This window comes from Lepisma saccharinum, chromosome 26 (assembly GCF_977018435.1).
Source record: "Lepisma saccharinum chromosome 26, izLepSacc3.1, whole genome shotgun sequence".
Taxonomy (NCBI): domain Eukaryota; kingdom Metazoa; phylum Arthropoda; class Insecta; order Zygentoma; family Lepismatidae; genus Lepisma; species Lepisma saccharinum.
Window position 1 is genome coordinate 37,043,263 of NC_139254.1, and position 111,525 is coordinate 37,154,787.

Sequence of the window (111,525 nt, forward strand, 5' to 3'; positions counted from 1 at the left end):
GCGGTGGTGTGGTGTGGAAGATTGGGAAATCGAAGGTGACCTTCGAAGGCAACGACATTAAAGTTAATTTAGGCGAGAATTATAGTTGGACCAGGTATCCGGGTACGGTGGGACTGTGGGAACTCGTTGCCAAAAAGCAGCCGAAAGATTACACCGACGAAGATTACCAGAGTTACAAGGAAATTTTGATCATGACGGATGCCTTGTACCAAAACAACGATGTCTCGCAGAATAGGGTGAAATCGAGCAGCGGCGAGAAGTACAGGAATCTCATCAAACCGATTTGGAACCAGGTCAAAACAGGCAGCGGCGTCAAACGCTACAACACGTTACCCAAAGAATTCGTTTGGGTGGACGACGTGAGGAAGCTCGTGGACCGATTGTTGGTGATAGCCGGCGAAGAGAATGCAGGCAACCGTAATTTCTACAACGAGAAGGTTGGCATCGTGGACATGATCAGCACGAAACTTTCCAACTTCATCGTGAACGACGACAAGGGCATAGGTTACCTGATCAAAATCATCAACACGCTGCCTCCGAGATTGTGGAACGTGGCCGAAGGAAAAGGACTCGTGAACGACATCATCAACAAGTTACCTTTCGAGATGCATCTACCTGGCTACCAGTACTGCGGACCGGGTACCAAACTCGAGAAAAGATTGGAGAGAGGAGACAAGGGTGTGAATCCGTTGGACGCCACATGCAAAGATCACGACATCGCTTACAACACCACGCAGACGGATCTGGATGCACGTCACGAAGCAGACAGAAAGTTAGAGCACGCAGCTTTCGAAAGGTTCGTGAGCAGAGACGCATCGCTGGGTGAACGGGTCGCCGCACTGGGTACCACCATCGCCATGAACACGAAACAAAAATTGGGGTGGGGTATATAAATAACATAGAGTAAAAATAATAATAATAACAACATGTCTCGTATAACTGATTTGCCGCCCGAGCTACTATGTAAAATATTTAAACACGCAGTAAACGGAAACTTGTAATCATAGCAAGGATTTCGCAGGAATTTCGCATCCCTTGTGAAATGGTTCTCAAGGACCATCTTCGGGAGATCAGCGTCCTGAGGTGCGGTGATCTCAACATTCTGCTTTCGGCTGCAGGGGAAAAATTAAACGATAGGTTAGATGAATTGCACGAGGCAAGGCAGGGAAGAAGATGGTACACAGTAGATTGGCGCAAGTCTAAGCAGGAGACGGAAGATATCATTACGCACATCATCGCGTTTTCCGAAGCACGGACTTTCTTCCTCTGTTAAAAAAAAATAATAATATATATACGTGTCAAAAAAAAACTTGATATATAAATAACACACATCGTGAAAAAAAAAATAATCTTCGGTATATATAAATAACACACATCGTGAAAAAAAACAATTAAATTTCTCTCTAACACTCTGAAATTTTTCTCTTCGATATGACGACTGAAAAAATGAGTGATCTCCAAGCATTAAAACAAATGCTAAATTTGTCAGTCGAGTATGTAAAAATTCAGGAATTGGAAGTCGACAAACCTTACACGATAACTTCCGGTTCAATCGTTTCTACCCAGTATGGTCCCAAGGTACGCCTGTTGCTCAACGCACAATACAGTCTATTTTTACCAGATCGATACGCTAACATGTTATCCGACGAGAAGCTATCTATTTTAATCGAGAACAAAACTCGAATCGTGTACAAGGGGACAAACGAACTTCTTGGCAAGAAAACGAAGCACGTAATAGAATTTGTGTAACGACTGCGAGGCCTTGAAAAAAAAAAAATCTCAGAACATTTATATATAAATAACATACCGTGAAAAAAAAATCTCAGAACATTTATATATAAATAACATACCGTAAAAAAAAAAAACTACACGAGAAAAAATCTCAGAATATATATATAAATAACATACCGTGAAAATAACACATAGAGCATCAACATGAAGCCCAAGGGTGTCGTGTACCAGATACCATACTCCAATCTTAAAAATCTAGGTGCCCTCGATGGGTTACTCACCAAGAAACAACGCGAGAAGAAACGTTCTTGCTTGAGCAAAGGACACGGAATGAAATTACTTCTCAGCACACCTCAATTGAGACGCTTGCAGCGTTCGCGGAAACAGCAAAAGATCGGAGGTTTCATATTCAGCATCCCGGCCATCCTAGCAGCATTGGGGGCCGTTGGAAGTTTGGCTGGCGGAAGTGCCGCCATCGCGAAAACCGTCATCGACTCGAAGAAGAACAAGGCGGAATTGGAAGAACAAAAACGTCACAACCTGGCCATGGAGAAGAAAGGGGGGAAGGGCGTAATGAAGAAGTTTAAAAAAAGAAACAACAGCACTCACCAACCGAGACATTGAATCTCTGATCGAACCGTTACAAATCAAACACTTCAGAGGAGTTTTCATGTCCGACTCGTTACCTTCAAGCGTTAAAAGAAGAGAATGCGGAGTAGTCAACTTGGACGGTCAAGAAAATCCAGGCACGCATTGGATATGTTACCACAAAAATGATGATAAAGCATTCGTTTTCGATTCTTTCGGAGGTGTTCCACCTACAAATTTAATTCATTATCTGAAAACGAACAAAACCTCTATATACTACAACGACGAACGCATTCAAAATTTCGGAGACGTGAACTGCGGTCATCTCTGCCTCTCCGTGCTCGCGTTTCTCTCTAAAATAAATAACCCTACGATCGAGGATTTCCAGAAAGCATTGTGGAATCTCAAACAGCATCACTAGGATGGGCGTGTTCCATCTCACGAGCGAATCTTCAATCTTGAAACTCACGCTGCACGACGACATCGTTTATCCTAAATCCGTGCCTCTGCGTGCATTCTACAGCATGTACCTCATACCTAACGTCACGCAGCACAACAACAAAATTAGCGTCGGAAGCGAACACATCGTCGTCACGCCAGGACAATACAATCTTTCCACTTTGCAAGCTCAATTACCCAAAGGCACATACCTTTCTCAAAATTCGGTCACGCACAGAGTGGAAATCCTATCCGCGACGGAGACCGTGGACCTGGGCACCATGGGAGAACTTTTAGGTTTCGAGAACAACCACCCAAAACTCGAAGCTGGCATCAAGCACGTAGCAACCAACATTCCTAAATTCTTGGCCATAGAGACTCTGAACGTACACTGCAACGTGGCGGAAGGCATGATCACGAAATCTTCGGACGGATTATTAGGAAGTCACAAGCAGACGGGAATCATAGCCACTTTCAAACCAAGTTCCGAGTTCATGGAACCGATCATCTACACGCCCTCTTCGCCGATCTATTTTCCAGTATGTCGCAACCGCATAGACGACATAGAGTTGGTGGTGACGAACGAGAAAGGAGACGTGGTGGATTTCGCAGGTGCCACTACGACGGCCATCGTGGAGATCAACGTATAATAAATAACCATACATGTAAAATGGAGCAAATCGAAAGTTACGATTTGCAATCTTTCCCTCCCAACCGTCGCACGTTCGCCAATCTGAACGAAGCGAACAGGGAGATCGAATACGACGTGGACGTAGGCGACGGGTTCATTCATCCTCACAGAGCGGACCTCTACCTTCAATTCGACGTGGTGAAGAAGGAAAGCGGAGACGCGTTTCCCGCAGCAGCAAACTTGATACTCGTGGACAACTTCGTGCCTCACCTGTTCTCGCAGGTGGAGGTGAGGAAACACAACACCGTCATCGACAGAATAGATTATCCAGGCATCACGTCGACGGCAGTGGGAACGTTGAAATTATCCAAAACGGACGCAGCGTACTACCAGGCCGGGGGATTCGAAGCCGGGACCAAAATATCGACGAGAAGTCACACGGTGCTCTTTCCCATGTGTCTGCTTCCGGGATTCTTCTCGGACTACAAGGAGATCATGTGGAAGGGAGGACTGAGGATCACGTTTCGAAGAGCGGCCAACGACAACGACGCACTAATGCGATACGCTACTTTGGGTCCGGACGGCACCACGCCGATAGCCAACACTTTACCCGAAGTAGCGAAATGCGTCATCCGGAGCATGGAATTGAGAATGCCGGTGGTGGAATACGAAACGAACTACGTCCTCAAGTACAAAGCGGAGATCTTGAAAAGTCCGCAGGTGCCGATTCACTTTCACGGTTACCAGTGCGTGCAGAAGATGGCGTCGGGAAGTCACATGGAATTCGACGTGACGACGCAGTTCAACAACATACAGTTCGACATGCCAGATTTCGTCGTAGTGCTTTTTCAGACCGGGAGGGACAAGAATCAGGAAAAAGATTCCAGCAAGTTCGACGACTGCAAGATCAAGAACGTTTATCTCAAGAATGGTAGGAACGAAGTGTTCCCGCGCGAGAATTACAACCTCGACATGACCAAAAACGATTACCTCAAACTTTACGAAGCGTTCTCGGCTTACAAACGCGTGACCGAGGGAAGCGTGGACATGTACTACACGCCCAGCGAATTCAAAGCACGGAGACCCATGACCGTCATCAACACATCTAAGAGAAAGCAGGTCGTGGTCAACGATCGAACCAACATCAAGGTCGTCTGCGAGTTCAACAGTCCGTTGCCCGAGGACACCGTGTGTAGTGTCATCCTGATTGCAGAGAAGTCCCTCGCCTACGACGTGAAGAACGAGAGGGTCACAGAGCAGTTTTAACAGGTTTTTAACATCTTTTCTTGCACAATAAGGAATTTTTAGTACTAGCACAATCAGTTACAATAGTACAGTACGAATTTCACTAGTTCAGATCAGTTACAATATCAATTTCATCAGTTATCAGTTACAATATCTTTTTTTTTTTCATCACTATAGCACGAGACAATCAGAAAATTTGCACAAAAAAATTTTGTTATTTTTTTTACACGAGAAAATTAACAATAAAATTCTTTTTTTTTTATCGTTTCAGATGCTGTCGAACATCAAAAACACATACACACACACTAGAAAAAAAAAGCATGCAACTTTATTTGTAACACACACACATATTCTCCATCTTCATCAAGAAAATATTATAATAAACATAATTTTTTTATCTATCTCTCACAATAAAACTCTATATCCAAAAAAAAATTACAACATCAAAATAACACTAGAGTCGTTAGTACACGTTGCATGCATTTCGGAGGTCCTCTGTAGAGTTTCATGGAAGTTTGAGAGAGAGAAAAAAAAAAAAACACGTGAAACTCTACAGAGGTGTGGTAATCTACAACCGCAGCCGTTAGAACTTTTTTTTTTGGTTGGGCACCACGCACCCCTGGCGAGGTTATATAGGGGCCAGGGATCATAAAAAAAAAAAACAATTATTATTTGTTTGTTTGCGTCACAATACGGAAATAATGAGAGGCATACGCGCGCGTGTGTGGCACATCGTTCCCCCGAGAGAGGTTTACAAAGGTCACGATATATAAACATTTTGGTCCCCGGGACTTGGAAAAAAAATTACGATAAGGTGCATTCATCCTTCAAGGATGAGAGAGTACATTTACTCATCACGCTGTGTCAGCGCAATAAATAAAGCGCGGAACATGGAGAGAAACCTTGGTGATTTTTTTCGAGTAAGGTGTTGGCAACACTGCGAGAAAATGGGGCTTATGCCTTACAAGAGCAAACCATTAAGGCGAGCCCCACCGAGCCCCATTTTCGGTTCCAGAACTCTCCATTTGGGTCTACTCTCACAATTTTTATTTTGTGCGAACAGGAAGTGTACCACTTTCACTTTACGTAACAGAAAATTCCCTGCATGTGGTGTGGTAGTATTTACACTAAAAGGTGATGATTTCCGAACTTTTCTCTCGGGTGCCTCCGGGTGTGGATTTTAGCTCAATCGAGTTTCTTCTGTTTATCTGTTTTGTAATTTGTTCCATATACTTTTTCCCAATAAGAACTTGAATTAACAAGTATCGAATTGGTACAGATGGAACATAAATTAAGAGAAATATGCTGATGAAGATAAATTGATTATATTAACCAGCGATCAGTCGTGGGTGACCGCGCCGAGCTCACTTTCAATTGCAATTAAGTGCCATTTAAACTGTATTTAAAAGTAATGGTTTGTGGTTATCTCGAGCTGGGTTTTACAATGTCACGAGTGACCTGATCACATTCTAATGAAATGACGTAAATCGCAGTATGAAATAGGCCAGTCGTATTCAAACTGTGCGACGCGCTTCGCTGGGGAAGCGCTACAGTTTCACAGAGGAGGCGCGAGAACTTCCGATATATATATATATATATATATATTTGATGATTTGAAATGTGTTAATAAAAATATATCAATATCTCCTTCTGTATTATTGAAACTAACGTTAGTTTCCTTCGTGTTTTTTAACTGAAGCAGAAACTGCACTCGTACCTTGTAAAAGAAAGCTACGCAATGCTGAAAACTTTTCATATTTTCTACAAAATGAATATTCTTAATCTCTGCAAGGTACAAGGGAATCCTGTACCTATCAGACAAGGATGTCAGCGTTCAAATGGAACTAGCTGTGTCGTAAGAATAAGATTATCGATCATGATCCGTGCTGATTTTACCAGCGGAGTGGAACTACGACAGCAAAAAGTTTGAAAACCCCTGAGATATACCATTGTATTAGACTGAGCAACAAGCCTACCTTTGAAATTACTAAAAATTGAAATGATGAGAAAATGGATAAAACTTGTATATTCTTAAATTCACGATTAATGTACCAAAAGATAACAACAGTAATAAACTGTGTCTCTCCTACTTGAACCTTATTTAGCTTCAATGTTACTCTATCTTTATTTGTTAAGATAAAAGCGAAATTTGAAAAATATTGAAAAGACTAGAAATATTTACCTTGTCTATAAACTGCAAGAAGTCGCCCATATTTGTCCCTGTTCCTCAACACTGCAATGATATTCATCCTTACTAGGTGTAAGTAATTCGTTGGCGAAGTTCTGTGGCAAATATACTGTGGAAACGTTTGTCTGGTCAAGTAAAACTGCTTGATCTACAATTAAAAAAAATGTTACGGTTCTTCAATATCCGTATAAAAATATAACCGTTACAAAATTCATGATAATTAATTGTTTAATATAGACGCACACACATATACAGGGTGTATCATAATCATAATAGAGTAAACAACTTTAAGAATTTCGTCAAAATTGCATGGAATACAATAACATATTTGTTATGCATCAGTCAGTAACACTTCAAGTTTCTATGAATATCTACAAATGGATGTTCAATGTGGCTTCCACCAGTTATGTGACATATCCCATCGAAATTCTAGTTCTTGCCACACATTTGCCAAGAACTCTTCTTACCCCAAAGCAAGGACGTTTCTTTAGCTGTTGAACATTCTGCCGCATAGGTCGCATATAGCCTTTGTCTCTCACAAAGCCCCAAATGCAGAAGTCTAGGGGTGTAAGGTCTGGGGAACCTTAAGACGCAGCCTGCTTTTCCTGCACCTGTGAAAGTCGTCATTTTGGTTTTACACAACACCCTCGACACAATGACCGTGTTTACAAAATTCTTGCGTATCAAAAACAGAACTTGAAGAGTTTCTCATTGTTACGCAACAAACCTCATTGTACTGTTTAAGATAATTTTAATAATGAACCTGATAATATGTTTATTATACACGTAATACACGCTGCATTAAATGACAGTTCTTTCATTGGTATACTTCTCCAAAGGTTGTGTGACGACGACCTGAAATATATCAATAAGTCCAGAGGTCATTATTGTGCAGAAAATCTCTGGAGAGTCAGCTGATACTATCCAATTTTTCGACAAGCCCTTCCAGCAGACGACATACGCTGTGCCCAAATATTTTCATTCGCGCCGATAACCCGAGGGTAAAAAGTATAACCCATATTTATAATAGAAAATCAGAATGAAAACTTCATTTGAGGAAAACGCCGTCACGTCTGACAACAGAAAAGCATACGCATAGTTTACCTAAAGTTCATTTTATAACACCTTGCAAAATACTATAAAATCCGCACAATTTCATATTAATTTCAGAGAACACCCATGACCAAGACTGGTTTCGAATTCGGTACCCCTGGTACCAGTTGTCGTTATTGTTGTAGGAATCATAAATTTAGTTCGAAAGTATATTTCTTAATTACACTGCGCACATCTACAATAGTTGTCAGAATTTACTATAGAGTATTGATTGATTGATTGATTTGGTGTTTTAAGTCCACTTTATGCACAGTAAGGCTAATGGAAACTGGACGTACAGTTTAAAGTGGGATCGGAAGCACTATGTGCCTCCACCAGGTATCGAACCCGTGACCCCTACCACTACACCATCGGGGAGGCACTTCAATAGAGAGCATTAGGTGTAACAAGAAATATGATCAGATCCCCAGGAAATTCTGTGATTTCAATGCAAATATCTTTTAAGGGCATTTTTTATGAAGAACATAGGGTGAAACAATATACACGCAGTTTCTTTTTTCGAAAGAAAAAAAATCTTTTGAATACTATTTTAACAGATAAACTTATACCGTATGTTCGACATACTTTTCCATTAGTGCTAAAACACGTACATACAGACATTCACTGTATTTGAGTAACAGGTTTCTAGATGTTTTACTTTCTTCAAGTAATGGATTCGGGAATAACACTATATCTTGAAAGATTTTTGAAGAAGCCTTCTATCTTCAAAACACACACGGTAAAACAAGTGAACTGACCTATTTCTAGAAAAGTGCAATTGATAAAAAAATAGGAAGTGGGTTTGGCATCGCATTGCTGAAATCGCCAACTAGCTCATGAAGTTGATTATCCTGATAAAGATATATTGGAATTTCCAGAATCTTACATGCGTTGCGATCTAGATAAAGCCATGTTTTCAGTTCATCATAGAAATGCAATTCGTTCTACAATGTAGTGTAAGCGCAACTTGAAAATAGAAAGAGCATCAAAATTACCAAAATTGGCATTTTAGTATGTTTCTAACCCTCAAAATATGGAATTATAAGCACTATCAGTGGCGTGCGGTGATAAATCAGGCAGGGGAACAGGTCACCTGCACTTGCTCCCCCTCGCATGGGTGTCTTAATATAATACAATAGATCAAGTAAAATTCAACCCTTATTGAAATGTCAGAAGTGACAAACATGAGGCACGTTAAAATTATATGACAATAATAATTTTAAAGCAAATGTGATATAATATAAAGAAAACATTAAAAATAAAATTGTTGATGCGCAACAAAGAAAAAATTGATAATATAAATTTATGAGTCATCAGAGAAAGAAAATAATATTTTGTCGTGACCTGTTTCATCTCTTTATTCGTAGATTAAGTTGACGTTTTTCATAAAAAAAAGGTAAAGTGTTCCCCTGTGCATAGCACCACGCCCTGAAGGCGTATAGGGGGTGTGGGGGTAACGCCCGACACTTTCTTGATCCGGTCGTTAATTGGGGGTGATGTGATCAGCATCACGCCCCTGACCGCCTTTACTCCCCAGGGTTTCCCCCAGGTACCCATGTTATTCGACGCTGGGTAGACGCCGGGGCCGCTTCCACCGTTAGAAAAGTTCCCGGATTTGAACCGGCCGGGGATCGAACCCGGGAGCTTTAGCATGGTAGTCAGACGCGTTACCGACTGAGCCACCGCGGCCACCTGGACGTTTCTCATAGAGTTGAGTATTCTTGTAATTCAAACGTCCTCAATGCAATAATGGCACACAGATGGTTGAGTTTTTTCATGACGTTCGCTAGATTAGTCAGGGTGGCTACTGTAGGACCATAATAAAATTCAAGTATAATTCCCGGTTTTCAAGGCGAACTTTACAAAAATTCAAGCAGATGTTTTATCTATTTCAAGCTAAGGTTTTACCGTCTCTCACCACCCACACACATACACACCAACAAATACTTATAAAACACAATATATGGTTTGTGCGATTCCAATGAATCCAATAATTCTAATCCACTTTGACGGTACATATATATAATTTAAGGCGCGGAGTTTACATTTGTCATTTCATATAACTACTAGGCAGTGGCGTCCCCAAGGGGGGGGTGGTAGGGGGTTATACCCCCCCTTTGGCCTAATATCTAAAAAAGAACATCAATGGTAGGAAAATATGACAAAATGAGGGCGGACAACCAAGAAAAAGTATAGGTAACCCCTCCCTTACAAAAATCCTGGGCACGCCACTGCTACTCGGGACTATAAATACATCTACAAACACAAGTCACAAATGTTACGGGAAATAGTAATCTACGAAAAATTGTTAATTCTATAAGAATTTTAAATTTACCTAATCAACTTCAAGATATTTTATCTTGCAATAATCTTCCGTCCATCAGATGGATTGTTCCGCAAAGAACACTAACAAAGCAAACGGATTGAGAGAATTCTGTTTTATTTTCCAAGCAGCTTTCTTTTCTTGATAAAAGTAAAATCTAAACTGTGAAAAACTTGTTTCAGGTCATTAATAAATATGTATAAATTCAATGGAATTGGGATTTTAAAAAGTTGTAATTTTTCATGTCTACAGAGAAAATTTCAAGCAGAATTCACGCACAATTCCCGGAGCCAATAATTCACGCATAATTCCCGGAATTCAAGAAATTCCCGGTGAGTAGCCACCCTGTTAGTAGAAGTTGTTAATGTGACAAAACCCGACCTGTTCCAGACTCCCTTCTCAGGATTAAACAAGGACAACAATATAATTTGCCACTGGTAGAATATCCAGTTAATCATTTTACAGAGTTGTAGTAACTCGTTTGAAAATGCCTTGTGTATGATTTCGTTTTAGTTTTTAATTCAGTTAGGATGTGTGTTGGTTTGTTGTATTTTCTGCGAAGTTCAATGAACTACAGGCTTTCGTCCTCAGGCGGTCGATCATACAACACTCGCAACATTCGCTTTCTTGTCCTGCAGCTGCGTGCCTTGGAACTTTGGTCTTGGGGTTGGTGGAACAGGTGGATGTGAGCTGTTCCCTCGGAAGCTATTTCGCAGCGTTTAGCCAAGACATTTAGCAGACGCTTAGACTGTAGAAGATTTTTTAAGTTCGTTATGAATGTCAGACGCAAGTTCTCAACGAGATTAGGAAGTTATGGACTTTCTACACTTAAAAGTATCACTTATGACGCGATTAAACTTCAGCACATAGCAAAAACTGGAAGAAAAGCGAATCCGCAATATCTCTCTGAGGGAACAGCTAGAGTGTTCAGCTTCCGTGGTGCCGTGGGAATCGTTTACCTTCGCGCGTGGTCGGAAATACTCGGCTTCAGACAGTAGAGGGCATGATACTAAGAGAGCATGGTAGAGCATGGGGTGAGAACCATGATGCGTTGGGGGTAGATGACGTCAAAAAAGTCCAGCCACGGTGAAATATTTTCTTCAGTGTTACTTTTGGAAACGTTGATTTCGGGAGAAAGAAGTGTTCTTATTATGTTAATATAAATAATTTAAATAGCCCAAAAGCGCAGTAAGTAGGAGGGAACAGCCTGTTCCCTCTGTTCCATGGAGGGACCGCCACTGAGTACTACAATAATAGGTTATTCGGCTCCAAACAACATAAAAACTTACTTAAAAAATGAAAGCTCATATTTAATTTAGTAGGAATAAAAGAGGCAAATAGTCAAAATCCGAGCCCTAGTAATAACGGTTATAAACGAAATTACCTATTAATTTCTCAGAATATGCATTATGGACAAGACTTTATGTAATTTATATAAAGTAGAGAGTATGCTATGTGATATTGCAGAACCAAAGCATTACATATTTGTTCCCTTGTGGAGTAATCTCAAGACCAATGTGAAAGTTCAAAACACTAATATTGAGGTTGGTTGAATGATGTGGGAACACCCGTTAAAACAAGTACGGATGGAAAAACACAAATCAAATATCCTGTTACACGATACTGGAGAGTGCCAAAATCCTTAAACTACGTTGCCAATATCGTAGCCATCGCGTAGTCCGCCATCTTTAAGGATTGCAGGATAACGATATGTAAGGAGCACTAAACCTTGGGATGTAATTTTATTTTTTAAAAATCGCATAGTGAAGATAAAAGATGGAAGGCATACGCGACAAGTCTTTGGTTGCCATAACTTGCCATTATGTAAATTTTGATGTAACTCGATTTTACATAGGCCTACTGGTTAATTTTTAAATAGAGTCCAATGGTGAACTGAAAAGGTTGAGGGTGTCAAAATCTTTGAAATCCACGTGTAGAGATTTTATTAGAATGAATTAAGACCCTTAAATCTTAGGTCACATGCATAAAGTAAATGATAAAGGTATATTTTAAGTACAAATTAATTTACACTCCTCTCCATATATATATACACACACACACACACATATACATGTCAGTGTTGCCAACCTCAAAATATTACTAATTTTAGAAAATTGTAATTGCTCTTTTTCTGTGACTTAACAAGAAGTATACCTTGTTATTGCAATGTTATGCTATGCAAAATTAAGTGTACATCTATAAAAACACAATGAAATATGTATATTAATATTCACATTTAGTACTGAAATATTGTGTTTCATGATGAAAGAATGAAAACAAATTTCTTGAAAACATCTTCAATTGCTAGTCTTTACTCTCTGGTTCTTCCTTAGATGAGAACTCTGCATAAGAGAAATGTCATAACTTATATCTAGGTATTAGAATTTCCTGCATATCTGTAATTTTATATTCCAATAACTGAAATACATTTGGCGGGTATATCAATTCCTGTAGCTATTTAAAAAGTAATAAACCAAATATTATTTGGTCCATTGTCAAACATAATGCAGATATTCATCGTCCGAATATTTGGCACATATATTCCTATAGGGATCAAGCACTTTTCATGTGATATTACTTGGATATTGTCTGGGTGCACTTTCGACGATTATGTGGATACCAGTCAAAAATAAATATTTGCATATCAATCGACTAAAGTAACCTAATTTACTTCCACCGGATAATCAGGAATATCTGAATATCCGTCATTTGGTTTATCCGGAAAGCAATTGTCCTTCAATTGCTACTTGTGATCATTTCACGATAATAAAGTGTTTTTGTTGCAATATTTTGTACAGTGTTGGACTTCAGATCAGTATTATTTGCTATTGTTCTCTGCATTGGAAAAAGTGTTACTACCTTTGTCAACAATAGAATTATCAGCAATAAGTTCTGTGTTACGAACACTTAAAATCCACAATAGATATCAGAAATCATTACAAAAATCCACGAAGTAACTAGGTCATGAAAAAGCTGCTCTGGGGCCAATGATTTGACATCTCTAAATTTTGACTTTCATTTTCTCATTAAAATTCCTTCCTGGCTTCCCAATTCTTGTAGTGCGGTCTGAACGCCGGAGGAGGGCACCTCATCGAGGGTAGTTCAGAGAAGGAAGGTGTTGGAAAGATATCGTAACCAGCAGAGGTTAAAAGAGTGGGCTGGAGGTTGGCATGAAAGTAGTTTCCTGGCCCGATGCGATACAGAGACACCTAGCGACATATCAGAGGACTAGGAACTCTTTTCGGCTGTCCTAAGCCTGAGGCCAGAGAACCTTCCTTCCTTCACCACCCCCTCCCCTCCGCGTGACTCCCGCAGCGAGGTTTCCAGGAAAAGGACACCCACCTGTTTCTTTTAATTCTGGTTTCGGAGGCTAAAATTTCTCCACTGGCAAAGCAATTCGCATTTCTCTGCTTGCTGGCTGACTCTTGCATGGAGCGAGACGAGTGGCAGGCTCCAGAGACAGAACATTCATGACTAAAGTTTTGATTGAATAAATTTGGTTGATTACAGTGGCTACTATAATTATGTTGAATTTTCTTGTTGAGGTTGGAATTTTATCAATTGAGAGTAAAGAAGGCGGTAGAGAATATCAGTTGAAAGAAAGTATTTTCCTTTGAAGGGGGTGTTTTTTTATACAAAATCAATATAATAATAATAATAAGGCAAGAATTAGTAACAATTATTATTTCAACTATTAACGAATCGAGTCCCTATTAGAGATGGGCAGGAGCGAAACTACCTGGAATTTAAAAAGGGGAAACGTGGACATGCGTAATAACATATGGAAAAACTGAAAAGGAGAAAGACGGACAAAACAATGTAACAAAATGTACAGTAGTAACAAAGATGTCAGGAAACAATAGTATAATATTGAACATACACTTTGATGAAGTAGTTTTCTTTGTTATGATCTGAATTAAGTCCCTTTGCACAGTTCTCATCGTTGGAGTTCACAGCAGCTTTAATCGGCCAAGATTGATTGATTTTGTTTATTTTACTTCGCCTTTCTGCCACTCTTGGCTAATGATGATATGATGTAATCGATGAAGAGACGCTCACGAAGGACACGTATGCCCAGACCGGATTCGAACCCGGGACCACTGGCGTCGTAGCGAAATGAGATAAATACTCCGCCACGGGGCCGGCTAATCGGCCAAGGCTGGGGACAAACTCTCAGTGATGATGGGAATCCCCTGTGGAAACATATGACCAGTTCCTGCATCACATTAGTTGCTCTCTCCTATTGTGATTTTTCCCAATGTTAATTGATTGCTTGCCAAGTGAAATTTCAGTCCAACTAATTATAGTATGATCTTCAAGATCAGCACTATACGTGTTACAAAGTACTCTTAAAAAAATCCCAGTGAATTGGCCAAAATAAAGTGACAGAATTTCGAGGAGAGGCCGAGCCTCTGTGGACCCACACTTGGTTACGCCAATATACGTAAGTAAACCCGTGGTGCTACAGCCCCTGAGGGCCAGAGCCCACCTACCGACTGTAGGCCTCACTTCCAGTCCAACCAGTTATGTGCGGTCAGCACGACGAACCCCTAATCTTTGTTGTAGGTTTCCGTGACTCATTCATAGCTTCCCAATCTCCTCACGATGGTGGATGGCAACCGGCCCTATACACAGGCCGAAATCTCAGGAGAAAAGTTGATACGTTTCCCCTAAGAGACTCGAACCTGCGCGCGTCCCGTAGACGGAGCTCAAACCATGATGCATCGGACCATACAGTCACGATGCAGACCAGCAGGGCCGTAGCCAGAATTTTATTTCGGGGGGAAGGCTCATCCCTTATCAGCAGCTGCCATCTAAGGGCGAAAAAGTGGGGAATAGAACCCCTGAAAATGAATTTCTCAGTATATTACAAGTTATTGTACAGGATGTTTAATGTAAGTAAAATTAATCACCGCTATACCCTATTTTAATTACATATTTGTAGGATTTCGGAACGGTCTTCAGCTTCACCCTCCCTCCCCCCCGGTCACGTGCCTGCGGGAGAAAATATACATAAGTGCTGATCCCTTATTCTGATTGGCGTTTTAAGAATAGAATATCCTTCAGAGCTTCTCAAGACATGGTCTTTTAAATATCAGTTCTAGAGAAGAAACCTTGTCCAATTTACGTTTTCAATTTGTTTCCTTGTGTAGTTTTTAAAGAAGAGAAAAGTTATCACAATTGGTAATCTGCTGGACAAGATCAACGTCGAATATGTAATTGAAACAAAAAATTTAATGTTCGTACCACGATGGTTTTACTGACTGAAAAGTTTATGTTTCATAATTTTGATTGAGCAGAGGGGGCTCTCTAACTGCACCAATCGCCGCCAACCCTATGATAATCGTTTGAGTATCTTGAGTTTCTGTTTTAAGTCTACTTTATATACAGATAGACTAATCGGGACTGGATCTATATTTATAGTGGGATTGAACTAACTATTAGGCGTCCACCGGATACCAAACTCAGGATATTTTAAATTACAAGGGTCACCTTTACCATTATGCTATAGGGGATGCAAAATATATCTGAAACTAAGAAGAAATTTTGAATGCAATGTAGAACGAAGGAGGCACCGTTCACATTGAAGGGGAAGACGCCAGGAAATCCTCCCTCCACTTTCCTAACCTGTACATCTCTAATTTGATTCTCAGCGAAGGCAAGAATTTTATCCAATATTTTATATCACTTTTGTTATTTTTAATGAAGAATTCGAAGTAATAATTTGTCTTTAAATCTCAAGTTAGAAAGTCAGCAAAAATTATGATTTTATACTAAATTTTACATTAATTGAAGATTTGCAAAGAAACGGTAAACCGTTTTGTTGGTTGATTGATTTAGTGTTTTAAGCCCACTTTATGCACAGTAAGGCTAAGCGGGACTGGACCTACAGTTTAAAGTTGAATCCGAACCACTATGTGCCTCCACCGGGTATCGAACCTGGAACCCCTTGATAACAAGGCTACGACGCTACCACTGCACCATCGGGGAGGCCAGTGTAAACTTTTCGTCATTGTTCCACTCCAAAACAGATGTTTCTGTAAGAGCCACATCAAGTTTGTTTGGAAGTAGTGATGTTCTATGACACACACACACACACGCATATATCTCCTCAACAGGTACTATAGACCAGCAATGTCAAACTCAATTCGTGAGTAGGGCCGCATAACGATAATGTCAAAACTATCCGGGCCACATATCTAGAACCCCAACACCTTAAAATCCAGAACTAAGTGGTTCGACCCAATGGGGTCGGGGAGGGGGGAATTCCAGTGATTATTATTGCAGCATCGATATGTAAATTATATAGACCTCCACCCATATTTTTTCATGGTTATAGTATTTTTCATGTTAGTTTCGAGTATAAATTGGTTACAATTGTAACTGTTTGTGTGCAATTAAAGTTTCGTTTCGCACAGATTTCACTGTTTTTTTTTTTAACAAGCTTCTCATAAGTCTGCAATAAGTTTTTTGTTAGCATGAAACTCTTAATGCAGACAACAAATGTTTTGTCAGTCATTCTTGATCATTCGGCTGTTTCATTAATCTTCATTATGGAAAACAACTTTTCACCAAGGCAAGTGCAACCAAAATTAATAAAATTTCTACAGCAAAATAGCTTATTCGAGGGTACTGCTATTGGAGATATAACAAAAATCAAGGATAGCCCACCTCGCAATATTTATTTTTCAATACGAGTTGCACTGCAATTAAATAAGTTCCATTCGAAGTCAGGACTTTCACACGCACCATCTTAAAGAAAAGGGAGCAGAGCAGAACAAGATTATTGCCCTTCGCACCCTATGAAGTCTTGAAACCTGTTTCCAACTTCATCACGTAGTATTTTTACTTTGGACAAATTATAACTTTATTAAAAAGTTTTAATATAACGGAAGACTGTAACTTTGCAAAATGGCCTCCACTTCCTTCAAAATATCAGCTCTTGTGTCACGGGGAGGAATCATTCAAGTAGTTTTACTGTCATATCGAGATAAGAATCGCATCCACGAGTGAAGGGAGCAAACCGAGCTAGCTCACAGACGTCCGTAATATCGCATATTGTGAGCGAAAAGGCAACAACACGAACAATTTTCGCTTTCAATTGTTCGTTGACTAAGTAATAAATCCTCTCCTCTGATTTTTTTATTAGCGTTTCTTGTCTGCAACGTTTGGCTAATGGCGACGATGAGGATGAGTAATGATATGATGAAATTGATGAAATACAAAGAAAACCCATGCTCAGGCCAGGATTCGAACCCGCAACCTCTGGTGTCGCGACGGGTTGTGCTAACCACTCCGCCACAGATTATGGCAAATTTATTTCGTGATAAAGAAATATTTCTGAATGAATTTACTTTATCAGGGTACAAAATTTCTACGCTTTTCAGTATTCACTTCACAACAAAAGTAAGCATTTCACTTGAAAAATCTGCATTCCTCTTCTATAGTCCTTTTCTTACTCCCACGAAGTTTGGGCAGCGATATGGTTCTCTGAAACTTTTACAGAAACTGGCTTTTCTTCCAGGTAAATCCTTAAAAATCAAGAAACAGACTCATAGGCGACAGAAAGTATGCACGCTGCCCTCCCCCAGCTGGCAAGATATTTTCGTACTTCAGAAGTAACCTGTCAATCAGCTTGCTTAGTTGACACAACACCTACTCTATAAGGGAATGTATACCTGTGTAGGGAAAATTGGTCAATGTGTTGAAGTTTGGATGAGTCTGGTCTTGTATCACAAGAAAAGAGAAAACGGGATAACTACAAATGTATAGATAATTTCAAGCATGAAGTGTTAAGTGGGGCCAAGGCGGGCCCGCATTAACGAATGCTGGGGCTCACATGCGGCCCGCGAGTTTGACTGGCCGAAATATCAGGAGAAAAGTTGTCACGCTCATCCACGAGACTCGAACCGGCGCGCGTCCCACCGTTGACTCACAAAGTACTACATGTGAGGTAAAACTATCGAAATGTAAAAAGAAGAAGCGTCACCACCCTCCCCGCCTTTTCTACATTTTATTCAAATCGGACACGAGGCACGTATCTAGATATATATTTCGGAGCGGCGTCCTAACGTAATGTCTCAAAATAATAATATTAATAATGTTAAATTAAAATAAGTATAATTATATTAAATTAATTAATATATTTTTATAAGATGAATAGGTAAGAAGGCGGTATAACAACAGTGATACAGTATAACATCACGTATTCATTATCTAGCTTACGTGTAGTTAAGGTCGGCAAAATTTAAAAAAAATAGAAACTGCCCTGGCAAGGAAATTAATGTCAAATAGATAAAGAATATAATATTTATTGAGTATGAAAAAATGATGTTAGAATCAGTTGACGAAAGTAAAATTCCTGGTAATATTTTGCATGTTATTATAAGTAGTAATAATTCTTGCATAAATCTTCTTTGGTACTGTCATTCAAAGTCGTATTACTTTCCAATATTTTTGCGGAAATAAACAAATTGCGATTAGACAACAACCTTATTTTCATTACTTAATTGAAGTTATTTTATGCTCTCATTATTTAATTTTTGTACTTGGTAAGTCTTTCGGGGGGAGGTTGGGACTCCTGGACCCCCCTGAATACGTCCTTCGCGGTAGGGATCGAGATAAAGTTACTTGTCACTGGTTCCAATTCACGGTAAATATGCTCTGCTTCTCTACACTCAAACATACACAAACTCATGGCCTTCCTGCTTTCTTGGTTTCTTGCCTGGGAAAGAGGCAATAAATCAAGCTGTGACAGCTACGGGACCTTCTGACGAGGGGACGGAACCCAGCTGTGTAGAGGATTCAAAAAACCCGCGCGAACTAGCCCTCCCCGTCCCTTGGGGCAATTTTCGAACAGAGACATCTAGTGGCCAAGTGGCGAACTATGATGAATGAAATTCGGCTGAAGCGGCCGTATCTTTCGCCGTCGATAATACATGACTTTTTTAAACAATCATTTTGGGCTGTGCAAGTGACTTTTGAAAGAAAAGCCCTCCCCAGCTTAGTCGTAAAAGGATTGAGCATTACGTTAGTATGCATCATAATGGCCATTTTCGTTGGTGCTACCCACAAATCCTAAAACCATTCTGTGCTTATTTACGTATTTCCTTATGGGAAATTGAAAAAAAATAATGGAATTTGTGCACATTTAACGAACTGAAATTGCATAAATGTGTCATGTACTCAAAGTTTCATAAACTAAGTTCACATCCACTGCGTGTTTTCCGGCAAATTTTTGTCCTAAAACGTTATATTCAACAAAATGCAAAAAAGCCCATGTTAAATTTAAGCGCTTTCCACGGCGACCTTCGCCAAACTCCACCTCCCTCTTAAGGTCTCCAGTTGTCCAGAGTATCTCCAAAAATGGGAGTAAAGATTGGATATGGATATCGACGCCCTCCTTTGGGTGTGTGCCAGAGGCCTCTGGAGGAGAAGCAGCGTGATGACTGAAGATTGCAACCTAACACACGAATCATTACATTTTTAATAGTTTTTTGCCTGCTGGTTTTGGTCCACTCCACTCCTTCCTTTTGATGAACGGTACCAGATTGTCTTTCCTTATTCATTGAGACACACAACTTACTCGATACGGCGAACCTAGGACACCGAAGGTGAAGTCTGCTTTAACTGTTACCCTTTTAATCGCATTATTGTTGGTATTTCCGGTTTGCGCCAACATAAGATGTTGTCTGAGCGTAAATATGTTTTAGTGGTGATCTACCCTGATTAGAAAAGAAAAATTAAGACCCCTTTCGTTTCGAAATTTTATCCTTTGTTCATATCACTATGCCCTAATGAACAACCTCTATTTCAGATAACATTAGCCACAATTACAGGTTTTGTAGTTGTGTGCTTGTGCGTATGTGTGCGTGTGTGTGTTACTGTACACACACACACACACACACACACACACACACACACACACACACATACGTGCATATGCTACCTTGTGGGGACTCTGTTAGTGCACATACACTGTGGGGACCGGGGTAAATTACAGTCGTAGTCTGATGTGTTTGTTGAAAATATGTGACAAATAACACAGTAAAACTATAAACTCCTGAAAATTAAAAGTAACCAACATTGTGAGCAAATTATACAAGAAAAACGTTTCCTATCCTTGTGGGGACACCAGTACCCACAAGGCCTGTGAAATCAGGTGGCCTCGGGTCCCCACAAGGTTCATTAGATATATGAAAATTTACACATACACTCCATACACACGATTGATTCTGTACAGACGCTGTGGGGACCGATGTGTAAATAAGTTTGAAAATGCTACCCTGTTGGTACTTGACAATAAAAGAGAGGAAATACTTTTAGTCTGTGTCGATTTTTGCAGTTTTTGTCGTTTATGATATTTTTCATAAACAAAATCGTAAATACTTGTCTTGCAGAGAATAAATCACTGGAAAAGAGAAACAGATGTTACATGAAATAGGAGAGATCTGACGGACACAAGAGCACTGGTAAAATTATTTTGGATGTAAATAAGTGGCTGACAAATAAAGTTAGCAAAATAATTATAATAACGAGTGTTGTGTTATTTTATGAAGAAATGCAAACTTCTCTGTTTTGAAATGAAGACAAAAAGTAAAAAGCTACATAGCAAGTGGATTACAAATAATAATAATGATGATAATAATAATATTAACGATAATAATAATAATAATAATAATAATAATAATAATAATAATAATAATAATACCATGTGATATAATGTGGGAATCATGCAGAGGGATATAGGACTCGAAATCGATTCAATAAAGTTCTGAGTTCGATTATTTTCTTCCAGTGTCACTTCATCAATTTTATCTAATCGTCACGATTAGCCAAAAAAGCCAGAAAAAACGATGCAAAATGTGATATATGTGCAAAGTATCTTTCATTGTTCTCACAAACTATTTGTGTTTAATTTATATACATTTCGAATCATGCTTTGCTTTAAGTTAAATGTTAATTTGTATCTGAAGTCAATTAAACATTACAATGCTGGCCAAGGCATGAAACAAGGCTCAACAGTGTTACTAAATTAAATTAGTCAATAATTTAAAAAGTGCTTTTACAAGGGATATAACTTCTGATAGAAAAGTGAGTAGTGTCCCTACAACGTTGTTATCTTCCATTGAAGAAATATATAGTGCGCTCAAGGGTATACAAGCGCTTAGAAATTTTCCGAGGAGAAGCGGGAGGGGTGTATCATGGGCAAAGTCAATATATTTTTCAAGGAAGCTAAAATGTAAATTTACACGTCATGAAAATACTAACAGTAACTGTTACTAATATTATTGATTTATGTACATTTCTAATTTATGATAATATATTATTCTTTAATGCATTATTTACATCTCACAAATTCAATCAATTTACTTTATGTGCTAGCATGCTTTGAAATAAGAAAGTCATGTCTTCAATTCGCGATAGAAATTCGATATACGTTTAAGAAACTTTTCGATCCACAAGCTTACCTTTTTGTTGTTAAAGTGTATTGTGTGCTCACAAGGTATATTAATGCCGATACAAATTGAGTAGTGTCCCCACAAGGATGATATCTTCTGTTGTAGAAATGTATGATGTCCTAACAAGGTTTATTACTTCTGATGCAAAGTGAGTAGTGTCCCCACAAGGTTACTATCTTCTGTTGAAGAAGTGTATGATGTCCCCACAAGGTTTATTACTTCTGGTGCAAAGTGAGTAGTGTCCCCACAAGGTTTATTACTTCTGATGTAAAGTGAGTAGTGTCCCCACAAGGTTACTATCTTCTGTTGAGGAAGTGTATGATGTCCCCACAAGGTTTATTACTTCTGATGCAAAGTGAGTAGTGTCCCCACAAGGATGTTACCTTATGTTGAAGAAGTGTATGATGTCCCCACAAGGTGTATTACTTCTGATGCAAAGTGAGTAGTGTCCCCACAAGGTTACTATCTTCTGTTGAAGAAGTGTATGATGTCCTCACAAGGTTTATTACTTCTGATGGAAAGTGAGTAGTGTCCCCACAAGGTTACTATCTTCTGTTGAAGAAGTGTATGATGTCCTCACAAGGTTTATTACTTCTGATGCAAAGTGAGTAGTGTCCCCACAAGGTTACTATCTTCTGTTGAAGAAGTGTATGATGTCCCCACAAGGTTTATTACTTCTGGTGCACAAGTGAGTAGCGGCCTCACAATGTTGTTATCTTATGTTGAGGAAGTGTATGATGACCTCAAAAAATATAGGGGGCTTAAAAATTTTCCAAGGAAGGAGGGGCGACATAACGCATGGGTAAAATCAATATTTTAGTCAAGGAAGCTAAAATGTAACACCATTAAGCCTTGTTTCCATGATTATGAAAAACTAAATATGCTGACCAAGGCAGTAATTTATTTTATTAAAAACATAAACTAAACGTAACGTTTCAACCTTCTAGCAAGGTCTTCTTCAGACTCTGTATCAAGTACAAAAGACCTTGCTAGAAGGTTGAAACGTTACATTTAGTTTATGTTTTTAATAAAATAAATTACTGCCTTGGTCAGCATATTTAGTTTTTCTAAAATGTAACTTTACATATCAAAATAATAGTAATTGTAACATTTAGTGCATATAACTTATTTATGATTAAATTATTGATTTAGTTTATTTTACTTCGCTTTTGTGCCAGTTTCGGCTAATTGCGAAGATGGAGATGAGTGATGATATGATAATATATTATTGTTGCATGCATTATTTACTTCTCACACATTTAATCAATTTACAGCAAGCGGAGAACAAGTCTTTGCGCAAGTGGTGACGCTAGACGGTCACCAATGAGAGGAAATGGCATTGCGTGAAGAGGGAACACCGATTGCAGTTACCAGTCTTCACAGCAGCGTGTACTGCTTCGTTCTGCCCACTCGATTTCCCCCTTTCTGACGCTAGGCGCAGTTTTGCTCCACTTCCATCATGTGATGTACTTTGGGGCTTCTCCTACGATAATCAAAAAATATTTTAACCAATTGCATCAAATGTGAATCTGATTCTTAACAAAATAATAAATAAAATACACTTGATGCGTTCTGGTGCATCAATAGATATGATGCATTTAGTTTTCTGTGTGTAGCCTTTTTCACAATGGCCTCCCCCAAGGCGCAGTGGTAGCGTCGTCGCCTTGTAATCAAGGGGTCCCAGGTTCGATACCTGTAAACTGTAGGTCCACTCCAAATTTGCTTTGCTGTGCATAAAGTGGACTTAAAACACCAACTCAATCAATCAATCAATTTTTCACATATATACTGGCTTCAAGATTCCACTATGTCAGTGTTATATCTAAGGAGGAAGCCACTGTGAATTCATTATGGCGGGGAAACAAATATGTTTTTCTTTTTTTGTCGCTTTGAAACATTCCTTCCACTGCAACTGCTTACTCATGATATCCGATTAACTGTAAACATGTTGAAGGGAAAGAACGGCGCCACATATCATGGAGGAAGAAGAAGGAAGTGCAGGCACAGTGAATGATCCAGTGGATCATAATGATTTATTTTTAATGCTAGTGTTATTTTTGTCTTCGGTGCGTCCTTTCGGCGGTACGAACGTTCAAAAGAGTCCGGTTTTATGACATTGCTCTCTGTGGTAAAACCATGCGTGCTAGGGGTGCAAGGAACACATATTCAGACCAAAGTAACGTCATCAAAACACGAAGCCTTCGGTTGGCAGAACCGACATTTCAACTGATTCAAGTACTGTTCGACGATATATCGTCCAGACGATATATCGCGATGTTGAGAAACTATCGTCCAGGCGATATTAACTAGACGATATATCGTCACGATATTTTTGCGATATATATTGTGCAGAGAGAGACGATATATCACCCATATCACGGTACGGAAATAATATCGTATCGTATCGTCTGCTACGATATTTTCTTGACGATATATCGCGATATCAAATTCCCGATATTGTACATCCCTAGATTCAAGTCCAATTTATGCACAGATGTTAATCAGCCCGCCTATGCGTCGGATACGATGTTTGTTTATTAAAGTTTACCTATTCTAGTTATTTCACGTCATTCGAAGTTGAGGTTTAGTTATAATGATGAGGATGACTGACGAACTCAGGAACATGGTGATCGAACCTGGGACCTCTGACATACTACCAGTCGCATAATGATTTTTAAACGTATCAAGGAAAACGTCCGGTAACCCAACGGATATCAGACTTCAGTTTGCGGGATCAAGAAGTCTTGTTCCGGGAATCTTCGGGAAATGATTAACTTACTTTCTGGATTTCGAATAGGTCAGGAATGTAAAATGATCGCGAAATAAGGTTTCTGGATATACTTAATTATCGGAAAGGAAATCTTCTTGAAATGGCATCAAAATACCGAAAATAATTTATTTGGGGACAAAATGTGCGTGGAACTCAATAATTTCAGTAGTGTTAGGAAATTCTGAACATTACCTATCGATAAAATTTTCTGAACTAGTCGGGAAATACGTGAAATTTTCTGTCCTGAAGATCGGGATAGTTTTATATACCGTATCGATCCCGTCCCGGACCCATAAACTCCGATCACTCACACCCATTAAGTAAAAGAAACAGTGGGAAAAAGAATAAAGTATCCAAAAGAAATTGTGCAAACTGAGGCATAAGGTTTTTGATTGATTGATTGGGTGTTTTAAGTTAACTTTATGCACAGTAAGGCTAATCGGGACTGGACCTACAGTTTAAAGTGGGATCCGAACCACTATGTGCCTCCACCGGGTATCGAACCCAGGACCCCTTAATTACAAGGAGACGACGCTACCACTGCGCCATCGGGGAGGTCTGAGGCATAAGGAAAATAAACGAAACATTGCTTTCTTCCAGTAAGCATTAATTTAGTTTTATCTAACTTGTAGACCTATTTCATTTGATGATTTTTGGTCTTTCCATTAATTTACAGTGAACGAAAATATTCTCTACATAATTTGAAAAATGTAAATAGCTTGGTCGTCTTCTGTGGCGGAGAAGTAAGTGTAGCGCCAGAATTCCTGGATTCGAATCTTTGTCAAGGCATAATGTGTTTTTGTCTTTCCATCTATTTCACAATTTTATCCTTGTCGTCGCGATTAGCTTAATTGGCAGAAAAGCGACGTAAAAATACAGATGGAATTAGTTTGATCTTTTCACAAACAGCACATTTGCAAGGGTCATTCAGGATTGACCGACCAAGACTACAAGTCCTACAAGGACAAAACTACGTGAGTTTTTTAAAGGAATCTCCATGAGCATACAGGCATAGCTGCTATCACTGTGTCAGTTCTGTGAGTTCTTTGGCGTTGAAGACACTAGACTGCTGCCATAGCCACTGCAGGATATCTTGATATCTTTTGTCAGTGCTTCATCTGTCTAAAATGTCTTCCCTCTCATATTATCTTTAAGCGGCTCAAATAAATTTGATATTCACTAAGAGTTAGCCCGGAGTGTAAGAACATGAAGCAAAACCCTTTCGGAAAGTTATTGCTGTCAAATTGACCATGTGGGGATGTTATGGTGAAGGATAACATTTGCAGACAACATCAACGTCTTTTTTATGCAAATGTCATTACACGGCACCCTTCATCAACGTGCAGGAAAACTGGGCATATTTCATGACCCTTTCCCCAAAAATTCACATAAGGAACACCTTGCATGTCCCAGTCCGACAAATGTGTCCACGCGGTTCATTCGTGAGAAACTGGCGTTCTTCGCCAAGCTGTTGAGATCATTCGTACACTCTTGCCCATTCTCCGGCAGTTTTGTCGTTCTCCTATTTATCATTGTACATTACACTATACCGAGAGTCACTGGTAGATGAATTTGCTTAGTTTGATTGATTGATTTGTTGTTTTAAGTCCACTTTATGAACAGAAAGGCTAATCGGGACTGGAGCTACAGTTTAATGTGGGATCCAAACCACTGTGCCATGTGCCTTCACCGGATATCGAACCCGGGACTTGATTACGAGGCGACAACGTTACCACTACGCCACCGGGGAGACCCTGAATTTGCTTAGTGTCTCGTAGAGCCGCTAACTAGTCAACCGACAGTTTCTCACAAAAACGCGTCGCAGAAAATGGAAAAACTGTAGCAGAGGGAAGTTTATAATCGCATAACGTTGATCCCCGTGACTAGCAACAGTCACCTGAAAAAAAGAATCATCTGAAGCGTCGCCACGAGTACTGTTGGCTAAATATAAGATGTTAGGGAGGAGAGCTCTCGTTTTATGACATCTGTAGAGGAAATTGCAATTTAGTCTCATAATATGTGATTTTTTGTCAATTTTAGACATCTTGGGGACGGGGTCGTCCCGTCGAACTCATACCTCCTTTAAAAATAAAATTATTCATCGTGCAAAAAATTCCGGATCTCGGTATTTAAAATTTAAAACTGGGTAGTCCCTGGTGAACTTTTTGAGTGACATTTTTTCATATTTTTGCACGTAAACGTTGTGTTTTTCTTCGCAGCAACCAAAGAAATACAAGGTAACCAAAAAAAGTTCTTGCTGTTCTAGAGCAGTGATAAACAAAGAGCAATACAGTGGACGGTACGTACCTTTAGGTTACGAAGTAATCTCCATCAGCATCCAACACCTTTTGCCAACGTTCCTGCAGCTGCTCAATACCCTGGTGATAAAACTCGGCGGGCTTGGGGCCTCCCCGATGGCGCAGTGGTAGCGTCGTCGCCTTGTAATCAAGGGGTCCCGGGTTCGATACCCGGTGGAGGCACAAGTGGTTCGGATCCCACTTTAAACTGTAGGTCCAGTCCCGATTAGCCTTACTGTGCATAAAGTGGACTTAAAACAACAACTCAACTCAACTCGGCGGGCTTGGATGCAAAGAAGGCCGTGAGTGCGTTCCGCAGGTCTCCCTCATTTGCGAAGGATCTCTCACGGAGGTGGTTGTCGAGGGAATGAAACAGGTGGTAATCTGTTGGTGCAAGGTCCGGTGAATATGGTGGATGGCACAGTGTCTCCCAGCCAAGTTGCTGAAGGGGTTTTCTGGTCCTCTTTGCCACACGTGGTTTGGCATTGTCGTGCAGGAACAGCACACCCTTGCGATTCACCAATGCCAGCTCCTTCTGCCGCAATGCACGGTGCACCCTTTGCAACTGCTGAGAGTAGAGGTCAGCAGTGATGGTCTGACCAGGTGGAAGGAACTCGTAATGTATCACTTGCCGACAATTCCACCATACAGAGAGCATAACTTTTCGTGGGTGCAGAGGTGGTCTTGAGGTGTGAGGAACAGTGTCACGTGGCGACAACCAATGTCTGGTATGCTTCGGAGTGTCATAGAGGACCCACTTTCCGTCACCAGTGACCAGCGGAAGTGAAGAAGGGCAACTACGCCCCTTTATTTCAAATTTTGTACAAATAAAAATACATTTCGTATTTTTCTTGCTCGCAATACCTAATTTTCTTACAGTCTAATCAAGTTCAGAACCGTAGGTAGCTAGAGGGGCGGCGGGAGTCAACCATAGGAGCCAAACGATACAAATGAAAAAAAAATGTAAAAGAGAATCTATATTATTTTCAGTTTTCACAATTCTGGTTCTAAAAATTTTCTTGCTCACTTCGCTCGTTATAAGAATTAAATTCGTTATGCATTGTCTGTCGTTCAAAAATGCAGTTTGTGAGCTTGTTTTTCATTATTAGCTAATGAAATTGAACGTGTTGAAAAAATATTTCAAATAGTTTGATCCAACACTATTGCTTGGGCGCCGACTTCTAACCCCCCTTATTGCGTGAATAATAATGTGTTTGGTACTACTACTATTAATAATAATAAAATTGCAATACTAATTACAATCGTGTTATTATTATTATTATTATTATTATTATTGATACGTTTATCCTAGTGGTTGCATCCCAAACAAAAATTCGTGGTTGCGCCTCTGACTGAAATATTCTTTAATATGCTAAAACTTTTGTTAAAATCAGAAATGCAAAATACGAATCTTTAAATATAACCCATATTATTTTTAATTAGCTTTTATTTCTTTACTTACTCCAAAATTCGCGCTCGTATTGGGAAAGGGGGGGGGGAGGGGGCAGTGAAGCACTAGACCTAGCTGAGATGTCTGGGAACACCTAATATCATTTGAATAGTGAAATTGTTGCGTGGACAAGGTGTGTCTTGAAAGACATCAGACTCAGTGGTCTCTGATATTTGAGTTTTTGTTTTTTTAAGTCCACTTTATGCACACATAGGCTAATCGGGACTTGACCGACAATTTTAAGTGGTATCAGAAGTTTTGGTTGCCTCCTTCGACTACCGAACTCGGAACCCCTTCATTACAAGGCCACGTCATTACCACTACGCCATCGGATTGACCCTAGTCTCTGATATACACATTGTGAAGAAATACAAAAAGACACTGAACTGTTTCTAAAATAAATGATAATTTTTATGAAAAGGAAGCAAGTCGAATCCAGTTTATATTTAAATAGTGGACTCAAGTCTGAACTTAGCAACAACGCCACGGTATATTCAATTCAATTAAATTTTATGATTTGTAAAACAACGACAGCAATAATGATAATAATAATAAAATGTCAAGGTATTTTTTTATGACTGAAGGGTATGATATGAAATATTACCCTGCCCCCAAGTGCTCGAAGTGAAAATCCTTGCCCAGTTGGGGAAAAGATATGAGAATGCTTGTAGTTGTATGGATCAATTTTCAGAAAATGCGGTAGGTGATGGAATGCCTATGCAAATTATCCTTGTCGTGGATGCTTTGTTAGAATTTTCTTAACTGGGGGATATCATTACTGTGGCATAAGAAGAAAATATCGAAGGACGTATGTAAAATGTCGGTGCTTGGCGGAGGGTAACCGTGGGTAAGGCGCCAGAATATCGAGCTGCGGAGCTGGTTATATTTTTCATAATTGACAATGTAATTGTTTTTGGAAAAAAGAAACTCGTTGGATGCATTACGAATATTAAATATCTAAATTCAAAAACATCTGAAACACTTGAACGTGGATCGATCTCAGAAAGAAACCCATTGGAACAGAGGCGCAACCACGAATTTTTGTTTGGGGGGCAAGTACCAGGATAAACGTGCCATAATAATAATAATAATGATGCTAATAATAATTATGTTAATAATGTTATTATTTTAACATTATTATTATTGACTTTGCCTTATTTTACTTCGCTTATTGTGCCACTTTTGGCTAATTTGCCAAGATGGGGATGAGTGATGATTGGATGAAATTGATGAATGGACACTCACAAACATCCATGCCCAAGCCGGAATTCGAACCCGGGACCAACATTATTATTATTGTTATTATTAGTAGTAGTAATATCAAGGACATTATTACCCTCGTAAATTATTCAAGAAGGGGGTAGAAGTTGGTGCTAAAGCATTTGTGTTCGAACAAACGATTTGAATTATTTTTCAACACGTTCAATTTCACATTAAAAATGGAAAACAAGTACACAAACTATTTTTCAAAGACAGAAAATGCTTGATAAATGCATTCCAAATATAATTATTTTTTACATTAACATGTATGACTTTCGTGCACGATATATGTTTCACATATCGTTGGTGAAGGGACGAAGTGGCTTATCTTGATTTTTATGATTTTTCAGGAGATAGATTTAAAGTTTTTCGTTAAACATAATACCGTCGTGTTCATTTGATATTTATTATATCAATTGAAAATTTTGTACAATAAGTGTATGATTGTTGTTATATCTGGGAAAAAAGTTACATTTTGAACATGTTTTCATTTCTGCTGGAATAAAAATGCTGGAATGTGCTTGAATCACTTACGTCCCTTCGTCTTTTCTTTTCAAAGATTGTGATTAAAGTTACGCCCTCCTTAATTTTTTTTTAAAAAATAATCTTTTTGGTATGTAGAGATACATTTATTAATTTTCCCGTTAATATAAAGTATTTAATAATAGTTGTATTGATTTTATTCCTTTATTTAAAAATGATCCATACATTCACGTCTATTTATCCATTTCTGTTGAAAATAGTAGTTAAAAGAAGTGAATAAAATACAGAAATTTAATAATGGTTTATCTTTAATGCAATTCAAGATATAATAGTAACACTTCAGTACAAAGATAATATGAATTCTGCTTGTACTTGTAACTAAGAATAACTATGGGACTCTAAAGGCTCGTACAATAGCATATTTTTAATATTTTTTTTATATGATATTCAGTGTAGAAGATTTACAAAGATACACAAACTCAGGTTCGCTCACTACAGGTGTATCTCCTTCACATAAATACATCAAATCTGCATACATCTGTGATGAAATCCTTGGGGGATGTGAGTGAAGACACTTTGGACTTTTGGTGAATATAATTTTCCTTTGCAGCGAGATACTTCGATAAACCACATTTAAATGGCTGTCCTTGAAATAAATTTTATCTGTTTGATCCTTGATCACCATTAGTTCTCGTATGCCTGTCCAGTCAATTCCTTCACCATTATCATCCTTCCTTACAGATAGGATCCTCACATTTTATGCGACATCTCGGAAATCTAAGAAATTCATGCATCGAAGGGAATGCTCAGTTTATGGTTTATCAGATCGTGCAAGTCTAAATATTGGTAGCAGCTGAGCTGGAATGAATACATTTCCAGTTGATTTTAGTGCCTTCATTCTCTCCGTGGTACGATTCAAAGAAATTTAAATTGATGACACTGATATGCTGAGCCATAATAACAGTGTAGAGCATCATGGCAGCAACTATTGAGTTTTTATTTTGCCCTGTACAACCATCAGCGAACAAGTAAACATCTTCAACCTGTTTTACATCCAATTGATGAAGAAAATTGTTTAGGCAAGTGGAGATTTTCGCATGCACCTCTGTGGCTCACTCCTTCGTGCCAAACAAAAGAATGACATTCCCTTGTCTTCAGATCATAGACTGTAATATTATATGTGCATAATCGTCTTATATAAAATAACTTTATTTCATTTGGAATGGGAAAATAAATGACTTGCTGAAAATGAAACACTGAAGCAACAGTCTTGCATTGAAAGTCCGATGTGTCTTTAGCTTCCATTTTCTTCTTTCTTACAGCATCCTTCTCGGCGATATGTTTTTGATGCTTATCAGCTAGTTCGCTTTTCTTCGACTCATCTCCTTCCAGAAAGTTGCTACACAGACCGTATGTATCCTTTTTCGGTCAATGAAAAGAAAAGGCCATGCTTTTGAATATCTTTCTGTATGTCTGATAAGTTGGTAAAGGGGTGATGTTCTCTTTATGATCCTCAATAAACATTCTATACATTTTGCTTTTTGGCAGATCCGAATGAAGACATTGTCTTTGTGTATCTTTCCTGCAGTAGTGAGATTCGACTCTTGGGGCCGGACCCTGTGGTCGAGTGGTTAGCACATCGCGCTGCGACGCCAAGGGTCCCGGGTTCGAATCCCGCTCGGGCTTGGTTGTTTGTGAATGTCCATTCATCAATTTCATCACTCTTCCCCATCTTCGCAAATTAGCCAAGAGGCGCAAAACGCGAAGTAAAATAAACTAAATCAATCAATCGACTCTTGGGAATCTCTTTATGAGTTCTATTATTATTTTCTCTATTATTTTGTCCCTTTCCAGTAGGGTGTGAAGTTTTCCTCCTATTTTCAATTTCTCAATGACACCTGAGCATCTTCTTTTGGCTAGATCAGTTCGCATTGTTTTCTCTGGTGTTAAAAGTGTGTTTATAAACAATGATTTGTTTTTGATCTTCGAGATTCTTCATTTTTCGTAGTTTTGTGTTTAACGTCTGAAACCTTTACATATGTGTTGACGAATTCTCGTTGAAGCTGAAGGTCGCCACTTGCATAAAAGTCCTTAAAAATTTCAAGTCTTTCCGCATCTGTGATTTTTACCAAACTTTTCACATTTTCCATCACATTTTACTTTCAGATTTCTCCCTGGAACTAACTTTTTTGTGTATGGACTAACGTATGATTCACCCTTGTTTCAAAAATCTTATATAAATTTATATAATCTTTCGTAAATCGTATATCTTGTTTCCCGATATAGGCTAAGCTTACGCCTGTACGCACCTTCATTTCTTAGCAGCCACTGAAGCAACTTCTCAGATTTTTTTATGCAGAAAATTTCAAGATACGCCAATTGCAGGGTGCTTAAATCTCCGGAACCAGTGGGAATTCAGCTACGAAATTTTGACAGGTAACAGAGGAGGTAGTCATAACTCAAAAACGCAATTTTTCGAGTTACAACACTTCGCGCCTTCACCGACGATATATGCAACATGGAACGACGTGGACACTAAATTGTGTGCATATTCAAAGTTTATTTAATACATATTATATACAACTTATATTATTTAAATCCATTAGGCAACAAATTCATCCATCTCACAATAAACCAACAGCAAAAATTACATAAATTGTCTCTCAAATGTGCACGCTCCCTTTCCTCGAAACAATTGTTCATGCATTTAAAACAAAATCAATTAAGACAAGTCTTATTTCTCTGTCTAATACAATTTTCACTTGTTAATATTACTCCTAAGTATTTGAATTTGGAAACTGGTTCAAACGAGTTGTTATCAATAATTAGATTTTGATTATTACCTAACACTTGGTTTCGGCCTGTAAGCATATATTTAGTTTATTATATTAAAGAGGAAATAAAAAGTAGGCTTAATTCAGGAAATGCATGTTACTTCTCTCTTCATAAACTTTTGTCTTCTCGTTTAATATCTAAGAAACTAAAAGTTAAAATATACAAAACAGTAATTTTGCCTGTACTATTATATGGGTGTGAAACTTGGTCCTTACATTGAAAGAGGAACATAAATTGAGAGTATTTGAAAATAAGATCCTTAGGAAAATATTTGGTCCTAAAAGGGACGAGGAGGCAGGTGAGTGGAGACGGTTACATAATTTAGAAGTACATAATTTGTATTCATTTCCAGATATTATTAGAATAATTAAATCAACAAGACTTAGGTGGGCAGGCCACGTGGCACGAATGGAAGAGGAAAGAGGAGTTTACAGGATTCTTGTTGGGAAAGCTGATGGTAAGAGACCTGTAGGAAGGGCAAGACGAAGATGGAGGGACAACGTCGACATAGACCTAAAGGAAATCGGTAGGGATGGAAAAGAGTATATAGATCTTGCTCAAGATAGGGACAGATGGAAAGCCTGTGTTGCTGCAGCCATGAATCTTCGGGTTTAAGAAGGCTACAGAGTTAGTTAGTTAGTTATTTTACTTATTTCTCTGTGTGATAATTAACAATGCATTACAGAGAACAATGACATATTGCGAGCAAAGCGAGCAAGAAAATTTTTGGATCCAATTTTTTTGCAGGCTGAAATCAATATTGATTTAATAGGGCTCAACCAATTTCACGGGACGCCAATGCATTATCTCTTACAACTTTTGTGCCTTCCCGACACAAAAATATATACACTTGGGAAAATGCGAATGGTCCAATAAATAAGTTTATTATGGTGTTCACTTCATGTATATTTTACTTGTGAATATTATCTATATTACAGACAAGTTCACATATTATCATTCAATAAAAAGCTTTGTTGTCCTTTGCCGGAACACTGATTTCGTGAATAGGTTTACAAAAATCAGAGTAAATAATAAGTTGAATGGAATTAATTTAAGCTTTTCTTTCAACTTCCTTAACTTTAACTTTGGAAAGCGAAAGGAATTTCCAAATCTTTTGAAACAAAAAATGTTATCTAATGCCCACTTGTATGCTTAAGCAGCCAGTAGGCTTAAAGGGCAATATGGGAGGAGCAAAATTTTGCAGAATATGATCAAGATTAGAACAGGATTATGGGCCTGAGGGCTGCAGCTTCTGACCTTCACAGGGATGATGTATCAAATTGCTTTGAAAATGTGCCACATAATGAAAAGAAATAGATACTTGAAATGTGGTAAAAATATAGAAATATAATTAACTGTCTGCCATAACTTGGCCAAAAAGTTGTAACTGAAACTGAGTGTAGAAGGGGTGGAGTGGAGTTGCTTGATGTTTTCAACTCCGGGCTTCCGGCCTGGATATGATTAAGGTGATCTGTTAAACAAATAAAAACCTCTTCTTCGCGTTGCTTCCTCCAGCAACACACAAAGTTTTTTAGTTAGGTCTATATTGAAATACTAAGACAGAGGTATTTTGATATGTCCCTTTCATCATTACGATTTTATATACTTGTCATCTTCTAATTTCGATATCGTATCCAAAATAGATAATAATAATTTTATATTCATTCTACTAATAAGAAGCAATCACAAAAAAAGATTTTGATAAAACAGCTCTGTAGGTTTGAAAAATAGCTGCAGAATTATTCACTTGATGAGTTAGCAACCGTATGTAGAAATCTAGTTGTTGTTTTAAGTCCACTTTATGCACAGATAGGCAATCGGGACTGGACCTACAGTTTACAGCGGGGTCCGAACCACTATGTGACTCCACCGGTTATTGAACCCGAGACCCCTTGATCACAAGGCGACGACTCTACCACTATGCCATCAGGGAGGCAAAAAATCTTCTTACAGATACATTTTCCCTATCAGTTACGTAATCATGTGATTTTTCTTGTGGTTAACTAACATAGAATAGGGACAAAATTTTAGAACTTTGTGCTTTATAACATAACACATACAATTTTATTTATTTACTTACTTATTACATTTCGATTATATTTTTCCAAAATGTCCTTCTTTAGCTTAGATAAATATTATGCAGAATGAACTAAGAATTTGATTTATACCGAGTTCTTGCTTTTTTTAAAATTTTGCTAAGAAGACATTATTCATACTTATGTCAAACGCTGAGCTGTATTGGGCGCTCGGAATGCACACGTGATGTAGAGACACCCTTATACAGATCGGATTGATTTTAGTTATTATGTATTAGTTTTAATCTGCGAATTAATTAATGTTTAAACGATATTTTTCATTTTATTGCAAGAGCTTTTACAATTCATTATTTTCAGTAAGGGGTTTGCCCCCGTATTATGTGAGGGATTCGATTAGTCATTTAGAAATAAATAAATAACAGTCTGCGTGTGAAACAAAACAAGGTGACGAACACACTATGTTTGCATTTCTCAGTTCGTCCATTTAATCAACATGTCGTAAGTGCATCTTGCGATTCAAGACTATTGGTACTGCACGACACTCGAAACACGACGACGGGGACATTTTAGAATAAAGTGTCTTGAATTTCAGTCCGTATATGTTGGAAATTCTTTGTCTTGGCCAGTTTGTAAATACTTATAGGCATAGGTGTGCACACGGAGGTGACAAAGGTACCTGGCTACCCAAAATGTCTTCTAAAAAATAAAGAAAATATGTTCAACTACCATTAAAATAATGAAAATAATATCAGTGGTAAAAAAATAAGGAATTTCGTTTCATTTGAGATGACCAGCTCTCTCTATCTCTCTCTCTCTCTCTCTCTCTCTCTCTCTCTCTCTCTCTCTCTCTCTCTGAGTCTCTCCCTCTCCACAAAACAATGTGATATTCCTTTACTATAGTAATCAGTAATCACGTAGTAAATAAATTATTTTTCCGTTGATAAATCGCAGAGTCCCTTCACATATCGGACCGTAAATATTATTTTCCTGAGGACCGACTTGTTGCTTAATGCAACCTTCTAACATTTCCAATAAGACTTTCATGAATGCTCTCTCACTTCTCATTCAATGACAAGTGTATCAATTTTCAGATTTTTGCTTACATCTGAATTCTACGGTTTAAAATGATATGTAACATATGGCATTAACTATGGAGTGACCAGGTACAGCAATATATTTAATGAAGTAGGCTAATGTGCATTAGAAAACATGGTAAAACTGAACCTACAGATGTACTTCGTGAGAGTAATTCAGCTGATAGTACCTGTAGAGATATAACCTTGTATTTATCATTTTCAATTGTTTACTTTCATTATTAAAATATCGACACGGTGATAGTAAAACCTGTGCTAAAGTGATAACAAATGCTCATTCTATAATGTTAAATTTTCATGTTGATATACTTAACAGTTTCTGTGAAAATAACATGAAGTTACGACTATAGGCTAGCCATGTCCAGATAGGTAACTGAAGCTTCCGTTAAGGGACCCCCAAATAAATTATTCTGCGCGCACCTATGCTTACAACATCGCAAGTATAATTATTCTTTTGTATTTTGCCAGATAAGACTCCCAAGTTGTTGTTTTCAATTCAAGTGGCAATCTTGTTACGCGTCCCTGGAAGTTACGTCAGAGCGATCGGTTGGTGAGTTGGGTTGTATACGTCCAGTCATGGACACTTCTGGGTTGTAATGATTGCATTGAAAGTTAATGAGATTGTTATAACCCAGAAGTGTCCGTGACTGTACTTACAGGTTAGATTTTCAGCGCTCATAGATCAGAAACTAAGCACTTTCGAGGTTATGAGAATGAGGAAAAGTTTGTTGTTTTTTTATATATCTACCAGCATCCAACCGCTGTTGAAGTTGCTTTAGGACACCCTGTATATGTTGGAGGGGGGGGGGGACGGGCATGAGTTCATGGAACACTCATATACGGTCTTTGATTTATACTGCCCACCCTAATTTATGAATATACAGCTTCTGCCCACCCGGTTGAAAATTTCTGGCGCCGCCCCTGCTCCTCGATGGTATAATGATAACATCCTTACCTTGATACCAGCTGGAGGCACATGGCACAGTGGTTCGGATCCCACTTTAAACTGCAGGTTCAGTCCCGATTAGCATTTCTGTGCGTAAAATGAACTTAAATCAACAACCCAATCAATCAATTTTACAACTTATTTTCCTTCAAGTCGTTCGGCGCACAGGGCAGACTCCCGCCGCCCCCTAGCTACGGTACTGAAGACTAAGAAAAGCAGGTAATGTGAGCGAAGCGATGAAGAAAATTTTGCGAAAAGTATTTTTATTTGCATAAAATTTCAAGTTGTGAGCGGTAATTGCAGGTACACTTGGCCGTCAATGTTTGCCCCCCTTGCCCTCCCAAGAACTCATTTCCGTCCAAGGTTGGGGCAATGCCTCCCCTGCCCCTCCCCCTTGTGGTCGCGCCACTGCAACGGAATAAAAGTGGCGACACGTGAGCTGCGTTCGCGCTAAATCTTTCGTTGCTGGGTCACTTGATGTCGACAAATAAACTCAAGGTCAACAGATTTAGGGTCGCGTGGGTGTGCAGGGAAACGTGTAAGCTGCTTACGTGTCACCTATGATGTAAGCGCTCTCATTTTGATAGGAGTTTTTGGGATTGATTATGTCAGGGGAAATGTTTTCCTTACGCTAACCTGATGTGAGGGTAGGAAGTATCAACTAGGAATGAAGTTAATGGCAAGCAGAAACACACCTGTTGTGTGTGTGTGTGTGTGTACAGTGTACGTAGAGGTCGATTTGGTTGATTTGATGTTTTAACTCCACTTTAAGCACAGTAAGGCTAATCGGGATTAAACTTACAGTTTAAAACTATGATCTGCACCACTGTATGCCTCCACCGGGTATCGAACCAGGGACTTCTTGATTACAAGGGAACAACCCTACCACTGCGCCATCGGGGAAGCCGAATTAAATATTATCATGAGGATTCATAACATACCCAACTTACAGACCCTATTTCCAAGATGTCTCAACTACAATTTTACATTAAACAACTCTGGGAATAATTGAATGTCGATGCTAAATTAAAATGTAACACAGTTCAAACAAGTTTCAAATGTAGCAGTTTCCTAGCTTCTTCCTTGCTCAATTCATTCAACTTAAATTGACAATTTGTACTAGCTGGTTAACCGTGGTGACAAAGTAAGAGAGTGATGGAAAATGTGATAAACACATAAGAGGAAATGAAATATTTCCGCAGCATTTGTCTCAAGTGACGGTGGAAACTTCAAGTTAACATCCACCGAGACGCGGCAACAGAAAGCAACAGAATTTCTGTTGTCTGCTTCTATTGAAATCAAATGGTTTCACGCCCACTACAGGGAAACGCACGGAATTTCCATGCCAGAAGTCTGCATGTTATCTTAAAGGTTATCGCACGCTGAGACGCCGGAAACGCGTCTGTTGCGTTCTGTTGCTGCGTTTAACAACGTCTCAGTGGGCGTTAAGCTTAACCCGTGAATTATAACCGGCTACTTCCAAAAACGAATCCGTTATCTTAGACGTTGAAAGGTAACGAGGTGTCCGACAGACCCGAGTGAAACTTAATTTGTCGACCATTTTGTGATACAAACTGCCATGGCAATCCCTTTGAATGTACCCCATGCTAGGTGCTTGCACTTTGGACGTATTTCTACGCTCTCTCGTGTTGGCTTGGCGTCCCTCGGACTCACATTACCAGTTGAGTTACACTTCTTGACACAAATATCACTGAATTTTATTCCACAGAAGTCGAGATTTGTTGAACTTTAAGTTTTGAAAGTGAAAGTAATTAGAAAATATTAACTAACTCTTTGTCATTCCTAAAACGGAAAGTGCGAGCGTCCCCTTGTAATCGAGGGATCCCGGTTTGGATACCTGATTGAGGCACATAATGGTTCGGATCACACTTTAAACTATATGTCCCGTCCCGACTAGCCATACTGTGCATAGAGTGGACTTAAAACACGAACTTAAACTCTAAGTGGAAAGTTTATTGTCACAGCAACCTAAACTTTTTTATCCGTTCCTACAATGGGTAAGATTAATTCAGGTTTCTCCATTGTTAACCAGTTTCTTTATAAGCATCTTATTTATTGCCATTCCATCTTTGTCTTGGCCTTTCTATAAGTGTCCTACAATTAGGTTTCCCAACCAGGATTCTGTAAGTTTTCTTTCTTCTCCCATTCGTGCTTGATGACCTGCCCACCGAAATCGTCTTTATTTAATAATTCTAATAACATCTGGTGATGAATATAGATTATCAAATTCATTATTTTTTACTCTTCTTCATTCTTCCTATTTCCGACATACGACTCGCACAAGACCCTGAATGAAAAAGAGGAGGTCAACTGAGCAACACATGAACATTTAAAAATTCTTGGTGAGAACAGTTGTTTGGCAAAAAGCACGACAAATAACGTTTTCGTTTGTTTCAACAGGAGACACTGGCACAGTTCTTCTGTAAGACAATCCAACTCATTACAATGAGCAAGAAATTTCAATGGTACACAATAACATTTTGTGTGAACAACAAATCACACAGCATTTCAGAGTGATTGTCGCAAAAAACGTTCACATTTTGTGATATTATATACGAAAAGATTATTGTAGTTCGTGTCTTACCATTTACTTGATATTGTACCACTTTTCCACCCCATTTCTTAGTGATGTACCCTTTTCGTTTTTGGAGCCCATGAGCAAATGGAGAATAAGTTGGGAAAGAGTAAATAGCACGGCATCCTTTGAAAGTATTGACGCAAAATTAAATTAATGTAATATTCTTGTAAGTATGCAAATAAATAGATATAAAAATTTTCGCGCTAGCTTTGCTCGCAATTATCCCTCTTTGGGTCTTGATAAGATGATTGTGAAGGATTATACTTTAGCTACATTACGGTTTGATTACCTTTTTGTTATTTAGCGTCGCTTTTCTTTCACTTTGGGCTGATCGCGACTATGAGATTGAGTGATGATATGATAAAATTGATGAAGGAACACTCACAAATAACACTCATGCCCAACCCGAAATTCAAACCCGTGGTCCCTGGCGTCGTAGCGCGCTGTGCTAATCACACCGCCACGAAGGTAGGCTACTACATTGCCAGACACGACCAATATTCTTGGTGTTGATTGAATATTTATGTAAATTTAGGAGATGATGTCGCAGTTCATTAGGTGAATCACTTTCTAAAAAGCCCAAAAAGTGCTTTTGCAACAGAAAAACGGGCCATCCCACAAATCGAGCGTCCCAAAGGCAAAATTGCACTAATTTTGCTTCGAATTTATTCCCCATCCAGCCTATTCACAGGACTTGGCCCGTGCCATTTCTTCCTGCAGGTGCACCATTTTAAGGAATTACTTCTATTAAAAATACTACTGTATTGTCTGTTCCGTGTGCTGTCATAATTGTACTAAATATACTACATAACTAACGCATTGTAAAGAACCCGATACAACAGAAAAATATGTAATGTAAGATGTGCATATCAAACTTGTCGCAGAAAGTGAATTTTACACGTGAGACATAATCCAGATTTTTTTTACTTTGAAATACTCTAAGCCTAAGAGGAAAATTTGTTGCAGGAGCCAACAAATTCTATTTTCGCTATCAACAGCTCTGTGTATGAAATGATAATTGAATCAGTCATACGAACAAACAAGTTTTGGTCAAGACAACTGCAGCATGAATATTTGGTTTGCCCCACTGGTGTACGCAGGGTAGGTGTTGGGGGAGATGATGCTGTAGCTCCACAATTACCTATGAATTTTTGAGAAAATTTGAAATTCTGAAATTTTGAGAAAATTATTTTTTTTCAAGGGAAAGCAGTAAAAACTCTGGAAAGGGCAAAATGATAAAAGCAAACTCCCCTTAAAACGACCCCCCGATATTTGTCTTTGAACAACTTTAAAAAGGAAGGCAAGAAAATAATATTTATGAAATATTTTATATCCCGTCTTCTCCCAGAACAAAGTGAAGCAGCTATGTAATATCTACCTTTACAATTCCGGCCGGCTCCGAAAAGAAAAATCATGGGTATGCAAGTGGTGTGCCCAGTTAGATTTTTCTATCTTATCATTAAGTTGTGGGCTTTTTAACATCTATTCCCCGACCAAAAACACTGCATGAACATAATTTATTTTCTGACATTTCAAATTATCTAAGAAATCAATATGCTAGCTTTCTGCGTGTCGAAAATATACATTTTAACCCTCGGATGCATGTCACTTTTTTTTTACAACTTTACATATGTGGGGTCAATTTGACCCCAATGCAATTATGCATTGAAATACGTACGACAGAGTAAATAGTTCAGCAAATATGGTTTATTGATCAAAAATTTCTCTGAATATAACATAGGAAACAATTACACTTCTATTATTATTATTTAACCCCCCCCCCAAAAAAAATAACAATGTATTGACAATTCACTGTTCTACATATTAATGGTAGTTACACTTCGCTCGCAATTAACAGAACTTCAGTTGACTTGAGAAACAGTATTTTACAGATAACACAATACAGAACAATTTTTTTTCTAGAAAAATAAATTAAAAAAATAAGAATAAAAAAATAATAATAAAAGAAATAAAAAGAAGAATGTGCCGGCTTCTCATGGCAATTAAATACACGTCACTCGCATTCTGAGCATACCACAATCACACTGCTGTGGACCTTGCACAGAGGTTTGCCACATCTTCTGCAACGTTCCGTCGTCTTCCTGTCCTCTTGTCTTGTGCAGACCTGGCATCTTACTCTTTTCTTTGAAGATCTATCCTCCAGTCTCTGTGCCTACCTTACTACGCCGCAAAGTTTCATTGCCTCGGTTACTGGTTTCTTCAGGTTCAAGCTTTGGCACCTCCCCCGCATGTGAGGAAGAATCAACTCATTCGTCAACTCGATGAGGAACATAAGGTGTTTGTGACTGACGCCTGAAGTGTAATCAGAATGCTGTGACAAGTAGCATGTGTATGCATTGAGAACGCCTACATTGATTTCGTTATAAAATAGGGCCATTGACCATGGACGTGTCTGTCTTCTGCAGGTGTATGTTTGAACCAGTTTGTCCATGGCGTCCACTCCACTCTTTGTTTGGTTGTAAAACTGTATGATTTCTGGCTTCTTCTTAGAATCATCATCATCAATATGTATGTCATGATGCATGGTGCTGAGTAGAATTACATTTTTGTTTTTCTTCGGATCTCATTTTCATGGAAGGCCAATTGTGATGTGCAAGGCTGTCTTGTCTTGATATTGGTAAGTGTAAGTTCTCGTATGATGTTGTGTGCAGCAGTCTGATAAGAACTTGACTGCTAGCTTTTCCACTGAATTCCATTCTTTGAGATCATGCCGAAAGTTCCTTGGTCATCTGTTGCATCATCCTCTTCACGGTCTTCACTGCTTATGTCTGTTTCAACATCACTGCTCTCTTTCGGAACCTCTTCCGCTTCTGTAACACCATCCTCTTCGTTAAAGCTGTCCGTGTAACTGGCAACACCATCATCGTCTTCTTCTAGCAGCTCGTGAATTTTATTCAGAATTAATCCTCTTGTGGTCATTACTGTCAGTGTCACTTTCAATGTAATAATACAAAGACGCTTTTAGAGTGGTACAAAACAGCACTAAGAAAGTACCTGGTCACAAACACAATGCGACGCCCTACCAGACGCTGTCGGCATCTCTTCGTACGCAAGCCCGACCTTGTGGCCGAGTGGTTAGCACATCGCGCTGCGACGCCAAGGTTCCCGGGTTCGAATCCCGGTCGGGTATGGTTGTTTGTGAATGTCCATTTTCATCCATTTCATCACTCATCCCCATCTTCGCAAATTAGCCAAGAGGCACAAAACGCGAAGTAAAATAAACTAAATCAATCAATCAATCAATCTTCGTACGCAACAATGAAATCTAAACGACGAACTGTAGAAGTACCGACAGACTTACACGCCGCCTCGTTACACAATAACTGGTGGCTTGTATCTCCTCGATCCGCGCCAAATACATCTGCGCATGCGCACTTTGCAGTGTTATGGCAGGGTGAGTGGTTGACCTTGAGATGATTGCGTTTAGTTTGTGCACAATTGAACATAATATTTAGGATCAATTTCCCTTTATGAATGTTTTCCTGCTGTTTTCAGGCTGGGGTCAGAATGACCCCACACATGGAAAGGAGGGGTATTGTTAAAAAAACGTTAAAAATATAATTAAAAATAAATTGTAAGAAATTTATTTATACATGTTCCTATAGCTGAAGTAGCATGGTAAGATGTCACAGAAAATCGGAATTTTTTATTTGGATTTTATTATAATACCAGGAAAAAAACAGACAGTGGGGTCAAAATGACCCCACACATGCATCCGAGGGTTAAGATATAACTATCGACCACTTGACAGGCTATTGCATCCAAATTAAAATCAGTTACTATATTTATCAAAATAATATTGGGGGGTTATGATGATCGAATCTAGTTATGAATTTTGGCCTATTATCCTTATGCTTGCTGCCTTGAAATTCTTGATTTGGGGGACTGCGTTCAGGGCCTTGAGGGGGATGGGCATTTCTGGTGTAGGGAATCATAGTCCCTCTTTGGCCCAGTAAAAAGAATGTCTGAAGCAGGAAAAGGTGGGGCTAACGAAAGTCCTTGGTATGTCACTGTATGTAGAGTTCGTTAGAGTTTTATTTTTAAACCCACTTTATGCACATAAAAGCTTTTCGGGACTGTGGACTTGCAGTTTAAAGTGGAATCCGAACAACTTGTACCTCCACTTTGCATTAAACCCGGAGACCTTTGATTACAAAGATATGGCATTACCACTACGCTACTCATCAAAGAAAGAAAAACTGAAACTCCATCACAACTTTTCAAGACAGGAACTGTTCCATTTGGAACATAGAAGGGGAGAAGAAAGGTCTGTTCCTCTTTCTGATAGGGAAGGAAGTGTGATAATTTACATTGACATTTCTTAACATTTTGATGTTTTCCCCTCAAAAATAGGACGAGGCCCCAATGATTTTTTATTTCCATGTGTGAGTACATACAGCGTAAGTCAAAAAATGATGTTCCCGATTTCAGTGTCTATTTATTTCATTGTAATGATACGTAAATGACTGATATTACACACACAGATTGAAAAACGCAAAATGTTTTTCCTGGCGTATTATAAATGTTCTCTGTGTGATCCACGTGTTACACGACACACATCTAGTCTATAATCAAGTTCCTGCCACACTCTTCCTAGCATGTCAGGGTCCACGTCGGCTATGGCTGCAGTGATGCGCTCACGCAATTCCACCAATGTTGTAGCATTTTCTAATTGACTTGCAGAAGGCGGTTCAACCACAAATCTTGTTCGGAAATGCCGCTGAACGAGAATACAGAACACTTTCTGCTGTCCAGTGGTAGCCATTTTCCTCACTGCTACCAAACTGCTTTCTGGTGGCCGACAGCGCCACTACGAGTCTTCAATAAAAAGAAAAAAACGAAAAAAAAAAGAAAACTTTGCATACCAAGTTTTACTCTTCCCTTTTGCTGTTTTGAGAAAAGCCTAATTCTAAAGTTGCGGATTTTGCAATAATTTAGTATTTAAAGGGTTATATCTACTAACAGCGTCAATAACCAAGTTATGTGCTATTTCAGTGAGTGCTAATAGTGAGCTTCCATGCAGAGTAAAAAAATGGGTAGTGTTGTTTAACCAAGATATTACGGGCCGAAATAAGTAAAAATACAGTCGGAACCTGTATTTTGGACCGTCTTTATTGCCGCATAACAATGGAAAGCAACAATGGCTCATGAAAACAATTGACTCTATACAAGCAAACAGTCTTACACTAACAACATATTTTTAAGAGGTATAGATAGAACCTCAGAATTGCATGTTTAAGGCCAGTGGTGGCTATTGGGTTCCAAAACCTGGGGTAAGGGGCGGTGCAAGGAAAATTTACTTTCTCTTCGTAGACAAGGCTTACCATTAAGAGGCCATAGTGAGGAAGCAAAAAAATTGGGAGCAACTATCCCTTAAATCGTCGCCTGTTTAAGGTTGCCATTTTAATTAGAACGTGAAATCGGAACATTTTTTACCACACGACTCCTCTGTTTCCAAGCATTAACATTGTGTGCCGGAACCATCTGAGTATGTGCGTTTGTCCATTTCTTCTCACCAGGCATCAAAACATCTGTGGTATCTGTGAGTGTTTTTACGAAGGTGTTACACATGCACGGAATGAGCAATCCACTCGACTAAGCGAGATTCAAACTGTGGGCTTCGAACTGAACGCAGGCAGTTCTCGAATATTTCTCTGTGATTCGAACCAGAACACCACTAATGTGTCTTGTCCTCCCATGTTTGCAGCTCTTATAAAAGCCGAAACCCACCAAATTGTCCACATTCAAGCACTCGCAAGTGTTCAAAATTGTGATTGATTCATTGATCTGCTTTATTTTACTTTGTTCAAAGATGTCTATCACAGCTTCCTCAGTCTTGTCATATGTCGGCACGAAACAAAGGAAGTTTTCTCGAATATAGCCGGATCGAGAAACAATTAATGCACAGTTCCCAACACATCTAATGTTTCGTCTCCCAATATGATCAAATGCTTACTCATTTGTCTACAGCGACGTGCCCAAGGGAGAGTTGGTGGGGTCATAACACCATTTGACAAAGTATTCCTTAAAAAAAAAGAACGTCAAAGACAGACAAATATTGCAAAATGAAGACTGACCACCAAAAATGGTATTCATAACCCCTCTCCCTTCCGAAAATTCTGGGGATACCACTCTTTATCTGGGACACATTATTTATAATGAACTCACCAAAAGTTTTTATCATTTCGTATTGGAGACTTAAGTAATATCGTTCTTCCCGCAGGTTTGTATATGATCCTTTAGGGTGTTGTCACCTGCCTTCGCACCTAACCTTAAAAAAGCCCTAATTTTCCATCCTTTATTTTACTAGTTTTTTGTGCCACGTTTGGCTAATTTGCGAATATGGGGATAAGTGACGATATGATGAAATTGATGAATGTACACTCAAAAACATCCATGCCCAGGCCGGTATTCGAAACCGGAACCCCTGGCGTCGTAGCGCGATGTTGCAACATCCTCCAGTTGGATACCAGTCGTCACAAAGTTAGTCCGCTACTCCTTTTGTCGGGAACATGAGAGACTTAGTAACTCATCAAGGCTTGCTGGGTAACAAGTATAACAAAGCCAATATCTGAAATATCACCATCTGTTGTAGGTTCACACATGCATATGCATTATTCTACTATATAAGGTTACAAACCGCATACACGGAATTTGGTCCGGTCACAACTAAATCATCAATCAGAACTTTGTTTTTCAGTTGATTTGTGCAGTTTATTTCTTTGTTAATAAACTGCTCCAATACCCGGTATTGTTGAAATATTAACTTTAGAGAAAGAGACCTTCGATCTCTTCGGCTCTCAACCTGAACTAGCACTACACTGAGGCTCCGGAAGTTCCGCTGTCGTCATTGTGTCCTTCTTTGGACCCGAACTGGAACTAGAAGTATACTTCGTTACTTTTCATTTTCAAATCACTAGATCTTATAAAGCCACCAATGGACACTGACTGATCACTAATCGACTGTATGAGTTGTCACACTTATCTCTGAAGTCTCATTAACCGATTCTATTGTACAGATCAACCGGGAAATTGAATATTCTCATATTCTAGAACGTTCAGCAGGAAAACGATTCGTTAATATACCCAGTAGCAGTTCGACTCCTTCTCTTATTCAAGAACGTTCCCTCTCGCGCTTTCCAGAGATTAAAAATTACAACGAATCGTCCTACTTGTGGCGATACCTTTGTTGTGCAGCTTTCAAATGCTGACAAGTCTTTCCATAGTGCTCAAGTTCGCTGCGACAACACCGAAAGCGCAAGAAAAGTTTACGTGCAATATTATGAACAACAGGGTTATAGAACATTCTTCGTCTTGCCTTGATAATTATTTCTCTCTTTAAGTCATCGTCCCATTATTCAAGAAGACAAAAAACTATTTTTTTCTAAAGTAAATTGAAAAATTTCAGATCCCCATCATGGATACGTGCTATTAACAATAAGAGAGTAATAGAACATTCTCTGTCTTGTCTCGATAATTATAACTCTCAAATTATGATCACATTATTCAAGAAATTAAAAGCCTCATTTTATCTAGTGTAAACAGAAAATTTTCAGAGGGGCTCGAGCCCCCAAAGCCCTCCCCCTTTGGATACGTGCCTGATGTCAGATTAAGATCGATGGCTTGCCTGTTGTATGCAGTAATACCGATCTCACTTCAAAACCTTTCTACGCTGAATATGACATGGTTTAACAAATTGAACAAGGGATGGTGGACGGCTTGAGGAAGAAAATGAAGGGGTGATGAAGCACCCTTCCCCACCTCCTGGCGGCCCCCCTGATTCTAAGTAAACCCAAACTCATACACGAAAAACTGTGTATTGCCAAGTTCATACTTAATGCCAATCTTACAAGTTTATTGTGAACAATTTAATAAATGTAAAATATCAGCACTATGCCACGAAAATTTGAGTTTCTGTTGTGTCGGCACGGTGAGGTTGTCAATTTCGTGCATACTTTGGGGCAGGGAAATCTTATGACTGGACCATTAAGGGACAAATGATTTTTCAATTGTGTCTGTTACATAGTTAAGACATGGAATAATATATCATTTCAATTCCATTTTTCTTTAAAGGCATAAAAACACTTCTGGCAGGGATAAAAATAATTTTCTTTTGCAGGGGATAAAATTTATTGTGGTGGGGAAATCACCGGCACCCCCTTCGCTTAATTCGCACACTGCTTAACTCATTTAATTAATAACCTTCCTAAAATACCACTCTTTTTCCTCTCTGTCTTAACACATTCTCCCCGCTCCCCAACCTTTGTTTCATTACTAACATAAAAAGTAAAGTGTTCCCCTGTGCTTTGCACCAAGCTATGAAGGCGTATACGGGGTGTGGAGTTAGGGCCCAACACTTTCTTGATCACGGCCGAAGGTGGGGCCGCCTTTATCTCCCAGAGCATCCTCCACGTACCCACTTTATACGACGCTGGGCGGGCGCAGGGCCGCTTGAACAGGTGGAAAAAATCCCGGGTCTCTCGCATGGTAGTCAGACGCTAGCTGAGGTACCGCGGTTTTTTTTAATTCAATTACTAGCAAGTAACATCTTACAACCAAGTTCGTTTCTACAACGCCGGAATAATCTTGGTCCACTATATCCACGAGACGTTAACTAGATTTAGTTTAGCGCCTCGTACATACATATAATTGAAACCGTCAATAAAGAAGGTGGAAAAGAAAAAGGGGGAACAGAAATTCCGCTGATCTGGCGTCCTTGTTTATTTTAAAGGCACCAGGGCAATAAGCGTCTTCAGGGGTTCTCCCTTTTTCTTTCCTTATCTGTTTATTACTGAGGGAAATGCAGGGCTTGAAGCTGAACACTAGTTGTGGAAGCATTCCTTTTCATCCCGCACTGCGGCGACCTATTGAAAGAATATACATTCCAATTATTTTCTACAGCACGCTGCATTCTTTATGGAACCAAAACACAATTATAGTCCGCCCCTTCCAAGGTCAAGTGGAAACAATCTGAATTTGTTTTCTAAACATATGAAGTCACGTACGCGGTCACGAAGACAACGTGGGCGACCCAATGCTCTCCGAATCAAGTTATGTTTATTCCGTACTGAAAGAGACAAACAATACCCAGTCTGTAAGCCACATCGAACCAACGCAAAGCGACGTAAAATAACGAAGAAATAACTAATACCACAAAGAGCATATAGATATCTCACATTTTTAATAATACTAATAATAATAGGTAAAATGTAAAGTTTCCCGCGCATATAGCACCGTGCATGAGGCACATTTAGGGGAGGTGGGAGCACGTATTCTTGATCTCGGCCATTTTGGAGGTGATGTGTTCAGCACCACACTCCGGCCGCCCTTACTCCCGAGGATTACCCCAATGTACTATTTTTTTTGAGTCAGGGTGAGCCTGAAATAATAATAATAATAATAAACGTCTGTTTGTAATGAACGACACAAACTGCAACGAAACTTTGTATCAAGATACTTTGAGAGTTACTTACAGACATGTACTTAATTTTACATTCATGTAAACAATGTATGTTTCATAATTCCCGGGTCTCTTTGGTTATTCCTAGAACACCCTTGTTTGTGAGATGGGGCCTAGTGTTGTGTAGGCCCACCAGATCAAAACAAACATTGGAGGAGCAAGGGAATTTGTGCTTTCTTCATAGCATTGCTAGCGACTTCTGGCCTGTCACGAATTCACAGCTGTCATAAACAAATGCGTGTGAAATATTGTGTAACTGTAAAGACAAGAGAAGAATTCGCACGAAACCTAGTGGTGTGAAAAGTTGGGTAAAGTAAGGTTGAACCCGCATTATTTTATTTTTTAAGAAATAAACTTAAAATGATAGTGAGGAAACAACAACACGAACAACAAAAAGAGAGGTTAGGCAGAAATATTGATCTGCTTTCCTGATGATACATACTACATTTCATTTAGCATAAGAGAGGGCTTCCAGCCATTGGCTGTAACCGTCACTTGAACCTTACATCCATGCATATACCTACCTATATGTACATATGTATGTATGTATTTATGTATGTATGTAAATATTTATGCATATTCACTACTTACCCATTTTTGACATTTGCAACGCTCTGTAGAAACTAAATATTCAGAGCTTAATCATCGAAATTCAAAAAACAATAGATGTACAATTTGCCAGTAAGAAATTTACTTTTGAGTGCATAGGTGGTGGGGGAGGGGAGCGGGAACAAAATAGAAAACTTAAAACTCTGCTAAGATGGCAATTACTGTAAATTTAGAGCTTTTAGGCAGATTTTTTTACAGTCGCTGTATACCTTTGAGGACTAGAGTGATAATTCATTTGAGTAAAATTGGGTCATAGCCTTCGATAAGGCGGGAGGAGAATGGATTTTCGCTATTTTGCGCGATTACAAAATGCTGTAAGTTGAGAGATCTTTAGTTTTTCTTTCGGCGAAGTAACGAACTTGATTGATTTATTGATTTGGTGTTTAAGTTCACTTTATGCACAATAAGGCTAATCTGGACTGGACCTACAGTTTAATTTGGGATCCAAACCATTATGTGCCTCTACTGGGTAGAAGTGGCGAACTTGTTTCAATAAGTTAAACTTACTCTAACCTCTGGCTTAAATACTCTAACCTCTTGCGATATCTTGAATTGTACAAACATTGCCAAAAACAACAGAAACAGTGCTTTCATGTCGCACAAATATCTACACATTCAGTTTCTTGCTATAAGCGAGTGGTATAAGCTATTATTTTAAACAGTGGATCTACAAGCTGATGGTTGATTTGCTGACTGGATTGGTTTTCGTAGACACACCCGCATAATGTCGTTCGAAGCTGTGCTTCAGGACAACTCAGGGCATTATTAAATGCTTCGATACCCATGGAGAACATTATAAGCTGCAACCCTAGCTCCAACTTGTTCAAACACAAATCTAGAACATATTTTAAAAACGAAGATTAATTGCTTCACAATGAAACTACTCGTTACGACCCTGTTGATTACAATTTTACAACTTTGTTCACTACAATGATAAACAATTCAGGATTTGAGGAATAAAAGGGTGGAGGAGCGGCACCTCACATGCTTGACACATGCGTACATGAACATACCTTAGCCTACAAGAAAAATTGTTCCCACAAGAAAAATTGTCCCTACAAGAAAAATTGTCATTTAACCAACTTTTACCTCAAGTATGCATTTTGTATGCGATATTTAATGGGAATAAAATTTGACTATTCCTAAAAAGATATTTCGGTCCCCCGTTTTTCTTCTATCTTTCTCGGCGACACTGTAATGTTGACAGAAGCTCTTTGATATTTTCAAAATAAAATGTTTCCTCTATTCGGAGGAACGTTGTTGTCCATACCTTACTTTCTTCTGTTTTGTTATTTTACGTCCTTTTTCTACCTCTCTAGGTTAATCACAATACAATGAGGATGAAGGATGAATTGATGAGACAGATGACGGAACAAACACACATCGATTACCCAAGATTCGAACCTAGGATCAGTGTGTGAAAGTGCAACCCCCCTCTTTGAAAGGTTAGCCCCCAGTCCCTTGTTTTATCCGACCCTCTGGATTACTTCCTGCTTTAATCCTTCAAATCTCTCCTTTCACCTCACCCTGGGTGCCAAGCGAGCAGATTATATTTGAGCCGGAAATACGAAAGGGGGGTTTCACAATTTATATTTTCTAGTCCCTGGTTCGTTATACATGTACAGAAAGTGAATAAACAACTGGTTTAAAATGGACAGTACTGTAGTTCTTAGAGTTAATTCAGCAAATCATAGCGTTTCTAGTAGGGTCTCCTCGATGGCGCAGTGATAGCGTCGTCGCCTTGTAATCAAGGGGTCCCGGGTTCGATACCCGGTGGAGGTACACAGTGGTTCGGATCCCACTTTAAACTGTAGGTCCAGCCCCGATTAGCCTTCCTGTGCATAACGTGGACTTAAAACACCAAATCAACAACAGCAACAACATTTCTAGTAGGATTATATTGTTTATTATACGTTGTTATATATATATACATATTTACATATCGTTTCCATGTGTGTCTTGCATACACCAAATTAACAGAGCTATAAATCAATATAATTGCGCACTTATGGCTTACACCATCGGCACTTCCTTTACCGCAGAGTTAGCAAAACTATCTCTGCGGGCCTACCCTCAGTTTAAATTATATTCCGTTCATTACAAATGCGTTTCCTCACGCCTTTACTCTTTCTTCTGGGCATCAATTATTCAATACGGAAATAGCCAAATATTCTAACTTTTCTTGGGACAGCAAACAGGGGTTGGCTTAAACCAAATGCTACACTCTTATAATAGTCTAGCCACCAAAAGTGGATTAAACTCAAGGAGACATTCCTCGTCGTCGAAAGATGGGGAAACACTGTTTTCTATAAAAGCCTAATTGGCTTTTTTATAGTCTGGGTAAATGTCCGTGGACGTGGACCACATAGCGTTGGAAAATTCCACTGTAACGATCTTTGGAAAGACATCTCCCCCACTGGGGTGATAAAAAACAGGGGAATCTAATATCCAGTAAAGCACAATCCAATGAGCACATACACTTACATCCAGTAATAACATAAAAGTACACACATGAAAAACATATTACTTTACCCTACACCTTGTAGCTGGCCAGCAATTAATTAACATATTTCCAAAACCAGTAATGCTCAATCCGACCATTACAAGTGCTGCGAGGTTTTTCTTGGCTATGACATTTATGTTACGAAGATTTCACACAAAAGATACAAATATCAAGTACGTACAGGAGACAAGCAAGTTGCTTGAAGCAACAGAGGGTTTCGTACCAAAGCAACAAAATGCAAGGGATACAACACCTGGATCTTCTTTGCAATCTTCAAAGTAGCATTCACTGCACGTGAACGGTGCAACTAGACTATAGAAAAAAACGAACCTTTCCAAGAGTCACCCAATCTACAGGCAACTGAGTTGCTTATTGCGTCGCCCCGGTGTGGAAGGTCACACTTGCTTCTTAATGTTCGTTTCTTGTTTACTTATTCTTCTGAAATCTGCTTTGGCCTGAATTTTCCTTAATGCATCAAAATATCTGCTTTCGGAAATTTTAATGAGCACGTTTTAAGAACATCTCAACGACCAAAGTCAAGAATTAGTAGAACTTTTGACTGTCTTCTAATCACCGCAAATTAGCAAATATATTTCCATCAATTGATTGTAAATTGATTATGTACGAGTTACATGTAAATATATTTTGTAAACTTCAAGTTAGTATATTTCATTGATTGATTGATTGATTTGGTTTATTTTATTTCGAATTTCTGCCACTTTTGGATAGTCGCGAAGATGAGGATGAGTGATGATTAGACGAAATTGATTAAGTGATACTCAGAAAGAATACTCAAGCCCCTGGCGCTGACCACTCCGACGGTTAGTGTATTTCATTTTACATGGAACTTTAAATAATTCTTTTTCTTCCATGTGCAGCAAGTTGTACCACAGTTATGTTCGGAATTTGGCAACTTCGACATTACCGTTAACGAAACAAATAGTTGATGTTGGTACGATGAATAAAAGCGAACTATGGAGATCACATTTTATGTATTTTCCGCCCATAATTATAATACATGAAAAAGTTAACCCACAGTTTTAAATTTTCACATGCAAATTTGCTTCATTATTCGGGCTGGTTGATTAGAGGATAACAGCAGTGTACGTAAAAATGATCAAGCATAGCGTTATGGACCTCAGGTTGAAATTCTAAGTAAAGCATGCAGGTGCGAAAATCCCTCCACTTATTTCATGAGTTCATGATTCATGCTTATGTCACGTCGTAGATATGTAAAAAGAAGTTAGAGCGGTGTTTACAGTGTAACTGCGAATGCTCTATGCTATGGGTACTAATCAGAAAGTAGTATATCCATAGTTGAACTCACATTGACAGACAAACAATTTTATCGACATGTCAATTATTCCATAATGCTAGACTTAAGACTACTTTGAATCCAATTTGCAATTATTTCTGAGCAATCGACAGGTATATGTTGTCAAATTGTTTACCCTCACCTACAAACAGACAAACCATTTGAGAACATTTTGCCGAGAGAAGTTGTCATAGGCATAACTTGGCGGGGGCAAGGGTGTTGAGTGAAAGAGAGGTATATTCCACACATAAAATGTCAGAAACAGAAAATAGTTCAGAACTCAATGTGCTGTCAGAAATGTGTGAATATAAGAACACTGATCATGAGTTTCAACATAGATCTTTCTTGTGTGTGAGGAACAACATTACGAGAACATTTCCAAATTTGAAATGAACTGTTCGAAACATTATTGACAACCTCCGTGAGTTCAGGATGCTGTGAGCATTCTTTCTTGCCCTCGAAAGCTCAGGACCAATACACTGTATACTCAAAACTACTGGGCATTAAATACTTCGCCTTATTGCTGTTTTGTATATTTAACAAACGAATGATATTAATAGGTCCAAAATTATAAATGAATTTTACTCGGACGCAACTCGTCAAGAAAGGAAACTGAAGCTTCGTTAGACTGATTTTGTGTTTTAAGTCCACTTTATGCACAGTAAGGCTAATAGGGACTAGACCTACAGTTTAAAGTGGGATCCGAACCACTTTGTACCTCCACCGGGTATCTAACCAGGGACCCCTTGATTACAAGGCGAGGACACTACCACTGCGCTATCGGGGAGGCCTGAAGCTTCATTAGAACTAGAAGCTTCACTCATACTTGTGTGCTATATGTGGTATGTGGCGGATCGCATTTATATGCTATATAAAGATCGAAATAGGCTATGCATAAAGACACCTTCGAAATTGTATTATGGTCTATATATGTTTATGACCTCACGGATACTCTTGGGGTGCCACGTCTCACATGATTCCAAATACTGAAGGAATTCCCGTCTAAAGCCCACATATTTTGCGTGGCTGGGTACCATCATTTTTCAACATAGATAGCGAAAACTATTGCATTTCTATCATTTGTATTTGAAGAATATATATCGTTTACAGAGGAGGAATTGATGAGTTGCTGGGCTCATTCATAGTTTTCTTGTGCAATAATAGAACCATTATGCACTAGAGGTATTAACTGCTCAACATGAGTGACAAAACTTGCTGCAAACAAATTGTAAAATAACACGACGTGTTTTACACGCTAAAAAATAGTTTAACTATACTGTGCAAGATGAAACTAAATTCATGCAAACAACCTCACACCGTACTGCATACTTTGCACACCATGGTACAGAGTTTTCAAAGGCCTGAAATTCTGGCCAAAGCACATGACCAGTTTTCTTGAAATGTATTATTATTTAATGAGGATACAGGGGTAAAAAATTGATGTTAAATAATTCAGAATCACCCCTTCCCCTCTCCAGGTACACTTTGGACGTCATCGTATATATATGCTTGAGCTCCGATTCTTATTCTTTAAAATGGCAGAAATACAAAGAGCGAACTATCGCGCCCTCTCACAGAAAATACTACAAAATTTAGAAAGAGAACTACATTGGTTAAATGTCCAATTTATAAAGTAGGTATTTCAGGGCTTTGGAAATACTGTGTGGTCCTTACGGCATGGAGGAAGTCCTGCTCTTCACGGCCACCGGAAATGACATGAAATCGTGGAAGATATAAGAGTGAAAATTTCCATACAAGTCGATATTTCTCTACGGCTCAAGTGCTGGGACGTGCACAGAGGATAGCAGAAAGTCAACAAATCTGAAAAGTTTCATGCTTTGTGACGTATAAATTATCTTGTTAAGTTGTTGTTCTAACCTCACTTTATACACTAATACGATAATCGGGACTGGACCTACAGTTTAAAGTGGAATCCGAATCACTATGGGCCTCCACCAGGTATCGAATCTGGGACCCTTGATTACAGTTTAAAGAGTATTGACAACAATTGTATTTGTAAATTCCCAGGTGAATAACCAGATGTTACTTTAAATATCAAAAGTATTAAATTGAATATTTAAATGCGGACAGTTTGCAATATATTAAATAATTCTGGCATCAGCGAATGTGCATGATCATCATCTATTCACTGTTGAAACAGTTTGACCTTAACTCCTTCAATATTAAAATTTCTAACATGTACCATTTGAAACAAGTATTTTCAGGTGGGGAAGGCCACCTTAAAACAAGCCCCCAAGGACTAATATTTGCAACCAGAAAGAAGAATGCTCTTTTATCTCCTAAGTTTAAATTAAGTATAACAACAAAAGTTTGCTGTGTGTTTAAAATTTCTATTCGGCTTGTTAATTTTCCAATAAATAATTAATGGTTTTAGAAGTTTAATTAAAAATTGATTTTATATTAATATAACTTTATAATTTTACAAATACAGTAGTTATGGGATGAAAAAATTTCGATCCTGCCCCCCCCCCAAGTTAGGTCTCACGTTACGCCCATGGAAGTTGCTATTTAAAATATCTATCAAATTACACGTTCGTAGCTTTAATTGAGTCCAAGATATTTAAGTATAAGAATATTTTCATTGTTGACTTTCGATTCATTGCCTCTCATAAACAGACGGATATTCACATCCAGATACTTTATACCGCTCCATGCTAGTATTTGATAGGTCTACCTATCTACGCTTCTATTTTATGGTTTTTAACTATCTATCCAATTATTTCGTGAATGACTACAACAATGAAATAAAAGATTTTTAATAACGCGTCTGGTTGGTTTGACAAATTTCAATTTATACCTGGAACAGTTTCGGTCACGTCACCACTTTAAAATTCAGGGTGATTCGAAAGTCGAAAGAGAAACACCCATATAATTTATACAGATATTATAAACCGTGAATGCAATCACGTGCAGTATGTAGGAGTCTATGTGTCCATACCTTACTTTCTTCTCCTGTTTTGTTATTCTACGATATTTTTCTACCTCTCTAGGTTAATCGCAACACAATGAGAATGAATTGATGAAAGTGGATAGAAAGTTTTTCTTCTTTTTTTAAAAATGGGAATAGGCAAATGACATATCAAATTCATGTAAAATTTTCTGAAAAATTGAATGGTGAAATCCGGTTTTAAGATATCGGTATTACTTTCGAAGTTATGGGGTGTCAAAAAGTACCGACGTATAAACAGGCAAAAACATGGAACCAGCCAATTTCATGACACCGCATAACGTTAAACCAATAATATCATTACCATTATGTCTTGGACTAAAGAATGCACCAAGAATTCCCGCTCCAACTTCAAATCCGCTTATTATTCTTTACTTCGAAAGGGGATCATGTGTCATACCGAAATAACGTGAAATTTTCTGAAATATCACATTTTGAAATCCTTTTTAAGGGATTTTTATTCGTTTTTGAGTGTCTGCATAATATAAAATTACGTACTTAATAATGGTTCTCCTGAACTCGAAAACTGTCAAAGATGTTTGATGTGTTACTTATCCCTATTCCCATTTGAATAAAGGTTAAATGAAATATGTCGAATAAATATGGAGGACGGGGTATGTAACATGCCTCAGAGATGAAGCACTTTATCTCCTAATACCGCATATGGCTACATTAATGGTCGATGTTTCAACTCGAACAGAAAATGTAAATATTCAATAAAACTTTAAAAAAGCGAACTTCGAGTCTTTATATCGAAAATTAACAGACTATGACTGGGTAAATCTATGCGATATTGAGGATGTCAATACACTAACTAATACGTTTTATGATATTTTATATAATATTTTGTATGACTGCGTACCACTGAAACGCATCAAGGTACCTAAATATCCTGTGTGGTTCAATGGTGACATTATTAGGAAAATAATGTCAAAATTATATCATTACAAAAAGTGGGAAAAGGTCATTGCAACGCAGAGTATCATAAAGGGAAATACAAGAATCTTAAGAAAGAGATAAAGAAAGGGCTAACAGCAGCATACAAAGTGTACATCCGTGAGACGGAGGAAAACATAGGGATAGATGTAAATAATGTATGGATTTATATTAGAAATAAAAAGAGGGATTCAGGTAGCAATACTTTTGAATACAACAATGAAATCTTACACAATGGGCACGATATTGTAAATGCATTTACTACCTACTTTCTATCGGTGTACAAAGATGCTTCACAGTACTCTATAGTTGAATCAGATAAGTGCGAAATCGGAGTGCTTTCCCAACTCGATATATCGCATATCGAATTGGATGATATCGAGGAAGCAATTAGAATGTTGAAAGCCAAAAAATCAGTGAGGATGGACATCATTCCTCCCTATGTGGTCAAGGCGTGCGCTGAACCGCAAATAAAACCATTGAGTATAATATTCAATAACATTTTAGAACATCACAACTTCATATCAAAATGGAAAATCACTAAAGTTAATCCCTTCCCAAAAAAAGGCAAATGCAAAGAACGTTGATTGCTTTAGGCCAGTGTAAATTCTCTCAGTTTTTTGCAAAGTATTTGAACAAATACTGTACGAGAGAATAATGGCCAACGTACGACCAGCTATATCTCCCATGTAACATGGTTTTATATCGCGGAGGTCGACAATCCCAAACCTTGCCGAATTTGCATATTTTGTAGCTTATGAATTAGACGAAAGGAAATAGGTATCTATGCTGACCTGGCCAAGGCGGTCGATTCGGTAAATGATGACATTTTACTTCAGGAACTATCGTATTTTAATATATTTCTGAAAACGCAATTATGCTGCTAAAATCTTACCTCATGGACCGAAAGCAAATTGTCAATTATAGAGGAAACATATCTCTGGAATACCCTACGCCTTCTGGGGTGCCGCAGGGATTCAATTTGGGCCCACTCATTTTCTTACTCTTTATTAATGACCTCCTGAAAATTATTACGAGATCACGTTGACTTACATTTGCTGACGATGTAAAAATATTTAGAACAATTTGCTCTGACGAAGACAGCCTTGACTTGCAGGCAGACGTAAATAGATTACTACAATGGAGCGAAAATAATATAATTTCATTTAATCTTGATACATGTCAGGTAATGTCTATAACAAACGCTGAAATAAAAGTAAACTTCCAGTGTCAGATGGAAGGAAAACAAATAGCTAAGGTCACTAAATTCACGGATCTTGGTGTCACGTATGACGCAAATCTATGTTTTAAACAGCATATGCATCATATCGTTAACCAAGCATATAAGAAATTAGGATTGATAAAAATATGTGGGGAAGATCTAGAAAGTACATCAATATTAATAATTTTTGTATGTCTCCCTAGTAAGCTCACTCGTAGAATATGCATCGGTAATATGGCAGCCCTTGGACAAAAAAAAAACATATGAGGGAAATAGAAATGATTCAGTCAAAGTTCTTGAGGTTCATAAAGTATAGAGAAGAGAAAGTATATCCTAAATTCAATCCGTACTCTGAGCTTGTATCGCAGTTTAACATTGAAAAAATTGAAGAAAAGTTTAATCTTAATTTGATGAGCACATTATATAAAAGCGTTGATATAAACAGTCTGTCATTTCAATCATTCAAAAAAGTCCTACTGGCTCAGTGGAGAAAGGGGTGAGGGGTTCGTCTGTATAGGAATTAGTGAAACAATTTATGTTATGCACAGATATATGTAATGCACATATACAAATGCACAAAATGTATGCATGTCTTAATGGAACAATGTTCTGTGGCATCATTTGTTAAATAAATAAATAAATATAAAATATCTGGAGAAAATATATGTGCGGTTTCCGACTTTTGGATTGGATTGGAGATAATTTATACCGGGATTGTTTAGAATTTTCTTTGTCGTAAAATTGTGTTTATTTTTGCGGATGTAGCGTCAACAGATTCTGTTGATATGGATGTCTCAACTCGCATCGACTCTTGTCACTCACGGCCAGACAGACGGACGGTCCGATAGAGATGGATGTGTTTACCTACTACCTAGGTCTATCAGATTTTTGAATTTGTAGCTTTGAGACACTGATCGTTCATACGGGCTGATGGACTTGGACAGAAACACTTTACACATTCGCTAATCAGTTTCCTAAAAGGAATATAAGATAATCCAAAAATATAATATAAAAATAATATGGCAATAAATATCGTGTTTAGTAACGTTACAGAAAATCATGAAAAATAAAGTGGGATATTACACAGCCTTTACCCAGTCAGAACTATATTTTTTAATATATATTAAACATAGCTTGTTTATTGTGATAAATGTGAGGTAAAAGGTAAAGTTCCCCGTGCAGATAGCACCGTGCCATAAAGGCACATTTAGGGGATATAGGTATAGGACCCCTCATATTCTCGAACTCGATCTCGGCCATTTGGAGGTGATGTGATCAGCAGCCCGCTGCCGCCGAATTTACCCCTCAGGGTTGGCCCCAGGTAGCAATAGATTTGAAACTGTGTGAGCCCAGACCCGCTTTATGCGGGGACAAGGCCGGGAAAAATTCCGAGAGTATATCAAGCCCCACCCGGAAATCGAACCCTGGTCACCCGCTTGGCAGTTAGACGTCCTGAGGAAAATAACTTCCATTAATTTTTTATCACATCATTCGTAGCATATATTTTGTAATATCAACTTTATAATAAAGATGTATGTATTTCGACGTTCACAAGATTGGACGTTTGACTTCCAATATACCTACATCACACGATGCAGTTCAAAGTGATTCCAGCGAAGGAACTCAAGGTCGAAATGGAGCAGTGGACATGCTGTGAGCAACTTCCACAAATGTTCTCTGGGGCTGCTGTGTTTTTATCAACAACGAAACACAAGACATTAGGTTCCAAGCATGTGCGTGGGTATCACGAATCGAGGCATTGCAATCTGAATTTCTAACCTGTCACGTTTCTCCTTTCCTTCTCAAGTCACAAGGCAGCTGATTCTGATATGCTTACGTCACGGGGAACGACCTACGTTTTTTATTCACTTCTGCTGAAAGGTTTTTGGAAACTATGAATGAAGTTAATTAGAAGCGGAAAATTGAAGGATCTTTTTTTGTGATTGGGTGCTTGTTTATTTACTCATCATTGCTTATATGCACAATTAGCTGAATTGATTGATTGATTGATTTGGTGTTTTAAGTCAACTTTATGCACAGTTACGCTAATCGGGATTGGATCTACAGTTTAAAGTGGGATCCGAACCACTATGTGCCAGGGACCCCATGATGACAAGGCGACGACTCTGCCACTGCGCCATCGAGGAGGCCTCACAATTAACTGAACAGAGACGAGAGGATAACGGTGTATAAAAAGTGAAAATGAAGGACAGGGAATAAAGCGTCAGCGGCACTATCTCGGCAGTCGCCTGAATAGACTCAACAAGACAGCGAGAATTTTAAGGCTGTCGTGAGATGTGAAGCAGTGACCACCCAAATATAAATACGTATATCCTTTACCGAGAAAAATGAAAAACGTAATACAAATGATAGCGAGTGGTTGAAGCTGCATTCAAGGTTCTCCGGGACCGATTCCACATTAAACTGTAATTCCAAACACGGTCAAAAATATATGCTAACTAACTTACTCTATTTTATTGACACATACACTGAGGAATTTAAGTAGGGGCTTCGCCGATAGGACGTTGATCTTGTAAATATAGGTTCCAGGATTTGATTTCTTATGGGGTCACGTTTCAAGTTGTCCTTGTCGCACTTTGAATTTGTAGCTCCAGTTCGATCAGATCGGGCATAAAGTGGACGTAAACTTCCGCTCGCTTCGGTCAAAAATAATATGAAATACTGGCAAAATACATCTGCAAGAGTGAAAAAGCAGCATTAGGCTTCTTACTAAGTTTCTGGAAGCGCCACTGAATTCATGGCAGAAATAGACGTTATTTAATTTCGTTCACATTAAGACGATCCGATTTTATGATGTTATTTATATAATTTTTTTTATTTATCTAAATTTAATTTTCCTTCCATTTCTTCCACACTTTTACGTCAACCATAAAACTTTACCTTATTTTACAGAATGAAATATTCAATGTTTGTCTCGTATGCTCAGAATATAGTATAAAAATTTGGAGCTTAACTCCGTGGGGGGGGGGGGTGGAGGAGAATATTTTTTTTTTTGCAGCTCATAGAAATATCATCCAGGAATATTTTGATAAATAGGTGTTACATTTGCAAAATCATAAAATTACTGATTACTTTAATCCTCGGGTTTCAGGAGTTAACAAAAGTACCATTATCTCGTGATATACCAAAAAAAATTGGGAGCAATTGCTCCTATGCGCCTACTAAGTTACGCCTATGGTTGCCTCACATAAATGCGTCGCTGAAAACCCATAACAGTTTGAAGAATCAAGGATTCCTTCCTAGTAGGCTGCAACAATAATGAATAAATTGAAACGGGACGGTGCAGGGTACAGGTATCTGGATAACTTAGTGGTAGCAACTGTCGTCTTTGACTGTCTCTAAGTCATCGAGCAACTTGGCAACAATATTAAACGTACCATGGCATTGTTACATTCAAAAAGACATATGTGAAAAAATATAAATTCTATTCATATTTTTAAATCACATAAATTGGAATGTTCTGAGAAGGTTCAAATTCGATAGCCCCCTTAAACACACCAGTACCTTCAACAAAACGATTTTTTCAGAATTGGTCTAATTACTTTTGGGACAGAACTTGCATAATATATAGGCTGTGTCCTAGAGAGCAGTAAGTTTCCAGTCAAGAGACAAAGAAAAAAATAGGTATTTACGTTGTTCTTCCCTCGTTTTTTAGTCTGTGGTTATTACTCCCTACACATCGCAGTAATTAAGTACCAATAGAAGTTTCTTCACTTCAACTGAATCTTAATCTTTTCTCGCTATCGATATTGAATCAAGGAGAAATAAGTGGGAAAAATAACTAAACAACATGTATTTACCCGTGATAGGGCCTCTCTAACTTTACACTTTTAACGGACGTCTTTTTAGCTCATGACTTCCTTCTGACATTAACACTAACATTAAGGCACGCGACACACAATATAACCTATCCTAACAAAACATTACCAAACCAATTACACACCCTTGTGATTTTGTATCTGTATTCATAAATATTATTAATGTTGAACACTAACACACATTTACCTTCTACTATTATTAACGTTTATTTTAATCTCTTATCTCCTCGTAGAATGCTGTAAAACCAACGTTGTTCAGGGAAACCGAACAAATTTGGTTCTTCATGCCAATGTCACAGTGAATTACTGTAAACAAAAAAATAAGGAAAATAAAGGATGAATGAAAGAAGGAATCCGTAAAAGAAAAATCGCGGAACTCACGCCCTGAATTAATTTTCAGGTACCAGGGCATAAGAAAATACCTCCGAAAGTATGGTGTTCCCCCCTTTTTCCTTCTGATAATTCTAAACCCATCAAAATACTCAGTCATCTGTAAAAGTAAAGGTTGAGCAATGTTCCGCAACCTTCTTGTCCTCGCACAATACCATAAATTATCCAGTACTGAACACGGCACATCATAAAATTTATTTATCTAAAAAAAATACATTACGGCACTGTTGATATAAATTAAAAGTTTAGGAATGAGTTACAATATAATCAGTTAAAAATACTACTACTACTAGTACTACTACTACTAATAATAATAATAATACAATTCACTGCACTCATAGGTACTTTTGGTATTATTATTATTATTATTATTGAAACGATTCATGCAGCTGATTATATGGATCCGAAACGCCTGTAGATATTATGTATTTGTAAAAACAAACTGACCCTTGCCATCAAGGGGCGTCTTATTTAAGTCATGACAATGGCAGAGCGAAAAATACAAACATAAGAAAACACATTTGTAAGGTAAAACGTAAAGTGCTTCCCTGTGCATTGCACCATGCCATGAAGGAGTAAAGTGGGCGTGGAGTTTGGACCCTACACTTTATTGATCACGGTCGAAGGTGGGGGTGAAGTGATCAGCACCACGTCCATGGCCGCCTTCTTTCGCCAAAAGTTTTCTCCAGGTGCCCACTTTATACGACGCTGGGTGGGCGCCAGAACCGCTTGAACAGGTGGAAAATATATAGGTTCTCCCCCGCTGGGGATCGAACCCGGGTCTCTCGCATGGTAGTCAGATTAAATAATTTACATTCAATTTGTTACTACAGACAAAAGTTCGCAGCACACCCGTGACCTTGTGGAGGAACACCGGTTGCGAAACATAGATTTAGATAGAGGGCAATGGCGCCAAATAATAAGAATTAAAAGTATTTCAGAAATCGAATTCCAGAAAGCTGTGGGGTAAAAAGTGACCTTCAGCCAGACACTGTTTCAACCTCTCCTGACGAGCGCCGATGCACCTTGTATATCTTGGCCTTTGACCGGGAGGTGATTCTCCGGTACCCACAAGGTCTGCGCGGAAAGAAATCGTGTGTATGCGCTCCCCCTCTCACCGCACCACCACCCGAAACCTCCCCCCTTACTCCACTTCCCCCCGGGTACCGACAAGGGCGATAAAACCAGAGCGTGTGGGTGTGTAACGCGGACGCGATTTTTCTGCCACCTGGTGTGGAAAATAGTAAGCTCATCCCACACGTTGCATTGAAATTTGCCACCCTATGGGGACACGTGAAAAACAAATTTTCCCAAGTAAGGATGCTATCCATCAGGTTCTTGCATGTATTTCCTATTACGTAATTTCGTTGTCGTTCCTCAAAAATTCAAGGGCAGTGATCCGAGGCTTCTAAATGTATTTTCGTAACGATTTCCTTGTGGGGACCGGATTTTGGTCCCCACAAGTCGGTGCGGTCCCCACAACGTGGATTCACAACTGACGAGTGTCCCCATAAGGTAGCATCTGCAAAAGCACACACACACACACACACACACACTTCTTACGTTGCCTCTAATTTTGCGTCATCATTCTCAATTTACCGAGTACAGTATGATTTGCCATAATGTAAATACCTTCTTAAGGACGAAGCATGTGGCAACAAGGCAATGTCAGTTCTCATTGAGATTCGTACCAGCGAACAGTCTCAACGGTACATGCTAATTCAAGCACATTATTTTGAAACCTTATATTTCCAACAACTATCCCCTCTTTCCATTTTTCGCCATCTGCACTAATAACGCAGTTGTCCTATGGTGTCAAGACTTTTAAAACACCCTGTACATATACCGATTGTCAAAAATTGAACTATTATTATCTCATGGGCTTAGTCTGACACTGTGTCCGATGCTACTGTTGAGTTCTGGTACATCCAAAACATAAGGTTTGATCCAAAACATGATCAAATAGCTGAAAGGGTTATTTTTAGACTTTTCGCGGCCATATTGGCCACCATATCTAATATCATTTGATAAAGTGGGTCTTTTTAATTTCTTATTATCATAACGCAGTTATAAACTGCAAATTAGGTGAAAATAAGATGTCATGAATGATAAATAACTGCAATAAACTAACAATTTTGAGGTTTAGAATCTTCGTTATGACCGCCATTTTGAAGACGCCATTACAGACAAACGAGGGCTTACAAACTTGGAGTCTGGGGCGTTTTAGGTTCGGGAATTAATGTAGTATCCGCCCCCTAAATGGCACGTTCTCCGCCGGAAGTGAAATATTCTTCCATTTTCTCTTACTTTCGAACCGCACTATGATATTGCCAAATATTTCGAGATATTCCAGGACTTAGAATGGGTGGACTTGGGTGCAGTTTTACATTATTTTGCGGATAATCAGGATGTTTCTGCACATGCTGGAGCGTTTCATTCAACTGCAACTTAAACCTTCTTGTTTCTGTCTCTGTTATTCTGTCTCTTAAGCTACTTTAAATGTAATATGTATGGTTGAGTACGTGATTATGGTGTCAATGTTCAGTACCAACAATTTACATTAATTACTGGAAATACAATGTCTTCTCTTTTCATGAGAATTCTACAAAATTCGTCCCACATATTGAAATGTACTTTACTGTGGGTTAGAGAGTAGCTAAAGCGGGTAAGCAGCGCTGATGCAGGATAAGTGAAAACTAGTAATTTAAAGGTCCACAGAATAACAAGCATCATCATCCATCTAGTCAAAATACTCAATATGACAACATTTAATTTATAAAAAGTTTATTTTTTCGTATTTCTCATTATTCAATACATTGTTTCCTCACATAAAATAAAAGACCAAGTAAATATACTATAACACAGCCAACAATTAAAATAAAATATTTTACCTTCTGGAAAGCCAAGGAGGAATCAAAATTTTCTAGAAGAACGAAACGTTCAAGGAAATAGTTGTCATTCAAATCAATGAACAGATTCCTTTCGGCTGAAACAAAACGAAATGAAAAATGGAAATACAATTAATGTGAACAAAATCTACACAGCCTAAACTTTTAATGCTACAGTCATAGGTGCCGACCTTGGGGACAAGTCACTTTCTGGCCCCAAAATTCATATATAACAAAATTCTTGGCCATATTGTCCCTCTCCTTTCCAATATTTATGTGAAGTTGCCACCTACAGCTACAGGAGGTAAACAGAGTATGTGAAATCAACTACAAGAACGTTAAAAATTCATGAATCACAAATCTTAATGGCAATACTAATGATATTTTATATTCTTAAAATAAATTACACTGGCAAGGAAACAAATTACGAGCATTAAGTATACACTTATTTTTCATTTGTCCCGATGTACATAAAACTTTAAAACTTCAAAAATGTAACTAGAATTGAAAGCAGTATTTGTGCCATTTACTTAATTTACAATGGAAAATGAAGGAAACCTCATATTTCCACCACAATGAAACGATATTTCGGTGATTGTAGTATGATTTTGATTTCGTAAATAGAGAAAAGCGCACCTAATTCCATGATACGAGACAAGCATGTTTTAAGGTCAAGAATATAAATTCAATTACCAGACTCATCAGTCCTCAAAGAACATTTGGGGCGTTTTTACACGTTCCAACGATTTGGCACGTCGAAAGAGAGGGAACTGCTTCCTTGTGTGTGGATGTTGTCCCTTTTAGTAAATCGATATTTCTGTTCCCAAGTTTCTCCATGCCCCTTATTTGTAAACGTAGTATCGGCAGTACAGAGAGAAGACTCATTAATGCAAAGGCAACTCCCACGAACATAAATATTCGCTCACGAACATAAGCGTCGGCAGCGGGGTTGAACAGGTCCGTCTGCCCCACCCTGGAAACTGATATTTACATTTTAAGTTACAAAAAAATAATAATAGAGAAACGTGGGGTAACATACAAATTGCGATAAACGAAGCAGCTTAAAAAGTTATACAAACAGAAAGAAAAGTCTCCAAAAATAAATGGTGAGATGAAGATTGCAGAAGGATTATTCAAGAAAGAGAAGAAAGCAAGAAATAGAGCAATGCAAACAAAGACCAGGGCCAGCCAAGATATGTACACTATAAGAAGAAAGGAAGCTAATAAAATGTGTAGAAGTAAGAAAAAGAAATGGTTGCATGACAAAATCAGACAAATTGAAATGAATTAAAAGAAAATGAAACAAGATAATTTTTCAAAGAGATACAATCCTTCAAACAAAAGCAAACAGTATCGTCAATGATGTGTTAAGGTACAGAAGGTAACATCATCTCAGAAAAAGTTCAAGTCCTAAATAGATGGAAGGAATACTTCAGAAATATTCTTGATAATAATGTAACAACAAGTATGCAGTTCCGAATAAAGCAGAATGACAGTAATAAACAAAAACTACATCCTTCATCGTGGAATGAGATAAGCCACGTAATACAAAGCTAAAAACAAATAAAGATGCAGGATCAGACAACATCCGTCTAGAATTAATTAATAGAAAGAGAACGTTGAAACAGAAGATGCAGAGCTAATATTAAGTGTATGAAATTACGAAATGTTACCAATTGAATGGAATTAAGGTGTAGTGTGCCCAAATTTTTAAAAAATGGAGATAGATTAAATTGTGATAATTACAGGCCAAATACACTCCTAAACATTGCATATAAAATACTTGCTATAATACTAAATAAAAGGCTAATTGAAAAGACTGAATGAAAATTTGACCTATACCAAATGGGAATCCGATCCAACCGATCAACTACAGATAACATATTCATAGTAAAACAGATCTTTGAAAATAGCATTGAATATTATTTTGGTGATTTAAGTCTACTTTATGCACAGTAAGGCTAATCGGGACTGGGCCTACAGTTTAAAGTGGGATCCGAACCACTATGTGCATCCACCTGGTATCGAACCCGGTACCCCTTCATAACAAGGCGACGACGCTACCACTGCGCCAACGGGGAGGCCAGAATATTATATTGCGCTCTAGAACTTGTTTATAGATATTAGCCATCATGCATTTGACTCAGTGCATAGGAACATAGTAATAGAACATTTAAAATTATATGAAGTACTAAGCTAATTAAACTAATTATGTTAAGCAAAGGTAAAAATAAACAGAGAACTTAGTGAAGAATTCAAAGCAGAATGTGGAGTCAAGCAAGGTGATCCCTTATCTGCAACTCTGTTTAGTATAGTGACAGACTCTATATTGAAACAGATGGAACTGAGACGAAACATATCGACAAGATTAAGACAATGTATTGCATATGCGGATTATATCTTTCTAACAATAAGGACGATAAGGAATAGAAGAATTGAGATATTTTAAATATCTTGGATCAGTAGTAAATGGCGACAACACAATTGAAGAAGAAATTAAAAATGAGATAATTATTCTGGGTAATAAAGCATATTTCGCTAACTTAGCTTTATTAAAGAGCAAATTAATATCGAAATCTGCTAAACTGAGACTTTATCACAGCATAATACGACCGTAATACCATATGGATGCGAAACTTGGACCCTCAAAGAAACTCTGAATAATTGAAAGGAAAATCTTAAGAAGAATTTATGGACGTCTGAAAGAACCTGATAGTAATTGGAGAGTACAAACTAATGGGGAACTCAACAAATTAATGAGGAATGAAAATATCGTAAATGTCATCAAATCACAAAGACTAAGATGGTTTGAGCACATGAATAGAATGTCTCATGAAAAACTAGTAAAAGAAATATACAAATGAAAACCACTCGGAACACGAGACTTTGGCAAGGCAAAGGAACGATGGGAAGATTAAATAATTAAAGATTTGAAAGACATGAAAGTAAAGAATTGGACGAAGAGCATCTAGGATAGAAAAACGCGGAGAAATGTTGTTGAGACGGCCAAAATATTCAATACATGACGATGTAGTGCCTCAAGAAGTACAGCAGTGCAGAGAGAAGACTCATTAATGCAAAGGCAACTCCCACGGACTCCAGAACATGTGCGTTGGCAGCGGGGTTTAACAGGTCCATCTGACCCCCCCTGGAAATTGCCATCTTTAATTTTAAGTTACACAACATAAACATAAATATTGCTACTGTTATTGTTAGTAATAGAAATAAAGTTCAGTTAGTTATTATTCCAACGTTTAAATCGAAAGAAAAATCCGTGTAGAATACACACACCAGTTTATGTTTCAGTCTTCTTCTTTCAATTTTTTTTTTAAAAAATAGAGTTTTATGTGGAAGACTATACAACTAAAAAATTATGTAACTAAAAACAAAATTTCCTCCAAATTATAAAGATTTTTTGAACGAGATGTGTAAAAGTTAATTACAAAATACAATAACTATGTATGTCGGTACAGAAACTGTGTAGAATTAAAAATAACGAAAAACAGTTGTCCTGGATATTCACTACATGGTGGATCGGGTAAAAAAAAGTCTCATAGAAAAATATAATAATAACAATAATTTAATTTGAATTTAAATTTAAAATTTTGGGTGCGTCAGCACTAAGGCTATTTTGCACCCGTCACATTATACGGGGTCCAGCCCCTTATCGTTACAAGTCACAACTCTAACGTTGCAGAACTAAAATCATAAAATATTAAAATGTTCTGACTTTCGCTAAAAGCTGAGGCTGTAAAGGGGCACTCAGCACTCATAAGGACAAAAGAACAGGACAACACAAACAAAATTATACTAGCCATGGGGCCAGTCGCCAGAGTCCTCAGGCCAGGGTGCGCTAACGTGGAAGTGAGGTTGACATTTGGGTGTACTACGTGGAAGGTCACCCCTTACACCCCAATAATAACAATAATTATTGTAAAGATAAATTTGGATAAAATTTGATTGTTTTCATTAATATATATTAGTTATTATTTTATAATAATAACAAGCTAAATAATAATAATAATTATTATTATTATTACTAATATTATTTGAACTCTTAAAGTTTTATCATGGGCGACGCCCATATTTACGAAATGAAACAGTTGTTTCTGTTTGCTGTTGGAAAATGTATAAGATAAAGTTAGCTATTTCGTTTGTAATTGAATGGATTTGTATTTTTTGTATTTATTACTCATTTAGGAAGTTTAATTATAAACACCGTAATATACTTAGAAATAATTAGAATTTACGGTGCAACGTACTTTTTGCAACTTCTAAGTTAATATTCCTAAAAATTTGCAAGTCCATAATTCTTAACCTTAGGAACATTGCTCTTCAGTGAAAGCCGAGAGTAACCATCTTTCGGACGGGTCGTCAAGTAAACGGAAAATGCGTGAACTAAGAAACTATAAATCGCTAATATAATACACAACAAAAGAGAAATAGTCAATTTTTATGCAGGGGTTGAGACATTGAATCTGGTTTTGCTTTACGTGAAGGTAATCGCTATCAAGTTTGAATAAGCATAAGGCAAATTTCTGAGGAGCTTAGATGGCATTATATTTACAATACCCTGTTCAATATAGAACAGTTCTCTTCTTTTCTACACACCCTGTGGGGAGAATGAGTTTATAATGAAGGCAGGTGGAAGTTTTCACAAATTCTAAAGTGTTTTCAAGGGCTTCTGATCAGCAAAATATAATAGAGCACTTGGTTAGACGCTGGAGTCACGTCACGCAGGGGAGGTCGAGGTTTCAAATCCCACTCTCTACTAGTTTCGTCTTTTGTTCACTGGTCACAGACCGGTGGTATGTTAGAAGTACAAAATACAACATAAAAGTTTATCAGAACATTCTAAAAATCAATCCGATTTTACGATGTTCCTTGTTCTGTTCTTGACCTCGCACTTAAAATATTGCTTATTTGGATACACTAAAATATATAGAATTATATTAAACAGTTATGCACTACATTGGTGCACAATGCATATTTTAATGAGTTCAAATTCCTAAGATTGATTATTCTATATATTTTCTGTTCCTTCGTTATTAACCCTCTGTTATACGCGTGAGCGCGGCGCTCACCCTGGGATATAATTGTAAGTTCTTCAGGCCCAGATAATGATATCACTTTCTGGTCTTGTGTAGCTGTCATTTGGAATGTATATGGCCAGGTGACGTCAGTTTAAGGTTGTGGTATTGACCTCTGTCTGTGCAGACATGTCATTTTGATGACAGTCCATGTTTTGTGAGCGCCGCGCTCACACGTATACCAACCGCGTAACCATTTTTTTCACGTAATACTTATTTTATTTCTGCGTGCACAGAATTCGTGTTGTATCACTGTTTTCTGTTTTGATTCTTCGGTAATTATTTTATTTGGCTTATTTCACTTATTACTGTCATTATTTATGGCTAAATGAACTTTGAAATCTAATTTTTGTTACGAATGAACAACAACAGCAGTTCCGAACATTATTTGCTGAATCGAGTGATGACAAAAAGGGAAGACCTGGGCAGGGTGTCTGATTCTCAGGGTACAGATGATAACGTTGTTGAGGAGTTATTGAAAAGCGAAAATGATAGCAAGACGGAGCAATCTCTTTGTGAATATGAGCCTATTTTTACGTGTTCTTTTCCTTCAATATATTGGGTGAGATGAAACTACCAAGTAGATTGTACATCTTTCTCGTCAACACTTAATATATATATTATTAAATGTGTTACTAATGTTGTGCAAATTAGTTGATATCAAAAGTAAATACCAAATAGAGTTATAAAAATTGTTGTGTTTTCCGTGATTCATTGTCTCTCACATTAGGTAATCAGTAATATTGATGAAGAGAAAACTTCTAATAAGTATTTACGTAGTGTATGACATCTATAAAACGCAAAACAGAAGAGATGACCGATGGATGCTCTGCATGAAAAATACTTTCCTCATTTATACGTAATGTATTCGATATAACAAACTCTCCGCCTCCCCGATGGCGCAGTGGTAGCGTCGTCGACTTGTAATCAAGAGATCCCGGGTTCGATACCCGGTGGAGGCACAAGTGGTTCGGATCCCACTTTAAACTGGAGGTGCAATCCCGATTAGCCTTACTGTGCATAAAGTAGACTTAAAACACAAACTCAATCAAACTCAATGATACTGAATGACACTGGCACCTGATGAGTACTGCATCTGACAGAATTTTAAAAACTTAGCTAAACGAAGTTTCCTTGAAGTATGAATAACATTAGTATTTACATTGATATAATATACTTAGAACATTACAAAACTTAATTCTCGGTAAATATACTTGGGTACCTAACAAATAAATATATAAAACAGGAGTGGGTAGGATTCGGCACTGTGATGTTTCGGCCTTGAGGAAAAGATGAATAATTGTCCAAGTTTAAACGAAGTGCTCTGCAACTTTAGTCACAATAATCTCATTAAAGCAACTAGAAACTGTATTAGCACAAATAACTGTTCCAAACCACTTTTCGCCACATATTGTGGAAAAAACACACTTTGCAGTAATGATCTGTATGATAACTCAAATATTGTCTACACTCCCATGGACTTGTGCTCAAATTTGACGGAAATTTTCTCCAGGTGGATTAAAACTGGTCCAGTTTTTCAAACCTTACGTGAATTTCTCTCTTTTCAATTTGAGGACGAATATTTGCAAATATCCTCCAACATTCTACAGGGTGGCTCAATAAGTCACTTAACACCCTCAGTACAAGGCCACTGCTGCATGGAATTTGAAATTGGCTATGACCAATCGTTATCTGGCCAAGGGGGAACCACATTGACGCCACCCACACGGTCGGCGGCCATCTTGATGTCCGCCATCTTGAATTCAACTTCAGAATTTTAAATGGGAAGGGGGTAGTGCGACATATCAAAATTAGCTAGAATTTCACGAGAAATGCAATGGTGAAGGTGTTTTTGACGTATCTTTAACCAGTAAGAAGTTATGACTGAATTCTTGTACCAATTTGCTCCTTTTCGAGGTGTTAGAAAAATGCCTTAAAATTTGTTTAGCGCTTCGGTAATGCATCGAGATCAAAGTGACGTCTATGGAGAGACGTTCGCATGCCATTGCACATTATTTTAATCGGATACATGCATGAAGAGCTGTGCATTATGAATTGTTGTCGCGAACAATTTACAGTGTGACGCTTCCATTGAATTAAAAGTCCTTCACAGTGACAAGGCTAATGTTTATTCTTCATAAGGAAGTTCATAAACAGAATATGTGATCCTTGTCATCTGATAACTAACTTTGGACAAAAACTGCTTCATAACGTTCCCATAAGTGTCCTGGTGTTCTTCCCTATTGAAAAAACTCTGTAAAAAGTACCTTCTTTCATAAGCAAGGATGAAAAAAACTGTTTATTTAACAAATCCAAGTAGCCCTAAGCATTTAAGGTTCCGTTGATGGAAAATTGACTAACCAATCGTGTTCCACACACCACGTCACACCATTAACTTACCAACACTAACCATTTAGCTTTGATCTGTCGAAAATGGGTTATCAGATAAAAATCATCGAATATTCTGTTTATGAACTTCCTTATGAACATAAACATTAGCCTTGTCACTGTGAAGGACTTTTAATTCAATGGAAGCGTCACACTGTAAATTGTTCGCGACAACCATTCATAATGCACAGCTCTTCATGGATGTATCCGATTAAAATAATGTGCAATGGCATGCGAACGTCTCTCCATAGACGTCACTTTGATCTCGATGCATTACCGAAGCGCTAAACAAATTTTAAGGCATTTTTCTAACACCTCGAAAAGGAGCAAATTGGTACAAGAATTCAGCCATAACTTTTTACTGGTTAAAAATACGTCGAAAACACCTTCACCATTGCATTTCTCGTGAAATTCTAGCTAATTTTGATATGTCGCACTACCCCCTTCCCATTTAAAATTCTGAAGTTGAATTCAAGATGGCGGACATCAAGATGGCCGCCGACCGTGTGGGTGGCGTCAATGTGGTTCCCCCTTGGCCTGATAACGATTGGTCATCACCATTTCCATGTTGCGCGCTGCAGTGGCCTTGTACTGAGGGTGTTAAGTGACTTATTGAGCCACCCTATATATTATACTAACGAGTCTTGTTTGTGTATTAAGCGACTGCTTCATAGTTTCGAGCTTGATTGAATACGCTAGAATCTAAACCTTACAAGCGACAGTTAGTTATTAATTGAGCAGAATGACCTATGTCTGAGTTGGCTACGTTTTGTTGGTTCTCAAGTGCTGCATTGGCAAATTTACAAATTCTGAACTTCTATCGGGGCGGTCAAATAGAAGTTGTGAATCGTACGTACAGTCACCACCAATAAAATTGAAACATCTGGATCTGAAATTCAAGCTTCCGTGCAATGTGTTATGTGTGTGTTGCCTAACTCTAAGGCCATGAGACGACATCTATAGCAACTTTTCAATTGGAAGTTCTGCTGTCGCAATGCAGGGGAGCCTTTATTTCAGGATGTAGGTGTCCCACTGTTATTGCCGGTGACTGTACGTACCAAATATTTCGTTAAACGAACCTGAAATGAGCTTCTTCAGATTTTGCAAGGCGGTTTCCAGCTTCCTCTCCACGAATGCTTCGTGTGTAGCTGTTCTCTTTAATAGAGGCTTCTGTCTGCTGACTGCTCTTATTTTCCTTAAGGCACTGCATTTCCCAAGTGCACCGAACTTTCCCCACCAAGGACTCATCATTATGGTACCTACAATAATGTTTCAGGTTACACTTCTAATGTTGCACTTAATGCTTAATATTTACATACTAAACAAAAATAATTTTGTAAATTGTAAACCATTAAAAATGCATGGATTTCGATCAAACTATGCTTACCCAAATAACAATAAATGTGCCACAAATGAAAGCACAACACATTCAAGAAAACATTGGGCACCACTTTCTTGTCCATACCTAAATTATTTATATTTTGTTTGCCTATAGGATTTGTGATTTATTAACCCATGAGATAAAAAAGTAAGGAAAAAATGCATCCCACTAATCTCACGCATTTTCTAAATAGAAAATGAGATTGTGTGCAAGGAAAACTACAGGTGAATTATTTGATTTACATTTACGCCCAAGAGAAAGAAACACATTGTATGCGGCTGCAGGAAATTCAATATTCTCTAGCTTTGTACTAGTAATTTGCAACCACTAAACGAAAGAAGAAGCCTACGCAAAGTAATATTTTCTACATGTATTGTTCCGTAATTGAATCACTGAAAGATTAAATATAATGGGCTATCTGACAAAAAATTCCCCTGTTCCAATTTCGTTTACAATGAATGGTCCTCCTTTGCCTTTCAGTTAACTTTAGTTTCCTTTTTCTTATTTGTTTTTCACTCTTCATGACTGAACAAGCGTCATAAACAGACAATGTTTGCGTCGACTGGCGAAACTCACGCCTCCTCCTTCTTTCAAAGACCAAAGTGTCTCACTGGGAGAGCTCTGAATATTTTTTAATTTACACATCTTATCTGTCAAATGCAAAGCGAAGCCCTGGTCACGTGAAATTATTACTTATGTGGACTTGGAAAATTACATTTAGTAAAAATTTTCTTCGACGCCTGTAAGCGGTGTGTGAGACACCCGAATGCAAATCCCTCTTCCCTCGTACACCCTGCACTGTATTTTGCCGACTAACGAGGCTCTGACGACTGGACTCACAGTCAGCATATTTCTCTGTGGGAGTTGTGTGCTGTACAAGTTTATTTCTGATCTTCGCGATTAGCCAAAAGTGGCAGAAAATAGAAGTAAAAGAATATAAATTAATCAATCGTTTCTATAAGCCCCATCGAGTTCCCAGGTACCTGTTTAGACCACCTTGGGTCTCTCAACACCTGATGGGGTCGCACCTGGTTACCATAACCAGAACCAAGCCAATCAGTGCCTCAATAGCAGGTCGGAGCTAACAAACCTTACAAATCTCTCAATATGGAAGAAGACACAGGATCTTTCAAGTAACACATTTATTCAATACATTCAAAATTATGGTACAAACAATCATTATTTTCCTCCTGATGCACCTGTATCATACGATTACACTGATTGGGCTAATATATTACTTACATATATATGTAAAAAAAAGCGGCATTCACTCAGCTCTGTTTCACACAATAAGCATTACATCTTGATCCAAGCAACACACAAACAGTTTTGGCGCTACGTGCCTCACTGACCTCATGGGAACTTGCAGGACACACTGTTTTTCACATCTGCAATTCCAAGCAGTACAAAGGAACTGAACTAGCATCCCAGCCACTGCACAGACAACAGACTTCCACTTCTGAAGTTATGTGACTGATGGGAGAGCTCTGATTTTTTGGTGTGACCAGCAGTAATGGCGCTTGCCCGCCCATGTTGTTGTCGTGTGTCCGCCATCTTGGAAAAATCCCGAAATGGTGACTTTGTATATATCTAATGCAAGAATTTTGTGATTTTACATTTTTTGCTTTTAACGAATGTGATTGCTTGGAATTAATTGCTAACAGTTAAAAAAATGTTTTCAAAGTGTTCTTGGTTTGGTTTGATTTGGTATTTTAAGTCTACTTTGTGCACACTAAGGCTAATCGGGACTGGACCTACAGTTTAAAGTGAGATCCGAACCACTATGTGCCTCCACCGGGTATTGAACACGGGACCCCTTGATTACAAGACAACGACGCTACCATTTTTTTAAGGAATACACGGAGGAATCCCCCACCATTCACACTTTTTCTCACTTTTACACTTTTCAATTCTTACAGTTTCTCAGTTTCTAACCATCTGGACAAGCACAAATACCCATGTCTTACCCGGGACTCGAACCCGGAACCCCTGGCGTTGTAGCGTGCTCTGCTAACAACTTTTTTTTATGTGGTAAACACTCTTTTTTTATTGTCTCATTATGATATACAAGTTATGGAATTACATTGTTTTTGACATAAGTGTATTACTGCTATTACAATTTGTATTTCTACCTGGTTAACCTTTACATTTTTGTTTGACCTAAATTAAGTATAAAGCACTAATAAGAAATTTGCATACCATTTCTTCCTTGCTTGGAGAGGAATTTTTTCGTATTGTTCTTGCAAGAAGATACTGAATTGTTTCTGAAAATTGCTCTCGTCATTTTGAAATATATATAATAAGTATTCTGTTATCAACCATTGTACTGCTCGTTGTTTTGTTGGTGGAAAAAAATTGAAATCAGGAAAAACTATATCTGTATCCGTAAACTTTGTTAATGAGGTGCGGCATATACGACTGAGCATTGTTCGCAATTTGTTCCATGCCGTGGAGGAGTTTCGGCACTTCGTTATCCTGTGGGCTAAAGAGTCAGGCACGTTGCATGAAATACAGTTAGGAGAGTCACTGATTCCATATTGGTATGTCCTATCTCTTGTCACTATAACACGATGAACCACTTTGTACGATATTGATTGGGCCGCTTTTGAAAGGTGTTTGACGGAGACATTTTCCCATATTTGTGGCCAATTATGTGTATTGAAATCCCTGACTATTCGTGGTACTGCGTGCTTAAAACTATTGATTTCTCTATATAACTTTTTAACAGATGGTGTAATTGTCTCATGTCGTAATAACTGGTAGCATACCTGTAAAGCGATGTCCTTATAAAACAAAAACCTTTTGGGGATACTTTGGATATCGAATGGAGCTTCTAATGGAATGTTCCGTATTATCGTCTGTATACATGCTTGGGTCGTTGACTCGTGCAGTGAGAAAGCTGTTTGAAGGCCAGTCTGTACAAACAATGCTCTTGCCTGTGTGTTCACGTGTATTAGTCGGAGGCACTCAAAAAACCTATTAAAAAATAAGTATATTAATTATGTAAATAACTTAACATCAGAGTGTATGACTGATCCAAAGAAGTTCTTTTCGTTAGTAAATTCAAGAAAGCAGAACCCGCGTGTGCCGATGGAAATTGTGCATAATTCTACCACCGCTGTAGGAGATGAGAGAGCGCATCTTTTTAATGTGTTTTTTCATGAAAATTTCTACTCAGAGACAATTTCTGAACCTCTTCCTATAGTCAAGTCTGTCAGTTCACACACTCTCTATTGGATTAAAAAATCTCCTGAAGAAGTAAAATCTCTCCTCTCCTTTTTGCCGTTGCGCCGGTCATTAGCCCCAGATGGAATTCCGACAATTTTTCTTCGTAAAACTGCTGACTCCTTAGCTCACCCTCTCTGGTTGTTACTTAACAAGTGTTTTTCTACAGGTGTGTGTCCGGACTTGTTCAAACGTGCCAATATTGTACCTATCTACAAATCTGGAGACAAAAATTCCACAAATCTGTACAGACAGATCTCTCTTTTGTCACTTATCTCCATTGTCTATGAGAAAATAATTAAAGACAGGTTGCTAAAGTTTACATCTCCCTTTATAAATACTGCTCAGCATGGATTCCTTCCAGGCAGCTCTTGCTTGAACAATCTATCGGTATTACTTTCACATGCTACTCAGTCTATCTCAAATAATTCCCAGCTTGACGTTATATATTTCGACATTTCAAAAGCCTTCGATAAAATAAATCATAATCTTCTTATTCATAAATTACAATCGGGTCATTCCATGTCAAATCATCCAGAATTTTGTGAAAATGTCACCCACCATCCCCGATTTTGATGAAATTCGGTATGCTTATAGAACTTTTGATGCTGATTACAAAAATGACAACGTTTTTTAAATTAGTCAAGGGGATCAGAAGTTACGCGGTTTTTAAGATCTCCGTGTACGCCACATGCGGCTCCACTTTGAATAACACGCATTAGGTTATAAACGATCGTATCTTCCCTCGGGTTTGCCGTAGAAACTTTAACTTTGTTTTATTTTCTTCAGAATAGTATAAGCTTTCATTTAAATAACGTTTCAGATTAATGCATCAGTAAACATGTATTCTTATATATAGTTTTATGTATTTTTTAGAAAAATAAATGACTAACTTCAATAGCAAATTTCATGCAATGCCCCCCCTTCAATTTACCCCCAATTTTATATGTAGGTAGCTCAGAGTGTGTACTAATGCCTGATGGAAAAATTGGGATGGGCGGTTCAGACACAGGGTGATAAAAAAATCATTTGCATAAAATGGCATTAAAAGTAAATCTTCTTAAAAATGCTTATGTATTTAGCACAAAGCCTGAAGTACAATATGTTTCAAGCTACAATATTCAAAATTTATGTTCACTATGTGCGAATGTAAGCATAGGCGTAACCTGGTGGGGGCAAAGGGAAGCTCTTGCCCTCTCCCAAATTTATAGATTAATTTAAAATTTGCAAGTAGTAATTACAGTGGAACCCCGATTTAAGTTCCTCGATTTTACATTTTCCTTAATTTTGCATTCAATCTTGGTGGTCCCAACATAGCAAATTGTTTAAAAATTTTCCAAGATTTTACAATTTCCCGCGTATTAATTTTTTTCAGCTTGATCTCCTGGATAATGTAAAATCGATGTTCCACTGTATCTAAGTTAGTTTCAACTGTCTTCAGTTTTTTTTAAAATTTTATATATTATATAATTTTATATATAATCATTATTAACATTCCCAAGTTTAGCAAATTTATCTTCGTGAACATTCTTTTTGTGCATTTTATCTCAATATGGGAGTTCTTTTTTTGGCTACTCTACATGGGGATACGTAATATGAAGAAAGAATCAATACTACACATTTGTGCTGATTGAAGTTTTTTTTTCAAATGGAGCTTTTTCGCCACATACCACAGAAAATATCCTTGTGACGGGATGGTTGGAACAGTAAAAATACTTGTATAGACTTCTATAGGATAAAGCAACAAGTACGGCAATTATGTACCAATTCCATAGAAGTAGTATTCAAGGCATAAATTTCTTAGTAATCATCTAGGGTAAAATAACAACAACCCACAGTACAATGTGTCAGCAATTGCAAAGTACTACAACAGTATCAGGAAGTATGCACAAATTTAAACTTAACAGGTTCCGTAAGTTACTTTTTACAAGTAACTGAGTTACAGTTACTGTAAGAGTAACGTACTGTTAATGATCATTGATTTGTGTAAAAGTTACACACAATCAATGATCATGAAGACTTCCAATTTTACTTATGTTTCTAGTACATAATATGTATTCATATATTTACAAAAACACAGTCAAGTTCAACAAGATACAAAGATCCACTCCCTCGACAGTAACTTTTTCCTAGCTGGACAACCACATTCCAAATGAATGCAGCAGTCTACCAAAAACAATGCAGTTTTCACATACAATTAGAAATGAATTACAGTAAAGCATGGATGTTCTAAATTTAGTATGCAACAAAGCATAGCTTCCTTGCCAGCAACTCCAAGAAAATCCTTTCACGTAGCATCTGGAGAAGGTACATATTTTTTTTATAGTCTGGAACAGAATTGTCCAATTTGCTATTTCCCTACTGCAAAATGTAACTGTTACCATTGTTAACGTTACAGGTACTTACTTTTAAAAGTAGCTAGTTACAGTTAGAATTCCTAATAAAAAGTAACTGTTACTTGTAACTTTGTAACTAGTTACTTCGAAACACTAGTTGTTTAACAGTCAGAGCAAAAATAGTAAGTGCTGATGTAATATGTTTTGTAACTGTATAGTTTGACTTTTGTGAAGGAGTGGCTTTCCGAATTCCAACTGTAAACTGTTATGTAGTAGCATGTGTGTGCGTGACTCAAACTTGTTTGTAGGATTGCTTCGAAGTCCATGTGAAAATGGAGATACAGCTGTTAAATTCTTGCATCCACTTGGTCCATCAACTTCCTACTACTGGCCAAAAAGTATGCTGTGTCCAGTGGGAACATTAACAACACAAATGGAAGGACATATGTACTTAGTGATAAGTCAAATACTTCAGTGTGTTTGAAATGGTCAAAATATCCATCTAAAATGTGAACAGCACAATTTATAGTACATGAAATTTTGGCAATGCATAGAGTACAATTTTAGGTACTATCTTAATGGGTGTCACTTGGAAACTATTTTTGGGTTGAGATAATCACAAAGTTTTCCATCGCATAAAAAGTGTGTCCAGGATTATTTCATAAATACATTTGAAAAATCACAATTATTACTCTTTATTCGTTCGTTCCTCAAGTGCCAGGAGGATAACAAGATATATTTAACTTATAAATTTTAATTAATCTATAAATTTGGGAGAGGGCAAGAGCTTCCCTTTGCCCCCGCCAGGTTACGCCTATGCTTACATTCACACATAGTGAACATAAATTTTGAATATTGTAGCTTGAAACATATTGTACTTCAGGCTTTGTGCTAAATACATAAGCATTTTTAAGAAGATTTACTTTTAATGTCATTTTATGCAAATGATTTTTTTTATCACACTGTCTCTGAACCGCCCATCCCAATTTTTCCATCAGGCATTAGTACACACTCTGAGCTACCTACATATAAAATTGGGGGTAAATTGAAGGGGGGACATTGCATGAAATTCGCTCTTGAAGTGTCATTTATTTTTCTAAAAAAATACATAAAACTATATATAAAAATACATGTTTACTGATGCATTAATCTGAAACGTTATTTAAATGAAAGCTTATACTATTCTGAAGAAAATAAAACAAAGTTAAAGTTTCTACGGCAAACCCGAGGGAAGACACGATCGTTTATAACCTAATGCGTGTCATTCAAAGTGGAGCCGCATGTGGCGTACAGTCATGGAAAGTAGTTCTTGGGCCACGAGACCTACGATATCGTAACATCTTAAAGCCTGTTGTCTATGCAACCCAAATAACAAAATTGTCACTTTGGTTTGCCTGGCGGACCTGGATTCTCGGGAATGATTGAGAATTGACAGCAGCGTGAGTCATACCCCAGGCCCAGCGATAACAAACAACAGCTGGGTGCCGTGAGACCACCAGAAAAAGTTTCAAGAATTGGTTTCTTAACAACAGCTATTCGTAAGAAAATGTTCTCTTTACTGATATTAGAGTCATTGTCAAGAAAGTTCACTGAAATGGTGGTTTTCGTCGAATCATCATCGCGCAACACACATGCTGTCAACCCAGAAGTCCTTGAAAAAGATTGGAGTTAAAAACTACTACTTGACAAATGATAAGACGAATCGATATTCATTAGTTCCAACTTAGAATTTTGTGAAGACATGGATCATCATGTCCTATCATCCATTTCATAACTTCATTAATCATCCTCATGCCGTTGTTGACGCTAAGTGCTAGAAAAGCAATATTAGAAATTAATAAATGACATTTTCAGCGATTTCACGCAGCGACTCAGTTACATGTAAACAAAGTTTCATTAATCGGGAACCAAGAGCCCCCTCGTTGTGCTTCATTGTCATTTTCCCTCCACTTTGCCTGCCGCGATTAACCTGATGTTGATTAATGCACAATCCACAAAGTGCAACAAAGCGGCGCATAAACTATGTGATATTATGCTAATTTAGAATTTAGTAATAAAATGTGAATTTTGGGGGGTTCAGTTAAGTGGCTACACATCCATTACGTAATCGCGATATCATCAAATTGTACGAAGCGTGTCTACACCTACGTAAAGTGTCAGTCCCCGTCATAGGCGTGCGCAGTCCCTCTGATTAGGGGGGGATAGCCTTGATGATAGTTCAGGCCGGAAAAGAATAACGTAATTTCATCTCACTTGTTTAAATTTTATTGCATTGATGGGTGTTTTTATATATACACCCCTCCCCCGCCCCACACACACACATATAAATACATATATATATATACAACACACACACACACACACATACATATATACCAACAGTAAAAATCATATAAATTGTCTCTCAAATCTGCGCGTTCCTTTTCTCGAAACAATTGTTCATGCACTTAAGAGAAAACCTTTTAGCAGCAGTACTTCTCTCCTCGGTAATTTAAAATGCATTACAGAAAACAAATTGCGAGCGAAGCGACCAATAAATTTTCAGATCCAAATTTTTACAAAATAAAAACAATGTCGATTTAATATGGGAAAAAAAAATCATGGAGCGCCATATTATTCTCTTTACAATTTTTTTCATTTAGCCTAGATCGTTTGGCGTCCAGGTTAACTCCAGTCGACCCCTAGCTACGGCTCTGAACTTGACTATACTGCAAGAAAAGCAGACATTGCGAGCGAAGCGAGCAAGAACATTTTACAAAAGGTATATATATTTGTATAAAATTTGAAATCAAGGGGGCAATTGCAACACTGTCCCTCCCCCCTCCGCAGGTGCTCTTGGCAGTCTGGAAGAAATAATGCAAGAAAGACGTGAAAACAAAATCCATCTTGAGTATCCTTTTGTCCTGCTACTCTTAGATTCTGCTACTCTTGCTTTCCTTTACTTCCATGTTTGCCCCCTAAAATTGATTTCCGTTCAAGGTTGTTGGGGGATGTGGTTTCGCCACTGCACCCCCTTCCCCCGTAGTTACTTTGAACTTTCATCGGCTTGAAAATACTTAATTTTCTTTAAGAGTATAATATAGTTTAATAATGGTGATAGGATTCATCTATCCTAAATTTCTAGGTGGAAATATAATAGTATAGGGGCATAGATGTCTGGAAGGGAGGCAAGGATTGCCACATCTTCCCCTTAGAAAACGAATGTCAACAAAAAAGTACGTTTTCACATGTATAATTTGATTTCAGTCATAATAATTTACATTAATTATTATAATGAGGATGCAGCAATGCGATAATGCAACACTATTATCGGGGTAATATGCGCCATGGAAAAATACCTTGCTTGTCTCTTCGTGGAAAAAATCTGTAGACGTCCATGATTAGGGGGGCATTTGCCCTCCCCCTGGCCCCCTGGGCGCGCGCCTATGATCCCCGTGATGGAATATGTAGCGCAAAGCCAGGGCTTTAAGAGCAAATTTGTTTTGTTATTGTTTTTATTAGTAATTACCTCAGTTTTCTTCCTCTGAAGTTAAATTATTCATGACGACGATTTATGATTACATTAAAGACATGAATGAACATACACAATGAAGCTATTTTGGTCGGAACTCGAACTCGGAACCTTGTTAGGCAAGAAATACAAATATCCATAAGGCATGAGTGTTTCATTGGAGATGTTCCTCAACTTCCGTCATTTTATCACTAATATATTTCTTTAATATACAATAATAAATCACAACTACCTAAAAATGAATATTATTTTGCATTTTCACGTGCATATGGTTTTTTTTACGGTTAGAGTGTGAACTGGCACCTGTTTATTTAGATTGTTCTTTATGTTTCGTGTGTAGTTAAAGATAGGAAAAATGCTTGAGTTAGCACAGTGTTACGATGTCTGATGTCCTGGGTTCGAATCCCGTCGTGCGTATGGGTGTTCTTTGTGAGTGCCCCTTCATCAATTTTATCATATCACTCATCCTCGTCGTCGCGATTAGCAAGAGGTGAAAGAAAAACGACGCTAAATAAGAAAATCAAAAGACTTATAAGAATCATTCTTATTTCCGGACGTGTCCTACATTTTATAGTTGTGTCTGGCCTCCGGAAGGAATTTGAAAGAAATCTCAAATGTCTTATACGTATTTTGGGCATCACGTAACTTCAAATTAGATAGAGAAACAGAAAAACTGAGGGGAGTCTAAGATAACGTGGTTCCTTGGAGAAGTATGCTTAAATTAAAGAGTGTGCATGGTTGCTACTGGATGTTCGGAAAAGCAATTACAATCCCAGCTCAGAAATTACTTCACGATTTTCTAGATCCGGAAAAGTCCGGATATATAAAAATGCTTACTTTGTGAAGTTTTATCGATATAAGTGTCGGTAATTTGTTCGAAGTAACAAGTAATTATTCTCCTTATTGGAGAAATAAGGCACACAATTCTGTTTTTTTCCCAGTGTATGGTGTTTTTTTACATATTAATAAACAAGAACTTCCAGACTTTGTTTACGAAATTGGGAATTTTTTCCTTCCCGAATTCATGGATTGTTTTCTCTTCCTGGCCCCACATCGACGAAAAACGTTCTGTCTTACATACACAAGTTGAAATCACATACAGCCGTGCTATTAATTAGCAGTTGAGGAATTTTGAACTCAACCGTTCGCTTCAACATTAATTTTTGAGCTGAAGATGTGTCATATTCTCGTTATATGCTAAGATGTCCTAGTAACCTATTATATTTACTGCAAATACGTTCGCGTCCAACATTTTGAGACAATTTGTCCTACTTTCCGCTGAAGAGTGATCTGATAGCCCTATGTGTGATGGAAACTGTTTTTACTCAATTTCTGATATAATTTATTCCAGCATTTCCTTCAACTTCCATAACCTTGTTATTACCTCAAATGCTTACACGACTTTTCCTTCGTGCTCGACCTTTGGGTTCAGAAATGTTTACAACACCCCCATCTCCCGCGTGTAAATAGCAGGCAACAACACACTGGAAGTGTATACAACTTGTTTACTACATATTTTACGAAAATATTAGAATGTTAGCTTGATATAACTGTGGATTGGAACGAACGAAATAAAATACCTGTTTTATACGCACACTGGAACGAGCGCAGGCCTGCCGTGAGTCACTCTGGCAGTGAAGGTCACTGATCGAAGCAGTTAGACTTGCTTGCTACAAGCAGGCGCCTTATCTTTACTCAAGGAAACACGGAAATCTTCGTTACTTTTTTTCGCCAGACTAATGGTGAACATTTACAGGAACGTAAGGAGTAGTATCGTATTCTATTGGAATTAGATTTCGTGGTGTGTAAAAGATATCATAACAATATGTAAATCTCTTTTGTGACCTACACTGAACTTATTTTAAAGTTTCATTGACATGTGAAAGCGGAAATTTGGAGATCTTTCTTCCTTACGATTTCTAAACAACCGAAGAGTGTGGTGAACGTGAAACTACTTATTGTTCGCAACAACGATATGTATTATACAAATGGTCTCTAATCAAAAACCCTATTACATCACAGGAAGTGATATTTAAAACAGTTCTACCACGTACCCAACGTAACCAATATTCAGATTGATTCCAAGCTTCTGTTTGGGTTATTTTGTGACGCATTTTTACCTTTTGCGATAATCGCGACGATGAAGATGATGGGTAATGATACGAATGCAATGCTACATCTAAGCCTCAACAGGTTTCAAAAATGTATCCTCTGGCTTTGTAGAGAGTTACGGTGATTTTGATTTTTATTTTCATTTGGTATTTTAAGTCCACTTTATGCACAAAAAGGCTAATCGAGACTGCATCTACAGTTTAAAGTGGGATCCTAACCACTGTGTCTCCACCGGGTATCGAACCGGGGACTCCTTGATTACAAGGCGGCGACTCTACTACAGCGCCATCGGGAAGGATGAGAGTGAGAGAGTGAGAGAGAGAGAGAGAGAGAGAGAGAGTTACGGTGACTACGATAATGAAGAATTGAAAGTAGCAGAACGACTAAGCTAATCTTTTGTCAATATTGGGATTGTTAATGAATGTTATGAATGTCAGTTCAAATTGAAAAAAAATAAACTAAAAAAATTCCAGAGTGCCGTTACAAATCGTTAATTTTTCTCTTTCCACACATTACTTTGCTACTATGTAGATATTTGCATGTTAAGATGTAGAAAGTGCTGCATTTTCAGTGTGTGGAATGAGATTTATTTCTGAGAATTGAGTAGTGGTAAAAGGATCACCTCACATGTTTGGATTATACCCCCCCCCTACACACACGCACACAAAATATATCGGCTGTTGTTCTTATAAGGAAATGTAACATGTATGAATTGTGTCAAGAAATATTGGAGCCTAATCACATCCATACGGAACTTGGAAGAAAGCCCACGTAGAGATTGGGAAGTTTTGTTCCGACAAAATTGGGATGTATAGTAAATTAAAAATCAAAGTCCTACCTTGTGCTTTGCACCAAGCCATGAAGGCGTATAGGGGGTGTGGAGTTAGTGGAGTCAGGGCCCCACGCATTCTTCATCAGGCCGAAGGTGGGTGGGAATGATGTGATCAGCACCACGCCCCTGGCCGCCTTCCCCCCCCTTCCCCAGAGTTTCCTCCAGGTACCCACTTTATACGACGCTGGGTGGGCACCGAAGCAGTTTGGACAGGTGGACAAAATCCCGATTATCCCCCGTCGGGGATCGAACCCCGATCTCTCACATGGTAATAAAACGCCCTAACGACAGTGCTACTGCGGCACATACAGTAATGAAGGCAAGAATTGTTTTAGCGTTTCGTTCAACGTTTCTAGGGGAATCATTTTCGGAGATATAACGTGTAGCTCTTGTCGGTTCTGCGACCTGGCTTGAGAAAAGGCGATTTTATGACGAACAACATTCCACCTGACAAGTCACGTGACTTTCCTACATTTCCTGTGCCTGTTGGCTTTTGCATGAAAGACGAGTTGCTCTTGGGACAGACAGAATCACCCGATCACCTAATGGTGCAATGTGTGTTGCCTACCCTTCCGGCATTATTTACTGCCATTAAAGTCTTATGGGGAAGAACTTTTTTCCACCACTGTACACGGAGATCTTAAAATTGCGTAACTTCTGAACCACTTGACCAATATTAAAAAAGTTGTCATTTCTGTAATCAGCATCAAAAGTTCTATAAGCATACCGAATTTCATCAAAATCGGGGATGGTGGGTGACATGGCCTGGATGAATTGACCCAATCCTGATTTAACATCCATGGGAAATTTCTATCCTTACTACAAGACTATCTGAGTGCACGTGAGCAGCGTGTTATCATTCCTGGCTGGCAGCTCTTCCAGCTTTCTTCCTGTTTTGTCTGGAGTTCCCCAAGGGAGCGTCTTATGCCCACTTTTGTTTCTTCTTTACATGGATGATCTCCCCGACAGTCTGTCCTCTCTCCCTATAAATATACTTCTGTTTGCCGATGACTGTAAACTCTTCACAGAAATCTCATCAGAACACGATGATTTAATCTTACAGCAAGCTCTTACAGAACTACTTGTGTGGTGTCGCCAGTGGAAACTTCAATTGAATCCTAAGAAATGCTCCTGCCTCACCATTTCCCTAAAAAGGAACAAACTCGATTCTGCTTATTATCTTTAAAACAATCCTATCAAAAAAAAAATTCTTCCCAAAAAGATCTCGGAGTTATCATCGACGAAAAACTAAACTTTTTCCACCACTGTACACGGAGATCTTAAAATTGCGTAACTTCTGAACCACTTGAACACGATGATGCGTCTTCTCCGTCTTCTGTACAGATTCACTGAAATCCAAAACCAAGCATCAATCAGCATATTTTACAAATCCCTTATCTCCCCCATTCTTGAACACTGCTCTCCTATCTGGACCATGGCTTCAAAAATAAATCTTTCCCGGATTTTTCTGTCCTCAACTTTTTCCTCGCCATTGCTCGCCACAGAATACCTTCTCTGAGGCACCTTCACAAATGAGACATTATGTCTGTCTTCAATATCCAACCACCACACACTCGTCGCGAATTATAAGACATGAAAATTTTGCACAAAATCATGAATTGTAAAATTAAATCCGAATTTTTGCTCAACAAATTTCATCTACGTGTTCCCACACGGACAACCCGCAACGTTAAGCTATTTCATAATCCCACCACAAGGCTCTCCCTTCTACAGCGCTCTCTTTTCTACAGGCTTCCTCACTCATATAATAACCTGCCTCCATACGTGGACATATTCTTGCCAGAAGAAAGTTTTAGAAAATTGTTAACGATGTATGTATACTTTTGATTTGTTTTCAGTGCCATCTTGTACTCTATTTTGTTGCTGTTGTTGTTTTCCTGCTGTTACTGTTTCAGTGTAAAATGGTCATTCAGTACTGTATCTGAAACTTTAGGTAAAATAAAATAAAAAATAAAAAATATCATGTCAAGGAATTCATCCCATTACTTTGTGAGATGTGTACGTTTGCTTTCTAAATGTCAATTTCTGACATGTACAGGGTGACAATTAATGAACTATATGAAATAAAACGGAAATTAGTGACAAACCACGTAGTACACAAACTGTATTGCACATGTAAACGGCACTACAGACATTCGGATTTAGGTTATGACATGTTCGATTTGTCTGCCATCTCTGGCGATGACGTGGGGCAGACGAACAGCAAAATTCTGCATGACCCGCTGAAGTGTCGAAACATCGATGACCTCCTGAATGGCAGTTTTCAGCTCGGCAATGGTTTTGGGGTTATTTCTGTACACCTTGTCCTTAACATAGCCCCCTTCCAGTGGCCTCTGGGTACCCCAGAGCCAGAATGCGGTCCCCAAAATACTCCTCCAGGACATTTTCACTTGCAAGTGGCCGACATCAACACGTTGCGTGCGCATACCCATACGAATTCCCATCATGTCCTGTGGTCAGCCACGCAGTTTGGACGTCATCACGCGAACCGTTCAGAAATTATGACGGTTTTATTTCATATAGTTCATTAATTGTCACCCTGTAACTTCTGCTACCTGGATGTCTCGAGAGCATAACTCTAGCTCTTGACTCTTTGCAGCATAAACCACTGCCAAATCCTTATATTCCCAACAATGTAAGTTAAAAGTTATGCATTGTTTGTTCATCACGTTGTTGAGCACGCAATAATGTTAAAACATCTTGCTTAGCATTACGTGGAAGCAATTTGGGAATTGAAGGTAGTCAAGTATATGAAATGAAATAGAAACCAACAGTGAATCAGTGGCGGCTCGTGGTTTGGCTCTATGGGTGTGCACTTGAGTCTGTATGCTATAGTCTTTGTTACATTTCTTAGATTTTATCCAAACTTTATACGAACGCCATTTTCTCCGTATCATTTTATGTTGCTCATTTAAACAGAGTAAGTGCAACGATGAGCACTATTTCATGAAGACGGTGAAAGATCTTACCAAATATTCGAACCTTTGACTTCTGGTTTCGCAGTCTCCTCTGTATAAAAATAACGTGCCTGCACAGCAACGTCATAACAAAGGAAAACAGGGAAGGAATCGTGCGCGTAATAGCTGTTGTGGTGATAAAATACAATTTGCTTAGTCAATTACATCATCTCAACAATGCTTCTCTGTACCCAAAAATTTGCCTAGTAACCAAAACTTTCAGCTCACATTCCGTGTCAAAGCTGCTGGCTAGACGCAGAGTTTAAAGGGCTAGCGGCGGCTTGTGGCAACAAAGCAAACTTGCTCATAGCGACGAGACGGAAAACGCGCGAGCCGGTTACCAGGAGAAAACAATTATGTCTGTTGTTTTCAATTCACACAATGTGAAAAGATAAACTATGGAAATTTTATTCCATGCTCATCATTTGGATATGCTTCGCATCGCCATTAGGCTGATCATTACCGAGATTGCAACACTGTTATTAAACATCAATTGTGGCTGTTTCACAGGTGATAGATAGCAACATCATATATTGCTGAGAACCAGAGATGGGCTTGTAATAATCGAGACGAGAACGAGAACAGACCCTGCGAGACACCTCTGGAAAATAGAGGAGAGACGGATTCTTTGTGTCCGAGATTCTTTCTCTCTTTCGAGACTTCGTTACGATATTGGAAAAAAAATCATGTAAGCCAAATTTCTTATACTTTACTAGGCGACTTCCTCAGATAAATTATGAATTTGAATTTTGTGTATAATTAATACTTACTACAGCGCCAGTTTAGTCGTTGTAATTCTAAATCGGATGTCTGGTTTGCATATATCGTCAGGATAATATCCCGTTTTACAGGTCTGGTAGCGTCGAAACGAGACGTCAAACGAAAAACGTCATTAAGAAAAGTTGTCTTAATTACTTCTATGCTCTCTAAAAGTTTGTACTGTAACCTTATTTATTATTTTTAGATTTAAGATGAGAACGAGAATTGTCCTTCTAAATCGAGACGAGACCGTCAATGAGACATTTACAAATGAACACAAGTCAGACATTAACAACTCGAAACCAGACAGAGACTGACATATCTCGTCTTGTCCCGATACCACCCCTACTGGTGAAGTTTTGAGCCAAAAAAACCAACCCGCTCGGAAAATGAGACGAGGCAGTTTTTTCGCAGTACTAAATTGAAAATATATAGCAGCATTTCCGTATGTGATCTTACACACATTATTTCATTGCACCATTATCCATAAACTAAGTATTGACATTCTCTGTACAACTGATGTAATCGTCTACATTATATTTTTCTTATCTGCAGAAAAATATTTTATCACAAATTATAATGACTGCGCACACAGAAAGGAAAAGTATGGAAATGAAAGCAAAATAGAAAATGAAATGATGAATATAGTACTTTTATCTCATTCTTATTTTGCACTACATATTAAATATATGAAAATATAGCTTTAAAATTTATTTTTAAAAATTTGGTCAGCAACAATTTCCAGAAACAATATTTGTTCCATGACTGGAGAACATGCACGCGGGAGACGTCTTTCATTTATCTTGCATGTGGGCAGCAGGAAGAATAGTAGAACTATGATCATTACATTACAAAGCTTAATCCCATACAGCACAAAAATACAAGGGATATTCATTGGGTATCCACAATGTCCAGATCAGATCCATGGGTATTATGGATATCCATTGAATATCCACTAGATATCCATTTCTGGTTATCCAATTCTGGATATCCATTAGACGCCTATAGGATATCCAGAACTGGATATCTGAAACTCGATCAATTCTAGATATCTAATACATAGCCGAAACATGTATAGAACTGGCTGTCAGAAACATTGTCCAATTCCAAATATCTAACACGTTTTCAGATCTTCTCCAAAACGGGATATTCAAAACACATCGAATTCTGGATATCCAAACCATATCTAGATGTTTTCCAAAACTGGATATCCAAAACACATCAAATTTGGATATCCAAAACATATCTAGATCTTGTCCAAAACTGGTTATCCAAAATACATCAATTTCTGGACATCCAATACATAGCTAGCACTGATCCAGAACTAGATATGCAACAATGAACATAAATAGGATGTGTTTCCGACATTAGAAAATGAACATAGTGTTTCCGTTATGTACACTTTTTCATATTGTATCGTGGAATTGAAACAATAATTGCATTGATGCATTAGCGTTTATATACTTATGATTTATTTTTTTTTAGAATCAGAAACTTTCGATTAAGCGTTACTCAACGTTACAATACAATCGATACTAAAATCGAGCACAACACGAACACAACAAAGTGAATGGTAAAAAATAAATAATATAACCGAATTTGTTTTAAATTAAGGCCGAATCCCACGGAATTGGATTTCCAGTTAGTTGTCGCTGAACGGGATACCTGATCGTAAATGAAGGCTGATTGACTGGTTTTGAGGAATAAGTCATGTTCTATTTGAAACTGGCTTTCCTCGACTGGATTCTGTGGAACAGCCAATCAAAGCGAAGTTTGGCATGTGAAGATAATCTGCCAGTTTGACGAAGAAATTTTTTTGTCTGTGGTTTCCGAGTGTTGCTTTTTTCGCTTCTCGATAAAATAAAATTTATGCAAAGCGATGAGATTTATACGTGACAAATATGATTGGTCGATAATGAAAACCCTTATTATTAAAAGTACAGTGAATGTTTGATATATTTAGTTGAGAAAATATATTGTTTTAATGAACGAATACTGCGAATCTCCTGTATAAATATGCATCGTTAAAAAGCTTGTTTAGTACGCATTGATTACCATATTTTCTTTCGAGTCAATTTCTAGCCCATACTTTTCTTCTTTTCTCTTTTAATACAGCAATAATTCTCCTATACAAGGTTCTTCAAATTGCTCGTCCATCTTTTTAGATTGTCTGCTCCGCAATGTCTCATGGGAACAAAAGTATACTGTCAAGTACGGTGACAAGTATAGGAGCAAACTAGCAGATGGGTAGTCAGTCCAGCGCCAACTAGAACATTCCTACTGTGTATCCAGTTCCGTGCGATTCGGGCTTAAGTTTAAGTTTTTGTTTGAAGTCCACTTTATCTTCAGATAGACAAACCGGAATTGAGAAAGGAAAGTGCCTTGTTGACACATGCTCCGTATTACGTTATCGCAAAATAGTACTAAACGTCATCGGTTGTAATGATGTATTGTTAACCTGTGTAAAACATAGGTATTGTTGTTTAAACCAAAATATCAGGTTGCCGAGTGCACAATGGGATTACCGTAATGTTGCATCGTCAAGAAATATAGAGGTTGTTTATATAACACAGGTAATTTGTTTGTTTCGAAATGTAAGTGTCACACAGTCGCACCCCCCCCCCCCGCCAATCACACAAATGCATAGTTTGCAGTGTTGTTTCAATACGGACGTAAGAATTTAAATATTTAATGGAGGTGATAATTTAGCAAGAAACCGAATTTTTTTCATCTGTATCCGCGTGTGCAAATACCTGAATCCATCCTCTATGAAGTTTCACTTAAAAAAAATTAAGTACAATTTATATCTAACGGTATGGTAGATCATTCCTACCAATGTTTACATTAAAAACACACAGACACAGAGAGAGAGAGAAGCAAGAAATTTTAAGATATCTCTCCTTGAAAACAATATGCACGAGGAAGAGGCTCCATGAGTTCAAATTCCGAGTACAGTATTGTACGACGTTAATTAGAAGAGTCCTTGTTGAATGACCATCTTAATTAGCACCGCCAAACAAAACTACGCCGAAACCCTTTTTAATTAATTTATTGGATTATACGTATTATGTAATCTCTGAAAAAAAAAAAACATACCTGGCTAGTGTAATGGCCTGCGGTGGTGTGCTGCCTAGGGCTGTTGGCACTCTCACACACACACACACACTTGTTTAATAAACTTCAATGTCTGCCATGTTCATCGACTAAGCTGTCTATCGCAATCACAAAACTGTTCATCGCAGCTATCACAGAACCCGTCTATCATAACTGTTCCGCAAGTACTGACCTTTCCTCTCCCCCGACCGCACTATTTACCAATATCCTGTTCGCTGAAGTCGGGGGGCAGGCCCCTTTAGTAGAATGCTGAGTTTTCCCTAGGCAGGAAACGACTCGACGGAACCTTGGCAGTGCATATACACCACAGTATGAATGTTTAAGTTTTATCATTACTACAGAGCATTCCCTGACATTCGCTACGAGACCCGGCGGCAAGCGGCCCGGCATCTGTCTTTCCCGGTGAACGGGTCTGCGACAGTCGCTAGAGTCGGCCGTTAAAATTACAGTTTTCATATTGTGTACTAACCTTCACTGCAGAAGGTGTTGAAAATGATGTCCCTCTGCTGCAACACATTCCTGGCATCTCCCAAGGAAATTGACATTTACACGTGCAAGTTCGTCTACTGTAATTCTCCCGGTTTCTCGTACAATACTCTCTTTTAACTCACGGATGGTGTTCGGATTGTCTTTATTTTTAAGATTTCCCCATTTTTCTTTCCACTTTTATTCAGAACTGACCTTGTTACTCTAAACATTTTTGCGAGGTTTAATATAGTGGTCCTATGTGGAATAGGAGCACTAGGAAATTTCGTTGCAAAACGTCGTCGCACTTCTCCACAGTTTCTCTTTCCGAAGTAACACTCGACAAGATAAATCCTTTGTTGTAATGAAAACTTTTTTAGTGCCATATTAAGCCACAATCTTCAACACACAGACACGACACAACACAACTTCCGAGGGAAGATTATACTGGCGTCAGTCTGCAACGTCAACAGAAAGGGAAAGAGAGCGAAGGCAGAAAGAGCGAAAAAAACTGTAGCGTGCGACTGTCGCAGACCCGTTCACCGGGAGAAACAAGCGCTGATGCCGTGCCGCTTGCCGCCGAGTCTCGTAGCTAATATCAGAGAATGCTCTGTACCAGGAACTCGGTGGCCATTTCGTTTGTCGCATCACAATTAAAGTTCAAAAGAGAGAAACGCCATGTGAAATGGCAGAAATGTAAATTAGCATTGCGAGAAATCTGATAAGAGGTTGAGATCCAGAAGAAGCGCTACCTTTGGAAACGGGCGCCGTGGGAGGAGATAAGACGTACCCTCGACTGCTTCCCTGGGGCATTTTGGAAGATGGAACAGTCCACGATGCAGGTAAGCTATTTACAGCTGTCACTCATGCATCGATGAACGACCTTGTCCCTTCGGAAAGAATAGCATCTCGCCGATTTCCAAGTTGGCTCGACTCCGAAGTGTGCGATGCACTGGCTAACAAGAATAGAGCCTGGCAAGTTTGGAAGGACTTCCAGAGTGAGCACACTTACAATACTTCTGCTGTTCTTCGACGGCACTCAAGTAAATACTCCGAAACAAATACAAAGAATACATAAACAGTATTAATGCAACAATACAGGAAAATCCAAAGAACTTTTTCAGTCTAATAAACTCGAGAAGAAACAACAGAAGAATTCCTCTTGAAATTACACACAATAGTGAAAGTGCGAAAGGTGACCGAAGGTCCGAACGCTTAAATGCTTATTTCCACGGTAACTTCTGTCCGCCTGCTTCCTTGCAACGTTGCCAAAAGTAAGATCACTCTGTTCTTCCTCTCTAACAAAGCTTGCCACTACAACCGTTGAAGTGAAAAATCTATTGTCGTCTCTCCCAGCTCACCGTGTCCTAGCGCCGGACAATATCGACATCATGTTCCTGAAGAAAACTTTGGAATCCCTTTCCTATCCCGTCTGCATTCTTCTGAATAGATGTTTTTCGGGAGTGTGTCTTTCCTCACCCTTAGAAGCAAGCTAACACCATTCCCATTCACAAAAATGGCAACAAAAACCTTGCTTCTTCCTATAGGAAAATCTCGTTACTCTCTCCGCTGTTCATCATTTGTGAAAAAATCATCAAAGACAGGCTATATAAATTTGTTTCTCCGTACCTTAGCTCAAATCAACATGGTTTTCTTTCTGGTAGTTCCTGTCTTGGGAACCTGTCTGTTTTTCTCTCAAATGCTATGAAATGTATTTCAAACAATTCATAGCTGGACGTTATATATTTCGATCTAGCCAAAGCTTTCGATACTGTCAGTCATCGTCTTTTGATTCACAAATTATTCAATAGATTCAACATTCATGGTAACTTTCTTAACTTGCTCACAGATTACCTTAGCGATCGCCAACAACGTGTAGTCCTTCCAGGAACTCTATCTAACTTTCTTCCCGTCCTTTCTGGAGTACCACAGGGCAGTGTTCTAAGACCCCTCTTGTTCATATTATTCGTCGATGACCTTACCGACCATCTCACAGTCGCCTCTAGTAATTACTTTTTTTCGCAGATGACTGTAAGATTTTCAGAGAAATCTCCACTTCCTGCGATACTCATCTTCTCCAGAATAACATAACAAAGTTTTTTCATGGTGTCTGACATGGAAACTTACATTAAATCCTGAGAAATGTACTACTCTCACCATCTCTCTCAAAAAGAACCTGTTAAAGTCATCTTACTCCATCTCTGGCAATAACATCAAAGCAGTATCCTCTCATAAACACCTAGGCATTGTTTTCGACCAAAAGCTCACATTTGAAAAACATATTGCAGGCACGACAAAAGAAGCTATGTGTCTCTCAGGATTACTCTATTGTTTCACCGAAATTAGTGACATCTCAGACCTCACCTTGTATTTCAAAACATTCATATCCCCAGTAATAGAATACTGCTCTCCCGTCTGGTCCATGGTATGTCACACTCAGCTCTCCAGAATCGATTCTGTTCTTAACCTTTTCCTTGCTATAGTTCGTTACAGGGTTCCCTCATTACGCAATTTTTCAACGCCACATCTCCTGTCCGTTCTAAACTTACAGACTCCCTATCAGCGCCGATTACTGAATGATTTTAGGTATCTTTACAAAATTGTGAATGGCAAAATCCTTTGCAACACGCTCCTCCAGGAATTCCACTTTCGAGTGCCTATGCGCACAGCACGCAACACAAATCTATTTTACACAAAAAAGCCTAGACTGGAAATTAAAACAAGATCGCTCTTCACAGACTTCCCACTCAATATAACGATCCCCTATCAAGTGCTGATGTACGTATTTTCCACAGAGGACTCCTTTCGGTCAACCATCAAAACATATGTTGCTAAATAATATTTAATTGTGCTATCTTGACTTATTTATATTAATATTTTGTCTTATTTTGTTATTTTTATTTTTGATATTTTTATTGTAACTGATTTCAGTGTAAAATGGCTACGTACTGTATCTGAAATTCCCTCAATAAATAATTAATAATGTGTAATTAATTTGCCTTGTACAGTTCTTCACTCTACGTTGTATACAGACAAAGTGCAATATACCATCCCCCACTGTATATTCATTTTTCATTGATTGATTGATTTGGTTTATTAAACTTCGCATTTCTGCCACTTTTGGCTAGTCGCAAAAATGAGGATATGTTATGATATGAAATTGATGAATAGACACAAAGTACGCCCATGCCCACGCCGGGATTCGAACATGGGACCCCTTGTAACGGGGTTAGAGGCCCGCACATGGATTTTTCAGATTGCATTGATCAGCTCTCATGCCTCGGCAAGAGATTAGTGTATTTTAAGATGATACATTCTACTAAAACGAAAAGGAGCGTTTTTATTATTTTTAAGTACTTACGTTCTCATTTAAAAAAAAAATGAGACATGAAACCATATGCTATTAAACATAAATACAAATTTGTAAAATGTGTCTTGTAAATATTGAAATTACTCCCCGTGTTTCTCAGACAAAATGAAAGTGAATCGGAGTAAAGTCATGGTTCTGTGTGCGAAATTATCCACGACTAGCTTCAGATCACTGATCTCTGTTTTGCCTTGGAGAGGCCATGTTTCCTCCGTAACAAAAAAAAAATAAAAAAAATGGAGCGATTAAGATAAACCTTGGCCACATAAACTCAAGAGTACCACCTTTCAGCACGTGAGCGCTGGAGGCAGTGTGGCCGAGCTAAATAAAGTTAAGGTGAAAGTGCGGATAATTTTTGACGACCTATAGGTAGTATATGTCAATCTCGATTAACACTGATGGACCTAAATGTCATGTCTTTATTTATTCTTCTATATGCATAATGTCGTTATTAGACTTTCCCCAACAGTCTATGTAAGGGATTCACTTAAATGCACCGAGAATTGTAAATAACATTAACAAAATTCACAGTCTAAACGTGCGAAAATATTGTAGTTTCGGAATAAATTCCAACATCCACTCGACGTGAACAACATACGTGTTGAAAAACTTTATTATTCGTCATAAAAGTTCAGTCATTTCTGTATTAAGTAAAATATCCGAAATGGAGGTGAAAGAATGTATCCCATTTCCGTTAAACTATGTAGATAACTTATTATCAAAGAAAGTCTAATGTATTGTTAGACGGCACGAATATGAGAAAAATACTGATACTAATATGAAAACAGTAGACCTCTTTCAATCCATCATAAACAGAAATAATTCAAATTATGTATACAATACTGTGTAACCTTTCTTGGAATAACTTTGTGTCATATATTGAATTAATATTACTTACTGCTTCAGATGAAGATGTTTGCTGCCTCATGCCTTGATAATCGCTTTCTTGCACACATCGAATTTTCACAGATATCTGACACAAGACCGGAACGATGCTTTTATAATCTAAGACACACATATTTTCTTTCGTGTAGCTAAAGATACAAAGATGGAGGTTTTGCGGATTCGGATTTTTAGTCTGCGGAGTGATTCCCGCATGCTAGGTATGTTTCCTTAGAGGTTTGAGATATACTTTCGCATAAAGCGAGCATACATTTCCATTATGTTATCCCATTCATCACATGTGATAGATACATTGCGGTTTTATATTATTTGCGCGGCTAAGCATCAACCGATTCAGTTGGCGGCCGGGGTATCACTAGTGATATGATTGTGCTTTGCGATAGTGATTTGTTTTTCGTTTGCTGTAGTTCCGGTAGATGGCAGAGCATCGGTAAATGACCTTGTTTTTACTTCCTCCAGCGCCTTGAATAAGGTAGTGTGGAAAACGGCACGGTTCTGGACTCTGGCTGGGTCCACTCGAATATGATACCGCTAGAGGCGATGGTGTTGGTCTCGGTGGATGGTATTCGTCTGCTTATAATGGAAGTAAATGGAGTTTTCGCTGCAACGTCAGGTTCTTTTACATGAAGCTTTTCTATGAATGTGATAATTGCTATGATATTTGGTACAGTGGTCGCGACGATATTAACGAACATTCTATACAGTCGACCACGTCCTGTTATCGTAATAAAGGTAAAAAAAGGTAAAGTGCTCCCCTGTGCTTAGCACAACGCCATGAAGGCGTATAGGGGTGTGGGGGTAACGCCCCACTTTCATTAATAATACGGGAGAAAAAATACGCGTGGAATGCTCTTGGTAACTAAATTCTTGTGTATGAATTAGGATCATAATTATTATCATCATCATCATCATTTCTTTTAAAGATATACACACTGAAGCATCTATATATTTCATATTTAATGTCTCTTTTCTTCCGTTTTAAACTAATCGCGGCAATGATGATAATGATGATTGCAAGAAACGACAAGGGGAAACCCACAAAACGGCCACAGAGATAGTTAGGCTAACTCTGTGTTGGTGAGTGGCCGCGGTGGCTCAGTCGATACCAGTCCGTGCCACGGCACGGTAGAGTACAGACGTGTTGCGAGTTGCTGTAAACGAGTTAACCGAGTACCGTGGTGAACTGTTTCGCGATCAAATTGGGATTTTTCCCCACAGAATTTGTGAAAAGACTTGAAACGACAACATACGATCATCATGCATCGTGAAAATACCATTCAGGTAAGCTTTGATAATGGAACAACTAAACCGAGTGCTAGTGAAATACATGAATTTATATACCGAACTTTTAAATTGACATTAGATGAAATATATGCCATACAGATACCGACAACTGTTCGCGGTGTATATGTAAAATTAGTAAGACGAGCAACAATGGATAAAATCCTAGAAAAATATTCTGGTGAGGTAAACTTTTATTATGAAAATGGACAGATAACAAAAGTGAAACTCAGTGATGCTGGCCGAGAAGTGAAATATATTCGAGTGTTTAATCTCCCGCTTGAATTAGATGATAGACATATAAGTGCCAAATTAAGTGACTTCGGTGTATTAGATAACATCACAAGTGAAACATGGAGCACGAAGTTTAGATATCAAGTACAAAACGGAGTGCGGGTAGAGAAAATGTCATTGAGAAAACCCATACCGTCCTTTATTCAGGTCGATAAATTTATGGCGCACATAATATATACTGTACAGACACCCACGTGTGAAATTTTTGCTAGTGACCTTCACAAAAAACAGGACTGTCCTCGCCGGAAAACAACCGTATTACGTGTTCCAACTCGCCCCATTAGATCTTATAGTGGAGCGGTAGTGCAGTTATCCATGGAAGACAAAAATGACGGAATAGAAAATGGAATTCCCCAGCAGACCTGTGACCAAAAAGTGAATGACAACAATAGCGACCAAGAGACGCCCCTTACCCCCATTGATTCCGACCGTTCCAGTTGAGGAAAACGTGTCCACCCTTACAAGGAAGCAACCAGACTCCTTCCCTGAACAACAAGTGGAAACAAAAATCGACGCCACACCAACCCAGGAGGTGGAAGACCGAGAAATGGACCACACAAATCTAATGGAACATGAAGAGGATGACGAATCAACGGATGTTGAAAAGGATTCCTTACTTCCAAATAGAGGTGTGCGAAAGAGAGAACTACGATCCTCCTCACAGAAATTATCGGCTGGAACTGTAAGTAAAACAATACAGAAACGTAAAAATAAACAAAAAAATGCTTCATTTGCTTATCCTACGACGAAAAGTTTGAAAACAAATGACCCCAAATTCGATAGTAATGAACAGCCAATGGTTGATAAGCCATGAGATTGCAAAAGGACAGGTTAAAAAAAAAAAATTGGAGTGTAAAATGACGAACAATGTTTGCGCAATGTTATTATTTATACTAATATGTCCCCTTTATTTCCTCTTGCAAAGTAAAATGGCCAATCCGATTCTCCGATTAGCAACCATAAATGTAAATAAGTTAAGTAGTGACACTAAACTTGTGGCCTTACGTGAATTTTTAATTAATAATAATGTAGATGTTGCTTGTATTCAAGAGGTGGGGGTTCCTTCCTTGAAGTGTCATCAATATTATGAAGAATATAATAATTGTGTTCAAAATTATACGGGAACATCCATTTTGGTACGTCATGGTTTAAATATGTTAAATGTTCAGCTTCACCCCGGTGGGAGGATTATAATTGGTAAATTGGGTAACTTAAGTATTTGTAATGTGTATATTCCTTCTGGTACTCAAAATAGAAATAGACGTAGAAATTTTATAACACAGGAATTAGCCGCTTGTTTAGATGGTCACACAGATCGACTTTGTGTTACTGGAGATTGGAATTGTACGTTACATAAAGAAGACCAAACTTCCACCTTCAGTTATTCCCCAGAACTCAACTCTTTAGTAACTGGTCTAAATCTCGTTGATGTATGGAAAAAATTACAACCAGGAAAATTAGGCTTTACTTATAAAACACAAACCGGTGCATGGCGTTTAGATCGTATGTATGTTCATAATAGATTACAACATTTGGTGTCGGACATTGAGGTAATTCCAGTAATTTTTAGCGATCATGATGCAGAAGTAATGAAAATGAGATCCCCATTTGAATATATACATGTGGGAAGGGGATATTGGATTTTGAATACCACAGAGGGTCAATTTATTCAAGCCTTTCAAACGGCTATTAAGTTTTTAAACCATCCCTCCAAAGACTTTGTCGTACGTATTGTATAGAAAAGACGAGAAATTGGAAAAATTTAGTAAATTTTCATTTTTGTGTGTTACGAGAACTTCATAATAAGGCACAAATGGATAGGTCGACACAAAGTCGTATAAAAAGTCAAGGCGCAATTACTTCAGTTATATGCCAAAAAGGTAAATAGCATAAAGGCAAGAAGTAAATTAATAAATATTGACCCCGATGAAAATGTATCTTTAAATCATGTAGTTCAAATACATAAAAGAAAATCAAAAAAATTAATTACCAAACTCCAAAATAATGAAGGAGAATGGTGTCAAAACGAAGAAACTGTACGTAATTTATTACGGGAGAACCTTTGTGAAATATATAATGTCCCAAGTAATTCCCTGTCTGATTCCACAGAATATATCCAAGAATATTGTCCTCATGCTGAGTTTGAAAATGAGACAAAAAATGGAACAGAATTTACGATAGACGAAGTTTATCACGCAGTGAGTGCGGCAAAATCGAAATCCTCCCCAGGCCTAGATGGAATTTCTGGTACTTTTTATTATCAATTTTGGGCCCTTATAGGACCTACGGTAACAGAATGGGTAAATGCAGTCTTTACGACAGGGCAACTGAGTAACTTATGTAAAACGGGGGTTGCAATTTTCATAGCAAAAAAAGAGAATCCACGGAAGACAGTTGATTATAGACCCATAACAATGTTTAATACGGATTATAAAATATTAACTAGATGTATCTTAAACAGGTTAAAAAACTATATAGAAACATTACTTCAGCCCTTTCAATACGGAGTACTAGGTAATAAGAAAGTATATCATCTGCTATCCAACATAAGAGATTGTATTTCATTGTGTGAAAATACTGAGACGGATGCTTTCGTAGTGTCTGTTGACTTTTCTCAGGCGTGTGATCGTGTAAACCACCAGTATTTATGGCAGGTGTTAAATTACATGGGTATACAACCGGTCCTTATTACTCAAATTCGGAATTTAATGGAAAGTATACACATCAAAACAAAGGTAAATGAATTTCTCTCTAAGCCCTTTGTAGTAAGTAATGGCTTACCTAAAGGTAATCCCTTGTCTCTGGCGCTATTTGCGTTATCTTTGGCCCCCTTTCTATGTCATGTAAATGAACAAGTCCAAGGATTTTCTGTAAAAGGATTCCACATGAAGGTCAGCGCCTTTGTGCATGACGTAACGGTTGTTTGTAAACACACTGCAGATGTTTTGGCCTTAAAAACCTGTCTTATCGATTACGAGAGAGTATCCGGTGACAAGGTCAACAAATTGAAAACACGTTGTATGGCTTTAGGGTTACGGTGGCCTGTTTCAGCTACAACAGTGCTCCCAATGAAAAACTCGCTAAAGATATTGGGAACAATGTTTGGCTCTACCATTAAAGAAAGTATAAACTTAAGTTACCAGAAATTATGTACAAATTTAAGGTATTATTTATACATGTATAATCATCGAGTCATTCCATGCGAAATCAACACAGCCTTTGACCTGACCATCTCCGATTTTCATGAAATTTGGGGAGTTGAAACTATGCATAGAACTTAGTAACTACGAAAATTTTTAGTCTCGTGTGTCTTGTAATTGTTAAATTATTCAAAGTCAAAGTTAGCATAAATTCCCCTTTTTGAGCCCGCTTAGCTATACTAAATCTGCTGTAACTCCATCCCTATTTTGCCTAGGAAGTACAAATAAAGCTTATTGTACAGGGAATTGAATAAGCTTTTCAGTGATATATAACAAGCCTACCTTTGGATAAAAATATAATTTTGTCACGTGACCTTGACTTTTGACCTTGAATATCTCAAAACATGGTATCACCAAAAATCGTGAAAAAAATATATTTGGTCCCTCATTCCATACTATAAAACTTATCAAAAAATCATTCTGGGACTGCAATGGGATCAGAAGATACAAAATAATATGTGTAACTATGTGACTGATAAAAGCCCCATTACATGAACTATGAAGAGTCAAATGTCCCTTAACACTCCCTACAAAATGTGAAGGAGTTATCCTGGGTATAATTGGTCATGAAAGAAATAGGTTAGGCACAGGGAGATCCCTAGCCGTGTGTGTCAAGCGCAGATCCGGCATATTGTTGACCGCCATATTGAATTCAACGCAAAAATTTCAAAGGAAGGGGGGTGATGTGATATATCAAATGAGGCTAGAATTTCACGAGAAATGAAGTGACGAAGGATGTTCCAACGTATCTTACGCCAGCAAAAAGTTATACACATATCTTTCACTTACGATATATGCACATTATAATGTTGTCAGTGTTCCTGTGAGCACACTCGTTGACGTCTCTCACACTCGCATAGAACATTTGGCAATGTAGCATGTTCAACATCGCAAGCAGCAACTATGCCTTCTCTCAGATGGTCAATATCAGGGACTTTTAGTGCATGCACCATTCTCTTCAAATGTTTCTGATGGTAAATGTCCTCCTAAGATGTTAGATCTGGGGATTGTGCAGGCCTTTTAATAGATCCCCGTGTGCCCATCAATCTACCTAGAAAATTACCATGAAGAAATTGCAAAAATGTCCACATAGTGTGGTCACACTCTGTCCTGTTTCAAAACTCTCGAAAAGTGCCATATCCCGTAAGCAAGGGTGAAAAAACCTGTTCACTTAACAAATCCAAGAAGCCCTCATCATTTAAGGTTCCGTTGTTGAATATGGACCAACCATTTCCGTTCGCCATACATTATACCACATGATTAGCTTACCAGTAACAACCATTCGACTGAGCAAATCACAGGTATTGCATATTATTATTATTAACTTCACCGTGAACATAAAAATTAGCCTCGTCACTGAAGAATTTTTCATTCCAAAGCAAGTGTCATGTAATTGTTTGAGATACTTTTCCAAATATTCTTCACTATTCAACTATTTGGTGAATGTAGCTGATTAAAATCATATGCAATGGTGCGTATACTTCTTTCTCTCCCAAGATGTCAGGGTGATCTCGATGAGTTAGTTCCTAACACGTTAGGAGCATTCCAATGCTTTGTTTTTAACACCTCGAAAAGGAGAAAATGGTTACAAGCATGCAGTAATAAATTTTTGCTGGTTAAATATATGTTGGATAAACCTTCGTCACTTCATTTCTTGTGAAATTCTAGCCTGATTTGATATATCACATCACCCCCTTTCCTTTGAAATTTTTGCGTTGAATTCAATATGGCGGTCAACAATATGCCGGATCTGCGCTTGACACACACGGCTAGGGATCTCCCTGTGCCTAACCTATTTCTTTTATGACCAATTATACCCAGGATAACTCCTTCACATTTTGTAGGGAGTGTTAAGGGACAATTGACTCTTCATAGTTCATGTAATGGGGCTTTTATCAGTCACATAGTTACACATATTATTTTGTATCTTCTGATCCCATTGCAGTCCCAGAATAATTTTTGGTATGTTTTAGAGTATGGTATGAGGGACCAAATATATTTTTTTCACGACTTTTGGTGATGACATGTTTTGAGATATTCAAGGTCAAAAGTCAAGGTCACGTGACAAAATTATATTTTTATCCAAAGGTAGGTTTGTTATATATCACTGGAAAGCTTATTCAATTCCCTGTACAATAAGCTTTATTTGAGCTTCCTAGGCAAAATAGGGGCGGAGTTACAGCAGATTTAGTATAGCTAAGCGGGCTCAAAAAGGGCAATTTCTGCAAACTTTGACCTTGAATAATTTAACAATTACAAGACGCACGAGACTAAAAATTTTCATAGTTACTAAGTTCCATGCATAGTTTCAACTCCCCAAATTTCATGAAAATCAGAGATGGTCAGGTTAAAAATTGAACATATCTGTGTTGATTTGGCATGGAATGACTCCATCTTGACTTATGTTTAATTTCACGAATTACTTTCTTAAATATATATGGCCTGTCAAGATTATGGTATACTTGCCAGATACTACCATTAACACCTTAATATACGGCCACAATCAAGGGCCTGATTGGAAAATTTGTGTGTAAAAATAACGTTTTTAGAGTTAGACAATCTAGTCTTACACGTTCCTATGTACAGGGTGGCCTTGAATTGATCGATTTCGAAGTGAAAGCGTGAAACCTTGTTCTATGAGAGGTTTGTAGCTCGGGTGTTCAGTGTAAATGAACCAAATTCTGACTTCTTACGACAATTGTTCACTGAAATTCCACTGGTGTCTCCGGTAAACAAACCAAAGGTGCCACCTTTCTTCAGTCATTACTCTCCTGTGATAATAGATTTAATATACGCTTTGATGAGTAATGACGATCCACCAAAACAAACTGTACGTCAAATATACAGGGTGTCGCAAAACTCTTTCAACAACGCTTGGGTGCTGGTAGATATCATAAAAACAAGTAACTTTTCCCTATAAAGTTTACCTCGAAAGCGCTTAGTTTCTGCGCTATAAGCGCTTAAAACCTATCCTGTACGTATGCAACCCAACACAGCAAACGCTTGCTCTGACATAACTACCAGGGGCGCGTGGCAGGGTTGCCACTAGCGTTCTTCGTTAAGAGCGACGACCTCAAAACAACAACTTGGGAGTCTTGCCTGAGCAAAATCCAAAACATTAATGATACTTACGATGTTGTAAGAAGCAGTGACAGTATTTATAAACTGACCAAGACAAATAGGCTAATGGGCAGACTGAAATTCAAGATTACTCATTCCAAAATATCTCCATAATTGACTGATTGATTGATTGATTTGGTTTATTTTAATTCACTTTTGTGCCACCTTTGGCTAATCGCGAAGATGAGGATGATATGATGAAATAACAAATGACACCAATGTCTAGGCCATGATTTAAACCCGAGATAGCGGCGCCGTAGCGAGCTGTGCTAACCACATCACAACGGAGTGTTTTTTCGTGTATCATGCGGTATCAACAATTGCAAGGGACACGTGAGATATGGGAAATCCACGAACGAACAAATGTATACACGATGTGTTTGCAGCCTCGTTTCGAACACGCACACTGTAATGTAATTACAATTTACTTGAAAATATTCCTATCAGTGCTAGCGTTATTGCTAATCGTGTTCGTCTCATAAGGAAGTAATTGCAAGGTTATTTTAATTTAATGTTTGATTGATTGTTTTGATTTATTTTACTTCGCTTTTTGTGCCACTTTTGGCTAATTTGCGAATATGGGGATGGGTGATGGTATGATGAAATTGATGAATGGACACTCACAAACATCCATGTCCAAGCCGGGATTCAAACCCAAGACCACTGGCATCGTAGTGCGATGTTCTAACCACTCCACCACGTGGGTCTGCTTTTAATTTAATGAAACACGTCGTTTAGAAATGAATAAATTCACACATTAAAATTAGTACTTATTAAAAGCCAAAGTCAAGAAATGCATACTTATATCAAGCGCTGAACTGTAAAGGTCACTCGTATTGCACAATGACAAAAAACAATTTTGCGAACAGCAAAAGTCTATTGAGTCGCCTTGGTAAATGAGTTTAGTGATTGACACATGATCTCTACCGAAGGATCCTGATAAGAGCTCCAGCCTTGAGAAATATGTCACTGGATCATTCGTCTTCCTAGTTCCGATTTTTCTGAAAAGGGAGCAGGTACTGCACCACTACACCTATTGGTGCATTGAACTTAACGTAAAAAGAACACTGTAAGAAAAATGAATTTATAACGTCTGTTAGTTCTCTGCTCTTAACGAAATATTTTGACTCTTGGAATAATAGTAGCGTTAGAAAAATCAAGTACGAATATACTGTCAAGGAAAGTTCATTTCTGCGGTAAATACATGTTTTGCTGCGAGTGTGATTGCAACCACGATGGTAGAGACATTGTGTAATGCACTAGCAGCCAGTAGCTTTTGTTCGAATGTCAAATGTTCCAAACGAGGCAGAAAGCACATCATGTTTACATTTGTTCGTTCCTGGATTTCCCATATCTCACGTGTCCCTTGCAATTGTTGATACCGCATGATACACGAAAAAACACTCCGTGGTGCTGTGGTTAGCACAGCTCGCTACGGCGCCGGTATCTCGGGTTTAAATCATAGCCTAGACATTGGTGTCATTTGTTATTTCATCATATCATCCTCATCTTCGCGATTAGCCAAAGGTGGCACAAAAGTGAATTAAAATAAACCAAATCAATCAATCAATCAGTCAATTATGGAGATATTTTGGAATGAGTAATCTTGAATTTCAGTCTGCCCATTAGCCTATTTGTCTTGGTCAGTTTATAAATACTGTCACTGCTTCTTACAACATCGTAAGTATCATTAATGTTTTGGATTTTGCTCAGGCAAGACTCCCAAGTTGTTGTTTTGAGGTCGTCGCTCTTAACGAAGAACGCTAGTGGCAACCCTGCCACGCGCCCCTGGTAGTTATGTCAGAGCAAGCGTTTGCTGTGTTGGGTTGCATACGTACAGGATAGGTTTTAAGCGCTTATAGCGCAGAAACTAAGCGCTTTCGAGGTAAACTTTATAGGGAAAAGTTACTTGTTTTTATGATATCTACCAGCACCCAAGCGTTGTTGAAAGAGTTTTGCGACACCCTGTATAAACAAAATATTGCCAAGGAAACTCCTGCTTCACATATTATGGGAAAATATCCAAATTATAAATGGACCATAATTTGGAAAAATATACATGCACGCCACCTCACAAAAAACAAAGATCATGTTGGTTTAGAGCGATAAATGAGTTAATAGATTGTAATGACAAAAGAGCTCGATTAGGATTTAGTATAGATGCGTTATGTACCACGTGTAATGAAACTGATACAATCGAACATCGCCTGACTATGTGTGGAAAAATGAAAGAGGCATGGTTATTTTTACAACAATGTATAAGTAGAATTTGTCGTTTGTCACCCACTAGTGTTAAGGTAGACTATATCCTAAAGCCGGAGTTCAATTTTTTTTTCCGGCTACCAAACAACAATCTTTACAGTGGCTTTTAGCCACTTTTGTAATGTATGAAAATATAGAAAATCCGGTTTCAGGAAATTTTCGAGACTTTTGTAATGCTTATGCAAACTCTTGTGGTGTATGGAGAAAAAGACATGTGTATGCAAATTATTTGCAAATTGTAGTTGGATAATTAATGTAACAGTAAATATAGTTTGTGATAATTTAATGTAAAAAGAAATGTAAATAAAAGAAGTCGGTAACGCGTCTGACTACCATGCTCAAGGTCCCGGGTTCGATCCCCGGCCGGTTCAAATCCGGGAACTTTTCTAACGTTGGAAGCGGCCCCGGCGCCCTCCCAGCGTCGAATAACATGGGGGTAAAGGAGGTCAGGGGCATGATGCTGATCACATCACCCTCACTCACGACCGGATCAAGAAAGAGTGGGGCGTTACCCCCACACCCCCTATACGCCTTCATGGCGTGGTGCTAAGCACAGGGGAGCACTTTACCTTTTACCTTTTACTCTGTGTTGGTGAAAGCTCCAATGGTTAGACCATAGGTACGCCTTTGTTGAATTAAGGAAATTAGTTGATTTGGTCAACGCACATATGGAAATGCTATGTAAATATGTATATAAAACAGCATATAATAAGCCCATGTAATCCTACAAGATAATGTTCTGATTTGACGAATTAACTCCAAGAACTATAGTACATATATTTACTTGATGTTTATTCACTTTCTGTACTTGTTAAATAACCTAGGGTCTAAATATATAAATGTTACGTGCCGTAATTACTATAATCTGCTCGCGAAAAACCTAGATAGAGGTGTCGAAGGAGAGAGATTTGAAAGGATTAAAGAAGGGAAATAATCAAGGGCCGGATATAAAGAATGGAAACGGGGCAGCTTTTACAACGTATACGTTAAGTCAAGCACAAGGTTGTTTATGGTGATAAGTATAGCACTTGCCGCGGGGACTGAACTTTAGAGTTGAATGGTGTGAGATTGCCTCTGCTTAATATGCCAAGCAAATATGTGCAACAACCAATTTAAAGAGTAAGGTTCCTGCTTTATAGAACTTGCTGGTTGTTCTTGTGTACCCAAGAATAGGGACGGCATCTATACGAAACGACACTTGGCAAACAGGCAAAGACTCGGTCTCAAGTTGTAAATGACCGTTTGATTCTTGGTCTCCCCTCGATTTAGTATGAAAACAACATACTCCACACGTATGGAGCAAATGACTATCGTTTTGAGATTTTTTGATTTTGAAAACGATTGTGTGGAAGAGCAAGCCTCATAGTTTGATAATTTGACGGCCTATGCAGGATCGTGGTTTATGGTCCGCTTCACTTCCTTCGCTTTACCAAGCAACGACATTTTATGTACGTTATGTACGGTATGTATGTATAAATGCTAAAGACCGATTCAAATAGAATATTGTAATGTCATGAAAAATAACATCAAATTTAATTTACAAGCCAGGTAAGAAGCTTTCACCAAATACATCAAGGAATTGGGTTTGATGTGACTGATCGGAGAGCAATTGCCAAAGAAACACTTGTAAAACATTGCCTAGATTTTTCGTCTGTTGGTGATGATTGTCATATTGACTGTTATGGACTGTTGTAAGCATTACAAATGGTTGTTGAAGTAGTTTCTTCAAACATTTGCAGTATGAAAGAAGTGTTTACGTAGCTATATTGTACGGCGAAAACGTTATTGGAAGTAATTCTGACTTTTCTTTTAAGTACTGCATCCACTGGAAAAAGAACCATCCCGGAACGACCATATCACAATAACGATATTATCCATAGTCGTCAACGAATTCGCCTTCCGGTAAACAGAGACAGACATTTTTTGGGTGAGTGAAAATATTAAATAATAAAATATAATTTTCGTCATTAATTTATTATGATTACTTAAATATGACAATTTTCTGAAGTATCCCTGAAGTATCCCACATTTAGATTACAAATTTAAAGAATGGGGGGCTCGCATTCCAAACTCGCCCAGGGCCTCGTGATATGTTCCTACGCCACTGTGTGACACCATTGTAACGAACCCGTATCGTCACAAATTGTACGAGTCACACCTCTATTTTTATGACCTTTCTAAGAATTTGGGAATTGTATAAAGTTAAAAACGAGTCTTACCTCTAATTTGGTAAACTTACTTTAAGAATATACTTTTAATAGTTTATTTTTTCTCCGCTTGCTTACGGTAGCATCGACGTCCTTATATAAAGGTGAAAACCTGGCTGGCAATTTAATTCCACTCCGCCCTCGGGCGAGAGAAGGTGCTCTTCGCTTAGGCGAGAGTCCAAGCACCCATAGGGGAGAAGGTGTGCTCCGCTCCGGCGAGAGTCCAAGCACCTATAAGGAGACTCACTCCGCCCTACCCGGCGAGAGACCCAGAGTAGTAAAGGCTCCATCTTCGAATGAGAGAAGCTGAACTCCAGACGAGAGATAAGAGGTTGGACTCTGTCCATTAGTCAGAGAATCCGCTTCATCTTCGGATGAGAGATAGCCTCGCTCCATCTTCGGATGAGAGAAGTGAACCTGGCACTGCCAATGATACAATCCACCCTCGGGTGAGAGAAGTGACTAATCAGCTTTCCTTTCCCCCATTTCCCACTTCATTCATTATTTTAGAATATTATTTTAGGAGATAGTAAAGGGTTGGTTTTCAAATGTATTATGGTAATTTGAGTACGGACGAAGTTTATCGATTGTATTCTACTTTTCTATTGTAACCGTACTTACTTACTTACTTAGTCGATCCTCTTCTACCGTCAGGTGTAGAGGTTTTGCAAAGAGCTCTCCATCCTTCTCGGTCTCTGGCTAACATTTTTGCCCTGTTGGTATCCAATCCTCTTCTCCTCAAAACTTCTTCCATCCAGTCGTCCCAGGTCTGCCTTGGTCTTCCCTTTGGTCTCTTTCCATCTACTTTAGCTTGCCATATCTTTTTAGGTATCCTTTCTTCACTCATTCTGTGAACATGACCAAACCACCTCAACTGCAACGCTTCTATTTGTTGTTGTAAAGGTTGGGTCCTAAGGCTCATTCGAATTATCTGATTCCTTACTCTATCTCGTTTTGTTTTTCCTTCTATTCTTCTTAGGTATCTCATTTCAGTTGCTTGAAGTTTGCTAGAATAATTAGTTGTTAGTGGCCATGATTCACACCCGTAAATTAGTGTAGGTGCATACGTTGTTTTGTAAAC

At 38.2% G+C, this 111,525-nt stretch overlaps 1 protein-coding gene across 1 annotated transcript; it reads right to left on the minus strand.

Moving 5' to 3' along the window:
• Nucleotides 1–6,801: 6,801 nt before the first annotated feature.
• On the minus strand, nt 6,802–98,151 carry LOC145979629 (uncharacterized). Its single transcript, XM_083112595.1, has 4 exons — nt 98,076–98,151; nt 74,177–74,356; nt 65,623–65,717; nt 6,802–6,969 (listed from the first exon to the last, which is right to left on the minus strand). The coding sequence occupies exons 2-4, from the start codon at nt 74,346–74,348 to the stop codon at nt 6,802–6,804; spliced, it is 435 nt and encodes a 144-aa protein (XP_082968721.1). The 5' UTR covers nt 74,349–74,356; nt 98,076–98,151.
• Between the last annotated feature and the right edge of the window lie 13,374 nt (nt 98,152–111,525).

What these genes read in the sequence shown, in the direction of transcription:
- LOC145979629 (XM_083112595.1), bottom strand. Translation starts at nt 74,348, where the DNA reads ATGATGAGTCCTTGGTGGGGAAAGTTCGGTGCACTTGGGAAATGCAGT. An exon ending in TCTGAAGAAGCTCATTTCAG is followed by an intron (nt 65,718 to 74,176) that starts GTTCGTTTAACG and finishes GTTTTGTTTCAG; the next exon opens with CCGAAAGGAATCTGTTCATT. An exon ending in CCTCCTTGGCTTTCCAGAAG is followed by an intron (nt 6,970 to 65,622) that starts GTAAAATATTTT and finishes TTTTAATTGTAG; the next exon opens with ATCAAGCAGTTTTACTTGAC.